Below are 144,179 nucleotides of genomic sequence, written 5' to 3' on the forward strand. Positions count from 1 at the left end.
TCCTTTTCCGCAGAACTGCTGCCTAGCCATTCGGTCCCTAGTCTGTAGCTGTGCATTGGGTTCTTCCGTCCTAAGTGCAGGACCCTGCACTTATCCTTATTGAACCTCATCAGATTTCTTTTGGCCCAATCCTCCAATTTGTCTAGGTCCTTCTGTATCCTATCCCTCCCCTCCAGCGTATCTACCACTCCTCCCAGTTTAGTATCCTCCCAGTTTAGAATCCTCTTGCCCCGTCCCTTCTCTGAGGCCCTGCCCTGCTCACGCTATCCCCACTTCCTCCGTCACTCACTCTCCCCTGCCCTCACTCGCTCATTTTCACCGGGCTGCGGAGGGGGTCCTTTTTCGACTGGGTGTTTGGTTGAAAACCGGACACCTGGCAACTCTAGCATATACAGACTTCAGAGCACTTAGGAGAGCAACAGCAACCTAAGCAGATCAGATTCTGAGGGCTGAAGGGCTGGAGAAATACTGCTACAGAAATTAAACACTCATTAAAATTGTCTGGGCTGCTGTGTGAACTGGCACAATAGATCTGCTGCAGCAGAGGGACATAATCAAATGCAGCTCACACCTGGCCAAGAACCCAGAATGTGTGACATCCAGGAGTTGCAAGGTGTGACAACCAGAGTGAGGCACACGGACAGAGTGATGCTTGCGAAAAACAGACAAGCAACTTTTGGAGCATACAGCTTTTAATATTTCCTGAATAGGGGACAAATGGAAAAGAGAATGGTGCTGACCATGGTAGGGTGCTTTGAGATGGGTAGCACAACTCGCCTCAGATTACACAAAACCCTTCTTTCATAGAGGCGAGTATTAATTGAAAGTACTGGGAGAGGTGGGTCTTGGCCTGCCCAAAACTAAAGGCCCTCCCCTCAATTATGGGGAAGGAACCATTGAACCTAGGCAACAATTGATTACTGGCAACAACAAATAAAAAAACAGGAACAGGCGTGAAGGTCACTGGGCAAAAATCAGTGTCCAGAAGAGGACACTGAGCAGAGAACCACCAACAGTGCCTAACGGTATCAAGGAAATCAGTGGACACTGCCCAGAGGAACTCTGCCCAGAGGCGTGATTGGGTAAGGGACCAGAAATAGGCCCCACAGTCACAGAACACCCCTCTGACAAGCTTCCTCCTCCTGGAGTGATGGATGGCCTTGCAAATTTGTGGGGCCACAGATGGGGTGTGCCAGGATCAGGAGGTGTGGAGAGAAGTGCAGACAGAACCTCAGTAAGAGGTTCTGGGGAATCAGAAGAGGGGCTGCAACCTGACACCTCTATGTAGATGTGTGCAAGGGTCTCCCTCTCGCTGGAAAAGGGGAAAGCATTGGGGAAGTCTGTGAATTGTGCCAGGTACCTGCTCATGGCTCCATGAAGGAGCTGTCAGCTGATATCCGCAGTGGGCCACTGGACCAAAGGAAAGCACAGACTGGCCCACTGAGAGTCCTCTCCCTTTTTTGGTGGCAGCAGGTTCTGCCACTTGGTGTCGAGTTGAAAGGTGAGTAGGGAATCAGGCAGGGGACTGCAGGAAGAGAAAGGAGGATCACATGGTTCAGGCAGTCAAATGCCTCCATGGAGATTTTAATTCTATTCCTGCTTTTGCCACAGAGTTCCTACATGATTCTGGGCAAGTCACTTTGACCAAAACTTTTCACAGCTGGGCACCAATTGTGTGTTCCTCATTTTCTGGGTGCCCGACTTGAGATCCTGGGATTTGCTTTGCAGAGTGCTGAGCACTCACAGCTGCAACTGATGTCAATGGGAGGTGTGCTTTGAACATTTAAGTACTATGTAATGCTAAGTACTCTTAAAAATCAGGTTCTACACAACTCAAATTGGGCACCCAAAACTCAAACTTTTGACCTTAATCTCTGTGTCTCAGCTCCCCACCTGTGGGATAATACCACGCCCTCACCTCACAAGGGTGTTGTGAAAATAAATTCATTAATACTTCCGAAGCACCAGATCCTAAAATGATGAGTGCCAGAGAAAAGCCCATGAGGAAATTAATAAATCTGCGTAGTAGGGTTTGAATAGTTTGCAGCAAATAAAGTCTAGAGCCACACATTGAGCAGTTAGGGAAAAACAAAATATTGAATAGCTGCTCATTCAGTGAGCACTGTCCATCCTGTGCCCTGAATGAGGTTCTATGGAAAAAATAGCATGTGATGATGTAATTAAAGACTAGATCATAATGTGTATGCACAAGAGGACAGAGTTAAGATTGTACAGGCAACCTGATTTCTGGCATCTCCTAACTTTGTAGTGCTTGACTTGGCGGCCTTAATAATGTTCTTTTAATACAGTTAAAGCAGGAGAAGTTTGAGATCCATGGTGTTCATATTCTTTCCATCCTTAAGGCCAGCTTCTCAGTTAGTGTAAATCAGTGTAGCTTCAAAGAAGTCAATGGAGCTACTTCAGTTCACACCAGCTGAGGATCTGGCCCACAAAGCTTTCTATAACCCAAGACTCACCCTGGCTGATGATGATCATCTAAAGTAATAAACAATGGAGAAAGTGTCAGATTTGTGCACCACAGAAGCAAACTTGGACTTTAAGTGAATGACAGACCTTGATGTCAATGAACTCTTTCCATTAGTCTGTAATGAGATGGCCACAGTCCAACATCCCAAATCCAAGCACTCCCTGAAGATTAGTACAGCACATCTGGTATTCTTATTACACGCTGGTATTTATCATCTGACAGAAATGTATTCAGGGCTTCATTATGAACTAAACAATTAAAAAAAAAAAGAGCTTGATTGAAGAACCTCCTTTGTAATCTTGTTCAGCCATCCACGTGGGCAGTAAAACAATTTCTTGTGCTGAACTGGGATACGCAAGAAATCCATTTTAAGATAAAAAGGAAACCGAAGCAGTTTTTCCTGTTAAAACCTTAAAAACATAAGAACAGTCATACTGGGTCAGACCAAAGGTTCATCTAGCCCAGTATCCTGTCTTCCGACAGTGGCCAATGCCAGGTGCCCCAGAGGGAATGAACAGAACAGGTAATCATCAAGTGATCCATCTCTTGTCGCCCATTCTCAGTTCCTGACAAGGGGCTAGACACACCATCCTGACCCATCCTGGCTAATAGTCATTGATGGAGCTATCCTCCATGAATTTATCTAGTTCTTTTTTGAACCCTGTTATAGTCTTGGCCTTCACAAAGTTCTCTGGCAAAGAGTTCCGCAGGTTGATTGTACATTGTGTGAAGTTTTTAGAGTTGTTTTTAGAGTTTGACAAGGTACTTTAACCTGCCTGCATCATGCCTATGTTTTGATTAACTGCAGAGGAAAAGAGCCAGCAACCCATCACTGACAACCAACCATGCAACAACAAATTAAAGGACCTAAGACTGCTATTAGTATTTACTATTTGTATTGCTGTCGTATTACACCTGTAGGCATTCTGCACCAAAAAATTAAAAATTCTGTGCACGATATTTTAAAATTCTGCAAATTTTAGTTGTCAAAATAACACTACATCATCACGCCAGTTTCAATTATTCTGGTTATTTATTTCAAAATACCTGTCAGCAAGTATGTCTGTAATAATACAGGTTTCAGAGGAACAGCCGTGTTAGTCTGTATTCGCAAAAAGAAAAGGAGTACTTGTGGCACCTTAGAGACTAACCAATTTATTTGAGCATGAGCTTTCGTGAGCCACAGCTCACTGTGGCTCACGAAAGCTCATGCTCAAATAAATTGGTTAGTCTCTAAGGTGTAATAATACAGACACACAAAATTTCCCCCAGGAGTAGAGAGTTAAAGAAACCCCTATGACAACCTAGTTCCTGTTTCTCTGCTTCCTTCCCCTTGCCAGAGCCCAGCTGGGGGGGCCAGACACCCACAACCCCTCCCCTACAGAGCCCACCTGTGGGCCCCCCACAGCCAATACCCCCAAACCCTCTCCTCCCCAGAGCCCAACCGTGGCCCTCCCCAGCCCAGATACCCATACACTATCCCTCCCCCCAGAGCCCAGCTACGGAGCCCCCCTTTGCCCAGACTCCCCCTGTTTCCCCCCCACCCCCAAGCCCAGGGACCCAAAGGGAGAAACAGCCTGATGCTTGGTCCCAGGCTTGCACAGAGTTTCCTACATGCAGCCCTCTCCTTCCCTCAGGGCATGCTGGGAACTGCAGCTGCCAGGGACCCTCTAGTTCACTCTCCTTCCCCTGAGCCATGTCTTCTATGTGCAAGGTGGGTTCTTCAGAGTCCCGTGGCCCCCAGTGGTGGTTAGAAGCACTGCAGACCATTTCTGTGGGGGAAAGGAAATTCTGTGTGCACAAAATTAATTTCTGCAAAATTCTGCATTGCGCAGTAGCACAGAATTTCCCCAGGAGTATAGTATGTAGGAGCTCCAGTCACAGATCCCAACCCCAATGTGCTAGGTGCTATACAAAAAAGATGGTCCTTTAATTCCCTAAAATGGCCCTAAAATTCCTACTGAAATCAATGGGAACATGGCTGGTTAAAAGAAAAGTAGATCTAGCCTGAAAATCTTGTCTGCAAACACAACAGAAGAAATCAAATTTCAGTTTGAAGCTCCCAAGTAGTTATTATCAAGCAGTGCAAAATGGCAGTTAAAAGTATAATTGTCCTCTCAAATAAACAAAGCCATAAGCCGTAGCAACTAATTTTGGTTACAATTTCCAACTTGTAGAAGGGAGCTCTCTGAAATGCATCTCTAGCATTCCATTGCTGCAGTATCTATGGGCCCATAAATCCCCACTGGAGTCGATGTAAATTTTCCCATTGACTGCAAGGGAAGCAGGCTCTAAGCAAAGGTGCTGTATAAAGACTAGACTGCAATTTTTACTCTCACATTAGTGAATTTACACATGCAATTAGACCCATTCAGCTCAATGGGATTGCTCATGTGAGCAAGTGCTCACCACCAGAAGAGTAAGGATTGCACAAACTAGCCTTAAGTAAACAGAGGGAAAATGGAAGTTAATTCCCAAACCAACCATCCCTTTCAACAATGAACTAAACAACCTTGTTATAAGAAAGCTAGCTCGAAGTGGCTCCATTTTAAATCTCAGCCACTCCAGTGCCACCCAGGTGGCTAGTAAAAGCCACTCTTAGCGATGACTAGTCATGACCAATAAGGTATTTAGCTCTCATCCACAGCGCAGAGATTTTAAATTAAATTTAAAAAAAAAAAGGAGGAAAAGGTTACAAAAAACTTTCAGTCTTTGTTTTATTGAATTACAACAAATGAGCAACAGGTTAGAAAAGTTGATTTTATTCCAATTCCCTAGAATTATATTTGTGCAGTGTACTGAAATATGGGTAAGTCTCCAAAAGACAACTAGTCAGATTGCAACATTTTCACCAGATATCTCTCATGCGTGCTTGCTCACTCTAAAATAAAAAGGTTAGGGTTATTTGAAAAAAGTGCACGTGGGGGATCTAGGACTGATCTAACAATTTAGTGGCAAGGGTTAAAGGAAATGTATGTTGTACACTACAACATCTAAAGCTGAAGGGCAGAAAAAAAATATAGTCCATCTTTGTACCAACTAAGGAAATATGAACAAGTTCATTTATGAAGAATCTTCATTTCCCCATTGTCACCCCTTTTTGGGGTTGTAATGCATGTAAAAAAAAAAAAAAAAAAAAAAAAAAAGGTGCTCAAATATGACAGAGGCATGCTGTTAAGGTCTGCAGAGGTCTGTGGCTCCAGTTGGTATTTGATGGTTGGGCAAGAGAGAGATACAGTAGTTGGAAAGGAGATGTGCCCCTCCATTGCACAGAAATGTGGAGAGTTAAATAATTTAGCCAACAGCAGGTAGTTTGTTTTTATTTTTAAAGAAACTGAACAAGCAACACCACAAACCCCTCGATGCATTCGGTGGGCTGAAATGTAAACCATGATTGGGGTGAAAATCCAGGATTTGCTACTGATGCAACACATTGAAAAGATTTCAAATTTTTAATATTTTAAAACCGAAGCAGATATAGTGGTTACTACTAATTCTAAAAACAAAAAAACCCCAAACCTTGCAACGGTATGATCTGAAAAAGTAACTTGCACCAATTAAAAAGGTAACAAAATTCCCACTTTGTACAAATCAGTTCCAGCAGAGGAAGAGGGTGAGAGGAAGGGAAGCTAAGGAGAAAACTATGTACAAGGACCCTTTCTTCTTTAATGCGGTAGTGGGATTTTGGCACTATGAACAATTCCATATCAATGCTCCACGATATTTCTCACTGTGCCTCTGCAAGCGTGGTTGGACTCAGAGTTGCAACTCATTGGTTATCTTGTCCCAAGCAGGAAAATAGACGGTTATCCTGTTTTCAGAGACAGTTTTCCCCCTTGATTATCACGACAGCACGACTGATTGGCATCCCTACAAAAATTAAAAATATTTTATTTTTTAATAAATGATGAGCACACATTTGCACTGTCAATGTACCTCTTCACATTTATAGTGCTATTATATTTTACATTAACTGTACTTTGAGGCCTTCCCAATAGCATGCCAGAGTTTTTCAATTTACAAAGCATTTAATTGATACTTCCCCATACAGATTTCTAATGCTAACATAAAATAGGCCTGATTCTTCACTGAATCTGATGATTTAGCAGGGTCTGATTCTTCACTGCCTTGTACCTTGTGTAGTCACTGACGCTTCTATGAAGTGATTATAATACGCTATTGTTCTGAACAGATGTCAATGATTATACAAAGTGCAAGGTAATGAAGAATCGGGCCTTTCTATGTCACATAGTTTCAGGGCTACCCACTCTTGATAGCTTTCCTGTGGTTTATTGGCCCTAATGCCTCATGAGTAAAGGACTCTTCTTGAAGCAGGGATTTAACAAACCCCTCAACAAACTAAAAGACACCACCGAGTTCTCATGGCATTTCGGGTGGGGATGTACTGGACCAATTTACGATGAGGTTATTACAGTAGAGATCTGTTTTGAAATATGAAAATTAGTGAAGTGTTGAGTCTGGGTGAAAGTGCAAACATCAGTTTACTCTGAAGTGGAGTCTAGTAGTGACAGATAGGCAGATCCGGTACAGTTTTCAAAACCCATCATACACCATTGTGCTAAAGCATGTTTAAAAACTTTGTGCTAGTCATTCATTCCAGACCTTTTGTTAATATTGCCAATTAGTCTGATATTTTCTGAGAGCACCATTCATCATTCAGGACGCAGGGCAAACCAGTTGGTTAGTGTGAAATGGTGCACACACACAGGCGGTAAAAAAATTCCCAGGCTCTGCTGTCTTTGCTCAGCAAAACTCACATTGAAATCAATGGGAATTTGCAATTGTTGTATCAGGCTGAGTTGTTTAATCTATTTAGAGATTTACACCTTGCTCCTAAGAGGCCCTGAGCACCAAAAGCCCCACTGAGTTCAGTGGGAGTTGTAAGTGCTCAGCATCTCAGGATCAAACCCACAGGCCATTCTAGACCATTTTGGGTTCATCCAGCCCCTGCTGAGGTCAGTGGCAAAACTTGTATTGACTTTAGTGGGAACAGGATCAAGCACTCGGGGCGCAACCCTGCCGTCCTTATTCCAACACGCAAAGACATCAATGGTGCCAGTGGCAGATGCCTTTTAGGATATAGCCCTAAATCCCTAAAGAAATGAGAACTTGAATGAAAAGGGAGGGAAACCCCAATATTGCAACTATCCTTTTACCAAACCAACCACCCAGCTAGGGCCGGGCCAGGTTATGTGACAGGCTGAGTGTGCTCAACTCTCATTGAAGTCAAAGGAAGTTGAGGGCACCAGCAGGCACCATGCAGCACAGGGGCTGAATGCACAGAGTGATGTGTACATTTGGCAATCAGTGAGTCGGAAACTTCTTTGTAAGCACTTCCCAGGTTGCCTTTGGTAAATCTCTGCAAAGCACCACTCTGTGCCTGACTCACTTGCAAGCAAGGAACATCCTGTACCACCTCTGCAGTGAGGTAGTGGAGAAGACTGTGGTGGAGATACGGACTGCCTAGAACAAAGAGGGCACACAGAAGTGTTTCAGCAGCTCAGGAATAAGATTCTCATAGGCAGTGGTAACAACTCTAAACAGGAAGCTCATGCAACTGTCAGAAAAGGGAAAAAAACACTTCTTTGTACTGGTGGTCTTTGAAAGTAAAAAGCCCTGCTTCGGAGAGACACTGGTCTTGGGAGCGCCCAGTGGGAGACAGCGGCATGAAGAAAACCAGCAGTAATTACTAACCTTGCTGGCATTATCTGTTCCCACTCTCATGCCACCCCATATCTGTGTTGTATTTAATTTAGGACCAAATTCCGCTGGTCTTACTAACACAAATTGTAAACTGGGAATAATTCCACTGAGGTCAATATAAAAATGGTGCAGATCAGATCAGAATCAGGCCCATTGACATCATTGTGAGTAGGATTTAGGGTCTCATTTGGGGCAGAGCATCTTCAAAATCATTGTCTTCAATGCACCTTGCAGAAGGCACTCAGCACCTGGCAGGAGTGAATTCTTAGCCCTTAAACTGTAAGCTCCTTAAGGGCACAGGTCTTGTGATCCTATGTTATATGACTTAATAATAGAGCTTTTTATATTCTATGGGTGGAATTTTCAAAATCATTCAGTATTGACCAAACTCCGTTCCCACTAAAATCGGACAGCGGTAAAACTCCCATTGACTTCACTGGGAGTAGAGTTTGGGGAATGCTGAATGCTTCTGAAAATCTCGTTTTCTTTCATTCTCTAAAGAAACATGTTCACTATATAAATAGTTACTAATAATTTAAGGACCTACCAAAATTACATTTATCCATTAAGAATAACCTAAGAAATTTGTGAAATTTTTATCAAGTTTTAGGGAAATTTGACCTGAACTCTGCAACAACAGAAGTATCAAAAATGAATGCTGAAAACATTTAAAGTAATACCTAGGAGTGGATTTCTAAAATGCTATTGTTAAATTAACATTAAAAAAACCCACTCATTTTCAGTTGACGTGCTGGGTATGAAAAAAAGCACTGAGATTATGGAATCTTATTTAATTTTTGTAGGTTTCAAAGTTCATAAACACTACTCAGTCCTAAATGTAAGTTTTCAATTTAATTGCATCTAATCACATTAGGAAAAGAAGGTATTGCATTATTTAAGCAATGATCAATCAGTAATTAGACATCTATTATTAATTATTATTATTATTATTAATTCCCCTCCCAGTCAATCCTTTAGTTAAATTCCAGTTTGGATAGTAATATCCTGCTTAGCAAGAATCCTCCTCCGTTTTCACTAGATACAGTATTAATAGTCACTTTCTGTTTTAAACTGATGTATAGTGCTGGTGTGGGATGTCGGAAGGGCATATTTTGAGTAGGGAAAATCCAGGGTACTTCCAGTGACTTTAATTGAGTTACTGTGGGCTTTCACTGCTTTAAACTGAGAAAAGAATCTGGTCCAACATTAGGTAGGTTAGGACCAAAATTTAGGTTTAGTTTTTAATAAAATAAGTTGTACAAAACCTGCTATGAAGAGGGGTCAAAGATTAAAAAAAAATGAAGAAAATTAGAACAATCTGTCTTGTGGAAAAAATGAACAATTATTTTCTTTTCCTCCCAATTTGAAATCATTCATAATGTTTTTGGCAGATGAGGTGAATATTCCACTGTGTCTCTGTGTGCGCTTCCAGGAGCTTGCAATGATATTTCAGGGGTTGCCAGAGCCAGAAGAGTACAAGCAGCACATTACTTTTAGGCAAACATACCAATAAATAGTGGCAAGCATGTCAGAAGAATGTCACATTCTGCCACTAGAGGGCACGGGCTCACATTCTGAGTACTGAAGTGATAAATTTGTATGAAGGAAAACAAAATAACCTGTAGATAAAGGCTTCAGGCTTTTATCCAGCACTAGGGCCAATGTGCTAAGAAATGAATATATTAACAGAGGATAAAGTCTTCATTTCTTGAACAATCTAATAGGTGAAAGTGCTATCAACCCAAACCAGTATATGATGGAATCACTCTTCCTTAAAATGTACTTTTATTTTTCTAGCCTTTATATGAAAATTCCCTGTCAAAAAGATAAACTAGTTGAAATTTAATTGATCTTAAAATGTTTTATATTTTAAAAAAGTCTCTGAACACATCCCAGTAAGAATGTCTCTGCATGCAAAAGTTGTTGCAATGGTGTACCAGTGTTACCAGCACGACGGTTAAATAATCTCTCTCAGAACAAGTCTAAGCATCAATTAATCCTATATTGCTGCACTGGTAGCGTGCACTAAAAGTACAGGCAACTGCATCTGCACTGTTGCAATTAGTTCTTCCAGCACAGTCCCACAATGCACCTGTAGCCCCATCAGTGACCACTCGATGCAATATGCATCATCTGCTGTGCTCAGAATCATTTTCTTGCTTTAAGCTACTGCAGCTTCTGAAAATTTAATGCACAATTTTTTTTTAATATGGTGCATTGCATGCAATCTCCATGGCCTTTTTAGTTAATTTAGTTAATGATAGTACAGATTTTTTAAACTATTTTCAAAATGGTTGATTGCTACATCTTCAGATTATCACCAAGGGGTGATGTGCCGGCAACTTTTGGAAATATGCTTCATGTAGACATGCTGAAGATTTTGCTCTAAGCCAGGATGGGTAGCTTACAGTGGTTCAGTTCTACTGAACAGTACAATTTTCTAGTGTAGTCAGGGCTAAGTGTCAGTCATAGCTTTGAATTTTCTGGGTTTTCTATTTGCGTGTGTTTTGCATTTATTGTAGGTCAAAGGAAAATTGTTGTTAATTTGAAAACCAGGTATTATTTAACAATGAATTTCTAATACATACATGCTACTTTATTTATCTCATGGACTAAGGAGAGGATAAGTTTAAGGAGGGAGAGTTCATGTAACAGATTCTGATCTCAGTTACACTAGGGTAAATCTGGAGTAACTTCAATGAATTCAAGAAGTCATTGAAGTCCAATGAAGTTAATGGAGTTATTCCAGATTTACATTTGTATAACTGAGATCAGAAACTGGTTCCAAGTCTTCAAACCACACTTCCTTTTACACTTTGAGAGATCTTAAAATTAGAAATCTTCTTAGCAAAGCTCCTGCAGTTCACTTTTACAGTGAAGCTCTTGTGAAGAAAAGCTGCTAACCCACATGCAGGCCTCGGACTGGAGTAATTCTTGGGCTTCTAGCATATAGTGTGCCTGCCCCATGTCCCTGTGTGTTTAACATTAGAAAGGTCCCCTCATCTGCAGGGGGAAGAGAGCTCATTTGCACAAGCCATTTCTGTTCCCACTTGGCTCAACATTTTGTTACTTGCTGTTGCAAGTAACAAAAGAATGTTTTTGAACTGGGCCCAGGCATCAGCTCGACCTCTTCTCTGAGCCGGGCAGACTGCTGCTGAGCCAAGATCCATGCTGACCTGTTGCAAAAATAGTCACGGCCTCTATTCACTGGAGATCATCATTATGTGAGCAACATGGACATTAGTAACTATGGTTACCTACTTTTTCTTTGTATGGCTTCATCAGCATGCTTTATATCAGGCTCTAAAGAGGTTATGGGAGGTCAATTAAAGGCAGAGTGTTTCAGCATAATGAGTTATTCCGAGCATCCTCTCTTATCCAGTACATGACAAACACCAAAAACACAACAAACAAAGAAAATGTTCCCAATCCCTCCCATATTTAATCTACAGAAGACAGGACAGCCTCCCTTGTGCTCAGAAATCCAGTAAACACACAGCATGCATCAGGAATGCACTCCTGGGATTTAAATTAAAAGGCACTATTGACACTTGTCAGGACTAAGGCTAGGTCAGACTAACAGGGCAGTGGTAGCGTTACCTGTCTAAATATGGGAATTGTCTCCAGATACACTTTCCGAATCAAAATCTGCTAACTCAGCTTGGCCTTCAGGTGCAGTTTGACTCCAGCTGTCTGTACAGTCCGAGACAGCATCATCATCCCCTACTGTCACCTCCACCCAGTTCACATCGCCAGTGTCCTCATTTTCCTCACTACCATGGCCGTCTTGGCTGTTGCATTCCAATCTGTCCTCAGTTTGATTCCCTAACAAAGAGTCTTTTGGTGGATCATAGTCTCTGGTTGACCTCATGACTAGTTTGCCCACATTCTCTTCGTTCAGCTTTTTATGCTCCTGGTAGTGCTGCCGAGACACCTGGTTGCTGTTCTTTGGACTTTCATTTTGTTTTGATCCCTTTTTCTGGTTTTGCTCATTATGACCATCAACAATATACTGCTGTTGGTATCGGTCAATCCATTTTAATGTCCCAGTTCTTAGGGAGGATCTATTCTCCTTAAACCAGCGGACTATTTCAGTTCTAGTGAGCCCAGTTTGAGCTGCTAACTGGTCATACTCCTGGGGTGATGGCCACTGGGTTCTTGCAAATGTGCTCTTCAGCAGGTGAATCTGCTCTTGGGTTTTTTTGTTAAATGCTATGGAGGATTCGGATCCGGACAAAGAACTGGCTAGCTGGGAGCTGTTCAGCAGCTCAGACTGGCTTATTGTACCATTATGGAGTCCCTGATCCTTATTTTTTTTGTTGGATCCCATAGAGTCCAAGACAGCTTGTTCCATGCTATCCCTTAGCTTTCTCCTCTCAGAGAACCAGGAATCAACCTCTCTTCTACTCAGCTTGGTTTCCACCCTAAGCCTGTCCAATTCTCCTTGGGTTGGAAAAGAGCTTCTAAGAAAACTTTCTTCAAGAATCCTAAGCTGCTCTTGTGTTTTCTCTTTGAACCTCTGGGGTGTGAAATCTGCGTATGTGTGGTATGTACGCCCGTGCCGCGCAGCTGCAATGGCTAACTGATCTTTTGCTATAGATTCACTAGTGATGTGAACAATGCCCCTTTGACTTCTGTATCTGTGATCACTGAACCACTTCTTGATCTCGCTTCTGGAGAGACCGGTTACTTCTATTAGCCTGTAGACTTCTGCATCGTCAGGAAATTGGCTCATGATAAAACTAGCCTTTAGTTCTGCTATCTGTTCCTTGGTCTTTTTTCGGTCATTTGTTGGCGTCAATGGTGCAGCATTCAGCTTGGGTGAGACCTCAGGCACATGAACTACATGTGGACGCTTGACTTCTGGGGCACCCGATAAGGTCTGTATTGTCCGTTTCTGTCCGTGATTAGCAGCTACAGCAAGTGTAATCGGTGAGCAAGAAACTGTTGATCCATTTGACACTTGAGTCAAAACCAGGCCAGTCTGGCCGAGTATCTGGCAAGGCAAAGCTGTTTGGATAATTGGCTGTGGCATTTTTGCAGCTGTCAGATGAGCTGGCAGGACAGTGATGGTTTGGGGTACTGACTGGATGGTTCCATTAAACATCTTCTTTCTTGCCTCTTCTACCTCTTCTGGAGACCAACTTATTCCATGCTTCAAACGCTGGGTAGCAAACCAGATTCGGATTTGCTCCTCTGGATGTTTTGATGCTGCTGTCAACCATGACAGCTCTGCTTGGGTTGGGTAAGGAAATTTATTAAAGGAGTTGATCATGGTTGCATTAGTGTCCAGTGCACAATTGTATTTGGTACTGTTCAGAGGGACCGGGACCTTGGGGACAAGGTTGATATTTGGTGGCAGCTTTACAGAGGGCATAACATGAGCCAATACATCATGAAGAAGGTCAGCTCCATTGATACAAGCAATAGATTCAGTGGTTTCTGTAATGACACGGGGGAGTGTCCCCTCCACATGGTTTTCCATACCTCCCTCTTCTGTCTTTTTGGGACCCCTCTTGGTTTCCACTTTAGGCTTTCCCTGTTTCATGATTGGGGTTTTACTTACATTGATCTCACCATGAACGGCTTCATCACACTCTGCATTTTCTAATCCACTGTTTGTGACAGTGACAACATTATTCGTTGTCTCAATGGATTGCTCTAACACAGTCTGATTATTGCGTTTGATTAATTTCAGTTTAAAATTATTCTCTCCCAGGTGATATTTTGTGTTGTGATCAGATAAGGAATCATATTTTTTGGTTGTAAAGTTACATTCAGCACACACGTAGAGAGGGTTGAGGATTACGTTTGGGTGCTGTGTGTCAACATGCTCCGTAAATTCATTTAGGTTTTGCGTTGAATAAGGACAGTATTTACATTCATAACCACCTTGGGGTTTCTTGGATTGATTCTCAACTGGGGCTTTCCCATCCACCATTTCACATTCTTTTACAGAGCTTTCTGTATCAGCAGCCCAGCAATCTTTAGAATCTTGCTGGGGAGTGCCAGCACCCCTTTCTTTTAAGTCTTCTCCGTCCTCAGGAACAGCCTGCTCCATTAGTTCAGGTGTTCGCAGCATACATGGAGTTGTTGACTTTCTTTTGCTAGCCATAGCACCTATTATGATGTGCAACTGTTTCAGACGGTGACTCTCTTTTGGGGGAACAAACCCAAAGAAGCTCCCTCTAATGGCTCTGATTTTCCTTGAATGTTATGGCCTGGTATGTTTCCAAAAGAGTGTAAGTGCCATCTGTGATCGTCAGCTCCAACCCCCAAACATACTGGGCTGCATTACACCTGCAAAACAAAACACACACACACACACACACACAATTAGATTCTTATTTATAATGCATTTTAAAAAAAAAAGTCAGCCCCCAAGACATGTGCATCTAGGATTCAATCCTGGATAATGCTGAGCACCCTCTTTTCCTTATACTAGATATATGGATGTGAAAACACTGTTTGCTTCACATGTCACAAGGCATGAGAGCATCTAATATTCTTTTCCCAATGAATTCAGGGGCAGGATCAGGCTGACAAAGGACAAAAGGAATGAACATCCCAGAATGAAACATTCATTATAGGTAGAAAATGGCACTGGAACAGAAGTCAAGATGATCAGACATAATGTTTAAGACCCATTACAGAGCCAACACATTTAGTTGGGCAAGGGAGAAAATACACAGTATTTATACACATATCTTTCTTTAGAAGCAGCAGCTTCTATTACCATTATTTTTAAGTCTACAATTTTAAAACTGAGTATGTTTTATATGAAACTTCATTACGCCCCACGGTGGCTTGCATAGTAAATATATGGCTACTGAATGAGCGTGGTTACTAATCCAGGGTGATTTCTAAACAAAGATATATGGTGGTCTCACTTGTGTTAGTACATGCAGAATGGAAAGACGGAGAGTTAGGGCAAAGCAAATATTTATTATACACAGCCACTCAACTTCAAAGCGCTACATTTTGATTTAGAATAGGTTAAAATAGATGGCAAATTGCTGCATCAGCCCTTTGTGAAGATCTACAAGTTACAGCTATATAAATAAAGTTTCCTTAAAGAACACTTTTCACTGAAAATCGATAAAAATGACTGAGGGAAATTTCTAGAAGGCCATTTCTCTCTCTCTCTCTCTCACACACACCCCCACCCATCCTACTGTACTTTCTTCCTGCTGGTGTTATGATCAAACTATAAGTTATATACTGAATTTTCTGAAGGATTTCCTTAGCTCTGTTTAACTGTTTCAGGGGTTGGATTCACATGATGTAGGAATTTGAAGTCCTTTTTGATTTGATTTGATTTGATGTTCTGCATGGATTTCTTTTTAAGTTAATGTTTTATTTCTTTAAAGTACATGACATCAACACCAGTCAGTAGAATAGCAAACAAGAACAAAATGACACAAGCTGTATTATGAACTCTCTGCGCCGACAAAGGGAATGGAATTTAAGTGTCACAACAACTTAATGTACCTTAAACAAAATATTGATGTCAGTGTAAATTTCACTTGTAAGTAAATGGAAGAGTTAAAGAGACATAGATGTTGGATCATATTAAAGAAGTTCTGTATTAAAATCACAAATGAGTTTGATTCCCCATAGTTTAAATTCCAGGGTATTACTAATTAAGAGGCCTCTTGGTTTTTGGTACTGTTTCTCTCCCTCTATGTGTGAAACTTGCAAGCTGCTAATTGTGTTAGTACATTCTAAGACAGAGTCTGTTCTCAAAGCAATCCTTTGTAACAACAACTCACACACACACAGAGAGAGACTCAAAGCAATACTCTGTAACAACAGAAACAGCACCCAGAGACTCCCCACCCTTTTGTTGCTTTCATCTTGCTTTGTTAACAATTGTGATTAAAATAGAGATAGAGGATGTATGTGGATGGATGCGTGGTGTGGATAATAACTGAATGATCAGGGAGGTGCCAGCCTAAGAATGTGTGCATCGGCTGAAGAAGGCGTCAAGTGGAAATAACCAGAGGACTCCCGGAGGGCAGACTGGAATCCACCCAACAGCTTCAAGAATGGGAGAACCAAAGAACAAGATAACACCTGGCAGCACGGAGCCATCAGGAATGCGCCACCTGCTGATTGATTCAGCAACAGCACAATGAAGCAATTCCCATAGACTGGCATAGGAAGAAATTCCTATAAAAATGGATTCTAGAAAGTGAGAACTTTGGGGTCTGATTCTGCAAACCAACTTCCAGGAGCATCAGATGAGCATGTGACAAGGCCCTGCTCCCTCCTCATGTCCAGGCCACCTGGCCAGTGGCTTGGCATGAGCAACTCTAAGGCTGGTAACTATGATAACAACCTTGCAGAACCTGTGTGTGTGTGTGTGTGAATGTGTGAATGAATGTGAGAATAAATATGAAATTGAATGGGATGTTATAGCTATAACTAACTGTTTACTATGATTCTTTCTGTATTCACAATAAATGTGGCATTTTGCCTTTTCCCCTTTAATAAGATCCTGCTGGTTTTTATTTTATTGGTATAACAGAGACCTTCTGAAAATATCTGTTTCTCGGTAATAATGGCAGATTTTTCAGAGATGCTGAGAATCTGATGTTCCCATTGAAGTTAGATGGAGCTATGGATGCTCAGTACTGCTGGAAACCAGGTCAAACTCAAAAAAGGTCAAATTCTTCTCTTCGTTACACAGGTATAAACCCAAAATAACTGCATCCATGGGCTTCAACACCAATGGATTTAACAGTCTGGTTCAAACTCAGGTAATGCTACTTCAGAAATAGGCTTTAAAAATCTTGTAAATGCTGTTCACATTTCCAATGGCTCAGGTCCTGAAAGTGCATCTCACTCAGGTGCAGAGGCATTTCTCTAATTCACAATCAAACCTGGATTTGGTTCACTTTGGGATCACTCAAGAGCTCAAGGTAGTGCAGAATGTCACTGCCCACTTGGTGTGTGGTGCATCAGGCAGAAGCACATAACACCAGAGAACTGCTTCCCTGTAAATTTCTGGGTGGAGCTCAAGGTGCTGGTTTTAAGCTATAAAACACTGAATGATTTGGGACCCAGTTGACTGATCCCTCTCCTTATGCCATGTTCCCAGCGATCAGCAAAGACATGCACTTGAACTGACACCTCCTACTGACAGGACGTTTTCTTTGATGGGTCCTTAACTCCAATTTGCTTCCTTCCTTGATCTGTCAGAGCCTGGATTTTGTAAACTGTGCATGCTGCAGAACTAATCTTTACTAAAAGGTAGCCAGGGTTCATAGATGGAGGAGCTGGATATGGAAGGGGACTTATGGAATGAGTAGGTAGAGGGCCTTTATTTTTGTAAGGGGACTATTAATTGGAGAATTTATGGATCAAGGTACTATATGGAAATAAATTTAAATTTTTCTAATTGCCTGTTTTTGAACACTGGGAGGAATCCAGAGCCTAGCAAAGACATCGGAGGAATCTAAATTAAATAATGATATAACATTCAATGGCAGTTTTAACTGGATACACTGTTTTCCTGTCCAGGGTTACCGTGCACTATTAAACAGATACGGCATCCCAGCCCAAAACGTGCCTGCATTTCAATGGTGGGTGAAGCGATTACCTAGATTTCACAGTGTGGAGCACCTGGGCATGAACGGCTCTCACTAAATGTGAGTTGTTAAAATGATACAGCTAAAGTGTGGAGGAGAACACAGCTGAAGATGCTGTTTGTTATATAATAGACGTCTCAGCATAGATCCATGCTGTCTTGGTCATAGTCAGCTTCCTCTCATCACCTTTTATTAGTATGGACAGCTCTGTTCTACATACTAACAGACTATGCCTTGGCATGCTGGGGAGGTATTCTAATACATATTGGCCGCAGTTCAGCAAAGCACTGATGGATGTGTTTAATGTTAAGCACATGGTTAAGTCCCATTGGGACTCAACGGGAATTAAGCACATCTTTAGGTGCTTCAATGAATAGGGATGGGACTGTTTCATGTGCCTCAGATTAAGCATATGCTGAAATGCTTTGTTGAATCAGGGCTATTATGTTCCATATTCCTCTGACCTGACAGCACCGATATTGTACACCAGAAAGGATAGTGCTGTCCAAAGCCTTGCAGAGTCTGATGCGATACATCGGGGTACTGTACACATTTGGATTGACTCAAACAAGATTTCTCTTTTTATTTGAAGAGTTCACATGAGGGGGCAGAATTCAGGTTGCCTAACTGTCTTGTGCATTATGATACAGACTTTAATTACATGGTCACATACCACTTTTACTGCAGGCCCCTGTCTCCACTGAGCGTCACTAGTAGAAACAGTTGTTTTCTGGAAGTAAAAAGGGCTCATGTATTTTCACCACCATTGTGGCTAAATCTACTCAGAGCTGGGTTAGATGCTGCAGCGGTGAAATCTTTTGCTACTACTGGTGGTAGTAGAGCTGGTGCTGGGAGATTGTTAGAGAAGTGCTGGGGGATGCAAGGCCATCCATCCTTATCCCCCCTCTATATGGGACAGATTATTCCATCAAAAAGAACAAATTCAAATTTGCCCATAGAAGAAACTCATTTTTACACTGCAGTGAGCACAGTCAGTTTATCAATAGATTATAAAGTCAGAAGGGACCAATTTGATCTAGTCTGATCTGTTGCATAACGGGCCATAGAATTTCCCTGAAGTAATTCCTCTTACATGTTTCAGTTTCCATAACATGGCAAAATCCAGAAATCACCCAATGAAATACAACTGCAGAAACATTTTATAATTATTTCTAAGTTTCCACTATTCTTGTTCTAAAATAAAGATTAAAAGAGAGAGAAAGAGAGAGAAACAGAGACAGACAGACAAAGAGGCCACTTTGGTTTCTAGTCATCTCCCTTTCTCATTTTGCACTTCACTACTTTTAAATAATAATACTACCTCGTTCTTCAGCCACAGAGCTCAAAGTGCATTACCCTGGCATTATCATTATCCCCATTTTACAGGTGCCAAAACTGAGGCACAGAAAGGTGAAGTGACTTTCCCAAGGTCCCTGAGCAGGCCAGTGGCAGAGACAGGAGTGCAATTCCCAGTCTAGTGCTCTATCAACTAGGCAACAGTGCCTCCCTAAGAACATGTTTTATTTTATTTTGTTTTTGTTTTATTTTCTCTAAAAGAACCATGTGGTAAAATCAGCAAAAGAAAGAGAATCAAAGAGGCATCAAAGCCAAAACAAGACTTATTGAGTGTGTGCATGTGAGGATGCTCAGACAGAGTGAAGGAGCCGAGATACCACGATGGGTACGTTATAAATAGCTACACAGACAGATGGATAGATAGATGTAGAAGAAAGCAAGACACTGTTCCAGTTAAGATTGTGATTAAGGCTAAAAATTGTACAAGGCTCCACTTGGGCACGATCTCGAACAGCTCTTATGCAGAACAATGTGGAAGGACTTTTTTTTTCCCATTTAACCTACGGTTTGTAAATTTCTTTTTAAGAATTAGTTTTTCTGCTCAAAAAAATTATGACCCTATGTGCAAATTAAAGACAAATCAGATGCTTCCCTTTAGAGATTTGTAAAAAGTTAAATCCATTTTGATCATCGTGTTTATTTGCAGGAAAAGATCCACAGAGGTTCTCCCCAGTCCCAGACATCAGTGAGATCTCTGTGATGGCACAGAAAACCACCTTGACCCGTTGACCTTTACGTGAGATGGCCTGCCTGCAAGAGGAGAAAAATAGGGCACAAGTCTCTAGAGCCCCCGGAGATGCATCTCAAACCAGCTGATGCATACATTGTCTTTTGCTGTCAGGGTGAGAAAAACATGTCTCCAGCACTTGACCTCCTCGATGGGATGTCTGCCAAAGTGCAGAGACGTTATGAATTCAGACGTCCACGGTGCCTGCCCCTCCAATACCTTGGCTCACGTCTCATTTGGGATAAATTAATATAAAGTTGTTAAGAAGCCCCCTCCGGCCCTGAAGCTACCAGTCAGTTCTCATACTAAATGAGGACCACATATGCCAAATCTCAAAGAATCACACCATATGAATTTGGAGGGGCTGCCACATCTAATTTAATAGCTTTTTCACTGGGAATGTCAGAGAAAATAACAGAAGTGTCTCAGAGCTTTCAAAAGGAAGCATCTTGTCAGGACATCAAAACCCACAAAAGATGGCTTTTAGCTTCGTTGGGTCTTCTGACAGAGTTGTTAAATGATTCTGCCTCTGCTCCTCTGAAATGGGAGCCTCACAGACAGCTTAAAAGTTAACTCGATCAGCTGCTAAGGAAGAATATCAACTTGCTAGCACAGGGGTTCTCAACCTTTTTCTTTCAGAGGCCCCCCAACATGCTATAAAATCTCCACGGCCCACCTGTGCCACCATCACTGGTTTTCTGCAAATAAAAGCCAGGGCTGGCGTTAGGGGGTAGCAAGCAGGGCGACTGCCTGAGGCCCCATGCCACAGGGGTTCCCATGAAACTACATTGCTCAGGCTTTGGCTTCAGCCTTGGGTGGCGGGGATCAGGGCCCCGGGCTTCAGCCCCATGCGGTGAGGCATTGGCTTTCTATCCTGGGCCCCAGCAAGTCTAATGCTGGTCCTGCTTGGTGGCCCCCCTGAAACCTGCTCGTGACCCCCCTGAAACCTGCTCATGGCCCCCCATGGGGCCCTGGACCCCTGGTTGAGAACCACTGTGCTGGCATGAGTCACCACGTTGTACTACAGATGGCTGTTTCTGTAACTAGTAATGATTTAAAACCAAACAAACCCCAAACTCACTCAGCTACAGCCTAGCTTTGTTCCACAGCAACAAACAAATCTACATAGAAAACAAAAGTTAAACCTCATCTCACAGCCTTCATTTAATTTTTCAAAAATACTAAGATTTTTTGGGGCCAAATTCATCCCTGCTATGAAGCCAATGGTATTTGCCAGGAATGGATTTTTTGCCCCAGTCATGCACAGCCTCCCTCGCCACGACCCAGCCTGTTTTGTTGTTTATGTTTCATGAGATTTGGGAACCCACTGACCTTCCTTTCAGTTGCTTTTGCTGACTGAAGCAGCCTCAGGCAGTGTGGGGGTGCAAAGATGAGCGGTTGTTACTGGTGTTCCACCACACGAGTCATGGAACTAGGCCCCAGCGAGCACATTAGGCAGAGAGGCCTTAGACCAGTGACTCATTCAGGCCAAGCATACATGACTCAGCCGGACATGGGGATGACATGCAGACTTCGCACAGCCAAACCCTCGCCTCCTTCCTGCACCCCCACCCCCTCAACCTAGGCTGCCATATTACTTTTTTGTCTTGCCGCGCTAGAACACAAAATTCTGGTATTTCATGCTCCAAGACACAAAAAGCTAAAGACAACAAGGTTAAATATGAGATCACTTGTCTCTAAACACACAGCCGTATGCCTGAGCTTGATCCAAGCCAAACTCCGTGTGGGTGTGTGTACGCGCCCTGCTACTGACAACTGATTTGAGCCGATAGTGTACAAGTCAAAAGTGGCCTGCTCCTTTAAATATATCTTCTTAAAAATACATTATAGCATTTGAGTGGCCACAGTGAACGGCTTTGTTACGGTTTAGCTTTGGGTCAGAATAACTCAACTTCCCCCTCACAATGACTTTTCCTGATGGGTTCTTAAGAACCATACAGAGAGACAGGCTGCGGGAAATGAACCACTGCTTAGGCCAGGTCTACATTAGAAAAGGTTTGCCAGTATAGCTATACCAGTGTAACTATATCAGCAAATCCTTCCAGTGTAGATGCAGCTTATACTGGCAAAAAAGTGCTTTTACTGATATAGCTTATGCCAGTTCCCTGAGCTAAATAAGTTCTACTGGCAAAACCACTTTCATGTCAAAAAGAAAAGGAGTACTTGTGGCACCTTAGAGACTAACCAATTTATTTGAGCATGAGCTTTCGTGAGCCACAGCTCACTTCATCAGATGTGTACCGTGGAAACTGCAGCAGACTTTATATACACACAGAGAATATGAAACAATACCTCCTCCCACCCCACTGTCCTGCTGGTAAACGTGAAGTGAGGTAAACGTGAAGTGAGCTGTGGCTCACGAAAGCTCATGCTCAAATAAATTGGTTAGTCTCTAAGGTGCCACAAGTACTCCTTTTCTTTTTGCGAATACAGACTAACACGGCTGTTCCTCTGAAACTTTCATGTCAGTATAACTATCTACAATAGGGCTTTTGTGGGTATAGAAATGTAAAAAAAAAAAAAAAAAATCCACTTCTCGATCTGACATTTCTGTACTGTCAAAAGTGTCTAGTGTAGACCTGGCTTCAGGAGTTGTTCTAGCCTAGGACTGATCAGACCAAGAATCAAAATCTTTACTGGCTGAACGCTGAACCTCTTGACAAGTGAGCATTAGCTCCTCTTCATACCCTCACATCCCTCTCTTTCAACACTTGTGGCCCTAACCACTGGCCACCTCCTAATCTCTACTTTGGGGCTCCTTCCCCACAATTATCTGCTTGAGGAACAGTGCTCCCTCTAAGCTGGCTCCTCAGAGGAAGCAGCAGCGTGGAAATTTTCCATACAGCTGGGACACTGCCCATTTGCACAAAGCACAGCCCAAAACCCAGAGAGGAGCAACTGCAACCAATGTGACAGAGAATATGAGGGCGTGAGAAAGTTATTTCCTCACATCATCAGAAATTGTAAGAAAGCTCTCCTTAAAAAGCAATAAGGAAATCTGCGTAACTCTGAGAGAAAGGAGAGAGTAGCAAAGATGGGATCAAGCTACACAGCATCCTGCTTCTGTATCAAAATTGGCCAGATATGATAAATGGGTAAGGGATGAAACCCCAAACTGTTTGCAACCCTGTCCTGGGTGAATTGTATCTACTGCAGATTTATACTCGAGAGGTCTGTCTGCTTTAAAAATAAAAAATAAAATAAAATAAAAAAAAAAGACACCCCCACCTTCCTCTCGACACACTTTGGCATCCCTTGTATGGCTTGTCATGCTAACAGAATCTAACTGATCTGTCTTACTCAGTTGTCTGCTCTGCCATACATCAGCACAGAGAAACCCCAGCACCTGTCTTCGTCCAGGAATTTGTGGCAGGGAAAAGAACAACAACAATCAAAATAAAATATAAATTCAAACAAACAAAAAATTGAGGTTTCACTTCCAAGATATAGAAAGGGTGTGAGTGGTGTCGCCACTTTGAACAGAGAGGGTTGGGGCTTTTTTGCTAATCTTTTGGTTTAATTGATCAGTAGCCTAATCTCCATAGAAAGTATGTTCTTGATAATAAATTTCCTGAACACAAACATTAGTCTCCACAACTCAAGGAATGAATTGCACCCTATGACTCAAAACTGTAACAATATAAAAGCTACAAGAAACAATGCCCCAGATCGGATGTCTAATTTCACTGAGTTCTGAACTGCCTCACACAGTTCTCCAATTCTTTTCTTTGGAACCCGTTCCTCGCAGCGATTTACAGATGAAGCAGCTGGGGAACACACGTTGAAGCTTGCTAGAAGGGACATCTCTGACAGAGAGCATCCAAGTCTTTATGCCTTCAGGTTTCAGGATATTATCCCAGTTTACAGTGCAACAAATCAATCTGATTGAAAAACAACTACAGTCTACATTCATTCCTCTTAGATGCCATTCAGACACTGTTTCTATCAACTCACAAACTGCACGAGCACTTTATAAAGTAGAAAATCAGTTGCATTTATTTCCTCTTAGCAACAGAATTTCTTACCACAATCAGTGCTCTAAAGCCAAGCACTCTGCAATGCTGCATCTACTCTATACCTGAACTGGCTAGTTAATTTCTGACTTGCTTCATTGATGGCATCCTCTCCCCATACCTTTTAGACTTGTGTGTGCACATCTTCTACAAGACTCAAAGTGTAGATGTGCATGCTTGACTTTGAAACACTTGATTCCAAGAGGCATGGCTATGCAAAAGTCATACTCGAGGAGTTTAGGCCAGTGCAGATTTTAATTAACACCCCCGCCATCCCCCATTTTTCACCACACAAAGAACATGGGAGGGGAGAGGGTAAAGGTGTGCAGTATATTAGAGTTATTATCCTGTCTCCATTCAGAAAAGCTAAATGCATGTTCATGTTGACAGAATATTATTCCCTTACAAATCCAGGGATGTGGGATGAGAGTTACATTTCAGGGTATGAAAAGGAACATACACGGGATAGTGTTTTCTCCCCCCACAACTGTTTTTAGTATGCAGCAGTTGCAGTAATTTAAAAAAGCATAACAACTAGGATAGTGAAAATGCCATTACATTCTACTGTAATTACATGCTCAGCACATTTTAATCATGTACAATGAATAAGCATAAATGGACCCGGGCAAATGAGACCCATAAGAAGGTTCATATATAGTGGCTGGTTATGACTTACGTGATTTACAGAAGAAAATAGTAGAAGGAGGGAAAAATTTTGGGATGATCTCACACTTGGAAGTTGGAACACGGTTTACATTTGGACAATGTGCTGGGGAATACAGACTAGATCTTCTAAACTTCTATTCATGTTGGAGCTGGCTAGAGGCTTGAGACCCTTTTGATTCTTTGTAGGTTGAATAAAATGGAATTAGAAGAAAATGGAATTAGAAGGTGAGATAAATGGAAATGGTTCTGAATAAGATTTATAATACTTGTGTGGAAATGTTAATTTATTAGGTTAATGTTAAAGATAAACTTCTGTACAATTTGAATTATTCTATTACTTTAGCTTCATAGAATATCAGGGTTGGAAGGGACCTCAGGAGGTCATCTAGTCCAACCCCCTGTTCAAAGCAGGACCAATCCCCAATTTTTGCCCCAGACCCCTAAATAGCCCCCTCAAGGATTGAACTCACAACCCTTGGTTTAGCAGGCCAATACTCAAACCACTGAGCTGTCCCTCCCCACATACACTACTTCATGTATGATAGTAGTGACAAAATGAAACAAACAATGTTATATTGCTATGAACACAATTTGAAAACATCCAGGTGTTCATGATTATGGCTGTTCGTTGACACCTAGAATTCTGTGACTAAAGGAAAAAAAGTGATTTGTAGTTTTTCTTTCTTATAAAATCATATGGTCAAGATTTCCAAAAGCGACTAGTGATTCTGGGCACTCTGCTTTCTCGGCACCCACCCTGGAACACTACAAAGGGCTGGACTTTCCGACAAAATCAGGCCCTCTTAAGGTGCCCCTTAAGGTACCTTTAAAGGAAGCACCCCAAATCACTAGTCACTTTAGTCACTGGTCTTCATCACTACAGCCAGCCAATTAAATATAGAACAAGATTCCATGTTGTTTTTTGGGGGCATTGGGAGGGTAGGAAATTTTCAAAGGGGAAACTTTCAAAGGCACCAAGGGGTACTGACTGCAGAGGAAGGATGACCCAGTGGTAACAGCACTAGCCTAGGACTTGGGAAACCTGGGATCAGTTCCCTGTTCTGCCACAGACTTCCTGTGTGACCTTGGGCAAGTTACTTTGCCTCTTTGAACTTTAGTTCCCCATCTGTAAGATGGAGATAATAGCACTGCCCTACCTTGTAGGGACATTGTGAGAGTAAATGCATTATAGATTGTGATGCACTTTGAGATCTACTGACTAGGAGTGTGGTATTTATTATTATTAAAGCCAATAGGAGTTGTGTGTCTAACTCCCCTCTGTGTCATTGAAAATCTTCCCTTTTGTCTTTAAACAAATTTGGCTTGTATATGACCAGTGTGATAGTGATTTGGGCTTATTATGGTATAAAATCATGTATATTGGGAGAGGCCTTATCAAACCAAGACATACCAGTAAATGTTATATAGTTTATACAGGTTCTTTGTTCTCATTTCATACTTTTAAACTATAGACGACAGCTATTTTAAGACTTTCATAATGAAAAATAAACTTTGTCATTTGCATTGCTAAGAGTCCAAGGCCTCACACGGAATCAGGGCTACACGAGCTATTGTACATACACAAGTGGACAGTCCCTTCCCAGTTAAGTTTAATATTAAACTAAAATACTGTGTGCCGTGACTTTTAAAAAAAAATTCCCAGCTAGGATCATCAGTCGGAATATTTACAGTTGATGGCTTAAAGTTAGGCACTTACATCCATGTTTATGGTCCTAAATATAAGTGCAAAAGACACTCATTTGTCCCAGTGAAATCAACGGGAGATTCAGGATCTTAGCACCTTCTCAGGCTGCTTATATTTAGATGCCCGAGTACAGTTTTAGGAGCCTGCCTCTTACAATCTCAGGTCAGAAAATGTTGACCCTGACTTTGTATTTTGGATCATCACGGACTAATCTGTCCAAAAGGGAAGTTTCTCCCCTAACCCTTTTTCACTTTGTGGTTAGTTTACACCCTGAAACATAATTATTTGCAGTACAGTAATGCATGGTGGTGCCACCCATGATGAGGGCCTCCATCTGGCAAACACTGCACAAACATAGTAAGAGACAGTCTCTGTCTAGAAGAGCTTACAGGCTAAACAGACAAGAGGTGGGAGGGAAAATGGACACTGGGAGGTGAAGTGACTTGTCCAAGGGTCAAACAGCAGATCAGTGGCAAAGCTGGGGATGGAATCCCTGTTTCCATACTTCTTGTCCAGTGCTCTATTCACTGGAACAGACTGTTTCTGCAGGCATGGCATGAAGGTTTATATCTTTTCAAAACTATATTTTAAAATATCCTACTTATTTGTAATAGTGAGTGTTCCCAATTGTCACCGAAATGTCTGTCCTCTTTTCAAGTCCTTGGCCTCAATTATTTCCAGTGGCAGTAAGTTCTATGGGTTAATTGTGCACTGTGTAAAAAAAATGTTGGTAGTAAAGTTGTGGTTTGTTGGTTTTTTTGTTTTTGTTTGTGTATATGTAAAAAAATAAAATCAAACTCTGGATTTCTAAAAAGAGTTTTTAAAAAGTTGACTCTGAGTTTTCTTAATAGGAAAAGTATAAAATTACAACACAATTACCCTAGCCACTCTAATTCCCTGCCTATTCAGCTGGTTGAATTCCCATCCCTGGATTAACTTTCTCCATATTGGCTTTAACTAAGGCCATAAGATGGGAAGCACATGATTTACAGATACAGAATAGAAAATGTATTTCTAGATCGCACCCTCCACTACACTGGTAAACCCCAGCTGCTTCCACATTTGATTTGACATGGAGAAAATTATTTGTATGAGTATTTAGTTTCTTCTCTTTTGTAGCACAGTTGATGCCTTTACAGAAGAGTGAGTTATCCCTGGGGGGGGGGTGGGGGGGGGGAGGGAGGAGGGGAGGTTAAAGGACCACTCTTCATTCTAGCAACTTTTAGAAATCAACTCCATTTGTTAAGATGGAACATCTAAATGGCAGCTCCTGGGTTTCTTTTCTCCTTCCTGTGTCTTCCATTACAGCTGTTCCCCACCTACATGGAATACATTCTCACACTGAAGTACTTTTATCCACTTCAAACATAAGGTAAGAACTCTACCAGGTTATGTGTCCCCAGACCACAAGGAAAATTGGACAGTCTAGGATCAAGCCAGGTCCTTCATCATTTGATTTCTTCTCTTCATATGTTTACAGTTTTTAAGCAATAAGACAAAGTATTTACCCTTTTGTGTTTCTAGCACCAGTCCTCTCCACAAATGCATCTGTTTACACTAAGAATTATACAATCTTTCCATCTAACCAGACAAAAATTACCTTTTCCATGCAACAACATCAATTTACAGGCACTCATGAATGCTTTTAAAGTTGAATTGCAAAGTTAAAGAAAACAGAAGTTAAGCCTAGATGTACCTGCTGGACATTCCTACCATATGGGGCATTCAGCACAGAAACAAGTTTTAACTGCCTTTTTAAAAGACCTTTAGTTTGTTGAAAAATATCCCATAAAGCACTGTTCTCTGGCTTGACAAAGACAACATATGGCACATGTCACGAATGATACAGGAAGCCAAGCAGTGCCCAGAGGATTTCACAGAGGAGAAAACTTATCATTGTGCTAAAAGCTCCCCCTCCCCAGTAAACCAGCATAGTTAGGGGCATTCAATGCCTGATTTAAGTCTCAGCAGAAATGCCAAGGATTAAATATATGTGGAGACTCACTTCTGCAAGTGATTTCTGCAATGAAGGTTGAGGCACGCTGGGGTTTGTTGTGGGAAAGCTTTCCCTGCTGTACCTGCTCTGTGAATTTTGGGCTTCAGTTTCCAGCATCAACAATCTAGCACCTTTCACAAGCACTGAAAACTTTTTAATTTGGAAAAAAAAAACCCAGAAGGGAACGAAAAAACCTGCATATAATCAAAAGGACGTGTTTGAATGACGTATACTCCTTTCAGCCTCCCCCCCGCCCCATAGACTTTTGTTTGAGTAGATTATCGACCAGTTAGGAAAGTTCTTAGTATATACCTTATAGAATGGAACAACAAAACAAAAGACTGAAAAACTAATGATGTACATTTGTAACTCATGCTTATTCAATCTGCTGACTGGGTCACACAGAGAGGTCAAGAAGCCTACAGAATCAGCCTTGGCTAAGAGAGATGTGTCTTTTAGCTCACGCATAGCTGTTCATCCTTTCAGATCCAGAGATTCTGGGTTTGATCCCTGCTGTCCATGACACACCCATTGTGCTGCCTTTACATATTGGACACCTGTTCAGTGTTGCCAGCAGTTGTAATTTTGTTAGTTTTGTGATATTTGAAGTTCTTAAAGCCTCAGCACCAGAAGGCAAATAGAAAGAACCATATATATATATAATGATTTTTAAGTCAATTTCATGATTTTGGGGGGCCTGGCTCATGATTTTTGAAAGCTTAGGGTTTGTAATATTACTGTTGCATAGGAGAAGGACTCCACAGGAGAATCTAGCAGAGGTGGAAAGCAAAATAAATGTATATATATAAAAGTTATATATAAAATAAGGGGCTATCAAATGCTTAAGACGTTTCTGCTGCACGTGTGGCAACCCGTCAAGATGCACTATCAAAACAACTGGATGGGCTGCATGATTTAAATGATTTATTATGCAGGTGGGTCACTATCTAACTACTTTATTTCCTTTCTCTCAGGGGCTTCTCTGTGTACTTCATCTTTACACTGTTGAAGGAGGATCACTATTTCACTGAGCCTTTTTTTACAGATCAGGAGAGGGTAATCTGAGAATGGTATAGCTTAAAATCTTCCTCCCACATGGTGCTTTCAACCTGACTCCCAATATAAAGCTGTTTTCCCCATTTCCCTTATTTTCCTCCTTTATCTCTCTCTTGCCACTGATGCCACTTATCACTTGTAGTCATTTAAATTGGCAAGGTTCATGAAAAGTGAACTTCAGTTCAGCCCAGAGCCCTTTTTTAGCATCTCATCTCTCATCTCAGTAGTTCCCATTTTTAAATCACCGGTTCCAACCTGGAATTAAAGTAAACCAGATTTAAAACCCTTTACTAAAAGTGAACTCCTGAGGTTTCAGTGCCTTAACACTATAGGGAATGGTGCAGGATGCACTACAGGGGAAACCACAGCAGAAGTATTTGCACAATAACTATGCTCTCAGAAATATGTTTAAAAAATAGGAGTCCTTATTCCATATTTAGGCACCTAAATAAATAGCTTGGTTTTCATAGGCTCTGAGCATCCACTACCTCTCAAATTAAGCCAAGGGTAGCGGCTGTGTGCTTAGCACCCAAGAAAATCAGGTCCCTTATTTTGGTACCTAAAACCCTGATTCAGCCAGGTTCTTATGCACATTTAGCTTTAAGCACAGAAAAGTCAGTCCCACTGAAGTCTTTGGTACTACTCACATCCTTAAGTATCTGGCTGAGTCAGGACCTAAATACGGATTTAGGAGATGAACCTCAGGCACCCATTTTGAAAATCTCAGCCTTGTACTCCAGCCTTTATTTTTCCCGTCAGTGGAGAAAGCAGTTTGTTTGGTACAGCTTCTTCCTAAAGTTTTATCTAGTTCCCCTGCAGTCACAGTCAGCACTGGATGATATTAACATAAAACTTGCCTCTCCTAGCTTTTAAAAGAAACACACCCCAAGATAACACAAAGATCTTGTGCAAAAGTATTTTTATAAGACAGAGAAGCTTTTGATGGAGATCAGCTGGCCAAATCTATATGGCCTCATTGTGACGGATTACTTTGTACAGGTGGTGGTGGTGATGGTTTCCTTTTTAAAGCATAGCCAAAATGATACAAGGAATACAGTACTTGACTAGGGAGTATTTTAAAATGGTTAGGTTTTCTTGTCTCTCTATTTTTTTAATCCCATGGTGATTAGAGGATTTAGTTTTAAATGAGAGGCTTTTGTGCAAAAATATAACTGGGATCCAATCTAATCTTGTCACATATTTTTTAATTAAAATTTATCTTATTGTAACTTGTTGAAAGGAAAAATCATTTTCAAAAGTATTCTGTAGATGCCCATCAAAATGCAACACCACAGCTAGGGGACATTTTTTTTTTTTCAAGTGTTGCCAGGTGATTTCCATTAATGTAAGCTAAAATCCCTTGCAGCAATTGGAAAGTATACCTTTCTGTGTCCCCTCTAAACACACAGACTTCTAGCTTAGGTACTTATCCATCTGTGGAACTTATATGACCCACATCACTGTAGTATCTGGGCACCTTACAATCTTTTTTGTGTATTTATTCTCACAACACCCACTGTTTAATAACAGTAGGGTACACAGTCTCCCAGCATCTCTCACAAGCAACACATTTATTTAGAATAATAAGAAACTGAACAGCATGCTGCTTTCAGCGAACTGGCTCAAGAATCATTGTACCTAGCTTCCATGGTAGCAACTTCACAAATGAAAACCATCATTATAATTACACTGAATTCGGCCTTCCCATCAACCTCTAAATTGTGGATATAGTCAAGTTTTTCAAAAATGCACTCTATGAAATGATAGTCAGTGAAGTTGGTTTCATTTTGTAACAAATGAGACAATAACTACTTCAAGAGTTAAGAAAAGAGTCTCAAATACAGGAAATTAAACTTAGACTCAGATACATGTTTCCTTTAGGACAATGCACCCCTCACTTGCGAAGTGGGTGAGAATATAAGGATAGTTTGCAAACACACATCCCTGCTAGAAAACCTTTCAAACAGTGCCCATTCCTAGGGAAAAGGACTGTCCAACCATATAATGCCTGATATTTCAGGTGTGCTTTTACAGTTTATTAAGCATTACTACTTGCAAATCAGGCATCTATTAGGCACAATGGCAAACAAACACGCTTTGCCATTTCAGATCACATGATAGAACGAGCTTCCCCTTCCTCTCCTAAGCGTATTTCACCACTCAAATTTGACACAGTGTAAAGCCATTGCCCTCTATGCACAGTAATGGTTTGCTACAACAAAGATTTGGCAAGGTCACAAAAGGCCTCTGTACATGCTAGAATTTGGGTGCACAAGGCAATTCTTTCCCCTTGCCACCCAAAATTGATTGTGCATAGCCCAGTGGAAAAAAACAAACCTCTCTCTCAAACTTACACTCCCTTTCTTCCCATTTTAAATGGGCAGGCAGGGAAGACACAAGGAAGCAAGCAAATTTTTTGTAGCATTAATTACTGCTAATTCTAATCTGAATTACAGCAAAGAGTGATGAGTCTCAGACAGATTATGGTGTTCTATCTCAGTGGGTAAGGCTGCCAACTTTCTAATTGCACAAAACCGAACATACTTGTCCCGCCTCCTGCCCCTTCCCTGAGGCCCAGCCCCCGCTCACTCCATCCCCCCTCCCTCTGTTGCTCACTCTTCCCCACCCTTACTCATTCATTTTCACTGGGCTGGGGCAAGGAGTTGGGTAGTAGGAGGGGGTGCAGGCTCTGGCTGGGGGTCTGAGCTCTGGGATGGGGCCAGGGATGAGGGGTTTGAGGTGCAGGAGGAGGCTCCGGGCTGGGGATCAGGGGTTTGGAGTGTGGGAGGGGGCTTCAGGCTGAGGCAGTGTGGGAGGGGGTACAGGCTCTTGTAGGGAGTTTTGCTGTAGGAAGGGGCTCAGGGCTGTGGCAGGGGGTTGGAGTGCAGGAGGGGGTGTGGGCTCCAGGAGAGAGTTTGGGTATGGGAGGGGGCTCAGGGCTGTGGCAGGAGATTGGGGTGCAGGCTCTAGGAGGGAGTTTGGGTGCGGGAGGGGGCTCAGGGCTAGGGTGACCAGATAGCAAATGTGAAAAATCGGGAAGGGGGTAGGAGGTAATAGGTGCCTATATAAGAAAAAGCCCCAAATAATCAAGACTGTCCCTATTAAATTGGGACATCTGGTCACCCTACTCAGGGCTGGGACAGGGATTCGGGCGTGGGCGGAGATTCAGGCTCCAGTGCCTGGAGCCCCCCTGATGACCCCTGCGCCTAAGAGCCAGAGGACGGAAATGCCGGCCCCTTCCGGAGGCACGTAGGGAGCCTAGCAGCTCCGCCAACTGGGCTTTTAATGGCTGGGTGTTCCGGTCAAAAAAATGGACACCTGGCAACCCTATCAGTGGGCCTCTTTGCAACATTAGCTGGTTTGGAAACATACAAAACAATTTGTTGGGGAAGAATCAACATGGCTTTTGTAAAGGGCAATTGTGCCTGGCCAATCTGTTAGAATTCTTTGTCGGGGTCAACAAACGTGGACAAGGGCGGTCCAGTGGATATAGTGTACTTGGATTTACAGAAAACCTTTGACAAGGTCCCTCACCAAAGGCTCTTAAGCAAAGTAAGGAGTCATCAGAAAAGAGGGAAGGTCCTCTCATGGATCAGTAATTGATTAAAAGATAGGAAACAGATAGGAGGAAAAAATGGTCATTTTTTAGAATGGAGAGAGATAAATAATGGTGTCCCCCAGGGATCTGTACCGGGACCAGTGCTGCTCGAGATATTAATAAATTATCTGGAAAAAATGGGTAAAACAATGAGGTATCAAAATTTGAAGATGACACAAAATTACTCAATATTGTTATATCCAAAGCAGACTGCAAAGAGTTACAAAGGACTCACACAAAACTGGGCAACAAAATGACAGCTGAAATTCAGTGTTGATCCATGCAAAGTAAAGCACATTAGAAAACATAATCCTGATTCCCCACTATAAATACAAAATAATGGGGTCTAAATGAGCTGTTACCACTCAAGAAAGATGTTGGGAGTCATTGTGGATAATCCTCTCAAAAAAATCTGCTCAGTGTGCAGCAGCAGTCAAAAAAGCTATCAGAATGTTAGGAACCATTAGGAAAAGGATAGCTAACAAGTCAGAAAATATCATGATGCCTCTATATAAATTCATTGTACATCCACACCTTGAATACTGTGTGCAAATCGGTCACCACATCTCAAAAAAAGATATATTAGAATTGGAAAAGGTTCAGAAAAGGGCAACAAAAATTATTAGGGGTATGGAACAGCTTCCTTATGAGGCGAGATTAAAAAGACTGGGACTTTTCAGCTTGGAAAAGAGACGACTAAGAGGTGATAGGATGGAAGTCTATAAAATCTTGACTGGTGTGGAGAAAGTGAACATGGAAATGTTATTTACTCCTTCACATAACACAAGAACTAGGGATCACCTAATGAAATTAATGGGCAGCAGGTTTAGAACAAACAAAAGGAAGTATTTCTTCACACAACGCAGTGTCAACCTGTGGAACTTCTTGCCAGGGTATGTTGTGAAGGCCAAAAATATGACAGGGTTCAAAAAAGAACTAGATAAGTTCATGGAGGAAAGGTCCATGAATGGCTATTAGTTAGGATGGGGAGGTATGCAACACCATGTTCTGAGTGTCCCTAATCTCCGTTTGCCAGAAGCTAGGAGTGGACAATAGTGGATGGATCACTCGATGATTGCCTGTTCTGTTCATTCCCTCTGAAGCACCTGGCATTGGCCACTGTCAGAAGACAGGGTACTGCCCTAGATGAACCATTGGTCTGACCCAGTATGGCCATTCTTATGTTCTTTTACTAGAGACTCAAATATATTGCTCATTGAATTCCAGAATTCTTCTTGCCCTCAAGTAGCTTTATAGATGGTGTGATCAAACTAGAGCAATATCAATCACTTGCTTTACACTTTGCACGGCACATTCATCCTTAGAACTGCCATTGGTTTCTGATGTCCTCTCTCAGATAGATACCAGATTCTTAAAGGAAGGTGCAAGAAGTAGTGAATAAATCTGTAATAACCTCCTCTTTGGAGAAGTTTTTTTTGCTAAACCCTGTCAGTTAGTAGTTGCACACAGAGAACAGTAACCAAATTATGCAATAAGAAAAGGAGTACTTGTGGCACCTTAGAGACTAACCAATTTATTTGAGCATAAGCTTTTGTGAGCTACAGCTCACTTCATCGGATGAAGTGAGCTGTAGCTCACGAAAGCTTATGCTCAGATAAATTGGTTAGTCTTTAAGGTGCCACAAGTACTCCTTTTCTTTTTGCGAATACAGACTAACATGGCTGCTACTCTGAAACCTAATCAAATTATGTAACTGCTCTGCAACACACAGAGCACAGGATGATGGACTGAAGATAAATAAAATTAGTAAGTATTTGACGTGACTTAGACTTAGTCCAGTGGCCATGAAACCAATGAATGGATTCCCATCAAATTCAGCGGACCAGAAATCTTTCAGAGGTGCTGAGCCCCCAGGATTTCAACTGAAGTCAATGAGAGGAAAAGGTACTCAGCACCCCTGAAAATCTGGCCCTTAGTCTCTTGTAAGCACTGCAGAAAGAGAGGGTCTTTGAGAAGGATTTGAATGAGAAAAGAGCAGTGGCTTTGTACTGCAGCTCAGGAAAGATGGCCCATGCTGAGGGGGCAGCATGGAATAAAGTGAAGAGGTGATTGTGAAACGCAGACATATGGGGTACTGAGGCTGACATCACTGGTGGAGTGGGGGACTGGGATGACATCATAAGAGAAAAAAATCAGATAAGAGTGTGTGTGTGTGGAGGGGGGTGGTGTTGGTGTTGAAGAGGAGGACAGGAAGCTTGAACAATCTGGAATGGAATACAGGGGTAAGCCAAGACAGGAATTCAGAGGGGTGTACTGCATGTGACAAGATCAGATCAGATCCACAGGCAAGGAATGTGGTCCTTAGCAGCATTGCTTTGTATGGACTGGTGTGGGAGAAGGCAATATGGATGTCAGGGAGGCCAGAGATAGGTGATAAGACCCTGAACAAGAGTTTTAGGAACCGACAACCCCTGAAAATTGCACAGTAAGCTTATTACCTGTGTAGTTATGTTCCTTTTTTTAAAAATTAACCACCTGTGATCCAGCCAGTTACCAAGGAGATGTAGTCTGGACATCAGGTAATTTCCAGGGTTTTGGTGAGGCTATTGGGGACACTGTAGCCAGGCAGAAGAGAGTATCTGTGGCCTTGGAGTAGAGAGATTGGGTCAGACTGTCCTGCAGTGAATCCAGCCTTGTCCTACCTTTGCCCTGGCTGGTCCTCACAATAAGAGCTACTGTCTACTGCTGTCAGGTCCTACTGCCTGCTTTCAGCCCATGCAGCTGCAGGGAAGAAATATGTGCAGATAAATAAGATTGCTATAATGTATCTTGAGCAATGAGTCAAAAAAGCAGAAACAGGGAATTACATATGGACATTTCAATGAGTAGGAGGGATCTCTTGTTTTACAAAGAAAACACTGGGTTAGGTATACAGAAAACATCCACTTAGAGAAATAATTCTCAGTTCCCACTTAGTAGGTCCACTTGTTATTTGATTTTGCCTTTTTTGGTGCATGCCAAGTCTAGGCATTTAACAGCTTTATTCCTTTATCAAGTATTTGAAGAAATTATTTTAAATACTTCTTGTAACTAGTGTATTCACGCAAAAGGCAGAATGTATTAGCCCTTCTCCAAAAGGATTATATTAGGATGAATGAAATACAGCAAGTGCAAAATAAAACACAGCTAATGGAAGTACAAAAGTGTAAATAAACTCAAAGCTTCACAATCCTACACCCATCTGAATCAGTGGAAGGGAAGCAGGATCTAGGCCTTGGTTTGTAACATCACTTCAGTGTCATACTTCAGTTTTCCTTTTATGTTTTATGGTTCTTATTCCTCCCTCAACTTCTTTCCTCCTGCTCTAAACCCCAGTGCTGTTCTGTGGTTGCTAGACATGATGGATTCTCTAAAGGCTAAATTTCGCAGGGGGGGAAGGGGAAATTGAAAGAAAGTGTTAATATCTTTCTATTTCTCCATTTCCACATCTCTGACCTGTGCTCAACAGCACGCCCCTAATTTGCAGGGATATGGTGAGGCCTGTTTGTCAACGAGGCACTTTGAAAATCTCAGATGGAAGGTGTTATAAAAATTCTACATATAATTATTTCAGTAAAGAACTGTACTTTGTGCAGCCTGGACTGCCTTTCAAGCCAAATGGAACGGAAAGATGTTTTCAGTCAGAAGCCAGTCAAAATTCTGTTTGAATCCAAACACTGCACAGAACTTCACAGTGTCATGTGAATTTCTCTTGGAATCTTAATTTCAAAATAACCCACAAATTGAAGGTGCAACTAAGGGTATGACTCACTCACTCCCCACCCCCTGCAAAAAAAAAAATTCTTCATGAGGCCCCTGTGAACACAAAAGGCTGAGTTTTGCAGAGTGCTAAAATACATGTTTTCTCAGTCAGGACAAGACGTTAATAATCTACAATGCAGTACAGGAGGATCACAAAGTGTGAAAAGCATGAGAAGAGCTACAGACAGGTCGAAAGAAGGAGGACAGCAAGGAGACCAGACTAGCATTGCCAAATTTCTAATTTCTGAAAACTGGACCCCCCCCCCGCCTCTTCCCCCTGAGGTCCTGCCCCCTGTTCCACCTCTTCCCCTAAAAGGCCTCGCCCCTGCTCCGCCTCTTCCCCCAAGGCCCCGCCCCCCTTCTCATTCCTCTCCCTCCATTGCTTTCTGCTTTTTCCCCTCCTCCTTCCTCGTTGCTTCCTCTGCTCCAGGGCTGGGACGGGAACTGCAACCTGATGAGGAGCCTGCTGCCTTCCCACAAGATGCAGGTAGGAAGCGGCCCCAGCTGAACAGGGGCTGGTGTGGGTTGATGACCCGGTGCCTCCCTCCCATCTCCTGTGGTTCTGGATTTTTGGTATCCTCAGTCAGTACATCTGACCAGACACTGCCAGGTCCCCTTTTTGACTGGACTTTGCAGTCATAAACCGGACACCTGGCAACCCTAGACCAGACTATATACTAGTTTCTCACTCAGTTCAGCTAACACACAGTTCCACTCCTCCTTTCCTAGACTCTGCAAAAAAGGCCCCAAACAAATAAACAATCAGTCTTTAAATGACAGACATGTCAACAGCCAGTAGTACATCTGGCAGTAAAATACACAAAACCCTCCCAAGAGGAAAAGATTCACAAATTACTCTGAAGTTCCAAGAACTGCTGATTTTGTAACCAGCTAGCACTAAAATACATTTTTTGGGGGGCTGGGGAAGGGGGAGGGGAAAGAGTGCTAAAAGCTCCATCTTGGTTTCTCTAATCTAAGAATCGAGTTACTTCAGGAAACTGAAGACATCAGAGAAAGGCAACAATTTTACATCTCTCTTTTGAACGGATCTGATCTCAAACTGGTAACCAGCTCTGTAGAGCTTTTAAATGCATTCACAGGTGGTGGTGTTTTGTTTTTATAGGACACCGCCACCGCCCCCAGATGTTTAATTTTTATACTACAGTATATTCAATATATTGTTTCCGAAACAGAAAAGGCAGATTACATTAATAAATCACTTGAGCAAATGCTGCCTAAAATCATTCTACTCACCCACTCAGGTCTGGATTAAGGCAATCTGGGGTCATAGGCACGGTCTCATGTGGACCCCCACGGCCACCACTCCAGTAGAGCGGGTGGACTGGTGCTAGTGCCCTCTCCTCAGGCAGCGATGGGAGCCTAGGCTACTTTCATCCCCTGAACGGCAGCAGGGGATTGCTCCCGGAATCACAGAAGTGACAGGCTCCCCCCATCCAGAGAAGGGGCCTGGCCTGCATGGAGGCAGGTGGAAGCTTGACAGCTTCTCCCTGGCTCTAGTGAAGGATACTTGAAGTTGCTCCTGGAGTTCTCCTGGAAGCAGTCTGAAGACAGCCCTGCAGCAATTAAACATGGGTCACATTTTCAAGCTTTCCTTTGCGACAATAAAGGCTAGAAACAATTTTTTCATTTAAATGAAAGCCTAGGTTTTAGCATTATCACACCTCTCCAGCGGCTGGGGTCCTGGGCACATGCCTATATATCTTATGCGTAAAATGTAGCCATGCAACCCAGTCCAATAGTTTTCTGTAACTATTTTGGATCCAAATCTGATTCTAGTTAAAGCAGGGAAAATCCAGGGATTTTCTGTCCCTTCTAAACAATATCCTGCTTCCTTATCACTGGCAAAATTCTGTGCTGATTATGCCTATTTAATGGAGCAATCTAGAGTTATTCTTGTTGGGAGGGTCTCACGCAGGGCTGCTGGAACAATTTGTAAAGATAGGGTGCTGAGAGCCATTGAACCAAACTGTAAACGATGGAAAATACTTCAAGCCATGGGGTGCAGCAGCAGCACAGGGTGCAGCAGCAGAATTGTCTTGAGAGTAGTTCCAGCACCCATACTCTCACCCCTGGTTCCAGCACCCATGCTCTCAAGACAATTCTGTAAAACCGAGAAAATTAGATCTGGCAGGATTATACTTGTAGAGCCAAAGCAACAGGCATCCATTTACTGTAGGATATATATAGGGCCCATTTTCTTTAGTATTCTCTGGGAGTCCAAGAAAAAGAAATCTACTGCTATAATTATCTGTGTTGTATAAAAGTTACTTTATTCTTAAGAAGAACAGGAGTACTTGTGGCACCTTAAAGACTAACGAATTTATTTGAGTATAAGCTTTCGTGGGCTACAGCCCACTTCATCGGATGCATAGAATGGAACATATAGTAAGAAGATATAGATTGTGTGTGTCTAAGGTGCCACAAGTACTCCTGTTCTTTTTGCGGATACAGACTAACACGGCTGCTACTCTGAAACCTGTCTTTATTCTTAAGATTCTTATTGCAGTGGCAGTGATCTGCTTGCTGTGATCACTTCCCCTTTCCCAAATCCCAGCTGAGATGCAATTTGTGCCAAAGTTGTGATCTGTCTTTTGATGACATCATCATTCTTTTCTATCATCTCCATTCCTGGCATTGCACTGATCTGCTTGTGGGTCCATTTTATTGAGGCCAGCTTTCTGATAGCCAGGGTGAGTTTTTTTAAATGCAATTTCAGTTTGGCACATCAGGAGATGGATCACACTACACATTTTGTGTCTTTCTCCCTTAACTAGTCCCCTCACATGCCCTTTGCTAGTGCCTTCATTGGTGGGACTCTATCTGAAAAATTCAAACTGCATTTTCCTTTATTCTTCAAATCTCCTTTTGCACTATGTAGGACACTCTGTACCTCAAAGTAAGCACCCTGGAACCCTCGTCTTCACCACGGTTATATAATTATATGTTTTGTACAAAGTAAGCCTTGTGAGGTATCATTTTAAAAGTCTTGATCTGTTGAACATTAATATTCTGTTGGATTGTATGTGCTGTCATTGAATGTGAAGCTATGAAGTATTGCTATATATGTTACTGAAAGACTTTGTGAGGTTGGGAAACAAGTTGCAACAAAGGAGGGCCCAGAGAGTGTTAATGGCCCATCAAGAAAACAATCCACTATCCCAGAGGCTCCTTAGAGGAGGTAGGCAATGATGACTGTTTGACCAATGCACACTGACTAGGCTGACTAGATAGCAAGTGTGAAAAATCGGGGGGGGGGGGGGGTAATAGGAGCCTATATAAGAAAAAGCCCCAAATATCGGGAGTGTCCCTATAAAATCAGGATATTTGGTCACCCTAAGACTGAAAGACCCCCATATCACAGCAAGGATCTTTCAAGCAGCTGGAAGAAGGTATAAAAGAGAGACAGTGACATCATCATTTGGCCTCTTTCCCCCCCACCCCCGCATCTCAACACTTGGAAGAACACCTGGAAGAAAAAGACTTTGAACTGGGGAAGAGTGGTTCCAGGCTGGAAGGGTGTCCAGTTTATGTATGGAGGAACTGTAACCTGCCTGTACCATCTGTTAGGGTGAGACATTGCTTGATTCAACTCTTGCTTAGTCTGTTAGAGTTTAGACTGCATTTCTGTTTTATTTCTTGGATAACCAAATTTGATCTCTATGCCTGGTACTTATAATCACTTAAAATCTAGCTTTCTGTATTTATACATCTGTTATATATTTTAGATATTAAGAAATAAAATAGAAATGCAGTCTAAATTCTAACTTTACAGTGTGTATATATATGTTTTACCAGTGGGAAATCTTAGCTCAGATTATAAAGACTGGTGTATGTCCACTTTCCTATGACGTGGCGGCGAACTAAGTAATGAATTTACACTGGCCAGGCTTCTGACTAGTGCAAGACAGTACAGTTCTGGGCTGCACAGCTGGGGGAATTGGCTGGAGCCTCTCTATTGATGGTAGATGCGTGGCTGGGAGATCATTCATGTAACTCAGTTGCGTGTGTCCCTGCCTGTGGATGGCTGTGTAAGTGCAGTGCCTGTCAGGGGTTTGTAAGCTTAACACTAGCATCACAGTGTGAGAGGCAGCCAGGCTGGTGGGTTTGGAGGGCTCAGTGGTCCCACCATCCAGGTCGCAGCTGGGGATCCCCATCACCCCATGCTAAGCAACTTTCTGTGCCTCCTACTATTCCTTCACCCCACTTGGTGGTTTAAATGGGTGAGTTATCAGTAGGCATCAGCAAATAGAAACCTAGGAGATATTTTTCCTGCCTCATGGGATCTCTGTCTCAATCTCACTTAAAGAGACTGCCTGCCTGCGAGTCTCAAGTCTTTTAATCACCTATTGAACAAGTGCAGCACAGTTTGCGGTAGCACAGTCTTCTTCTTGCTGCTTTACCAACGAACTAGAACCCTGACCATGAAGGGAAGGGGAGCTACCATCACACCAGCTCTTAGGCTAAGAGTTCAGTCTTATTGCCGATTCTATTCTGGATCTATTTGCTAAGGCCACTGGGAAGGTGCCAGTTAGTTCCCGCTATGGGGATGTTTGTGTTAAGGACACTTGTCCCCTGGACAGACCACCGGTAGAGGTCATGCTTTTGAATGAAGATGGCTGGAAACTTTTAGGGGTACATTTGTTGAGCCAGCTTGTGACGTGGTGCATAGACCCCACACTGATGAGGAAGTGCAAGAGAGGCCCTGTGTGCAGGCTACCCCTGTCCTGCCAATCATGTATGGTAGGGAGAAGGCCCTTAAAAAGGAGGAAACTGCAGTCAGCTGAGGGGAGAGACCATCCTGAGCAGGAAGCTGTAGGGGGCACTCCCATCTAGGCGATCTCCATCCTGATCGTACAGGCAAACTCCCAGCAGTCCAGACAGAAGGCCACTTCGAAAACTTCTATGCAGATGGCCCTGAAGTAAGGACATACTGTTGGCCTTTTTCCTTTTGAGGAGGCTCTGGGAAGAAGTTATTCTCAGGTGCGCTGTGACATTTAATTTTTCTTTTGATTCCTAGGGTTACCAATTTTGGTTGGATGTATTCCTGGAGATTTTATCACCTGACATAATCTTTAATTAAAGATTAATCTTTAATTTCTGGAGATTCCAGGACAATCTTGGAGGGTTGGCAATCCTACTGATTCCCCATCAGAAGAGATTTAAGAAGGCCTGCAAAGGGAGGGGTTCCCCTGGCAAAAGCTAAGATACAGGGGCCTGTGTATAAGCCACCCAGTGTAGATAATTGGGCGTGGCCAGGGTCTCCCACCATCTAGGAGAAAATACCTACAGGGACTCTTATGTAGCCTCTGAAGAGAACGAGCGATACTGTGTTAAAAAACTCCAGAGCCCGATACAGAAAAATGCATCCGTTCACTTGGCATCTTCAGTGGCCTCAAGACAAGATATGAAATAGCAGAGGTCAGACACAAAGAGGTATTGCTGTAGGTGAGCGAGTGAGGCTGGGAATGGTACAGATCAGTGGCCCTTTACATCCCTTTCCCCACACATCAGGAGCAGAAGAAGCCGCTTGTGCTTCTGTTTCTCTTTTGAAACATTTCAATCCTAAGTAAAAGTTCCCACCTTTCACATGAGAAGGAGAAAGGAAAAGTAGAGCAGTTTTGAAGAGGTACAACAGACACTTCCCAATAGGTTACCTTGTGTATACAACAATAGACAAAGACATAAAATAAAGCCAATCTGGTGAAACACAATGTGAAAACAAAAAGACTATGCAGAGACATATTCTAGATCTAAATGGTTTCTGTTACAATCAGCCTCAAACTGGAATCATTTATCCATCCCAAACTTTGGAGTTTCAGATAAAATGAGATCAAAATCCAAACCACTCTTTTGTTCTGTGTGTGTGAGAGAGAAGGGGGGAATAATTCCAAGTCTGTGCCTATCTCTAGTATTTGGATTATATCCCAAATCTCTGCCTGTATTTAATGTGAACTTGGAAAGTTTTTCAGCTGCCAGCAATTGAGCTCAGAACCTTTTGCTCTCTTGTAACATTGGAGCACACCACCACACTCAGAAAGAACCAGGGGCTACCCTCCTAGCACTGCTTTTGGACTGAAGTCATCAACTGTTGCATGAAGGGGTGGGAGAAGGAAGAACAAAACCTTGATCTTAGGTCTATCTGTACTCTGTTAATGATTCAGGATGCTGAACTTCAAAAGAGAATGGGCCAGTTCCTCAACTGGTGTAAAATCTGCCTGATTCCATTGTATAAACTGATCTAACACCATTAACATCAATCAGAGGATCTAGCCCAAAGTGTTTAATGTAGTTTAGTTCACCTTTTAGAAAGCGATGGCCATCCTGTTGTCAGTATCAAGTATGTTTGAAGTTGGAGCAATATACTGTTGATAGCAAATAGCAGGAACTAGAAAAGTTAGAAAGTTTAGAAAACTTCTGAAAACTTCTAAAGAGTTATTTTAATGTTTTAAAGTGAAATAACAAGGTGACTGCTGCGATAAATACATTCAGAATATAATGTATCTGTATCTGTAAGTATTTGCTCTGAAAGAGGCCATTCCCAGTTCATGTACCAACATCCAGCTTGAAGAATGCTGCTTACCCTGTGTTTCCAGTCCTAGAGATGCAAGAACCATAAGCTACAAGGGAGAGACTCTTGCATTAAACCTGGAGGAGCAGCACAAATTATTTAACCCACTGAAAGAAATGCTGGATGTGATCCAATCTTAGCATTTTAGAGGAGAAGGGGGAAAAAAGTACCGCCCGAGGCCTATGTGAAAACATATTGAGACAAAAAGGAGGAGAGAAAAGTGAGTGAATGAGCGAGACAAGTTTTCTGCTAGATCCAGCGTGAGAAATCAAAAGGCTATTTAATAAAAGAAAATGCGTTTTCCCTCTCTGAGTCCACAAAAAATGAACAGATGTGAAGATATAAAACAACACTGCATGTGATCACAATTTCTTTGGGGTGCAGCTAGCTCCAGGGGAGGAACACCTTTTAACACAGCCCTGCTTCCAACCTTCAGTGTCTCAAAAGGAACACTGTCTGAAGATGCATAGCAGCAGGTCAATCTCTCCTAGCAGGAGAGCAAGCTATAAATCAATAGGTTTTTGTTTTTTTTTTCCCCCACTGAGGCTTGCTGGGAAGAAGTAAAATGGGGAAAAAAATAGAGATGAAATGCACCTGCAATCTCTTTAATGCAGCAGTGAAGTTCCTATGAAGAAGGAGCAGAGAAATGATGAAAAAAAAGGAATGAAAAGAAAAATCTAGTCCATTTACACCTACTACAGATGCTTTATAAAGGGGCATTAGGTGAGCAGGACATTTTCTGTCAGCCCTTCCTACACCAGAGCTTTGATGATGTTGCATAAGCCTTTCCAGTTTTTAATAAAGAGATTACCATGTAGGAGCCATTAGATTGGTACCTGTGTCTATATTGTTGCATGGATTCTAGTGGGGTGTGTCTCAGTTTGTGAGGTGTGATCCTCGGGTGGGTCATGAAAGGGCACCTGCTGGGTCACACCCCATCAGCTGGGAAAAAAGGGGAAAATGAACAGAATTATGAAGTCACTAGGACCCAGAAGAAAATGGGGGTCGGGAATAAAGGAATAACTTGCCCCCTCCCATCCTCCTGATGCCTTCCCCTTTGCTCATCAATTCAACCACACTAGAACACTTTCTCTCATCCTTCCCACCAATCACAATGGAGCTCCCATCCTCTCTCCCATAGCACCTCCCTTGGTCCCCAGGGCTCATCCCTGGGGCAGGAGAAGTCGTTCTACTTGGGGAGGGTTGTGGAGGCTGTTTAAAGCAGCTCTGGCCTAGAAAGGAGGCTGAGCACCTGCAGAGTTCTGAGAAGCTCTGTGATCTCTGGGCTTGAACCTGTGAGGAGCTAAGCAACCTCAGCTCTAACTGAATTCCCCATAGCATCGGGCACCTCCTGTTTACAATGGTCCAGCCAATCTCCCCTTGTTTCTAACTGCAGGTGTTCACAGCAAATTCCCAAATTCTGACCAGTTTCAGTCTGAAGCCATTACAAGCTGCAGATTCCAATGGCACATTCTCAAGGCTGTAAGTCTGGCCAGGGTTTCTGAAGGTTCAGAAACCAGCACAGGTTCTGGGTTTGCCATGAAACCTGGAACCAGGCAAGTTTTGCCTGCAATACTTTCATGATAAAAGCATCATCCAGTTCTGTGATAGCTCCATCACTCCTCCTCATGGTGAAACTGGTAGAGACATGCAAATGGTTGATTAGGTGAATATCTTCATGCCCCGCTGATGGAGACATAATCCCCTGGGGAATGTGTATTATGCTTCATCCCTTTGTGCCTGATGCACAGAAGAAATGGGTCTGCTTCAGTTTCAGAAACTGGTGCTTTAGGTCAAGCTATAGACACGCATCTATTAGTTTGCAAGGTCTCCAGCTCAGTCTCTGGTGCTTCAGCCAATATGGTAGCCACCACAAAACGTGTTCCCTGCACTAATTTTTATAATACTTTGCATTTATATGCACATGAAGAGACTCCCCAGACTCTCTCCAAACAAAGCACACACAAAAGGGGAAAGTTAATGCACCTCATAATGCTTTTGTTTTTAATTCTCTCTTGACGTTCCGTTTAAATTAAATGAGGACCATGTAAAAAGGTTAAACCTTATCACAGTTGTCAGTAAACTGACATTTGACCCTGCTGACTGTCCATCTGAACTTTAAGAAGGTTGGGTAGAAGCAGGACTTAATTTTTAAAACATGGACTGGAAATAAGTTCTAAAGGCTTGGAAACCTGTTTTTGGAAAAGCCTACCTTCTTTCTAAAATGGATTATCTTCAAAAAGGCCCATTAATGCAATTTTTGAAAAGTTTCTCTTTAAAGGAAATGCTTAGGGGTCAATATTTACCTTCCTTAAAAGGAAGTTAAATCCAATACAACATCCCTGGAAGATGTGACGTTATATTATCTAGGAGCAGTCCTACCCAGAATGGCTCTCCATTCATGAATGCTGAACTGACAGATTGGAAACATGGAGTTCAAATTGGAATTCAACCTTAACCTCCATAATATACTTTGTAGGTATCAACGCCGAGGGTTGGTGCAAGAGATTTATTTTGCTTCAGGAAAGGTGAATTTAGGGCATGAAGAGGTCTAAAAGTGTCAAGGAAATCGAAGTCCATGAATTTGCTGCAATAATGGCACAGGGGTCTGTGTTTTGGGTGTTAAATGTACATGGGTAAAATGAAGATTTCTCAGGTGTAACATTACAGTCCCTCACGGAGACTCATGGCCACCACACCTAGGAGGAGGAGATGTAGGGTGGTGGTGGTGGCTGGGGACTCCCTTCTGAGGAGAACGGAGGCATCCATCTGCTGACCAGACATAATGTGGTGTGCTGGCTGCTTGCAGCCCGCATCCGATACATTACGGAAAGGCTGCCCATGCTGATCCATCCCTCTGACCCTTACCCCATGCTGCTCATCCACGTGAGCACTAACGATATTGCCAGGTCTGACTCGGACAAGACTGACAATAACTACAGGCAGGGCTAGCCCTAGGATTTTTGCTGTCCCAAGCAAAAAAATTTTTGGCCGCCCCCCCTTTCTTTCGTGCCCCCTCTGCTCCCGGCTCCGTCCCAACTCCGCCCCTTCCCAACCCCTTCCCCAAATCCCTGGGCCTGCCCCCTCCCCCGATTGCTTCCTGCAGCTCCCCCCAGCTGCAACCGCCCACCCTAGCTCACCTCCGCTCCGCCAGCTCCCCTGAACATGCTGCCGCTCCGCATCTCCCCCCTCCCTCTTAGGCGAGGGAGAGGCAGCGCATTCAGGGGAGCAGGCGGTGCAGAGGTGAGCGAGGGTGTGCGATAAGCACAGGAAGTAATGGGCCAAGGGGAGGGTAGAGGAACCGCTCCCCGCCCCAGCTCGCCTCCGCTCCACCACCGCCGCCTCCCCCGAACGTGCTGCCGCTCGGCTTCTCCTCCCTCCCTCCCACCAGGCTTGCCACGCGAAACAGCTGTTTTGCGCATGGCAAGCCTGGAAGGGAGGGGGGAGAAGCGGAGAGGCGGCGGCACACTCAGGGGAGCGGGCGGAGGTGAGCTGGGGCACATTTCTAGGGGCGGCATGGCCGGCGCCGGAATGCTGCCCCTATAAATGTGCCGCCCCAAACACCTGCTTGTTTTGCTGGTGCCTAGAGCCAGCCCTGACTACAGGGCTCTGAGAGTGAGGGTGAAGGAGTCAGGATGCAGGTTGTATTCTCATCCATCCTCCTAGTTGAGGGAAAGGCCTAGGTAGGGACATGAGCATCCTGGAGATGAATGCATGGCAAGGAGTATAGGAAACAAACAGGAAGAACTAGAAGAATTAGTACCTAAACTAAATTATGACTTAACTGACATCACAGACTTGCTGGAATAGATCTCCTGACTATAACACTGGTATGGAAGGATTTGTTCAGGAAGGACAGGCAGCGAAAAAAGGGAGGAGGTCTTGCATTATACATTAGGAACATATACACTTGTTCTGAGGTCCAGAAGGAGGCAGAAGGGCAAATCAGTCTCTGGGTGAAGATAAAAGGGGGAGAAAAGGTGTGATGTCATGGCACGGTCTACTATAGATCTCCAAATCAGGAGGAGGGGATGCATGAGGCATTTCTAGAACATATAACAATTATCCAGAATACAAGACCAGGTAATAACACTTTTAACTGACCAGACATCAGTTGGAAAAACACAAAAAATGTCCAATAAGTTTGTGGAATGTATTGGGGACCACTTTTTGTTTAAGAAGATGAAGGAAGGAACCAAGGGGACAGCCATTTTAGACTTGATTCTAACAGGAAGTAATTGGTTGCCAATCTGAAGACTGAAGGCAATTTGGGTGACACGGATTATGAAATGATAGATTTCATGATTCCAAGGAAAGGAAGAAAGAAAAGAATCAGAATAAGGACAACAGACTTCAAAAAAGCAGATTTTAACAAATCCAGAGAATTGGTAGGTAAGGTCCTATGGGAAGAAAATCTAAGGGAAAAGGGAGTTCAGGAGTGCAGGCAGTTTCTCAAATAGACAACATTAAAGGCACAACAGTGAACTATCGTGATGTGAAGAAAAGTTATGAAGAATAGTAATAGGCCAATATGGCTCCATCAGAAGCTCTTTATACCTGAAATTCAAAACGATTCCTACAAGAAGTGGACACAAGGACAGATTGATAAGGATGAGTACAAAAGCTTAGCACAAACATGCAGGGACAAAATTAGAAAGGCTAAGGCAGCAAAGACTTAGATTTAGCAAGGGAGATAGAAGACAGTAGGAAGAGATTCTATAAATACATTAGGAGAATAGGAAATGAAGGAAAGTGTAGGTCCTTTAAGCAGAAGAGGAGAGCGAATAATGGACAACATCAAGAAGGCTGAGTTTATTTTGCTTCAGTCTTCACTAAAAAGATTAATTGTGATCAGATGCTTAACACAATATTATCAACAAGGGGGAAGAAATGCAAGCCAAAATAGGGAAAGAACAAGCTAAAGAATATTTAGTTATTCAAGTCTGCAGGGCCTGATGAAATTCACCCAAGAGTACTCAAGGAACTAGCAAAAACTGTCATGGAATCCTTAGCGATTATCTTTGAGAACTCACAGAGGACAGGTGAGATCCCAGGGGTCTGCAAAAGGGCAAACATAGAACCTATCTTTAAAAACAGGAACAAAGAGGACCCGGGGAATAATAGGCCACTTAGCCTTACTTCAATACCTGGAAATACACTGGAACAAATTAATAAACAATCAGCTTGTAAGCACCTGGGGGATAATAGGTTTATAAAGAATAGCCAGTATGGATTTACCACAAGCAAATCATGCTAAACCAACCAAATTTCCTTCCCTGACAGGGTTACTGACCTAGTGAATAGTGGGGAAGGAGTAGGCAAGATATATTTTGATTTTAGTGAGGCTTCTGCCACAGTCTCTCATGACAGTCTCATAAGCAACTAGGGAAATACTGTCTAAATGAAATTACTATAAGGTAGGTGTACAACTGGTTAAAAGACCATACTCAATGAATAATAATCAATGTTTCACTGTCAAAGTGAGAGGACATATCTAAGGAGTCCCACAGGAGTCAGTCCTGGGTTGATTTGGATAATGGAGTAGACAGCATGCTTCTAAAATCTGTGGATGACACCAAGCTAGGAAGGGTTACAAGCACTTTGAAGGACAGGATTAGAATTCAAAATGACCTTGACAAACTGGAAAATTGGTGTGAATTCAATAGGATGAAATTCAATAAAGAAAAGTGCAAAGTACTTCACGTAGGAAAGAAAAAAATCAAATGTACAACTACAAAATGGGGACTAACTGGCAAGGCAGTAATGCCACTGAAAAGGATCTGGGGGTTAGAATGGATCACAAATTGAATAAGAGTCAACAACATGATGTAATTGCGAAAAAGTCTAATATCATTCTGGGATGTATAGGATGTAAGACATGGGAGGTCCTGTTGTACTTGGCACTGGTGAGGCCTCAATTGGAGACAGGATAGAGGTCTGTAAAATCATGACTGGTGTTGGATCATATTAAAGAAGTTCTGTATTAAAATCACAAATGAGTTTGATTCCCCATAGTTTAAATTCCAGGGTATTACTAATTAAGAGGTCTCTTCGTTTTTGGTACTGTTTCTCTCCCTCTGTGTGAAACTTGCAAGCTGCTAACTGCGTTAGTACATTCTAAGACAGAGTCTGTCTAAGAGAGTCTGTTCTCAAAGCAATTCTTTGTAACAACCACCACTCACACAGAGAGAGACTCAAAGCAATACTCTGTAACAGAAACAGCACCCAGAGACTCCCCACCCTTTTGTTGTATTCATCTCACTTTGTTAACAATTGTGATTAAAATAGAGATAGAGGATGTATGTGGGATGGATGCTTGGTGTGGATAATAACTGAATGATCAGGGAGGTGCCAGCCTAAGAATCCAGTGTCCATTGGCTGAAGAAGGCGTCAAGTGGAAATAACCAGAGGACCTCCGGAGGGCAGACTGGAATCCACCCAACAGCCTCAAGAATGGGAGAACCAAAGAACAAGATAACATCTGGCAGCACGGAGCCGTCAGGAATGCGCCACCTGCTGATTGATTCAGCAACAGCATGATGAAGCAATTCCCATAGACTGGCATAGGAAGAAATTCCTATAAAAATGGACCCTAGAAAGTGAGAACTTTGGGGTCTGATTCTGCAAACCAACTTCCAGGAGCATCAGATGTGCACCTGACAAGGCCCTGCTCCCTCCTCATGTCCAGGCCACCTGGCCAGTGGCTTGGCATGAGCAACTCTAAGGCTGGTAACTATGATAACAACCTTGCAGAACGTGTGTGTGTGTGTGTGTGTATGTATGAATAAAAGATTGAATGGAATGTTATAGCTATAACTAACTGCTTACTATGATTCTTTCTATATTCACAATAAATGTGGTATTTTGCCTTTTCCCCTTTAATAAGATCCTGCTGGTTTTTATTTTATTGGTATAACACTGGTGTGCAGAAAGTAAGGAAGTGTTATTAGCACCACCACATAAAACAAGAGCCACGGTCACCCACTGACATTAATAGGCAGCAGGTTTAAAACAAACATAAGAAAGTATTTCTTCACACAACACACAGTCAGCCTGTGGGACTCATTCATTGTTAGTGGATGTTGTAAAGGCCAAAAATATAACTGGGTTCAAAAGAGGATTAGATAAATTCATGGAGGATAGGCCAATCAATGGCTATTAGTCAAGACTGTCAGGGACGCAAACTCATGCTCTGGATGTTCCTAAACCTCTGACTGCTAGAAACTGGGACTGGACGACAGGGGATGGATCACTCTAAAACTGCCCTCTTTTGTTCGTTCCCTCTGAAGCATCTGGCAGCAGCCAATGTCAGAAAACAGGACACTGGGGTAGATGGACCATGGGTCTGATCCATTACAGTTATTATGATGTTATGTTGTGGAATCCCCATCACTGAAGCTTTTTAAGAACAGATTAGACAAATACTTTCAGGGACAGTCTAGGTATACTTGGTTCTTCCTCAGCGCAGGGGGCTGGACTAGATGACCTCCTGAGGTCCTTTCCAGCCCTATATTTCTATGGTTCCGTGAAGATTATATTCCATGCAATTACTTGAGTAGAGAAACGTGTATAACAAATGACATTTTTGGTCTCAGTGTCTCTGATACTTATTGGCATATGTCGGTATTGAATCACGATATGTTTAATGACATGCCAGGTACTTTGGTTCATATATACCCTTTTAATGGAACAAGCCAAGAGAACCTTGCATTTTCTTTTGAATTAAGTTACAAATTAGATCAAGAATGCCTCACTAAACGGGTCACATACCAAACATAGTTTTCATCCAGTTTTAAATCCCTATGTATACTTATGGAACTTTGAACAGCGAAACAGAGCTCTCCAAAGAGACAGAAAACTTCTCTTCATAGATTAGAAAGAGAGAGCCATGTTCTAGTGGTTAGCATATTACTGGGAAAATCCTGATTCTGGGTCTTCGGACGAGTCCTTTAACGTCTGTATCTCAGCTTCCGTAGATGGAAAATGGGAATAATTATTATTTAGCATTTATACTGCAGTAGTCCCTAAAAGCCTGACCAGATCAGGGCCCTATGGTGCTCGGCACTGTACAATTGGCTGGTAAATGGCAGTCCCTGCCCACAAACAATTTACAATCTTAATACTGACCTTCCTCGCTAGGAGGAGGTGAGGATTATTAATTATGAACTACTTTGAAGTTAAAAAATACGTATATGCTAAGTATTGTTGTTCTCTTGAGTCACCACATCCTCCTCTGAACTCTGTTAACCATTTATAACACTTTAAAATTTAAATTTGAACAATATCCTGGAGACACTTTATCATTGGTTGGTTGGTGGCAAAAAGCTACTTTATCACTGACATCTGTGATAGCCGTCCCTTGCATGTTTAAACTGAGTTTAACAGCATTCTCATAGCCACCCCATCCACACTTGCCAACTAAGCAATTTTGCTCACCCCTTTTAATGAGATGAGTAAGAAGACTGCAGAAGATACTTTCACCCTGCAAAAATCAGAGAATAGTTGGTATTATCAGGAAGTCTTCTGTCCTCTGCTACGCTGGAATCCACTCTTTGGATAGTCTATAAAACAGCACTCACTTTAGTTAACTGCTATTCGGTTTAAGGTAGCGCTGCCTTCCAATTCCATCAACACATCACAACATAATTTGGCACCAAGTCTCTGCTCAAGAGACTCTCAGGATCAGTGTACTGGTAAATATGCATGGGAAACCATGCATAGTACAGCAGCATATGTAGATGGTTCTAGCCATGGTATTGGTCCCTAAGCTTCACAAGTATCAAATTCCCCAATACAATTACAGAGCAAAACTTCATGTGCACACTTTATGGGTTGGCCATAGAAACACAGCCTGGGTCTGATGTTCAGCACCCAAAATTCCAGATGAAGTACCGGGAGCCCTGCGTGCTCAGCACCTCAGAAAAATAAAGCCTGGCAGCTGTGACACAAAGTCATCCAAGATCGCCTGGTTAGTTCCATCCCACCCCCCGTAGGGAAGGTTGCCATAAACTCCACCATCCCCAGAAGTGAGAGCCAACTACGGCTGGACATCGTCATCACCAATGAGGACCGGAAGAAGATAATCATGGTGGACGTCACAGTCCCCTTCGAGAACAGGACCCCAGCCTTCTGCGATGCACGAGCTCAGAAGCTGGAGAAATATAACCCTCTGGCCAAAATCTTGAGAGCTAGGGGTTGCCAGATTCAGACACACACACACTGATCGTTGGAGCCCTGGGCACATGGGACCCCAACAACAAGCAAAAGTTGCGGGAATGCAGAATCGATCAATGCTACGCTCTGCTGATGTGGCAACTCATGGTGTCGGACGCCATCACGTGGTCAAGGGATATCTATATAGAACACATCACCAGACTTCGGCAATACCAGGAGGGATAAGCTGGAGTTCCGATGAGAAGCGCAGTAGGGAAAGTAACTGAAATACTTCCCTGATGGATTGTATTTTCTAATTGGACAACTTACCCTAATTCTCAATTACTGAGGGACAATCTTCACTTATTGATATATTTTGCTTTCCTCAACCAACTCTCTGTACAACTTTTCATGAGTGATGTACCTGAATACTTGGATGCTAATATCTAAACTGTATTCTTAAATTTATTCACCTAAATCTGGGTTATTGCCGATTATGTACTGTATATAACATCTGACTTTTAAAAACAAACTTTGTATTTGTGGATAATCCAAGCACTATACCCAGATGTACAGACACTTTTTTCTCAACCTGTGTATTATATAATTTTAACATTAGCTTTAATAACATTTTAAAACCTTAGTCTCATTAACAGCATGAATGGCTCCTTTGCTGAAAAAGCATAAATGTCATCTTAAGGGGGAAAAAGCTAGTTACTTAACCCTTTGAACACCACTAATTTCCAGGTGGGTGACACCTGGAAACCAGGTTAATTTTAGGGGCTGAGGACCTGGTGGTTGCGGGAGAGTTTGGTAGCACAGAGGAAGTGTATGTGAGGAACAGGGATGTTAGAACTAGATGCCTGTATTGAGCAGAAGGAAGGCTTTGTACCTGGAAGGAGAATGGGATACTTGCCAGAGGAGTTAAGGGAAAGAGCAGCAACTGTGTGGGGTGTTGAGGGTGCTTGCCATAGGGGTGGTTAACTGGGGTTTTTGCAAATGATGGGGAAGGTGAAGTTTGAGGAGGGATGAGAAGAACTGTGCAAACTAGTATATGGCACCATACTTGCCCTTAAAGTTAACGGCTGAGAGAAACTGGCAAACCTTTCTTTGCAATAACAGGAAAGTAAAAGAAAGGTGTTGTAAAAACTAATTCCACGATCCTGTTATCCCAACAACTAAAATTCTGCCAGTCAGCTTCACTGGCTTCCTGTGAGACAGACAATTTAGGTCAGAGGTGCCCAAACTTTTCCTCTTGTGCCCACCCTTACCTGTAATGAAATGTGTACGCACCATCTCCCTCCTCCACCTCCCAGCCGAAGCCGCAGCCAGAGGCTGGAGCCACAGCTGGGGACAGAGGCTGAGCCGGGGACAGGAATGGACCGGGGCCGTGGTTGGGGTGGGGCTGGAGCAGAGCTGGGGGCAGAATGGGGCTGGGTCGTGCTCTGTCCACACCCCCATGGGGGCTGGCTTGGGCCCCCTGTGCCCCCCTGGATGTTCCTCCACGTCTGCCTAGGGCATGCCCCACAGTTATGGGATCACTGACCTAGGTCATCTAGTGCTTTTATTTCCTTTATGGAGTAGGATGCTCTGTCAGGTGTGAAGGTGTGGTAAGCCTTCTCCTCTTAACTAGGGAAATCTGCTGACTGAGCAGTAAGGAAGGAAGAGGACTCTGATAAGAGTTACTGAGAGAGCCATCTATGGAATTAAATTTAAAATGTATGTCCGTACGAGCAGCACAGACAAAAAGGGATTTAGAAGATGTCCCCAGTACAAATCTTGGCAGAAGTCGGGTAGGATAGGGGATAATAGAAGTGTAGGACTGGAAGGGATCTCAATAGATCATTTAGTCCAATCTCCTGCACTCAAAGCAGGACTGAGTAATAACTAAAGCATTCCTAACAGGTGTTTGTCTAACCTGTTCTTAAAAACCTCCAATGACAGACATTCCACAACTTCCCCAGGCAATTTTAGTAAGGAAGTTTTTCCTAATATCCAACCTAAACTTCCCTTGCTGCAATTTAAGCCCATTACTTCTTGTCCTATCGGAAGAGGTTAATGAAAACAATTTTTCATCCTCCTCCCTGAAGCAACGCTTTAAGTATTGAAAACTGTTATCATGTCCCCCCTCAGCCTTCTCTTCTCGAGACTAAACAAAGCCAGTTTTTTCAATCTTTCCTCCTAGGTCATGTTTTTTAGACCTTTACATGTAAAAGAACTGCAACCATGAGCTCACTGAGTGCAATCAGGCTGTAGAGACGAGGGCACAGCCTCTACCCCAAGACCTTACCGTCAAAGGGTCTGATCCGGCAAACGTTTATGGTAATGAGAGCTACCGTCAGTTGTGTTTGCAAGATCAGACCCTGAGCCTGACTCAGACAATATAGTATAAACATGATGCACTGGATAAGAGTCAAAATTATTTACTTTAAAATCATCACTTACAGTGAGAATGATGTTTGAAAGCTTCATAGAAGAGGCCTGTTTCACTGAGGGCTTTGCAGGGAGAGAGCGTGGCTGATACAGCATCATCTCAGTGCTCAAGACATTGCATGGGTAAATCCCAGTACAAGAGATATGAAAATATAGCCCACTGCCCAACATCGCATTTCCCTTAAACATCATGCCATAAAGCACAGCCTGAAGCTAATTATGTTGATGTCAGGACCATAACTGTATTTTTAGGCCTCAGCCATTTATTTCAGCTGGAAGGAGAGAAGAGGCTACCACAATTGGGCACTGTGCAAACACAATCTTCTGCATATTAATATACAATTAATACTGTGTATTAACAATTAATACTATCTAACTGTTTCCTTTAAGTCTTTTAGAAGCAAGGGGTACAGAATCGTAAACTGCCTCATCCCACATTAAAATGTGTTTTAAAAGACAAAGCAATAAAATGGTTTATATATATTTTAAAAAAAAAGTTCAGCTGCTTGATCTAAGCAATTCTGTATCAGCTAGAGAGAAAAGCTGTGTTACGAAAGGGAGGTGGTGAAGACGGTCTCTTTGGGATTCCATTTTAATGATCTAATTTACCAGCTAAATCTATTTGAGTTTTTATTCTTTTTATTTGGTAGTGTTATGAACACTGAATCTAGGCTGTGACAATATCCTGAACAGGCAGCATGAAAGGGCAGTTCAAAGGACCAGGAGTGCAGCGGCATATTCTGCTACGGCAGCAATATGTAATGAAGCAGAATGTAATCTACAAACTAGGCCATGGCCTGAACTGGTGACTTGAAGAGTGGCTGATAAATACTGACAGAGACTGTGCACCGGGAGAGGGAGAGAGAGTCTGCCTCCAGTCGAGTTTGCAGGAAACTCCCTGCCACTCCTGTCAGATAAGCAGTGCAGTGAACCTTGCTTGTGGAACTCAAGTGCCTCTAGGCCCACGAGCTAATTCTGGCCAAGAAAACCCTGCTGGAATAGAAGGAAGAGGGATGTGCTTGTAAGGTACAGAGCTGACTCTGTAAGGACCTGTGCAGTGAGGAGAATCAAGCCACTGGAACTTTTAAACTGGTTCACTACCCCAGTTGAGGTCTATCTATTCCTGCATTGCCTTCAAACACAACAGGTAATACTGTGCTCTCCACTCATGAATGAATGTAGAAATCCTCTCCCCTTATAGGCAAGATTTCAATGTTTATTTATGTATGCTGAAGCTATCTTAATCCCTGATATGCCCATTCCCATCACAGTTTTGCTATTCACTCTGCCATTAAAAGCTCATTGGAGATCCCCTCTCCTTTAAAACTAGCTGTAGGTAGCACAGGAAAGGAATCCAAATATGTGGCTACACCGTAGCTGCTAAAACAGCAGCTGTTCAGCAATGCTCCTATTTGACTCCATTTTCTCTCTTTCACTCCTTCAGCTGCACGGCTATGCCATTAGCACAGTAGGGGTAGGAGGTCTTCTTGGGGGCTCAGCACATTCTCTGTGTTGCTAGCCCAACGCCTGAGGATGTGTCAGAGTCTGTTCTCCATTCTGGCATCACTAGGAGTGTGACTCTGGTCTAAACTGTGTGTGTGTGTCTGTGTGTGTGTTAAAGGCACCTTGATCGATCGGCCCATCAGCTCTCACAGAGAGAGCTCCGATCACAACACGTCATTCGTGTTGTTCTAGCCAGTCCTTCAGCCACCCACTGGCCAGGCTGTCAGTGGCACCGGACACCCGATTGGTATAGCACACTGCAGCCCAGAACCCCTGAGCTCAAGCAACCTGCCAGCTCAGCTTCTCAAATAGCTGGGATTACAGGTGCACGCCACCACATCTGGTCATGTGTTAAAGTAAGCATTTAAAAGAAAAAAAATCCATTGAGCTTTTTAAGATCCAAAATTACAGCTCCTGGAAAACTCACCACAGTGCTAAATATCACAGAGCTTGACAGCTTTATACCTCTCTAACCACCAAGGGCCTAGTGCTGATCTCACTGTATCAATCAGGTCTAGCTCCAGTGAACCCTATGGAGGTACATCCGTGCAACTCTAGTGCAAGCAATCCTGGGTTAGTCACAAAGGCACAATTACCCAGCCAGAAAGGTCTTGAAAGAGATACTTCCAGATTCTCACCATATATGTGAAATTTACACTTCAGGGTTTCAGCACAGACAAGAGGAGTAAGTAGTTTTGGATCCTTTCTTATTAAAGTAAATGCCAGTATGCTAGAGTAGTGGACCAAAACACTGCAGGATCATCACAGTAAGCAGCCATGTGTTTCAGAACATTGGTATAGAATGCTGCAGAGATTCTTTTCTTTTACAATATGGGCTGAGGTCTTTATGAAGGGAATGCACAGTTATGACTTTTTTTTGTTTGTTTTTTGCATGCATGCATACATCCACCTGGGCATTCACTCTATTTGTCTACTTGCATGTTTTCTTAATGCCTAGTAAGCACTTGTTTAAGGGCCTGATCCTGTCTCACAAAAGTCAATTAGAATTTTGCCATTGAACTTCAAGAGGCGCAAGATCAAATACCATCTGCATATTACTGCAAGACATAGGAAACAGGCTGTCTCCCTTCCACAGATTTATAGATTCTAAGGCCAGAAGGCACCATTTGATCATCCAGTTCAGGGGTGGGCAAACTATGGCCCGCAGGCCACATTTGGCCCGCCAGCCAATTTAATCTGGCCCTCGAGCTCCCACTGGGGAGTGGGATCTGGGGCTTGCACCGCTCCCACGTTCCAGCCGGGGACCAGGGTTGGGGGCCGCTCTGCACGCGTGTGCCACGGCTCCTGGAAGCAGCAGCAGCATGTCCCCCCTCTGGCTTCGCACGCTGCCCCTGCCCCAAGTGCCACCCCCGCTGCTCCCATTGGTCGGGAACTGCAGGGGCGGTGCCTGCGGATGGGGCAGCACGTAAAACCGCCTGGCCATGCCTTTGCGTAGGAGCCGGAGAGGGGACATGCCGCTGCTTCTGGGAACTGCTTGAGGTAAGCACCGTCCGGAGCCTGCACTTCTGAGCCCCTCCAGAACCCCAACCCCCTACCCCAGCCCTGACCCCTCTCCTGCCCTCCGAACCCCTTGATCCCAGCCCAGAGCACCCTCCTGTACCCCTCATCCTCAGCCCCACCCCAGAGCCTGCACCCCCAGCTTGAACCCTCCTCCCTCTCCCGCCCCGGTGTCTCAACCCCCTGCCTCAGCCCTGATCCCCCTCCCACTCTCCGAACTCCTCATTTCTGGCCCCATCCCAGAGCCCTCACCCCCTTCTGCACCCCAACCCCAATTTTGTGAGCATTCATGGCCGGCCATACAATTTCCATACCCAGATGTGGCCCTCGGGCCAAAAAGTTTGCCCACCCCATCTAGTTTGACCTCCTGTATAACACAGGCCATAGAACTTCCCAAAATAATTCCGAGAGCAGATTTTTTAGAAAAACACCCGATCTTCATTTAAACATGGTCAGTGATGGAGAATCCACCATGATCCTTGGTAAATTGTTTCAAGGGTTAATTACCTTCACTGTTAAAAATTTACACCTTATTTCCAGTCTGAATTTGTCTAGCTTCAACTTAGACATTGGATCATGTTATACCTTTCTAAGTTAGACTGAAAAACCCCTTATTAAACATTTGTTTCCCAAGTAGATACTTACAGACTGTAATCAACTCACCCCTTAACCTTCTCTTTGTTAAACTAAATAAATTGAGTTCCTATATGGCATGTTTTCTAAACCTTTAATCATTCTCATGGCTCTCCTCTGAACCCTCTTCAATGTACTTGAATTGTGGGCTCCAGAGCTGGACACAGTATGCCAGCAGTATCTTCACTGTGCTAAATACAGAACTAAAGTAACTTGTCTACTCCCCTGTTTATGCATTCCAGGATCGCTTTTGGACACAGCATCACATTGAGAGCACATGTTCAGCTGATAATCCACCACGACCACCAAATCTTTTTCAGAGTCCCTGCTTCACAGGATAGAGTCCCCCATCCTGCAAGTATGCCCAACGTTCTTTGTTCCTAGATGCATATATTTACATTTGGTTGCAGTCAAACATATATTATTTGCTTGCACCAAGTTTAAAAAGTTAACCAGATCGCTCTTCAATCAGTCACCTGTCCTCTTCATTATTTACCACTCCCCCGATTTCTGTGTCATTTGCAAACTTTATCAGTGATGATTTTATGTTTTCTTCCAGGTCACTGATGAGGATGTTAAATAGTGTACGGCTATTAATGAGGGACCCCACAGAAACACACCAGCTTGAGGACGATTCCCTTTTTACAACTACATTTTGAGACCTATTAGTCAGTTTTAAATCCATTTAATGTGTACCACGTTAATTTTATATTGTTCTCGTTTTTTAATCAAAATGTCATTGGGTACCAAGTCAAACACCTTACAGAAGTCTAAGTATATTACGTCAAGGCTATTACCTATTATCTTTATTAACCAAACTTGTAATCTCATGGAAAATGGTATCAAGTTAGTTTGACAGGATCTGTTTTTCATAAACCCATGCTGATTTGCATTAATTACATTACCCTCCTTTAATTCTTTATTAATAGAGTCCTGTCTTAGCTGCTCCATTATCTTGCCTGGGATCGATGGCAGGCTTGACCAACCTATAATTACACAGGTTATCCTGTTTACCCATTTAAAAAAATGGCACAAGATTAGTTGTCTTCCAATCTTCTGGAACTTCCCCAGTGCTCCAAGACTTATTGAAAATCAACATTAACAGTCCAGTGAGCTCCAGCTCTTTTAAAACTCTTGGATGCTGATTTAAAATACTCTAACTTTAGTAGGTTCTGTTTAAAATCCTCTAGAGATACTAGTGGAATGGAAAGAGTGTTATCACCAAAGGACGCACTCCACTGGTACTGGAGTGGAAAGCCTATTCATGGTGACTCACTCTCATGTTTCGGCCTCTTTAGCACACCGGAGAAACTGCCAGAGAAAAAAGGTTGTACTAACAGTAGAAACCCATTAAATGGTTTAGCACAAAACCAAAAATCCACTTCCTCCTTCCACAAAAAAAAAAAAAAAAAAAATGCTCTGTCTCACCCACAATTACATTTTGAAAAATGCCAGTGTAAATGCAGCACGATTCTTTGTAACACTGGATCTTACGACTTTTACTGTAGTGGTTCTCAACATTGCATTCTCTCTTCCCCCTGACACACACAAACCCCTTAAACCTGCAAGGAGGTACTGTGAAAAGGTACTAGGTTAAATTCACACATGGCAGTGCTGACTGGGATTCAGACTGTGCTGAATGGAGACTGGTTTTAGACTTTTCAGTGGGAGGACTGTACTTTGGGCAGTGTAGAAAGGAAAACATGCCAGATTTGTTTAGATCTGACTGAGTGATGACTAATGTTGACAGTAAAAACTGAGAAAACTCAGACTATTATTGTACCCCAGTGTGTGCACAGTGCATTTATAAAATAGTAGCCTGATTTGCTTAAAAGCAAAATCAGTGCTAAACACAAGTTAAGCAATGCAAATTTCATAGTTGCATCACATGGGACTAATTATAATGCAAATCACGCGAGTTGCACAACAGGGGCATGTGACAGAATTCAGTTTCTCTAATGCACGGCTGGAGTCATAGTCCTAAGCAGTCCATTCTCTAGAAAACCAACCCTGACTGATTTCCACACTCGTGTTAGCTGATGCCCCGAGGAGCAGTCACTGGGAGGATAGTGCTAGCAAAGGTTACCTGTGGAACACTTCATTGTCATGCTGTTGGTGTTATTGAAGCAGCTCTCTGCAGTGGGGCTCTTTTCCCAGTGCTGCTGAAGATTGTGCATTAAGTATTCTCACTGAATGAGCTATTCTTGAATAGCCAAGAGAAGCTGATCTAGAAACACAGGCATTGCCAATCAGAAAAGACCAGTAATGTTCCACCTAGCACTCTATCCTGTCTCCAGCGGTGGACTGTGTCAGAAACTTCAGAGGAAAGTGTAAACAATCACCACAAGTATCTTACAACAATGCTTAAAGCTGCATTCTTCACCCTGCTGTTGGGTGCTCATGGTATCATCACCTGTTACAGGGAAACGGAATCCTGAACTCTGATCTTAGGGACTTTGGCTATGCCTATACTTCAGCAGCTACCGCAGCACCACTGTAGTACTTCAGCGCAAACGCCCACTACAGTGCCGGAAGCAGTTCTCCCGTGGCTGTAGTTAATCCATCTCCCCGAGACGCAGTAGCTAAGTCAACAGAAGAATTCTTCTATCGACCTAGCGCTGTCTACACAGGGGGTTAGATCACCTTAACTACGTTGCTCAGGATGTGGATTTTTCACGTCCCTGAGTCACGTAGCTGTGTTGACCACTTTTTAGTGTGGACCAGGCCTCAGTTTCTCTTTACAGTACTACACCCTTTGTTCTAGAGCAGACTTCCCCAGTAACTTACGCCAGGTGTATGCTAAAAAGTTAGGCTGATCCAGCTACGTCACTCAGGTGTGTGAAAAATTCTGACCATATCCTGAGCGAGGTAGTTAAGCCTTCCTAACCTGATGTACACATTGCTAGGTCAATGGAAGAATTCTTCCATCGACCTAGCTACTGTCTCTTGGGCAGGTAGATTAACTACAACAGAAGAACCCCTCCTGTCGCTGTAGTGAGTATCTGCACTGAAGCACAGCAGCTGTGCCACTGTAGCAGTTTAAGCGTAGACACAGCCTGAGTCCATATGCTTATTACCCTTAATGTGAAATAGTATTGCTGGAATATGCTAGGGTTTAGATCATGCCCTTGTATTACAAGCAGGCAAAATTCTAACCCTGCTGTAAACAGATTCTACATATTGTATTTGGTTGGAATTGACACCTTTTCCTGGCGGTTACATTTGAATTACAAAGGCCTAGTCTACAGTGGAAAGTCTGGTTGGGGAACTGGCACAAATTACACTGGTATAAGCACTTTTATACTGGTATAATTGCATCTACACTAGGTCTTTTACTTGCATATCTATGCCATTGAAAAAACAAAAACAAAAAAACCCCACACCCCTGACTGACGTAGCTAGGCTGGTAAAATTTTCTAGCGTAGATCTGTCCTAACAAACAACAAAAACTTGAACCTTAGGGTTCATCTCCACTTACCAGAGGATCGACACGTGGCAATAGATCTACTGGGGGTCGATTTAGCGGGTCTAGTGAAGACCCGCTAAATTAACTGATCGCTCTCCCGTCGACTCTGGTACTCCATCGGAACGAGAAGCATAAGGTAAGTCAATGGGAGAGTTTCTCCCGTCGACCCAGCGCAGTGTAGACACCGCAATAAGTTGACCTAAGGTACGTCAACTCCAGCTACGTTATTGCGTAACTTAGGTCGACTTAGCCCTGTAGTGTAGACCTGCCCTTAGTCTAAGCTTTCTTTCTAAGGTTGGCTGATCCTTGCATTTCCCAGCAGACAGCCTTCTATCCCATCCCCCTAGCCTTTCCGCTCAGAGCTCCTCTAATCTCCCTTCTGTCCAGGATAATACAGTTAACAAGCCAGACCTGCCAGGAGTCAGCAGTTATCAGTCACCATCACATCACCCAGGAGGGCTCCAAAACTTGCTAACAAGGTGAACAGAAGAGCCCTACTGCTCTGTTGCATACCTTCCCCCAGAGCAATTGCTCCAACATCATCCCCTGACTGTTTCATCAGCAAGCTGAACACAGTGGAACTGAACTCCTGACTTTTCCTCCCAAACCCTTCCTTCTCCTCTCCCATTCTACAGCACTGCTGACAACACATGTCACTCAGACCCAGGCCATCTTTGATTCCTCCCTTGCCTGTACCCCTCACATCCAGTTAGCACACAAATCCTGCTGCTTTCCCCTCCATGTTAATTCCAAAATCTGACCACATTGTTAAAGCTCCAGTTCAGGCCCTGGTCATTTCCTTTCTTGGCTACTGCTGCCTCCTCTCCAGTTACACACAGCACCCCACTCTGACACACTCCAAAGCACAGTGGCTAGGATAATCATCTTTCCTTGTTAGTCACTGTCACCAGATCACCTTCCAAGTCCCTCCACAGACTCCCCCTGTTCCACTGCATTAAGTTCAAACTGTTAATCCTCACTTTTAAGGCTCTTGCTCCTCCATAATTTGTCAGCTCTTGTATGTTATCATCTTGACACTTGCCTCCTCCATTCCACCAGCAATTGAACCCTCTTCCATGTGTCTGTCAGCTTCTCTCACAACAATCTCCAGGCCTTCCTTCCATGCTGGCCCTTAGGCATGGAATGCCCTCCCTGAAATAATTTGCAAAGCCACTACCCGATGCTCTTTTAAATGCCTCCTAGAGATGCACCTTCGCTACAAGACCATTGAGTTTGCTTCTGTGGTAGCCGCATTTTACTTAATTTATTTTTGTAAAACAAAAAAATCTCCTCTCTTGGAACCATCAGGAATGGTACAAGAATGAACCTATATAACTGTGTGATCTTGTAAATTAACCTTGTCCTCCCCTGCCCACCTTTCCTTCTTTTGTCTGTCACATTCAGCTGTCGAGTCCCTTCTCAGTTCAAAGGGTAATATGTCAAAGGGCCTGACACAGACTACATTTTTACAGAAGCTACAAGGCTATAAGATGAATCTAAATGTTCAGCATGTAAATAAGAGGTGTGGTATCAGATGTAATAAAGGTTTTTAGACTTGTGCAATATTAAGCAAACATAGTAAAATCACTTAAAATAATCAACGGGGAAAGAAAAATAAAATGAGAGAATGTGAGATTTCTATTTTTCTTCCCTCGTTGATTATTTTACGTGATCTTATAATTTAGTTAGGATAAATGGGAGGGACAATGGTCTAATGAGTAGAGCAGGAAACGCAGGATTCTTAAGTTCTTGTCTTGGTTCTGTCACTGACTTTCCAGAAGGTCTTCAGCAGGTCTGAACGTCTTTGCACTTTGCTTTGCTCATATGGAAACTCATTGGGTTTAATAATGTTTGCCTCTCACTGGGATATTTCATTTCTATAACGCTTATCTATGAATGTGACAGATGTTAATCATGTTGCTTTGGATGTTGCTCACATACTAAGATGACAAGGTGGTATAAAAACCTGTATAGAATGAGGAGGATGGTCCAGGATTAGGGCAGTAGCCTGAGACTTGGCTCAATTCCCAGCTCCGTTACAGATTTCCTATGTGGCCTTAACCAAGTCAGTTTCTCTCTCTGTGCCTCAGTTCCCCAACGATAAATGCAGGTAACAGCACTTCCCTACCTCCTGGGGTTGTGGCGAGGATATATGTGTAAAACTGAGGTGCTCAGATACAACAGTGCTGTGGACCAGAGAACTACGTCAGGTATCTAGAACAGAATGGAATCTTCTGAAGATGTCAAAGCACTTTACAAAGAAAATTAATTAACATTCAAATAATGTTATATGCTTGATATAAAATTATGTAATATAAATATGTTATCTATGAAACTCACATTATATAGAATTATTCACGTTATGTTTCCTTCTTATATTATTTGTGAGACACACACACAATAAGTTCTCCAGAGCAGCTTTCTTACCTGAAAAGCCCAGCAACTTCTGATACTATGCAGATGATAAAAAAATATAAAATAATGTAATTCATAAAAAGAGCTTTTAATTATTTTTTGGACTTGGTACTCTGTTATTGTCTCCCCTGTAGAATATTTGGTTTATTAGGGAGCACAGGTGCTCACCTTAAAAAAAGATTCACTCCAGAGTCTGATCTGGATACAGCAACTGCCTCCTGTACCAGCTGATGCAGGGAAAAAAGCATCCAACCTGACACATAAGGAACATGAAGCAAACAAAATCAGGCAGGCACAGGTAAAATGAGGAATTCCAGCTACAAATAAATGTTTAATAAATGCTATCATACTGCTATGTCCTCATGTAGTGAGTTGACATTACACATCAAAGAAGTGACAACCTTCAATTGCGGAGTAACTGCGGATTTGCATTACATTTGCTGTGTGTCTTGGGAACAGGCTTACATTTTCTTGCAACTAATGAATTAAAGTGATTTTTAGGGAGCTGACAGTTCTGGGGGGAAAAAATGTGGCTCTGAAATATTCTTCATTGCTAACCCTTTGTAGTAGTAATTGGAGTAGTTCTTACTCTAGCTTGCCAGAAGCATAGTTTTCATTAAATATTAAAAAGCTATTTGTTAAAATAACATTACCATAGCAACTAGAGAAAGCTAAAATACTGCGTTGCTGACTCACAGCACATTAATCAACCACTAGCTATTATTTAACAAGACCTTGCAGGGGGCTCTCACAGTAACGACCGAGTTGATAAGAATACAGCAGTCGCTGAATCAATAGTCCCTGAGTACAGTGATCATCTCTGGTCGCTTTGGTTCTGGACTCTGACCTCTTTGTTATGGCTAATGCCTGTTGCACTCAGTGTCTGCCCCCAACATGGGAAGAAAATGCTTTTGGAGTGTGCATTGTAGACCCTATTAAATAGGAACTACATGATGGAATGGGATGGTATAGAGGTTTTACTGGCGTAAGTTTGGAATGGCTGCTTTACTCACAAGTGATGAAGGCATGAATAAACTATGCAGGTTATTCTAAATGAGTGCTCATGAAACCTTTAGCTCACACCACATAACCATGTAGGTTGTACCATTTATGTGCCATATGTCACAGAAAATCTATTTTAGTAAAGTCTAAAAAAAATTATTAGGACTATTTCTTGTAGCAGGGGCCTGAAGTTACCATAATCCAGGGGTTCCCAAACTTTTTGTTGGCATGACCCCATTTTAATGAATTATTGCCTCCCAGAAGCCACGCAGAATGGAAGACACCATTCTGTAGAACAAAATGGCATCTTTCGCACAGTGTGACCTCACCCTCCCTGCAAGTGTGAGGTCACATGTATGGAGGACTCCATTTTGCCCTACATAATAGCATCTTCCACACAGCATGACCTCGTACATATGGTGCGGGTGAGGTCATGCTGTGCAGCGGATGCCTCTTCATTGTACAAAATGGTGTCCTCCATGCATGGTGACCTCACATGCACTATACATAACCGGTCATGCGGTGTGGAGCAAAATGGCATCCTCCACATATTAGGGATTGCCGTGACCCCATCTGCTAATGGCACAACCCCATTTGGAGTCACGAGAACCACTGCCATAAGTCCAACTGTGCAGGTCTCAGAGGGAGAGAAAAATAAAATCTGGTAAGTGCAAAACCCTTTCAAAACTAGCCTGGAAGAGCTTTTTATGTATTATATATACATACATACATACATACATACACACACACACACACACACAAATGTCACTACTTTTAAGTTTGATATCTCAGCCCCTGCCAGGCATTGGGCTCCACTGAGAAGGTAGGAATTTGAGCCTCATCTTTCCAATTGCATAAAGCTTGTATTTTTAGCTTTGCAGGATCCCAAGGTACCAAATTTTACAGCTATGATATTTTATAGAGACGAAAATGAGTCCCTGGCTCAGGACAGAATCTCACTTATCCTGGGCATTGTGCAGGTAAATTTTGGGGCATAAATTTCTTATTTGGGTGGTGGAGGAGGAAGGATAAAGCTTTTCTCACTCAGGTTGTTTTATTGAAAAAATGGAGGAGTTTGAAGCTACTCTAGGACTTGGGATGTTAGAATAAGTCTTGGGGAGATGGGTTAGGAAGCAAGCAATACACTCATAGGCCTGTAATAAATTTATTTATCACAGCCCTGTGCAATTTATCACATGGATATTGTCATGTGTGCAATGACCTTTGAAAGACTGCCCACTGGGCAATCACCTTTCTCATAGGGGGAAACCCTGGCCCCATTAAAGCCAATGGAAGTGTTACCACTGACTTCACTGGTCAGGATTTTACCTATGTGTCATACCAATAGAAACTTGCTGCAGGGATTCTTACTGAATCAGAAATTCCAGTCCAATTTTGGGGGAGGATGAAAAATTAGGCTTTATTTAAAAACCCACACCAAGCTGTGAGCAAAAGATTATTAAGTTTCATACTTTTTTTAAAAACGAAAACTACATACATAAATTAGTAGTTATTAACCAGAAGAATGTTATTAATAGAACAGCTTTTGGATGCCAGCTTTGGTTCCTTGCTGCTTTGTTTGGGTGTTGTAGGCTGTGACTATGACAACCACAAGCAGTTCTTGGATTGATGCAATTCGTGGCAACCTGCTCAATGAAAATTGCCCCTCCCCCCCAACTGTTAAACTTTTTAAAAAAATATTTTTTTTGTTCCTTTTCGGCACTATAAGGAATTGTCAGGCTCTGATCTACTGGGTAGGATCGTGCGATATTAATGAAATGGGTGCCATATCAAAGTCCAGAAAAAACAGAATAATGGATTGCAGCCTTACAAAGGAGCAGAGCTAAGCCAATGGTGAATGCTTTGGAAACTCTAACCCCCACATGTATGAGATCGAATGTAATTTCATGGCAATAAGGAATAAGTCTCCTCTTCATCCTGCCATGGTGAGAACTGTGTGATCCAATAAGTGCCTTCCATCTCTGGTCATTATGATCTCTGGTCTCAAGTTCTGAGGTCAAAAAAGGGTAGCTTTATTTAAGCTCGGACTCCTTAGAGACAGGATTCCCCTCACTCCCCCCTATGTACTAGTACGTGTGTTCAGTTTTTTAAAGAAATTACAATACACAGTCTCCCCCCAGTACTACTCGGGCAAGGGGTTGATATAGCACAGGGAATATCTGCCTATTAATTGATGATGTTTAGAGAGGTGGACTTTCTGGTGAAAGTGAAAATGAACATTTTAGCCTTCAAGGAACTGAAGGAGCTGGAGCTGAATCTCTCAGCTCACATAAAAGAGGAGAGGGAAGCCCAGCAAACCGCTGTCATTCTGCCACATTTTGAACAGTCATTATTGTGCGCACTCGGTGAACTTTCTCCTTTGCTTTGTTCGTCTTTAACGTGGTTACAAATGGTTAGCAAACTCAGGACTGACTACAAAACCACCCCAACATTTCCTGTTAGGGAACAGTCAGCCACAACGAACATCTCCTTTATGTGACCCACAGATAAATCGGGAATTTTGTGTCATACACAAAATCACTACATCCTGAATCCAATACTAAAAGTGATAATGTGCATTTTAAACAAACCACACACTATGAAGTCAAAAGGACATCACAAAAGAAGTTGGCTAAAGTCAATACATGGACTTCAATGGACTCCTGATTTACACAGGTATATCTGAGATTAGGCCTCTCGGGCACATCATCAGCTGTTGGGTAACTAGGAAAGAGGATTCTCTCATTGTTATAATCCAGGTGAATATCGGATTTATCTGAACATGAAGAAAACATCTGGGAACAAATTCAGAGGTGAGTCTTAAGCAAGATTGTTAGATTCATACCCACTTAGCAATGTGTAACGCACATTCCCTTACACAGAAGGGATTTTTGATTTTTGCCGCAGGTCCGCACTTCAATATACTGGACACAAGTTTGGTCATTGAGCCCTGCACCAGGCAAGATCCTGGAACACTGTGGTGGTTTTGGGCTCAGTTCCTGGATGGACCCTCAGTCATTTCTTAAGTAGCTTGTCTGGGTGACCTCTGCGACAATATTGACAGCTCTTGAGGGAGGAAAGGAAGGGAAAAAAGATAGGCAATATCTAGCTCTCCTTGGCTTAGGGAAAGGTTGCCATGAGGAGAGTCGGGGAACTGAAAGAGAGAAAAAATGGTGAAGGGATATTAAAGGATTTTCCTTCCCCTGGACCCCTCAAAATCTCACCAGGTTGAACATGACAATTACACTTAAAACGTATCTCTGAATAACTAACCATCTGGCCCTTAGGCATTGCTAACTACAGGAAACTACTGAAAGGAAATGCAGATAGCAAAGGTGCAGAAACCAAACTCTTCCATCTCCAGTTTCTCCCCCACCTCTCAAGCAGTATCATTTCCCTCAGTCAGCAGAACTCTGCTGCAGACATTTTGCATTCCCCAGTTTATCACTCTCTTCATTCACACTTCTGTCCAAGAGGATTTAATGTGCCAGTATATTAGGAGACAGGTAGCTGGGAATTTTACAGTCTGCTCTTACTATGTTGCAGTGACCACATCACACCGCAAATAATTTTATAGCCTCATGAGAATAATGCACACCAATTACCTGTGTGGCTTCCAAGTGGTCTGTTATCTCAGTTTTATTCTTCACTCTCTCAACACTGCTGTGATATACTAGTGGCACATACAGGCTGCACTCCTCTTTCAAAATCATCCCTTCACTTTGGTCTGACTTAGAAGATGGACATTGTTCAACTTGAGCTACCAGCCGAGTTTTGAAGAATGAGCAGGCAGATACGAGTGAGTCTCCCCATCTTCCAGCTGCACTGGAAGCTAGCACTACCCTAGAATTCATAAGAAGAGTGGCCTCTGAAATGCTGGAGCGCTGGATTCTTGCCAGTTTCAATACTGACAGCTTCGTACAGAGGTGGGAAACTACGGCCCGCGGGCCCGTCCTGCCTGGCCCTTGAGCTCCCGGCCGGGGAGACAAGCCCCCGGCCCCTCCCCTGTTGTCCCCCCTCCCCCACAGTCTCAGCTCACTGCACTGCATGCGCTCTGGCCCGCGGCTCCTGCCGGGGAGCGCGGCAGCGTGGCTGGTTCTGGACAGCCAGCAGGGCTGCGAGCTCCTGCTGCTCTGAGTGGCGTGGGGGGAGGGGGAGGGAGAGGGGTTGGAAACAGGAGGGGTTGGATAGGGGGTGGGGTCCTGGGGGGGGCAGTTGGGGCAAGGGTGTGGATAGTGTTCAGGGCAGTCAGGGGACAGGGAACGGGGGGGTTGGATAGGGGGTGTGGTCCTGGGGGGTGGTTGGGGCGGGGGGTCCTGGGAGGGGGCAGTCAGGGGACAAGGAGTGGGTTGGGGGTTCTGAGGGGGGCAGTCAGGGGGCGGAGGCCAGGCTGTTTGGGGAGGCACAGCAGTTTCGCAATCCCGATGTGGCCCTCAGGCCAAAAAGTTTGCCCACCCCTAGCTCAGTAGAAGTGTGTCTAAAGGAACAGCAGGGGAGGGAAGGACTGCCATGGTGTGCACCTTTGGAGAAGTGGTTTGTTACTGTACAGGAAAGGTGCAGTTCCAGGATGTGAGCGTTATAAATATCCTTAAAGAGAAAAACAAAAACAAAAAACAAACAAACAACCTCCCACCCCCAACCAATGTTCAAATGTATGAATGAATTTTCAAAACAAATTAACGTTACTTTTCAAGCTAGGTGAACAAACAACTTTCAAGTGGCCCTCTAACCATGGTTATGTTCAGAAAGAGACACTAGGTGAAGAGGGCATCTTTCTAATACATTGATCCCCTGTGACTATCCCCGTCATATCTGCCGGGTTTACTGACACAAACAAGCTCTACTCTTGCTGGCAACACAGCTGCAGGCAAAGGAGCTGGATTCTGGTCTGGCTCATGCATCAGAAGCAGAATGGCCTCTGTCCTGACTGCAGAGTCTTAGCTACTGACTGAAAGAACACAGGCAGATTTTCAGAGCTCAGGGGGCATTGGAAACACTGGTAGTTTAGTGTTTTATTCAACTGGAGAATATGTGCTATGGAAGTTATCAAGGAGAATAAAAAATCCCCAGATAACTCAGAGTCACTTTTCTAACAATAACTGCACTTTAAAAAATAGCTTCTCTTCCAAAATATTTGCCTCTTTATGCTTACTTTAACATTTCACAAAATGACTGAAACACAGGATTTTCTATTGCAAAATTGCTACTCTATACCTACATTTTTCAATTCCTAAATGACTGCTAGATGTTTTAGTGATCATTTTTTTTCTCAGCAGAGCTGGAATCGGTCCCTCTCTCTCGTTGGCAAAATATAGTCCTTACAACTTTCTTCCCTAAATGGTTTCAGTTTGTGGTCTCATTCTGCTCTCTCTGTGACCCATCCTTGCAAAGGGATTCTTTCCATTGAAGCAAAATGAAATGGGATTGTATTTCAACTTGAAGTTCTGCTCATTTGGAAGCAACAACAGGCATCACTGTACGGTGTGGATAAAAGATAGGTTTACCTGGATCTTGCCCATTTTAGTGTGCAAGACAACAAATTAGAATATAAAAATAGAGAGCAGACTAACTGCATTTACTGCTGTAAACTCGCCCCTCCCCCCGCCAAGCTGATATGTACCTCACAACAATACCACACTAAACCCTGGGTCTGGCACCTAGACCCAGCCAGTATTTTTCTCCCCATCTTCCAAATTGTAATGCCTAAATGGAGAGCAAGTGTAGGCATGCCTCTTACACCAAAATAAATCTGGATCCCAGTGAATCCTGGAGAAACAGCATGTGAACACCTGGATCCGACCCATGGATCCTAGAGTTTTTGGCCCCAATTTCCCCCCTGGTATTTGTGCTTCTCATTGTCCCAGTCCTCTACACTTGGCTAGATCCAGCAGGATCTAGGTGTCAGACCTGTGGTTTAATGGCGCTGTTGCTCTGGGACACATTGTTCCTACTGCTCCCCAAAAACCAGCCTCAACTAGACCAGTTGTCTATTTTGATGATACAATTGGCGTCTTAGATACAAATGTCATCAGAATCTTGACAGATCCGGTTTTTCCCTTTTCCCTTCAGAATATGCAGATTTTCCACCAAAGAAGAATTCTGAACTTAGATCTCCAACAACATGAAAATCAAAATTTCATCTGTCTGTGGCACAGCAAATAAAGCAATAAATGAGCTTTGGATAGTGCCACAGGTCCATTTTGTTGTCCCTTTTCTCAGTTAAACACATTGATGTGGTCTATGTTTTCAGCACGGCTATTATTCAGCCCATACAGTATGGACCTTATTTTGTGATTTACAGGAGAGGTCAAAAAACAGTGGATTTTCTCACTGTACAAAATATCTTAAATAAGGGCACTTTAACTTGGATTTTTAATCTTCCATCTCCTTCCTTCTGCTTGACCAAACCCAGATTTCTCATTTTAAACAAAAGAGAAAATGTTACTCACCAGTAACGTATCACTTACATCATGGGATTTTTAGTATTTTTAACTGCACTGAAGACAGGCAGAACTTCAGACACCTTCAGGGGGTGGGAAGGAATAAAAACTTAACTAATCAGAAGGAAGGGGAAAAAAAGCAAACACCCACCCCAATTCTCTGACCAGCAAGTAAAACAAAAATCAGAGCAGAGTGAGGGACAATAGTTTTTTCTAGCTCACCATTACTAAGACAGAGTGCTAGACCAGAAGACTTGGACTTCAGTTCATATGGAGGTAGCATTATTTACCTGGGAAGTGTCTGGAACAAGATTTCATATTGCTTAAGCTGAGCAGACAGTGGAGACCTATCATACATTCTGGAATCCTAAAATATTGCTGCTAATTGTATATGCTGTAACTAACCCCAGAAGGTCTACCAGCAATAGACACGTTCCTCCAACGCACAATCTGCTCTGCTAGCCCATGGGGAGATGGCATCTTGACAAAGAGGTCATCCATCCAGGGTGTGGTGGAACTCTGGAGAGAGTAGTGGCACCTGCTGACAGAAGTCCTGCTGCCATTTTCCTCACCAGAAGGACTCATCTGATGTGTCCCAAATGTTACCGTTTGCTTTACCTATCTCCGTTTCTTACCAGAATGAAGATAGGGCTACTCCCGTTTTCAGCAGCTGTAGCAATAGCCCTGACGATAAAAGCTTAGCGTGACTCAGAAGGGGTGTGTGTATCTGGGAGACAGGCAGACAGACAACCCTTGAGCCTGTAGAGTAAGGTGGGTTTGGAATGAGGTCGGAGGTAAAGAATAATTATGGGAGTGGTAAGAGCAAGAAGAACACGGGAAGCAAATGTCACGATTAAGTGAATGGTTCAAGAGAAGGGATTGAAGGAAATTGTCATTTCAGTCAGCAAATAGAGAACCACCTGCATTTTTAACTCAATCTGAAGGATTTGGACATAAACTTCAGACTGTCTTGTCATTCAACTGAATGGGAAGTTGGAAAATCTGTAATTGGATAGGAAGAGAGTCACCATAAGTCTTTTGCTCCTTTCCAGCAAGTGAGGAAGATGTTTTCTGGCTCTTCCCAAAAGAAGATACGACTTGATTTCTGGAAAGAACATCAAAGCAATTCCAATAACTGTGAGACTGGGGTGTGTGATACAACCGAAACCATTTTCAAGAAGTTTGAGTTGAAAAAGTTACATATTTATACATAGTTAAAGGAAAACTGCACCTACTTTGCTCGGTCTCAAAATACAAAGAAGCTCTAATTCCCCTGAACTGTAATTTTAAAAAGCAATACAAAGTATGTGTACACTGAAATTAGACATCCATGCCTGGGCCAGCTGATTTGGGCTTGGGTTTGGGTTTGGGCTCCCCCCCCCCCCGCACTGGGTCCTACAGCCTAAGCTGCAGCTGGAATGTCTACACTGTTATTTAATAGCCCTGCAGCTTAAGCCTGTGAGCCTGAGTCAGCTGGCACAGGCCAGCCCTGGGCTTTTAATTGCAGTGTAGACAGACCCTTAGTTGCGGTCATAGTTATAGAGATCACTACACTGCTTACCCCTCTTTTGGTCTCTCTGAATGCACCCCTCAGCTGCCAGGCCTCGTGCCTTTACTTTCTTTCGGACAGAATCCTCCAATTCTCTCTCTTAGACTGAGTCCCAGCCAGCCACAGTCCCCTGTGTATCAACCTTGCTCAAGCCAGCTGAGTTCAGTACCTGTAGTTCTTCCCTTCGGGAGCCGCGACCACTGGTTACAGTGACCCAAAACAGCCTTCTTAAAACCAAGTATTGCTTAATCTTACCAGTAGGAGCAAAGCACAGCATAAGAGAAAAGGTTTTTTAAAACAAAAGGTCTGCATGCATGCCTACCTTACCTAGAATCCTAGGCAGGCCTATCTTATCCCAGACTTCTACCCTCAGGGAGCCTGGGTCTCAATCTGTTCCCCTTGACTCTCCCTCACCATGTTCTTGAGGGTCTGGCTTTTAAATCCAACCAAAGTGCTTTGTTCTCAATTTCCCAGGCCCCTTTTGCCCTGCTGCCCAAAACCAGTCTGGTGAGCTCAGCAGGGTGTCAGAGGTGGAGCTTCAAAGTCAATGGCTCTTGCAGTGTCCTGAGAGTGCTGGTAGATGAGTGGTTATCTGAAGACATTGTACTCTTTCCTGCCTATGTGCAGCCAGCCTTGTCTTGAATTAACCCCTTCATCTCATACAGTAAACCCCCTTACAGCAGTCAGACAAACACACAGAATAGTGGTAAGTTACAGGCAGCTCCAAATCTACCACAGTAACAGTAGGCATTCCTGAGCGGAGGGCTGGAGACAGCTATTTTCCTGGAAGGTGATGAGAATTGTGACCGCAACAGAGAGAGCCCCATCTCCACTCTGTTTTTAAAGGAAGGATTATAAAAATTTACAGTGTTGCTACTTCTTAGGATTTTATAGTGAGTCTTACAATGTTTGATGCTTTTCGTAAAGCCCCGGCTCCTACAGTGATTATGTGAGATTCTCAGCTCTAAACATAAAAGTTTCTACTCCTCATTGGTGTGGAGAAAAAACAAACCATAACCTGAGGGTAAACCTAAAGGCTAAGAAACCAGAAGGCAAATAAAAAAGGTCTCAAATTTAATATATATATATATAATTTTTAAAAACTCATGTTTTTTAAGCCAATCTCAGGATTTTTGGGGACCTGACCTAATTTTTGAATGGTTGGGGTTAGCACTACTGAAATTACATCAGATAATAAATAATCACATATAATGGTGCATTTCATCCAGACATCTCAGGATGTTTACAAAAGGTAAGTAATCATCATTCCCATTTTTCAGGTGGGGAAACTGAGGCATGAGAAAATTTGGGCAAGGCTTAGAACCTAACTCACCAAATTACTGACAGAACTCACATCACATTATTTTGGGGAAGTTCTATGGCCTGTGTTATATGGGACGTCAACCTAGATGATCATAGTGATCCCTTCTGGTCTCGGATCTATGAATCTCTTGACTCCCCCTTCTGTATCCCAGTCTGTATGGTCCATGACCTCCTGAGGTCCCTTCCAACCCTGATATTCTATGATTCTATGCTGTCTCCCTCAAAGGGGTCTCAAATTGAGCGCAACATTTAGATTGCTATAAAAAAAAAGTTTTGACAAAAATCTTACACCAATATAAATAGTTTAAGGATTTTTTAAAAAACCTATTAGAAATTCTTTTTTATAAACTCAAACATTCCCGTGCAGTTTTTTGCAGCCCAAACATAACGGCACTGAGAATCTGAAAATGGAGTGACTTTTCATTGTTCAAGCTGAAGGAAACAAATCCCCAAATGTCAAGATCTCCGGTGATCTGGAACATAGATCTAGAGCAGATATTTCTGTGGGAAGGGGGTGGGGAAGGGAAAATAACTATACCTTTTAATAGCCGGGTAAAAAGAAATTCCTTTGAGATTCACTGAAACTAAGAAAATTATCAGTTTGGTATAAGAAATGTTTATGATGGAAGTGGGAGTCCTTGAACTGTTTGCGTTCTTTAGCTACCCTTGCTCTTAAAGCAAAGATTTTTCCCAGAAGATGCCAACATGGTAGTTTAAGCCCTAGTGAGGTTCACAGAAAGCATCAGTGTGCAGCAGATAATGCAAAACATCTGCTGGCAGAGAACAGCCTTTGGACTCTCTGGCTCTTCCTATTTAGGCTTAACCCAGTTCTTTGGTGAGCAGACACAAACCTTCTGGCTTCAGCATTCCCCAGGCTGTCTACAATGCAAAACACGAGTGGGAGTGGGGCAGGCAGTTGGTATGTGTTACGTCCCCCTATCGACAGAGATATAAAAATAAGTATCACAAAGTGCTGCTTCCCTCCTGAGCTAAAATAAGCCTACATTTCAGTCTTATTACTGAAAAGAGGAATGGCAAATCATAATAAATGAGTCATCTCTCCTTTTTAAAAAGACACTGTGCTCTACTATATTTGTTTGATCATGGAGTATAAATGTCCTGATTCATAGTTAGGAAGGCCCTCTGTCCAGCTAACCAAACATATTCCAGATTTGAGCAAGAGAGACTTACTCAATTTGGTTATTATCCTTCTGTCTACATGTTATGCAGTCAGCGTCTCTCATCAAAGAAAATGTTCTCAGAGCATTTGCACTGCCCTGCCTTTTCCCTGTCTGGATGGAAGAGGTCTGTCTAAAGGAAAGAACGGACATCAGAGGAAGTGCGATAAACTTACTACATCCAGGCTGTGGTGACAAATATTTTGAGGCAAAGCTTTAGCCTGAACTTGTGACCCTTCCCAGGCCTTCCAAGTTCCAACTCAGATTCTCTGCTCACCAATGCTGATGTACTTTACTGCCTATGTAGAGCTTTCTTGCTGCAAGATCACAAAATCTCTCGGACTTTAGCTCTGTCAGGGGCATATGCACTAAAAATTAACCAAGCCCCTACTTGGAATGGTGGGGCTCTTGGGAATGGGAGTTCTGACTCATAGCAGAGAGAGAGAGAGAGAGAGAGAGAGAGGGGTACTGGGGGAGGAGGCAAGACATAAGCTTGCAACTCCGTGTGAACTAAACTTGTCACAAAGGTAGCCAAGATCTCCCTCTGGTCCATGTTCCAACTATTTCCCATAAAGTACTCAAACACAGGGAACACTCAGGTAGGCAGAGCATCAAAAAGGGCATTATGGGCACAATTCTTGAAATGACCCCTTTAAATGAGAATCCAAGACTCATACCTTTTGAGTATTTAAGTCACAGCCCTAAGGGTTCTGATATTTTTCACCCTAATACATGGATTTCCCCTAAAAATTACCATAATAAAAATTACAGCCCTATTTACTTGAATTATTTGTTTGATATTGAATTCAATATTCACAGCTGCATTGGCAATGTATGGTCTGCAGTTTGTAGATTATATGCTGTTATTATGATATACTTAGCAGCTATAAACTGTCTGGAAATCTATATCAACATGCTGAAAATTCAATTCATCCTGGCAGATCCTGGTTTTGCAGAACAGACATCAGTTTTAACATATAAGATTTTGGATTTCTAAGCGTCTTTTCTTTAAGCACTAGGCAAGCTTTGCGGCAAGAGAATCATTCCTGCATCAGCTATTTAGCAAACCTCATACAAGCATCCTTTTTAGTCAGTAACCTTGTGTAATTTACTAAATATACATTGCTACAATAACAAAAAGCACATATAACAAGTATGGCTTTATGGTTTGAGCACAAGACTGGAATCAGAAGATCTGGGTGCTTCTCTGGCTCTGCTACAGACTTTCTGTGTAAGCCTGGGCAAGTCCTATACATATCTCTATGATGCGAATAAATAATGCTTACATACCTGATAGGTGTATTGAGGATTAATTAATCCACTTCCCCTTTGTTTCCCAGACAAACCCGTAAAGCAAGGGAACACTTTTTTTATTAAAAACATCAACATGAAATATAAAGTAATGAAGTTGAAGGATACACTTTGGAGTGTTTTACTAAGACCTACAATGTTGCAAAACATGCAAGGTGTCTGACCCTCTTGGAAACAATAATCCCTGCCCTTCCATTCCCACTAATTTGTCCTTATCCCATTTAACTGGCTTTATCTTGTGTTTTGAATGGAGCTGAAATGGATATGGCTATTTTCATTTAACAGCAGCTGTTGTTGGAAACCATGATTTCCTTAAAAGGACCCCAGCATTTTACACTGACCCCAGAGAAACACACCAATTCAATAAAAGGCTTTTGAACCAAGAATAACCTAGAAAATAAAGTACATGGTTTTCAAATGAATGTTTGCATTTAATAGTTTCACCTTACATGCACCTTGTGTCTAAACATCTTGGTTTGTGCACAGACATCACTGATCAAGGTCAGCACAGCTCTGGGGAAATCTTGTTTGGTTAGTTAATAGCTACTGCATAGCCAGCCATGGGAATCTAACAATATCCCTGCCCCCAGAGGCTCATTTGAAGTGGTAGTTGGTTTTTGACTATTGACATCAGGTATTTATTTAAATAGGGAATAGGAGAAGTACGAAGGACTTGATACACCTTAAAAATGTTACACTCTAATGAGGACGAGTCAGGGGCCTGGAAACCTTGACAGAAGCACTTTAAATTTAAGGCGGTGAAGGTCAAGAAGAAAATGTATCAAATCCATTTGAACTGTGAGGTGCATGACACAGTAAACAGAAACAAAACCACAACTTAGAAACACCAAGGGCTATGCTGTGCTCTGTCCCTGGACCTGTTCTTTACTACTACCCCAGGAGGGGACAGATCCCATCTCGCCCATCCTATTTGCATCATTTTGCAGACCTGGCCAGGCATATCTGGAGGAAAAGGGGAGGCATACCACATCTAAGAGGTGGTGCAAAGTACACACTTCCCCTGGAGACCAGAGAGCTCCAAGACACTAAACTTCCTCAAAAGCCGCTGTGTTAGGAAAATCTCACAATGAGCTCAAAGTCTATGACTGGAGCTCCTTATTAATGTTGCACAGACAGCCACTGTTATATTAGCCAGCATCCAAGGTAAGTTATACTAATGATGAAGCGTTGTTCACCTCCATACTAAAGCCAGATGATAACATGGGTTGTATTTCAGAGTTCTCTTTGGCCCAGAACCATGAAGATATTTGCACTCCTAACTTCCATTGATTTCAATGGAATTTAGAAGCCTAAATAACTTTGTCAATCTGCGCCTATCTTCCTAATTCAAATTGATCTTAAATTACAGCAAGACAAACAACAGACTAACATTTTATTCAAAAATTTCCTAGATTCTGCCAGTTACCTCCAAGTATTTGGAAGCAGGTGAGGAGGCAAGGGAGAAAGGTGGTATATATATAAAAAGAGAGGAGAAAAAGCAGAAAATTACTTGCTCATCGGAATGTTTCCAGGGAGATTTTAGTGGGGGCAACACTAGGATGTAATGCTCTATATGCCTAAACCTGGTAAACAGTAGCTACCTGAACATCTGGTACTAGAAATTAGTTCATCACATGGTGCTTCTACACTTCACCATGGTGCATGTGATCTGAAGACCTACAAAAGAGAGAGACAAATCATGGACTAGGGCATCTGTGTGAGGGTTCATATTGCTGCCCATCACTGTAGTATCTGAGTGCCTTCCATGTAAAAATCAATAGCAACCGAGCCTTTCTGGGAATAAAAAATAAAAAGGTACACATCTGCGGATCTATTCCTTCACACACTTATTTAGACAGTTCACATAGTCTCTCAATTCCTCAGTGTCCCCATCTTTAAATCTTGTCAGAATTTTTCTAGTGAAAAGCCTTGCTCAAAGATGTTTTTCAGCAGTTCTCTCATTACACCTTCTAGCTGTATATATGTTACCTATGAAACAATCACATTACCTTATTTATTTTTTCTTCTTGCTTCTTTATTCCTTCATCAAATAGAAGTGCTGTGTTTTCAGAATGGCTGAGAAATATTACTTTTGCGTACTATTTTAAATTGGCAGTCAGTAGTTTAGAAACAGGAGGACACTGTTTGAATACATAAGAAAATTCAGCCCAAGAGTGGTGTTTGTCCTGATGGGTTCTAGCCAATCAATGGAAAGTTCATCGTTTACATCTATTTCAAGCCAAATAAGTTAAGAGGAATAATCCAAAATATTTACATAACCTCTTCCTACACAGTTGAGATGGACACCCTTTAAAAAGTTACACACTATGCAACACACTGAGGGCTTGTCTATCACTAACTTAAATTGTGCTAGTAAAATATGTATTGGAAAGCTATTTCAGACACCGTTTTGCCAGAACCATGATTGATAACTGTTTCCCATCATAGTTGTTGCTACAGTAGCAGTGTTGCAAGACTGTTTTCCTCTCCAGCACACATACAGTGATTAAAAAACAAGCAATCCACCATGCTATGAATGTTCCCCCCAACTAATTAAATTACAACCCAATTCTGAACACTGTATTAAGCAATGTTAGAGCAGGTCTGGGAACCACAGTGATATGCTTGGTAGAAATACACAAAGGAATACGCAGGATTGATATTACCCGCCATAATGCATACAGGGCTTAGCTCAGTTACCACACACCTCTTTCCAATCCCCACAGATCATTCAGTTTGTGACAGGGAGGGAAGAGAGTAAAACCTAACATGCCTACATTTCAGAGAGAACTTAAGGCAATAAAATACAGAAATAGATTGATTCAAATCCTGAAAGATCAAGCCCTGAACTAATTATTGGTTAAAGTGAGCTTGGCAAATTGGAAAGAAGATAGGATAAATTATAATCAGTTCACTTTTATTAGAATGAATAGGTGTCATACCATAATGTGTATGATCAAGAGTAAATTCTGTGACTAGTTTGTGTTGGGCTGCAGATAGCAACATTTCTACCTATCGTAGAGACTTATACATTTCCCATCATCACAGTATCTGAGTGCCTCACAATCCTGAATGTATTTATCCTCACAACACCCTTGTCAGGTAGCGCAGTGCTATTATCTCTGTTTAACAGATGGGGAAATTGAGGCACAGAGAGACTTGCCCAAGGTCACACAGGAAGTCTGTGGCAGAGCAAGGAATTAAAATTGCGTCTCCCAAGTCCTGATAGCTTCCCAACCATTGACCCAGGCTTCTGCTTACACACAGAAAAGCGTCCCCTTCTTCCCTTTCTCCCTAATTTGAAAAACAAAAAAGAAAACAGAAAAGAAAATACTGAGCAGGCTGCCTACATCCAAATTTTGTTATTAAAAATGTGGTTTCTCTTATCAGGCTGTTTGGACTATTTCTGGTTTTGACTGAGCTGGAGGCATCAGGGTTGCAATTTCCTGCCAAACACAGCAGCAGCCAGTGCAAAAGCAGCAAAGGAAATAATATGAGCACAGGATATAACAATAAAACAAGAAATCACTTCACTCCCTTTTCAGGTGATTGTACTTGTATTTCATTTGGAGTGGCTGCCATTAGGCATTATCTGTCCTCTCATTTTCAGTAAGTGCATGTATGTATTTACATTTATGATGTTAAACACGGAGCAATCTGGACAGCAGCCCATAAGAGCAGGCCAGGTGACCTATTTTCAGCTAAAAGTAATCATCAAGGAGGCATTAAAGATTGTGGGAGAGGATGCCAGGAGTCCACTATACGCTGGTGTATGGTCACTTACAGTCTCTCATCATTTAGGTTCATGTGCTCCCATTATCAGAAACCATCAAACCACCTTATGTTATATATGCTTTCAGCTAGGGTGAAATCATGAAAGAAATCCCAAACATCGAAACAGCTAACAAAGCAAGTCTGGCCACTTCTGGTGTTTGTCTACACTACCCGCTGCATCGGCAGGCAACAATTGATCCAGCAGGGGTTGATTTATTGTGTCTAGTATAGACACGATAAATCGATCACTGAGCACTCTCCCGTCGACTCCGGTACTCCACCAGAACGAGAAGTGTAAGCGGAGTCGACGGGAGAGTGTCAGCTGTCGACCTACTGCAGTGAAGACACCGCAGTAAGTAGATCTAAGTACGTCAACTTCAGCTACGCTATTCACGTAGCTGAAGTTGTGTATCTTAGATCAACCCCACGCGGTAGTGTAGACAAGCCCTTAGATAGCTCCCAAATCTCAGGTGCTGTACATAGAAGTGAAGAGCCATCATTACCTTCCAAGTCATGATTTACTTGGGACACAAAAGCAAAGGCCAAAGGGGAATATTTTTCAGACTGAATAAAACATATAGTTAAGATGATGTGTGGGGGCACATCCAGCCACACATCCATGGCTCTGGAAGGTCTCTACAGTGGTGACTGTACTAGGCGGGGATAGATGGGGGTTATACATCATCTCACAGCTCTAGTGGTTCTCCTGCTAGAGCATCCACTTCTAGTCCAACCCTCACCTTGGATCTGCAGAGGCTACTGAGGGTGGCTGCTCTGTGGTCTACCATGGAGATGTCCAGCTCACAGCCTGCTACACAGCTAGGTACTGCACTGATGGATTTGGCTTTTAAGTTACAGTATCTTGTCTCCTTTTCCCCCCTTCCATCTATATATTAAATGTTTTTAAAAAGCTGGGAATGTAAAGAAATAGAATGAACTTTCCCTTTGCAGCCTGCATCACATCGGTTTAATCACAATTACACTAATAGTAACAATAATTTGTTATTTCACATCAAATTCCGTCCCACTCCCTGAACATTAATGGGAGTTTGGGGAGCACAAAGAATTCAGGATCAGGTGCTTACTGTAAAAGAGGCCAAAATAAATTTGCTTGGAGGTTAATTTTTTGGGGATCGATTAGTTTGAAGAATCATGTGCTCTAGAAACGTTGGGTCACGTTTGCAGCAGCAGATATAGCTGGTTTTGCAACTTTCCAGCTGACGAATAATCCAGGACATAATGAATTCAGCTGCCATTTAAAACAGAAATTTGCTACGGATTTCAACTGGAGCAGGATGGAACTAGAATACAGTGGGGCGGAAGACTAGGTTTTATTATTCTCCCTAAAAACCATGTTCGATTGTGGGGAGTTGTTCAGGATGATGGCATTTCACAATTTAAAAATCTCACAGAATAGATGGCACAGAATGTACACCCATATCTTGAAAGATAATGGCATTATCTCTCCTTTCTTAGTGTATTTAATGCGTGCAAAAAGTACATGTGCACACTCGTTCTCCAACTCTCTTCTTGTTATTATTCCAATGTGACTCTTCAGAGCTGCTGAGATCCTATACGTTACTTCCTTTTTGGAGGATCAGATATATTGCATTAAAAAACATGCAGAAAAAGTTCTAGGGCATGAAATTAATTTTCACACACTTATCTGGGTCAGCGTTTCTACTGACTCTGCAAATACTTTACTTTTTTATCAGCTTTTTTTTTTAGTTAACACCCCCCCTCCCCACTGTTCATTAGAACTTAAGTCTGACATTCACCTGAGCTAAAGTTTAGTCTTGCTGGGTAACTCCTCAACAAAGGCAGGATTTTTGGCTTTTGGTTTTCATTACAAGGTTAAACACTTACTACATGTCTGGATTGATTCTTGTATCCAGGAAACTCTTAACACAGGAAACTCTTAACACGTTACCTTTGTTTTGAAGAAATGCGCTTTCACACCTCTGTTGTGAGGCCTACAAATGACAGTTAACAATGGCTAGGAAGATGGTAAGCAGAGACTGCTTGCAGTGAAAAATGCACTTGTGTCACGATTATCCCCTTCCTCCACTTCCCTGTAGGATGATCAGATGTCCCGATTTTATAGGGACAGTCCTGAAATTAGGGACTTTTTCTTATATAGGCATCTATTATACCTCCCACCCCTGTCCCGATTTTTCACACTATTTGGTCACCCTACTTCTCTGCCACCCTGCACCTGTTGGTTTCATCCACTTGTTGGGCCTTGTTGAAACCAAGATGGTAAATTATTTGGCACTGCATTTTGGCACTAAATTTTTTCTTTATGCTTGTACCGAAGCCAACACAATGACTCCCTGGTCCCTCACTGGGTGCTGAAGATGCTAGTGTAATAAAAGAAAAAGAAAAAGAGAGAAGAGATAGATATCAGCAGACAAAGGCTGGATTCTGTTCTGGGAGTGATCTGCTGCAAAGATCTTCATGTGACATATCCACCTCCTGTGGACATAAGGGAAGTGGGGAAGATGTGCTCTAACGGGCATGGCCTTTGAAACAACACAGTTTGGAGTTGTGGCAATTCAGAAAATTCACTGGAAACTCAAGCCAACAGCTGAAAGGAATTTATAAGAGGCAGGGAAGACTAATTAACTCGCAATGAAAACAAAGAGCTAATGAGCTGGCTCTCAAGTGCTTTTCAGGATGCAGTTCCTTTAATTCTGAGAGATGCTCTTGCATATTTTGTTGGTGTTGCAGCATCCGGAAGATCTAAATGCTGCCCAGGAGCCTGATTAACAAGTGTGCTTCTACTGAAAGCTGGTTTAGCATTTTGGCAAGGCTCTTGCTTCATAGGGGAATCAGCACACAAGCAGGAACAGTGTGTGCACACGCCTGAATTTCAAGGGCTATGAGCAAAGTGCCTAATGCTGCTGATCTCTTTCGTGACTGCTGCAGGGCTCAAACTTGCAGAGTCAGACCCAGAGGGTCATCCTGGCTCTAATCCATGTCAAGGAGCTACAATTTTTTCATTTTCCCCAATAGAGGGCTGAGAGTAGGAAAGTGAATAATACACCTCTATCCCAATATAACGTGACCCGATAGAAGGTGGGTTCGCATACAATGCGGTAAAGCTCCAACATGCTATTCTGAGCAGCGTGTTAAGGGTGCCGGACTGGGCCCAAGGGGTTGGATAAGGGGCAGAGAGTCTTTGGGGTGGTCAGGGGCTCCCCCCGCCCTGGGTCTGGGAGGCAGGAGCTGTAGGGGGGCACTTTTGAGGGCCCTGCAGTCCCATTGTGGCCCAGGGGATTAGCGGGGGGCCGGGAGCAGCCCGCTCCACTTCCCTTGCCCCAGCCCCAGGATAAGGTAAAATTTTGCCATTTTAGGCCCTGTCTACATTAAAGAAATTTGCACCAGTGTAGCTACATCCTGCAAACCCCTAGTGTAAGTGCATTGTACTGGTGTGAAGCCAGGCTTGACCTAGTGACACTTTGGTAGCATGTGGAAGTCAGCTGCATTGATGTAAGCCCTGCTTTGGGCTGGTGCGTTGTCCACGTGAAAGGCTTGTACTGGTGTAACTACAGCAACACAGGTACAGTGGTGCTAATTTCCTTCATGCAGGCAGGGCTCTAGATCCCTTCTCGCTCAGAAAATCTCCTTCACAATCCACAGATTAGTCACTCATTCTCCATCCAAAACAGTTTGTAATTTCTTCTTAGTCCTCCTCCAACAAGCCCTATATATGAGGTAACAATTTGCTTAAGTCTACCTTGACATTTCTGACTGGCTAGGTGAAGTATACTACACTCCTCTCCTACAATACACGTGATCTGCGTCTCCTTCCCGCCCCCATATTTTTCAGCGATAAATCAGAGAATTATAACCGATTATAGCTCCAAGTCAGGACACTTGCTGTAGCATGTGCCTAAGTGCCTTCCTGAGTCAGGGCCTATGCCTCCTTAATAATGGGCTTGGGGATCCAGTTATTGTGCCATTTTACACATTCTGGAATGGCCTCTCTTATATACTCTATTCAAGGTTTTATATCCAGTTTTCAATGTACTAATTGCAAGACTGCTGGTGTACTATATTTTGACTTCTGTCTTATGTTGTGCATTAACTGATCGCTCGGAGCTTGTGATCTTTAGTGAAAGCCCCTTGAAAAACAAGATTGGGTAGAATCACATTAAACAGAGAAAGGAAAATGAATTGCTAGCTATGCTGAAAAAACTAGGCCACGGTTCTCTTTACCAAGTCTCCCGGTATCTCTCAGACAGTAAAAGGATATGAAGATCCTTAAGATATGCACACACTGTTACAATGTCTGCTGATTAAAAGCTGGCTTACAGTGCTTAGTAAATTTAAGGCATTAGCAGTGAATTTTAAAATTATACAGTCATTAGTAATTTTAAAGGAAACCTTTCATAAACACCATGCTGCTCATTTAATTCCTTTTCTAGCTCTCTTTACTCATACAAGATATGCTGCACGAAGGTCTTGTGGAAAAGGTGATGTTTAAAACCTGATTCTTGGGTTCAAATTAAAATAATCATTATTCTAGGATGTACCCAAAGAATCAGCAAAAGTATCCTTCTTAACTGGCTGGCTGAATGAAAACCCATCTACCTAGAAAGATGCTTATACAGAAATAGACTGTATTTTCAAAACAAATATGTTCCACATTCTGGCTTTTTTCTTTGATCAGGTCCATCTGGGCTGGAAAAACTTCACCTGGAGCTGATCTAGGAAAGGCTGAGCTCTGCCTTGTCCCCCCTCTGTGCCTTCCCTCCTCTGTGGCTGGAGGGACCAGCAGGCACCCATCCCCTCTCTTCCTCACATCATGTGAAGAGCGGAGATGTTGGGTGGCTTTATTTATACTGCACCCATCACCTGTGTTTTGAGCGGCAGAGCACCTCACAAATGTTAATGAATTTTACACTGAGAGGTAGGAAAGTATTATTACCCCCATTTCGCAGATGAGGCACAGAGAGATTAAGTGACTTGCCCAGGGACACAAAGGAAGTCTGTTGCAGAGTGGAGAACTGAATCTGGGTCCTGTGCCTCAACCACAAGGCTCTCCTTTCTACCACATCACATGAGCTCTTGGGAGGACTGAGGGAATCTCCACATTTAAAATGCCCATTGTGATGGTATATATTATACACATACACTTACCGCTGACTTCAACGCATAGATCTGGCCATTGTTCTCATAGGAAGTTCAAGACACAGCACAGTTTATACTACTTAACAGGATTGTTTTACAAATTAGTTAACACATGACACGCTATGTAAATTGAACTGACTCCCTCCTTCTGGATCCAGAAATGAATGGCGCCATGTTTACTTAGAAGGCATCAGGGAACGTGCCTAGCGAAGCACAGAATATTTTGGAGGGTGAAGGCGGAGGCTTGAAATATTTTATACAGAGCCCTGCCATTGGGCGACATCCTTAAATGAAGCTCAGCAACCCTATAAATACTTCCTGGGTGGTTATAGCTCTCCCTTAGGCTTGTCCTTGGTGTGTTTTTAAAGTGGTTTATTAAATATCAGTCATAACTTTGCTATCTGGTGGGTCTCTTTGGTGATGTTCTATGACATGTTCCCCATTAACTGGAGAACAGTACAGTAATACTGACATTCCTCGCTGTCCACATGGGAACTGAACCTGCTGAAGATTACATTTAATTCAGAATGGGGATTATTTATAATTCAGAGTTATCCTTTCATACATGTTCCAGACCGCCAGACATGTGAATGCGTCGGTGGTCTAAGCAGAAGCCTAGGAACTAGGATCTCCAGCGTTCTGGTCCCAGTTCTGTCAATGGCTCCCATCTGTGATCCTAGACAAGTTGCACTTTGAACCTCAGTTCGCTCATCTGTAACCTGGGGATTTACCTACCACACACAGGCATTGCAAGGATTTGCTTGATAGTGCTCTGAGATTCTCTGATGGAAGGTACTATGCCATCAGCACAAAGAAAGGCCACAATCCTTCCAGCTGTTCAATGGGACTCTGCATGAGTGCAGGGGTCCAGCACATGGAAGTCAATGGGGCTGCACTCAGGCACTCCACTCCTGTCCCTGGGGAAAACCTGAAGTGTGAGGAGCTATGCCTGTAGCACTTGGATAATGAACGGTGCCGGGGCTATTACTTGTGGAGGAGACTGCCCATACAACATTATTTCAGCTCTCAAAGGCTTACCCATTAAGCTTATTAGGGAAGCGTTACAAAGGCCTTCAAAACATGAGCAGTTTGCAATGACACTGGTAAATCAAAGAGTGCAAAAATGCCCAGATATACAGATCCAGGGGGCCAAATTCTACCACTATTCACAAGCTTGAAGCTCCCACTGGTGCCACTGTGATGCAGGGATATGAAGGCAAAGTTTGGCCCTCAGACTTTTCACAAGTTTGCTGCAGAACTTACAATTCCATTTTAAAGTTTCTAGCCGATAGCTTGAGAAGTCACTGTGCCATCAGATTCAAGCTCTTATTGTAGGGTGAAGACAAGGTAGGAGTTTATTGTTGGTGAATGCAAAGAAGCAGCAGCCTTTTCTGTTACTCTACCTAGGCAGATGTGGTGGTGTTCATTTATTTTTAATTAGAATATGTATGTAAATATAGGTGAAAATTAGATGCAGCCCTCTGGCAAATTATCAGTGCAGCCATACAGCATCTGGCAAAATTATCATCCCAGCCCTGCGGCTCCTGGCAAGCTACCAGCTTGACCCTCCATGATGCAAAGGTCCTGGATCTAGCAGCTGAAGATAGACTGTATATTTATTTGGTTTTAATTCATGTTAAAGCATCTCAATGACATGCTGATAGATGCTTGAGAAATTAAACATGAATAATCCCTCCATTTCCAAAACAGCTTTTACGATTTAAATCAAGTGTTGCCAAATTCACCCGGCCTCTCAGAAAACACTCCAGGTTACAACTTCAGCTATCAATAACAACACCACTTTGCACATTTCTGATCTCAAAGTGCTTCACAAATATTAATCAGTCTCCACAAAAACGCTCTGAGGTAGACACATATGGAGGCACTGAGGCCTGGTCCACGCTACAAACTCAAGTTGATTTAACTACATCGGTCAGGGTTGTGAAAAATTTCATGTCCTGTGCGACACAGTTAAGTCAACCTAAGCCCCGGTGTAGACACTGCTAGGTCGATTAAATAATTCTTCCATTGACTAGCTACTGGCTCTAGGGTTGCCACTTTTCAAATGGCTCCTAACTGGATGCCCAAGGCCCTGCCCCCTTCTTGGTCTCTTCCTCATAAGACTCCACCCGTGCACCACCTGTACCCCACCCCCACTAAAAAAACGTTAGACATCAGGGCTTGTCAAATGGCACCCGGACACACAAGTCGAGACCTGAACTGCCCAGGTGAAAACCAGACAGGTGGCAACCCTAACTGCTTTCAGAAAGGTGGATTTACTACAGCGATGGAAAAACCCCTTCTGTTGCTGTAGTCAGTATCTACACCGCAGCGCTGCAGCTGTGTCACTGTAGCATTTCTAGCACTGACATACCCTGAGATATTAGGTTACTTGTCCACAGGACACGCAGCAAGCAAGCAGCGTAGCTGGGATTAGGACCCAGAGTCCTAAATCTCTGTTCCTCCACAGCCTACTCACAAGGCTACACTCCCTAAAAATGGCAAAAATGTGTGAACCTCTCCGCCCTAAATATCACTGCCTCAGAATAGTGTTAACTTCAGAGCCTAGCTAAAACCATTAAAATGCTATTGTTTAAAAGAACTGCAGATGGATGGAAATCTCTGAAAAATGAGAGAATGTAGAGACAGCTGAGCTGAAAAGTCTTGTCTTAGTAATAAAAGCATGGGTGAGTTACTTTTCATGAAAATATTTGCATGTACCCCTGCTGATTATTCCTCACTTTAAGTCACTCATCTCTCTTTATGACATAAGAATCCAGGGTCATTTGCTCTTCTTTCTGATCTCTGCAGTGCTTGGAAAGAGATTGCTGGCCCTGAAAGCATTGGTTTGGGGAGAGCTGTTAAGGCCCCAATACAGGAAAACATCCGTAATCAGTGCAGGACGTAAGCACATGCCTAAAGTTAAACATGTGCTTATATCTTATTGACTTCAATGGTTCTTAAGCACATGCTAATGGCTGACCTGTTTCAGGCCTGAAATCCCTTTGCAAGTCTTCCAAATGTGATTTTTGCCCCTGTCCACCTGCTTATTACCAACTCTTGCTTATTCATAATGGTTAACATAAGAATGGCCACGCTGGCCCTCTAGCCCAGTATTCGGTCTTCCAACAGTGGCTGGTGCCAGATGCTTCAAAGACAGATGTGGCCAACCTGTGGTTCTGGAGCCACATGTGGCTCTTCAGAAGTTAATATGTGGCTCCTTGTATAGGCACCGACTCCAGGGCTGGAGCTACAGGCTCCAACTTTCCAGTGTGCCGGCGGGTGCTCACTGCTCAACCCCTGGCTCTGCCACAGGTCCTGCCCCCACTCCACCCCTTCCCGCGCCCTTGCCTGAACCTGCCATGCCCTTGCTCCTCCGCCTCCAAGCCTCCTGCATGCCACGAAATAGCTGATCGTGAGGTGCGGGGAGGGGAGCTGCCGGTGGGTGGGAGGTACTGGGAGCGGGGGTAGGGGGGAGCTGTTGGGGGGCTGCTGATGTATTACTGTGGCTCTTTGGCAATGTACATTGGTAAATTCTGGCTCCTTCTCAGGCTCAGGTTGGCCACCCCTGCTTCAGAGGGAGTGAGCAGAAAAAGGGTAATTATCTAGTGATCTGTTCCCTGTCGTCCAGTCCCAGCATCTAGCAGTCAGAGGTTCAGGGACACCCAAAGCATGAGGTTGCATCCCTGACAATCTTGGCTAATAGCCATTGGTAGCCCTATCCTCCATGAGCTTATCTAATTTTTTTTTAGCCCAGTTATACTTTTGGCCTTCACAACATCCCCTGGCACTGAGTTCCACAGGATGACATTGCATTGTGTGAAGAAGTACTTCCTTATGTTTGTTTTAAACTTGCTGCCTATTAATTTCATTGGTGACCCCTGGTTGCACAATTCTGATGGAGGAAATAACTATATTGGTGACAAAATGGGGTAGGAAGAATACACTTAAATTTGGAGTCATCTGGATACATTAATGATGTAACACATACATGACATTACATTGCTATAACAATATATTGTTTGGATGACATTTGTAACTAGATACCCTGAGTATTCGATCATACATTGGCTCTTTCCTGTGGCCTAAAGTAAAAACAAAACAACACAACCCTGGGGACAAAAGTGTAAAGCCACAGTCTTGTATGTTTGCATTCCTCTGTCTTGATATCAGTAATAAGAATGTGTATTCATTTACATCTCTTGTTCATGGTTGTTTGTTGTACTTTGTTTTGCATTTTTCTTGGAAAAAATAATTAAAAATACGAAATATGAAGCATTTGATTTTGAATGCTGGAGTCCAGGCATTGGCTACTAGTGCTACAGCAGCTTAAGTTCATGGCTTCTGAAATAATGCCAGAATTCCAACATGGCGTGCGGGGACACTGAAAGCAAGATGATAAACTGAACGTTGCCATGTTCAGGTCTGAGATCCTGTGACATGCCAGAGCAAGCCAACCACGAATGCTTATGCCATGGAAAGCCAGGGATCCAGCTTTTCACTGCTGTAAACAGTATTGGTTTAAGCGTTTATACAATTTGCTGGATACCAGACCCTAAATCAGGCCTGGATCATCCAAGATGTTTCTGCATGTGCAAGAGACCCTGCTTTAGCCAAATTCTCATGGCGGCAGGGACCCAGAGAGGAGCGTGAGGGGGAAATGCCAGTTTTTGATGTGTGAGAAAACCCTGGTACACAAAAACTTGGTAAAGTGAGTTTTGGACTCTTCCTCATTCTGACATAGTCTGTGTGTGTGGCGGGGAGAAAACAACAAAACAAAAATATTTTATACTTTAGCTATATATAATAATATAACTATATAGCTTATATGTTAGGGTTTAAGAGGTCATTCTTCAGTGTAAGGAGACTTCCATTTTCTTTTGAATAATTACATCTAAACAGGTTTTTAGCGGAGTCAATTTTTAATTTTGCAATTGCAATGGCCTGAATGAATGCACTAGTTTTACCAAAGCGGTTAAGCAACATTGTAAACAAAACTTACTGCCACGCTGGTTGATGAAAAACATCTAGTCCAAGGTGGCCTCTGCATACTCCCATTTGTGGCATTTAAACATTGGCTCCACTGAGCTCCGAGAACCTTCTGGAACCCAGTGCATTTTGGGACTGCACAAGGGCCCCCGGGGTTGAGAAGACAGATGAGGAAAGAGGGCACGTGCTCTCCAGACAGGAAGGATGGTCCAGTGGCTAGCAGGCTAAACTGGGTTGTGGGAGAGAAGGTTTCAATTTCCTGTTCTGCCACAGACTTCTTGGGTGACCCTGGGCAAGTAACTAAGCCTGTGCCTCAGTTGCCCATATTTAACATGTACAAAGGGCTGTAACAAATAGCACTTTGCTGCCTCACACAGGTGTTGTGAGCATAAATACATTACCGACAGAGATGTGCAGCTACTACAGGATAGGGACCATATAAGTACCACAGATCAGTGGTTTTCAACCTATGGTCCGCAAACCCCTCGGGATCTGCAGGCAATGTCTACGATTTCCGAAGGGGTCTGCACCTTCATTTGAAAATTTTTAGGGGTCTGCAAATGAAAAAAGGTTGAAAATCACTGACCTAGATAGACAGATGCCTTTTCCATGGCTCATTGAGGGTATATGGAATGACCTTGGGTTGTACGTTCCAGTGAAAGAAGCAGGGAACTTTAAAAATGATGGAGGGGGAAGAGGAACAACTTAAATTGTTGTATTTGATCTGTGAGACTTGTAATAGCAACATAAAGATGTGAGAAAGGGAAGGAGGCAGAGGATTAAAATCCAGGGTTGGGAGAGCAGAGTAGAAGATAAAAGTCTGGTGGAGATGCCAATCCTTTAGGGGTAGAACAGCATTGGTGGGGGAGGGAAGTCACTGGGTTGATCTGAGAGGTAAAGTTCCATTTTGCCTCCTCTGTATGCAATTTTTCCGACGTTTTATTTTTGGATCTTGCAACATTATACAATATTAAATCATGCATAGCTAGAATAACAGCCAGCAGTGACCTGTTCCAGAATGCTTAGGGAACATCAAAAAATGACACAAGAGAAGAGATGCTACATCATTAATATGTAGTTTTCATGACTGTCCTCTGCTTGTTGATGAGGGGCTGAAAATATTTTTTAACATTACATAAAACTAAGGTGTTTTCAGAAGAAATGGAGAAATCCAGTCTAGCTTTATATAGTCTGAATTACAACCCACCATTTCAGAATATCCACACAAAATTCAACCTTTATCTACATGCCCCTCAAAAGCCACACATTACACTCCACTAAGAGCATGTCAAGTGCTGTAACAGAAGCACCAAGATGCGGATGCTAATATAAAAAGTTTTACAAAAACCCAGTAGAAGCGTTTTCATGAATAAACAAACCCTAAATTAACACGGTTTTTGGAAAGGAATCAGCCCTTCGACAGAAGCTATAATGCACATAAATATTGCCCTATAGCATCAGCCATTCCGGCACACCCACAGTGTACTTGTGCTTAAGCACCAGCGAATGAAGACAACTAGACAAGAGTGGAAGCAATGACCCTACTTTTCATCACTCAGTCTGAGTGATATGGAAGAAATAAACAGTGTCCATGGTGAATGATGAGAGATTAATACAAATCAAAGAATGACTGAAATTGAAGGGGCTATTCCCAGGTGACCACATTTAGAATGCATTGCAAGAGAGCTTTGTCCAAGATTTTCACTAGCTGCAGCTTCTGGAATCCCGGGCATACAGCCCACTGATTCAGTTACTCAGGCTTGGTTCTTTAAACTTGTGTTGCTGTGAGTTTTTACTTGCTCTTCTTATTGTGCTTGGTTAATTGTGACTTGCCCGCAAATCATATCAAATTATCTGGATACCAGGGTGACCAGCAATACGTCTGCATGTGTGTGTGTGTGTGTGTATATATATATATTATGAGTAACAGCAGTTGTAGTAATACATGAAAATATGAGCTGAAATTTTAAAAAACTTGAGTGCCTGAAGCCAGGCAGCCAAATTCATATCTAGGCACCTAAATGAATGGCTTGTTTTACCAAAAGGTGCTGAGCACCCACAACTCCCATTGAACTGGAAGGGCTCAAGCCATTCATTCAGGTGCCTAAAGACAGATTTAGGTACCCAACTTTAGGCATCTACATTTAAAAATTCGGGCAACCATTTTTATCTTGACAAGACACTTCAAAAATATAATAGCAACAAAGGAGAAAGGAGAATGAGATGAAATGTAATCGCAAGAGCAGCTCAGGATTTCATGCATGTAAATCTGTTGAAGTCAGGATTCTATTCAGGCCTGTGAGGATATTTCCCAACCGATGCAAGTTTTTCCTTGGAAATGTATCCCTCAGTTTGGTGGGAAACAGAAGGTGCATCTTCAATCACTTTAGTTTGGAGCAACTCTTCTTTTAGTTCAAGTTATGTCACCAATAGTTGGAGGAGAACCAAATTTTGCTGTTTCTACAGAAGACTTCCCACTTTTTCTTGGTAATCTGTAGGCTCAGTCACATTCTGACCTACTGGAGATCATCACCACCAAACCTGCTCCCATTGAAGTCAATGGTACTTTTTGCTATTGGCTTCGGTGGGAGTAGGATCAAACCCAGAATTAGGACCTTTACTGAAATAACCTAACTCATATCGACTTTGTTCTTGGCTTCCCACAGAATCCTGTATCAGCCCATATCTAAAACGCAAACTAAAATTCATTGAAGGAGCAAGAGACTGCTCATGGGGCACCCACCATTCTTCACAGATGGTAGCAGAGGTGCAAGCATAGTGCAAAACAAGCTCAGGTGTTTATCACCGTGCTGTCCAAACCTGCTTAGATGACAGTGGTAAAATAGTGCTTTAGCTCTGGCTATGCTACAGCTTCTATTATTGTGGCCTCTGGAGTAGTTGCACAGATGAAGAATTAAGCGTCCAATTTCTGCCACTTTAAAGGCATTCTAAGATCAATATGCATCCTTGGATGGCCCAGCCATCTACTTGTTCTCTAGTTCTTCAGTAAATCACTTCAATATATTCAGAGTGCCTGGCGGTAATTCAGAGGTCTGGACCCAGCTCCCAGATCAGTCGATGCCCAAGAGCCTAAGGCCTTATCTTCAGTACAAAATGTTATTGTATTAGGACATGACTGTGAAGTGTCAGATTAGTTCACAAGATGCTGACCGTGGCTTTGCAGGTAGTGTTGAACAAGGACAAAATGTTCAGCATCATGTCAGCTGGTCATTGCTAAACCTTACTGGGACAAGGATTTAGCCATGAGTAGCTGACAGGATACTGACCATGACCTATTCTTGTTCTTCACTAACTGAAAATTCATGGTCACCAGAGCATTAGCTAACTCAACTCTCCACAGTGTCCTACCAGGAGAAAATTCTGTAAAGCAAATAGGTCCTTAGACACCTGCTTTACTAAGAGGTCGGCTACCCTGAGTCCACTTCAGCTTTGCTCTCTAGCCTCCAACAAAAGGAAATAATGAGTCTAGTAAGGAAACCAAATATCCTTTGAAATTTGACATGAAATTGGATTAAAAACACTGTTAAAAAAAAAAGACAAATAAAGCAGAGAGCATTTTGATGTGTGTCTGTGTCCTCCACTTTAGTGCCATTAGCAAGTCCAGAAGCAAGAAGAACATTAAAGACAGGCCACTTGTGATATACTCTGCATGCTTAAAACAGAGCTCTTATTACACTGGTGAAGGCAAGTTGCACAGAAAAAGGAGGCATTACACTTTATACAGAATAACCTTGTTTCTTCAAGTGTGGTTATACTCAAAGGGATTACGGTAAAATGAGCTCATTCTTACTTGAGATGCCTGCTCCCTGGAAGGCATGTTATCTGCTTTGACCACCTAATCCCTCCCATTTTTTCCTTAACTTTTTTTTTTTTTTTTTTTTTTGCCCCAAAGCCAGCTGTAGGAAAGAGCTGGATGCTAATTTCCTTGGTGCATCACCAGCTAAATTGCCCACTGCTTCCCAACTGCTCATTGCTGGTGATGATGTAAAAGGCAGGAAGAGCACAGCTTAATTTTCAAATTCCGGACTGGGGAAAATATTGTCCCTCCTGCTTTTAGGGTGGAGACAAGCCAAAACAACTGGAAGACAGCTCAGGGAAGGGTCATGCAAATCCATGGCATTCTCCTTCCTCTCTGTGTCTCAATGGAGCATCTCTGCCTGAGAGGGAGAACTGGCTTGTGGGTAAGGCACTGAACTGAGACTCAGGAGATGTGTATTCATTTCCTGGCTGTACTACAGACTTTCTGCATGACCTGGGAAAGTCTCTTAGGCCTAGATCCTCAAAGTGATTTAGGTGCCTAACTCCCATTTAAATCAATGAGAGTTAGTTGCTGAAATGCCTTTGAGGATCTGGGCCTTAATCGCTCTGCGCCTCAATTTCTTCTTTCCTAAAATAGGGATAACAACACTTCCCTGCCTCACACGAGTGTCCTAAGGGTGGAACCATCAAATGTTGTGAGATGCTTACATACTATGGTGATCTAGATCTGTAGAGTCTGGACTCTGAAAGTGAGGGCTGGAGGTGGGGAGCAGCTATTCACCGAGACATGTGCGCTCATTGAGCCAATATATCCAATCAGGAGTCAATGAACCTTCAAACAACATTAATGCCTACAGATGGCAGCCTATGGCAGCATGGAACTATGATGTTGGGAGAGGGGATGGCCAAGATCCATGCCAATCTTTAGCTATTCTCTGGTTAAAGGACACCCCCTACCTGCCCATTTCACAGAGAAGGGGAAAACTCCAATGATGGTCAAACTAATGACAAATCACATGATTGTCAAACTGGAAGGAACATGAAACAGACTGGCTACTTGGTGCTCTGGGACTGAAGGTCTTTTCAGCCTTCATGGTATCATAGGACTGGAAGGGACCTTGAGAGGTCATCTAGTCCGGTCCCCTGCACTCATGGCAGGGCTAAGTATTATCTAGACCATCCCTGACAGGTGTTGGTCTAACCTGCTCTTAAAAATCTCCAATTATGGAGATTCCATAACCTCCCTGGGCAATTTATTCCAGTACTTAACCACCCTGACAGTCAGGAAGTTTGTCCTAATGTCCAACCTAAACCTCCCTTGCTGTAATTTAAGCCCATTGCTTCTTGTCCTATCCTCAGAGGTTAAGAACAATAATTTTTCTCCCTCCTCCTTGTTACAAACTTATGTCCCCCCCTCAGTCTTCTCTTTTCCAGACTAAACAAACCCAAATTTTTAAATATTCCCTCATAGGTCATGTTTTCTAGACCTTTAATCATTTTTGTGGCTCTTCTCTGGACTCTCTCCAAGTTCTCCACATATTTCCTGAAATTGGTACCCAGAACTGGACACAATACTCCAGTTGAGAGCCTTTCACCCTCCTGTTGCATCTCTTTTAGACCCTACTACAATGGACGTAGTGAGAGGAGGCAGGAGAAAGAGGAATGACTTGTCAGCATGGGGCATGAAGCTCTGAATCCCAGCAAGAGAATTCATTCATATACCAAGTGCAGTAGCTAGAGCGCTGTTGGACATGGTACACATGTACTCTTAGTATGAAAGAGAGAGTATTTTAATCAGAAGTCAGTAAATCCATTTACTCACGTATGAATATCGGTGACAGCACAGCAGAAGTTTTGGAAACCTTCACGATCCATCGCTAACTTTGAGCCTCAGCAACTAACCTTCCCGTGATCTGTTACACACCATCCATCCATTTTTTTCCACTGGTCATCCCCTACTAGGAGGACCTTCCATCATTCTTTCCATAATATTTTCTCAAGGGGATTTCTATCTCTATGCCTAATGCGGCCAAAGTACATAAATCTGCATCGGACATCAGTGTCTGCTTCTATCCTGTCTTATGGAAACCCAGTCTCTGTGGCCTACTGCGGTTTGCACTGTGGTCTGTGGTTGATGGAGACTTGCAATGAGCTCAATGAGATAGTATGTAATCCCCAAGTCTGCCAGTGTCCTTCAAAGACAGTTGTGTCAGGCAATATCAATGCTTCTGAGTCATCAATGAAGCACATGATCAATGGGCATTTGTACTCTCTGCATTTTTCAATGGATATTTGCTATTTGGTCCATATGTGGCTCAGCTCTCTCCGAGACCAGCTGACTGTGGCGGTAGTTCTGCTTCTATCCTTTGCTTCTTGTGATCCTGGATTACGAAGAATGGGAATTTTGCTTGCGTGCATGATCTGGGAGACGGCACGATATTTACTACACTGCTATGTGTCTCCCTTCTTTGATAAGGGCAGAAAAATTCCTTTCATTTGGTTCTCCAGTGCAACAATTCTGCAGGTATGTTGTCTACCCCTAGTACTGTCCTATAAGAAGTCCCCAGTAGCACTTATATAACCTCTGTCCAGAATGCATGTAAAGCATTGGCACAGGTGAAAAGAGAACAACCCCCAACAAAACCTGGAATAAACTGAAAACCATATGCTTGAAACTTGCCAAAGCACACATCCAGGAAAGTCAGAGTTGGTCCGCACAATGGTTAACTGAGACGGTGTTTGAGCTGGTGGAAAAAGGATGCAGAGTGGAAGAGAATGACTCTGAAGGACAGAATATAAGGAACTGAGCACACAGACTGAGAGGCAGACTAGATGAGACAAGAACAAATATATAACAGTATAATGTATGGAACTCGAGAATTATAAAGAGTAATTATACAAAAGGTATGTTCATGTGAGCAGACTGTTTACCAAAAGGTTTTCTCTGTGACCAAACTTAATAAAAGATCATGATGGCAGAGCCTGACTGAGGGTGATGATATTAAATACAGGTGGAGAGATTACTGTGTCAATCTGTATGTCTCACCAGAGCCACTCATAAAAACAGGATGACAGAAAAGAGAGCGTGGAGCCGGAGCCATCAATCCTGCGAGAGGAAGTGGTGAATGCTATTTAATTGAAAGCCTGAGCAAAATTTAGAAAAACCACATGCAGACCCGGCTGACTTACTGCAACTCAGCCTTGGACAAACCGTTTAACCTTTGTACCTCAATTTCCCCATCTCCCCACAAAAGAGAGATAATACTTTCGACTTAGTAAGGTTGTTGTGAGGCTTAACTGGTTTAACGTCTCTAATTCACATTGATATCAGAGGCAAACACTACAGCAAAGGCAAATCATTTGCAAATTAGCTGTAACTTTGCAGGAAGGTGGGGACAAGTATGTAGGTTGCATTGCTTTGGTTATGAATCTGCTTTGTTACAGAATTTAGCTTGGAGCATATGACAAATATACAGCTTGGGACCCGTTGACTAGCTGGTGCTTCAAAACTGTCAATTATAGGCAGGCTGTTTGACCCTCCAGCTAGATGTGCAGTGCAACTTCACAAAGAGAGAAGAAAGAAACTGCCTTGTTCATATTCATAATAATAATAATACTAAATGAAACTTGAAGGCATGTTGTTATCTGCTGTTGCTCTTGCCCTTTTGCATAGTGAGCAAGTCATAAATATTTCAGGAAAGAGCCCAGAAAACTTGCAAGATTGGTCCTAGCCCTCTATAGCATTAATGAGCAGGTAATTAATAGTTGATGAGACAGCTGTGGCTGGAGCTAGGGGAGGCAAGAATAGAAATGTCTGCCCATTTAGTACAGTATAAGAATTGCAAGATCCCTTCATCAATTACCCCTATCCAAACACATCAACACTGTTCCTTACTTATAAAAGCAATATGACAAGTTCAATTTACTCAACACACATGGTAAGATCCCAGTCCTCATTTGTGCAAAGCTCTCCTAGACCTGAGTGTTCTAGGAGCATTAGCTATTTACTTGTTCTGAGCCGCACCTCATGAGCCAAATTCAGACTGACTGTAGGCAGGTGTCGTTCCACTGACCAGAGCAGTTGCATCAGTTTACACCGGTTTTGAATTTGACGCTCTGTGCAGAAGAGAGCCAACTGAAATACCTTTATCTTCAGATATTTCCACATCTGACCCTTAAAGTCAGGACCTTTCATGGTGAGCATTCAGCTCCCATCCCCCAACCATTTCCAAACTATCCCAGACAAAAATCCCACTGGATGTAAGTTGGACGCCAGAAGAGACCACCATGACCACCTAGGCAGACTTACTTGCAAAGTATAAGCTATAGAATTTCACCTGGCATTGAGCACAGTAATTTGTGGTTGCACTAGAGTGTGGGTTCTCAGCCTTGGAGTTGCAACCCTTGGTGAGGTTCCAAACTGGTTTCAGGGGCTTGCAACCATCTTCCGTCTTTAGGGCTAGATGGAAGGGGGTTCTGAAAGATTTTTCTGTTGCTAAAAGAGAGCCATGGTATGGAAAAAATTGAGAACCACTGAATTAGAGCATCTCTTTTAAAGTCATCCATCATTGGTTTAAAACCCCAAGAGATGGAGGCTTTACTACATCTGTAATCCGTTGCCATGGTGGTATCCACTTGTTGGTTGCCCTCACTTGTAAAAATTTACCTTTGATTTCTGGTTTGAAATGTTCTGATTTCAGCTTCCAGTCATTAGATCCTGTTATACCTTTGTCCACTAGATTGTTTCAGACCACGGATCATTCTTGCAACCCTCTCCAAGTTTTTCCAACATCCTTTTTAAAGCACGGACACTAGAACTGAACATAGTATTACAGGATTGGTGTCCCTGTAATACATGTATTACTGTAATACTCTGTATACAGAGGTAATACCCACTGCCCTACTCCTACTTGATATTCCCTTCTTTATACAGTCATGTGCATTTGCAGTGCCCCTGGAAAGTACTAAGCACTCTTAATTTCCATTGAAGTACAAGGGATTTGAGGGTGCTCAGTACCTGGAGGCATTAGACTCGCAGGGAGGATGGGTATGATTCAGCATTTCCTATTTGTGCAAAACTCTCCTCTCTCTGAATGGACGTTTTACTCAACTAAGGAATGAAGAATCAGGCCCTGTACACTAACAGCAGACTGCCAAAAGATGTATTTGCAGGTTTGTTTTAATAACAGAAACATGTCCTGGCCATTAGCTCAAATACAGCCCAGGTTGTCAGAGGACAAAAGTTGTAACTACCTGACGGCTACTCAGAGGCCCATCTGACAAGAATTTGGGGACCTCAACCGATTCCCACTTGACCAGAAAGTGTACACCAGTGGTAGGCAACCTGCGGCCTATCAGGGTAATCTGCTGGCAGGCCATGAGACAGTTTGTTTACATTGACGGTCCATAGGCACGGTCGCCTGCAGCTCCCAGTGGCCACGGTTCACTATTCCTGGCCAATGGGAACTGCAGGAAGCGGGGGCCACCAGCGGATTGCCCTGATGGGCTAGGTTGCCCACCACTGGTCTTCATCGTTAACATCAATAACTACAACTGGTGTGAAAACAGGCCATCTCAAAAGACAGGCCAAGAACTGAATGGGCAATGAAACTGACCTGCATTCTCGCTCTCAGGAAACGTTCCTTCCAGGTTGTTAGCAGGGCAGCGTGGGGAAGCTTTCATTGTTGCTGGCTGAGCTGTACCTGTTCTGAAGCTACACCAAGCACTTTGGTGGAAGGCTATCAATTCAGAACCTTTCAGGAGCTCTAGATTAATTAGGAAGAACGTAAAAAAAGAGGGAATTTTCTTTGCAAAACTATTGACCAGCTTCTGGTCTGTTATACCAGTGCAAATCTGGAGTTACTCTGGTACAACTGAGTGCAGCATTTGGCCCAGTGTTTTGCAAACAAAACAAAATTAATTAAGATTTGGACTAAGAAACCTGCACGCGCATGTTGAAAAGGCAGAGCAAGAATGTTCTCTTCTCATCCCTCCCCCACCAAAAATAATTATACCCTAAACAGCATTTTCAGGTAAGATTTTGTGCTCCTCTGTATGAGCACTGCTATAAAATTAGCTACTTTCTAGTGTTAAACAAAAATAGTCATCTTCCTTCCACATCAATGAGGCCCTACCTGTCAAGTTTCAGTACAGAAGAGAGGTGTTTTGGTTTTTTAAATCCTCGATGTATAAAGCCCTTTAAAATAGAAATTTATTATTGTACATTTCTAGTAAATAATTACTTGAGTACAAAAATTATCACTTGGACCAAATAATAACATGCATAATTAGCAACAAAGTCACAAGAGCTTCCCCTTAAAACCTATGGGAAGTAACATTTTTCGTATTTTAAGTGTGGAATCTCCTAAATTGATTATAACCTTTGATTTAAATACTTTAATACATTAAAACTGTTTAAATCACATTGGGCTGAAACTTTGCCTACAAAAAAAAAAAAAAAGGTCAAGCCCAGATGTGTGTGGGTTTTTTACAAATAATAAAAAACAATATTTACATCTTTGAAAATAGATTTTTAGAGGTACTGAACAGCCAGAGAAGTTTAATAACTAAAAATGTCATCTAACACAGTGGCTCTCAGTCTTTCCAGACTATTGTACCCCTTTCAGGAGTCTGATTTGTCTTGCATCCCCCAAGCTTCACCCTTAAAAACTACTTGCTTACAAAAATCAGACATAAAAATACAAAAGTGTCACAGCACACCAATACTGAAAATTTGCTTACTTTATCATTTTTACATTATTTCTATTACAATGGATTTTATATTGTACTTACACTTCAGTGTATTGTACATAGACCAATATAAACAAGTCATCGTCTGTACGAAATTTCAGACTGTACTGACTTTGCTAGTGCTTTTTATGCAGCCTGTTGTAAAACAAGGCAAATATCTAGAGGAGTTGATGTACCCTCTGGAAGACCTCTGTGTACCCCCAAGGGTACACGTACTCCTGGTTGAGAACCACTAACCTAACTGACTTCAGATGCTTTTTAACTGGCCTCCTATATTCATATTATAACTGCTTTATTTTACAACAAACATAATGAGATTCACTGATATGAATTTAGGGGTAGGGGGTTCATAAGTGTCCGGAAGGGTGTGTTATTAACCATGCACACTGCTGGTTTTTCAGTACTTTATAAGTGTACTGTTTTGCTTACAGATTTTAAAACGCAGCAAACCGCCAATGATGCTCAGGCAAGCCAAAAATGTATCTAGTTGGCATCAAAGAGACCCAACTGATTAGATCAAAAGGCAAGCGATGTTTCAGAATGAGTAGTCTGGACTTTGAAAAAGAGTCATAATGAACCATGTCAATGCACAGTCCCTTTTGCTCTGTTGTGCAGGCCAGCTGTAACATTCGAGCAGAAGAATGGTCTCCCAACTGATCTATGCCAGAAAGCTGGCGTGGGGGAGGTTTTTCAGAAGGAAGCTATTGCAGTGCCTAGCTGAATGAAACAAGTGGGATGCCAGCATAACATTACAGCATGAGGTAACTGCCTCCATCTAGAGATCCAAAAAGGAGGGGTGAGGGGGGAAGGGAGAGGAGAGGAAAGAAGTGGAATTCATCTCTCCAATGGTGTTAACAAAAACAGACTGATTTCCAAAACCACCTCATTACTGAGAAAAAGCATGACACCAACTGTGAACCAGTTGGACCAAATCTTACCTAGCAAAAGGCACTGCTGATACCCAGTCAATCTGTGAGAGTAAAGGATACATCAGATATAGGTATTTTAACAAACTGATATTATAAAACATCCATGATCACTTAGCAATTTATGTTTGCTACTGTGCTGTACACCCGTGGTCCCTAGGAAACTCTTAGAGAATCTTCCTACTCCAAAATCACATTCCTCCTACCACTTGTGCTTACAGGAGAACCTGTTTGCAGTAGAGTGCCTATGCCACAGAGGTTTTGATTCCAGACAGCAGTGGTATGGCCACACACTAGTCACATTATATACCTTTTCAGTCAAGAAGCAAATTTTACATTTCACTTAACAAAACAGGACAGAATCCATCAATTTTTGGAGGGGATCTGTTAGAATTCCAATTGCAGAACTCCAATAGAGAGGAAAGATGCCATTTCAGTGAGCCCTGATATTACTTCCATTTTATTTGGCCTTCTAGGACTCTACTTTGCTCGAACAAGTGGACACAAATAATGGTAAATGTATGGTGTGTGTTTTTTTTTTTTTAATTCCTTGTTGTCAGGAAACTGAAAGTCCAGTTCTTGGATGGGACATTAGTTTTGCAACCTGTCAAATGTGATTTTACAACTAGAATGCTCCTAGCTTAGAAATGTATCCTGTCCAAGGGATGAGAGACTATTGAGATGCAGCAGATTAGAGAGTACACATAAATACAGGCTTTAAAAAGGTACATAAAGTAAAGTGAAGACTCAGTTCAAGACAGTGACCGTGATGGACACAATAGAATAGACAGCAATTTTGGCTTTGGGAACCACGCAAAAGGCTTTAACCTGGACACACTGAGCATTGTACACCATCCTTGAAGGAGGACAATTTAGTCACGACTCCAATAACAGAGCTGCAGATGGAGGAAGTCCTGAACTCCCTAATCCTGAGACAAAGACATACCACTTGCAACTTTGTTTGTGATCTGCGTTTATCTCACATAAACCTGGAGCATCAAGGAAAAATAGGCTTAGACTTATACACAACTTTTTCTCCTCAAAGGATCACAAAGCTCTTTCACTCTCTGCCTCACAAAGACCTTTACTCACCACTGAAATGGAAAGTAAAAACTACCCAGTAGCTCACCGCAAAAGTTTAGGACAGTACATGAAACATCCGCCCGGAACTGCAGTGTGAATTTAGGCAGGCAGAATGCTAGTCACCCAAACTGTAATCGGATTGTGTCACAGAGTTGAAGGCCAGCAGGGACCACCTGCTCATCCATTCTGACCTCCTATCTCACAGGCCGCTAACACCTACTGCACATTAAGCCCAACCACGGAAAGTAGACCAATGTATGACAGCCCACAAGAGGCTAGACTATGATGTGCCACAGACAGAATAGGAGGGACGGAGGTGCACCTGTGCTTGACTGCCCTGCAACGGCAGGGAAATGATTAAGTGAGATATACCCAGATAATCTTTGCAAGTGACCTGCACCCACACACACTGCTGAGGAAGGTGACCCCTGCCCCCAAGGTCACAGCTAAGCTAGCCTGGAGGAAAAACTCCTTCCTGACCCCACATATGGCAATGAGTTAGACTCTGAGTATGTGAGCAAGAACCAGCCAGGCAAGCATCAGAGAGGGAGGGCTCAGTGCCACCTCAGAGCCCTGGCCCATTCTGTCCAATGTCCCTTCACCAGCTGTGGTCATGACGCTTCAAAGAAAGGAGAAACAAAACAAAACAAACCCAGAATACACTGAGTGCACATGTCCGTGTGTGTGGGTGGGGGAGGGAAGATTTCTTCCTGACCCCTGCAGGTGGCTGGCTGTAACCCTGAAGCATATACTTTTAGTAAGGTTGCCAACCCTCCAGGTTTAATTCCTGGAGACTCCAGGCCAAAGATTAATCTTTAATTAAAGATTATGTCATGTGATGAAATCTCCAGGACTACATCCAATCAAAATCGGCAGCCCTAGCTTTTAGGAACAAATGAGAGGAGGAGGGATAACTCAGTGGTTTGAGCATTGGCCTGCTAAACCCAGGGTTGGGAGTTCAATCCTTTCAGGGGGCCATTTAGGGATTTGGGGACTCGTCCTGCTTTGAGCAGGGGGTTGGACTAGATGACCTCCTGAGGTCCCTTCTAACCTTGATATTCTATGATAAAAACCAAAAATGAGCCTTAGGGCCGCTGAGCCCTGCTCAAGGGCCGCTACCATCACAAGCAACCCCATCATACAATCTGTCACTGTGGCAAACATCCCTAACCCTTACGGAGAGAGCCAGGTGTTTTCCAACACTGTGGTCAGTAAAGCCAGAATTTTCAAAAGAATTCTGTACCCACAATCAGGGCCAGATTTTCAAAAGAGCTCAGCTCCCATTTAGGCAACAAAACATTGGTCAGATTTTCAGAAATGGGAGCCAAGCTTGGTCCTTCTCTTCCCAGACTAGTAGAGACTCTGTGAAGGCAATGTGCTCACTCTGTAGAGGGAGACCAATGTCACATCACCCAGGAGCAGCCCCCACTCGCAAACTCATTGTCATGATACAGAGCACTTGAAAGCAGCGGCCGTGGGGGGAAATGGAAAGGATACTAGAAAGGCCTGCCAAGAAACTAAGACCTACAGGCAAGTCTCAACTCTTTGATCCTTCCAATGCCAGAAGAGGAAATTTAGGTGCCTGCCCATAGAGTTTTAGCAATAATGAGACAGTGCTCTTGTAAAGATGCAAGAGTTTGAAATAGAAAGAGTTCAGATTTCATGAGATTAATTTATACCCACAAGACAGTGCTGTGATCTTCTGGTATTTGAGAAGAGATGGGATGGAGTGAAGATCTTTTGTATGGTTTGGCACAAGATCGCTTGTGACATTCCTTCTCCACCTACTTGGAGATACCATGAATATCTCACATTTGGCTGCATCATCTGGATTAAGGGTGCTCTCAATCAAAATGGAGATAAAGAAGGACTATCACCAATGAGTGGGATGACAACTGTCCTGAAGAGCAGATTCTACTCTCCAAGTTAGTCGACAGCCACACACCTTCAGTTAGTCCGTCCCAAGAGGCAAATCTCTACAGCATGGCAGGCATGAAAAGCTTCTGGAATAAAATAACTTTTGAGAAAGGCAAAGGTCTCAAATGGGTAACAGAACGCAAGGGGATTTGAGGGTGCTTCAAATACCTGTATACTCGAAAGCAAAAGAGTTTAGAGAGTAGATGGGTTTTCCTAACCTTCTAAGATCTGGGGTTTGGAATCTGCACTTGTCTTGCGCCAAACAATGAGAGCACAACCGCCTGCCAACCCCATAATGCCCCTTTGCTGGTAACTGCAATTGGGATCATCTGTTTTCAAAGGCAAATGAAAGAAATCCCAGACTCAGCAGGTAAAGGAGGAAGAGCTCCCAATAAATATTGTGTTTGATAACATAAAGGGTGCTTGCACTTTTTAAGTCTGAATGGATATTTTGTTCCCAACTTGGCATCTTAAGCAAAACAGCTTCCTTTATTTGCTCTCTCTTCACCTCCATCCCAAACAATCCCCTTTAAGAAAAGTTCACAATCTGTTCCTCTGGTAAGCCAGTCTATGCTAGATAGAGTGGGCAGGAAAATATTGTTTTAAGATAAAAATTTCCTCAGGCTTCTCAAGTGGATAGTGCCACTACATGGAGGATTCCCTCAAACCTGTTTATTGGTAAGAAAAGTTAATGCTTTTTTCCCCCAAGACATTTGATCACCTGTACTCCTAAAAGAAGAAAATAATTGAATCCTTTAAAAACAAGGGAATGGGTGAGTACAATGGGACGTCTCTTCTCTAATAGACTGGCTGTACTGTTTCAGGGTGTGAATACTGTAGAAGTTCAAGATTGCTTTCTCAATGAACTTTACAGAGGACAAACAGTTCACGAATGAGGTTGGGGATAATGAAATCTAGGACAGTGCTGAGTCACAACACAATCCTGTCCTTCCCCCAAATGGCATTAGCCTCCTCTCGCAAACTGAGGAGAATGATCTACATGGGAATTCAGATTATTCCAAAGGGACAGACCTCTCCGCTCCCCACTGTGGCAATCTAGTACCTTCCATCCAAAGATGACCCAGTGCTTTACAGTGAATGAACCTCACAATACCCCAGTGAGATAAGCATGATCATCCTTATTTTACAAAAAGGGAAGACAAAGAGAAGCCTAAGGCCTCATCTTCAAAGATGTTCAGTCCTTGCACCTTCCTTACTGTCGCTGAGTGTTTCTGGTGCTCAGCACTTCTGAAATCAGTTCCTAGGATACTTGCCCAGCGCTACACAGCAAGAACGTGCAATCAGGAACCAAACCCAGACTCCACTCCCAATCTGTGCTTTAATCACTAGATCATGATCCCTTCCTATTTTGTTTTAGAACTGAGCTAGGAGATAGCAGCAACATAAACGTAGCATACTAGAATGGATACTAATGGAATGGTTAGTGTGGCCTGGGCCCATCAGTAAGGACATGAACCAAGCAGTACAGCATCAATGACTACATTTGACCCAGGACATGGAGGGCTGTTAGTCAGCCTGCTGCAAGCCATCCAAAGCAGTAAGACTGAAGGTGATGACAATCGGCAAGGAGGTGTATCCTTTATAGCAGTCTGCTACTATCAAAAGCTTTCAATGGAAGGGAGCCAACTATTAAAACAACATCCTTTCTTCTGAATTACAGGAAACAAATTAGATTTGACCTAGTATCACTCTGCTCCAAAAGAGTGAATTGCAATTTTTTTTTTTGAGAAACGCAGCGGGTTTACTTAGCTTTAACCAGAGGTGAAAGTAAGCCGGTACGGCGTATCAGCAAGAGCTGGTACACAGCTGACCGTAGCAGCAGGGGGCAGCTTCCCCAGGCAGGCGATTTAAAGGGCCCAAGGCTCCTGGCAGCTGCCAGAGCCCCGCTGCTGGAGCCCTGGGGTAGCAGTGGCAGCCAGGAGCTTCCGGGGCTCCAGCAGCGATTTAAAAGGCCTGGGACTCCACTGTGGTAGTGGCGGCTGGTGCCCTGGGCCCTTTAAATTGCTACCAGAGCCCCACTGCCAGAGCCCCGGGGTAGCAATGGCAGCCCAGGGCTCCGGCGGTGATTCAAAGTGTCCGGGGATTTAAAGGCCCGCCTCTTCCAGTTGAGGCCCGGCTCCTTCTGGTTGAGGCCCGGCCCCCTGCTCAGGACTCCGGTATACCGATAAGTCCTTTAGGTTTCTTTCACCCCTGGCTTTAACCAGCAAGATCATGATCCCTTCTCTCTCTGATAACTTGATATTTCGTAAGTTTCAGGGAAGCCATATCAAAACGTGAAAGAACATTAGCAATACAATTTGCACCATCGGTGCACTCTCAGCATATCCGTGGAGACGAGATGAGAAAAATTCCTTGCAGTAACTTACAGCTAGTACTAAACAGTAGGCAGGAGGAATTCAACAACACGGTTCTGCTTTGGTGGTGAAAAAAATCATGTCAAACAACATTGCAGGTGAAACTATTCAGACTTCGTTTACTGAGAGATAATCACCAGCCTTCAGTGAGGCAGATGCTGAGTGGAAACTGAAGGTGTTCAAAACCTTGTGGGATTAGTCCCTACAGCTCCTAACCATGGAGTCTTTGAAATACAGAACACAGACTATCTCAAACTTGAGATGAAACTTTCTACTCTTTGGCTTTTATCTTATATATATATAAAAAAGGAGCAAGAAGCTCCAGCTTCTAACATCTTACTGAAGTGTAATATTATGTAACAAACTAACAAGCATGAAATATAAGTTTAGGGATAAGGAGGGGGGAAAAAATCCCAGAAAGCTCGGAGAGCAGGGAAAAAGAACACCTATGTCAAAAGGTCCATGGGCTTTTTTCTTCAGCATTGTATCAAACCCCTTCCATGCTGTCTACAGAGTTAACTGCTAGCTCTTTTCTTTTGTAGGGTTTTGTTTTTTTCTTTTTTTCTTTTTAAAAAGAAACAATTAAATACAAAGATTCTGTTTAAAAAGGCAGGAATCACATTTTTCACATGACAACTTCTGTCATAAGAGATGTACCAGAAACTATTTCTTTCATCTTCCCTACACCAGTCTAGACAGTAGGTTAACTAACTCCTAAAAAGCAGTGTAAAGTAACCTTAAGCTTCCTTATTTCTGATCATTCACTTAGGCAGGTCAGAAAAGCTCTCAGAATCTGTTTTACTGTTCAAAGCTCAAATGAGTAAAAACAGTTTCAGCATTTACTGACCAATAGTATGGTAAAAACAGACAACTAAGAGAGGATCTGAAATCTACAGTTAACTGGAGGGTGCAAATAATAAACAGAAATTATTTAGGATGGTAAAGGGGGTAAAACTAGGACTAATAGGCACAAATTAAGAAAGGAAAATGGAGTCCAAATATCAGGAAAAATTTCCTGGCAGCAAGAAAGATATATTAGGGTGTGGAACAGCCACCCAAGCAGATCCCTAAGATATTTAAAACTAGCCTGGACAAACCACTGGGAAATTCTTAGATGCACAGAATTTAAGTTGAGATGGGACCAGTAGATCATCTAATCCAGGGGTTCTCAAACTTCATAGCACCGTGACCCCCTTCTGACAACAAAAATTACTACAGGAACCCAGAAAGGGGGGACTGAAGCCTGAGCAAAGCCCAAGGCCCAGCCCAGGCCGGGGGCCTGTAACCTAGCCCAGCCCCAGCAACTCTAAGCCAGCCCTGGCGACCCCATTAAAATTGGATCGCGACCCACTTTGGGGTCCCGACCCACAGTTTGAGAATTGCTGAATCTGATCTCCTGTATATCAGAAGCCATTAAATTTCACCCAGTTACTCTATATTGAGCACAACAACTTGTTTGGCTAAACCATAACTTCCAGAAAGGCACCCAGTCTTGATCTGAAGAGACCAAGAAATGGAGAGATATACTGTAGCAAACAGCTCTGCTCTGGCATGTCTTCGGCCAGGTCTTCACTACAAATTTTTGCTGGCATAGACATGTTGGTCGGGGTATGATGAGGTGTGATTTGTGACCGACGCAGCTGTGCCAGCAAAAGCCCCTAATGCAAATGCACTTGCACCAGCAAAACTGCTCTTTTGCAGACGTCACTTATTTCACTGACAGGGTTGGAAGACACTATGCCAGCAAAAGTGCAGTTTTGCTGGTGTCAGCCGTGCGCACACTAGAAGTGCTTTGCCAGCGTAGCGCACCAGTATGTCTATATTGGCAAAGCGCTCCTACTGTAGACCTGGCCTTCGAATGTCTTTTCTTCCATATCTACGAACAACAGGATCCTGCAGCACACAGGGCTCTCCAGTGTTCTGACGCTCTCTTTTTAATAAGAGTCACAGCTCGTGCAGCTTTCACACCATCAGGGAAGCCTGACTGGGTGGCATGGTTGTTCCGTTTTCCTCTAGTGGAACATTCCACTATGGATTGAGGGGAGCAAGAGAGCCCAAAATACATGTGGAATATTAACCAAGGTCTTTATAAACAAAAGTCTGGAAAATAAACATACATTCATCCAAATTATGGGGCTAGAATTCAATCAAGGAATTCTCATGGGGTATGTAGTCATCAGAATTCTGGTTGCATAGCCTTGTACTTTTAACAGGGTGAAACACATTTGTGTTAAGGAGGTTCCTGGAATTTTCTATTTATCATCCATGCTCTTACCCCAGGATGTATGTGAGGCATAGATCTTTCAGCAGGCCCTCAACAGAATTTCACCCAGTGCACTGTTTTTAACGGTACACAATACATAGATCTGCTTCCTCACAATTTGCTTCCAGTCCCCTCCTCAACATTCCTTGCCCAGTCGAGCTCCCTGCTGGCTCCTGCTACTGTGTTCCCACTGCCAAATATGAAAATACCCACTGGCTCCTGGATGGCTGAATGGCAGCAGTAGCATAGGTCTGTCCTGGCTCAACACCTTAATTTCGTAACACAGAGATGTGGCCTCACAAGAGTGAATTTCAAGATCCTTTCAGCATTAGTTGCAGTGTGTTTAACATTGTAATGCATGTATTCGTCTATTAGAATGCATGTCTTCAAAGGTACTTCTTATGTAGGGTTGGAAGGATTAAAATTTTTATTGGTAAGTATTTTTATGGTAAATGTTGATTTGATTTGACTGTACACACATTGATGAAAAAATATTTCCATCGATAATAGAAATTTATAGATGGGTGAATTAAGAAAGCTGCTGCCTGAGAACTTACCAAAGTACTTATCCGTAATTCAAGCTCTAGTATGTTTTGACACGAAGTTGATACTTCGTGTTTTATTGGTTATACAGCTTTAACTTTTTGAATTGTAACAGCTACTTCATTAAATAAATTGTCTGACATGCCCCAAATTTCCTGCAACTGAAAATTTAGATCAACCAAAAAATACTTAAAACTCATAATTTTGTACAACTGTGAAAATTTAAATACCATATATACTTGTTCATAAGCTGAATATTTTTGGTAAAAATGTGACGCATCAAAGAGCGGGGGTTGGCTTACAAAGGGGTCTACTCCAAAATCTGATGGATTTTAAAAACTCTATGAAATCACTGAATTGAATATCTAATACACTGTCGTTTTGTTTACTTCGAGCATCTGCAGGCATGGAGCTCCTCAATTCCCTGTGGCCGCGGTTCGCCATTCTCAGCCAATGGGAGCTGCGGGAAGTGGCTTTCCACAAGAACTGAAACAACTTTACTTACTTTAGCGAGTGGCACCATGGCCCCGTGTGCCAGGCTGCAAAGCCACCGACTCAAGTAAGTGAAGTGCTTTCAGTCTGTGTGCAAACCTGCATTGGTAATAAAGCAAAACAAAACTGTTTCCCCCTTGCCTCCACAAATTTGGGCTGTAGTCTTGTGCCTACTTTACCTATACTGTACATTAATCCAGCCCTGGCCTCTCCAACACTGAATGTGTGAAATCACACTACACAGTGTCTTTCTCTGCAATACTACAGCATTCATGGCTTGTCCATGCTTGAAATCCTACAGTGGCACACACAGCTGCCGCAGCACTTCAGCGTTCTCCCATCAGTATAAGTAATCTATCTCACCAAAAAGCAGTAGCTAGGTTGACAGAAGAATTTTTCCATCGATCTAGCGCTGTCTATCCCAGGGGTTAGAGTGGCTTAACTTCATTGCTCGGGGGTGTTGATTTTTCACACCCCGAGTGACGTAGCTGGACTGACTTAACTTTTTAGTACTTTAGGCAAGCTTTACTTTAGGCCAGGCCAGGAATCAAGTGTTGCCAACTCTCAGGATTTTATCACTAGTCTCAGTATTTGGCATGAGACGTAAATCTCAGTTTTCACATAAAGAAAGTTTCTAATCCTTGTGGCTATAGAGAATAGGTTAAAAACATGAACCGTAGAGGCTCAAAAATGACAAGGTATGTATAAAGAACTCAAAATATATTGTTCTTAAAAATCTCATGATTTTTAAGTCAATGTCATGATGTTTTGGGGCCGGATTAATGATTTTTGAATGACTGAGGTTAGTAGTGCTAATACTGCTTTCTTTTGAATGGTGCAAATACCCTCTTCATTTCAGCCAGGCTTTGCTACATATTAAGGCCGGTGGAAATAGAATGCGGTGTCCATAAAAGCTGTTGCACATGAAGAATGTTTTCAGTGCAGATCTGGGAGTCAAGAGGGTCTTTATAGCTTAAAGTGTATTTTTGCACCAAAACTAATATGTGCTGGGTAACAAGCAGATGTGTAATAAATTTCAGAATGATATATTTTTATATGGTTTATAAAATAAACCAACAAAACAAACATGAATTACAGCTGACGTGACACCCATAAACATATCTGCACACCACGCAGTGAGTTACTTTGGTAGGTTTAAATTCAAATCTTATGTGTTATTCTTGTGTTTCGTTTTATTACTTATTTTAAAGTGTACATATGCTACCACCAGAAAGGTTCACAAATTAGGGCAAAACACTATTAGTCAAGTGATTAGAAGAAGAAATTCCTTTTTAAAAGCCAAAAATCTAGATCACACTGTTTTCATTGAAAAGTTAAACTTAATTTTCCTATTATCTACAAGACATCCCCTCAATTGTGAGGGGATCTGGTTTTACAGTGATACTGCCGTAAATTATACACAACATATTATTTTATTTATTGTCAGTAGCCCTTTTTATTCCTCAAACTCAGTGGACATGATGAACAGTAATTTGGGCCAGGATAAAAACAAAAACAAACTACACCACAAACAGACCCAAAACATTAACTGTGCTGCAGCTAAGATACTCTGCAAGACCATCCAAGAACAGGGGGAGTAAAAAGTGAAGTCATGATACATGCAAATACTGTGATGTCATTTCTGGCCTTAAAATCAACATTCTGTACAGGGACAAGCAGATCCAGGCCTGGTCAACAGCAATCAGATACTTTGGGGATTCAGAAAAGAAAAAGAAAAAGAAAAAAAGGATACCTTTTTTACACTCAAGTGCTGTCTCTCTTATAAAGTTTCACCAGCAAAAAGAACAGATGTGATGGTACTAACGTCTAGTACTAGGGCCAGCATATTAATTTTATACATGCTGATTAGAGATCATATATTTATCATAACTTGGAGAAGAGGACTTCTGGAACTTGAGAGGAATTATTTATCCAAGAATGAGCTACTTTCAAACACTTTCAACTGGCAACCTATCCGGAGAAAACCTGAGAGAGTTTCTGCTCTTTATGTGGAGGAGCAGGTGGGAACTTAGCTTTAATTTTAGGCATGAGTTGTCATATTGACATCAATTGGACTATTAACATGCTCAAATTAAGCATGTGCTTAAGTGCTTCCCTAGATTGGGACCATAAGGGGCACAGAGAGGAGATGACAAGTGAAATCTTCCACCCATATATGGTAGAGGTTTTGGAAAGAATGAATAGGTTAAAGGTGTAGAATGAGAATAAAGGCTGGTGCTAAAACTTTAAAAGGCTTCTTAGCATTTAAATTTTCAACTATCATACTGTGCAGTACGTTGCTTTCTTTGATGGGGAAATTAATACATAAAGTTATGAATTTAAGTGGTTTTACAGGGTTGTTAGTGCCTCATACCTGAGACTGACCACATGCTTAACCCATAGCACTGAGAGTAACAAATAAAGGCAGAGCATTAACAAGCAAGAGGCAAACTACTTGTATGTAAACCAAAAAATGAAACAGAGATCAGAGATTTCAGAGCAGCAGCCGTGTTAGTCTGTATTCGCAAAAAGAAAAGGAGTACTTGTGGCACCTTAGAGACTAACCAATTTATTTGATGCATCTGATGAAGTGAGCTGTAGCTCACGAAAGCTTATGCTCAAATAAATTGGTTAGTCTCTAAGGTGCCACAAGTACTCCTTTTCCTTTTTAGAGATCAGAGAGTGCTTACACAACCAGAATATTTCTTTTTAAAAAGGGAGTTCAGGTAGGTGTCATTTTTAATGTGTTACGCCCTGATTCAGGAAATTAGTTGAGGCTTCATGTTCTTGAAGTTAAGCACATGCTGAAGTATCTTCCTGAACTGGGGCCCTGATATCTGCACAGTCAAATGGCAGCTGGGGGAAGAAATCACACTATGGTTGCTTGTATTCTCATATTTAAAACAAACAAAAAAAACAAGTAGTATTCCACTGGTGACCAAGCACTTATGAGGGCTTCATAACTCCCTGGTGTTGTTAAATATGCCATTTTACAAGATATATATTCTTGTTGGTAGTCATCTGATGCTTTGTGGCATTGCTGCCTTGGGACAGAAATGTAATGAGATGATGAAACACAGAGATCGTCTAAATGTAAAGTTACCTTTTGGTTTAATACCTCCTGCTTAGCTCTCCTTCCCCAGTTCTTTAGTATCTTCCCCCACCCCTTTATACTTCAAATTTTAACAGAAGTTTTGTTTATTTTGTTCTTCTCTTTTGGCAGGCCTCCTGCAATCCTCTACAACTCCAATCGTTTGCAAACAGCATCTGCACTGACAAGATCAGGAACTTTCATTCAAAAAAGTTACCAGAGAAGCCCCATTTAAAAAGGTAAGGAAAGCTTATGCTCAAATAAATGTGTTAGTCTCTAAGGTGCCACAAGTACTCCTTTTCTTTTTGCGAATACAGACTAACACGGCTGCTACTCTGAAACCTGTCATTTAAAAAGCTGGCATTGCGGAAGGCTGGATTCCCACAGTAAAAGCAAACAAAAGGCAATCAGGAAACAGTTGAGGGCAGAGACCCCCACATGTCTTTGAAGTCAATCAATCAGGTGGAACTCCTCAGCAAATCACAACTTCACTTCCTGAGAACCAAGTTTTAATCCTATCAACACGGGGGGGGGGGCGAGAGAATCTGTCTCTCTTCCTCTCTCCCCCTAGTCTCAGCCAAGACAGAAAAGAACAAAAATCACCGATGTAATGCTTTATAAAAATCAAAAACTCTGCCAGGATTCTGGAAGACTCTTCCCAAAAGTGGTCGGAAGAAGCCAAGAGACAAGTTTAACTAAGATTTCTAAGTTTACTAACGTTGTCTTTGAAAAGCAAGTTGCAACAAAAGAACTGAAAACACCACCACCAGCAACGAGGAATTAACCTCTGATGGGATGGTTTAAAGCACCAGCCACTGAGAGAGACTTTTTTTTTCTTAAAAGGAGGAAAGATGGATGCACTAAAAAGAGAAGAGCAACTCCGTTTGGAGGATGATCAGTGTCGTGGCAAGTTTTCTGTGGGGGTAGTGTGTTGGGGCGGGGGTGTCAACCTCTACCCACCTCGGGGCCGGGGATAGAAACACTCTAGCTCATGATTGTAACACAATATCTCAGCAGCTGCTTCTCTCTCTCCCCTCTTATCTGCAGTTACCAGGAGCTGTTAGAATTTAAAGGGGCTGCGCCCCAGCGCGTCATGATGCCTGCCACCACGTTAAGGACAAATCGTCACTGGGAAAGAATACCCCCCCCCCCATCTCTGCCAACTCAGAGGCGTGGGGCGGCGAGCGGTGCAAACGCTACGCGTTCCAGCAGGAGCCGGGGGACCTGCCCCTCCCCCCCCCCCCCAGTTGGGCACCCAGATCCTTGGATTTATTTGGCTTTAAACCAGAGGGAGCTTTTAAAAGGAAGCAATACCAAAAAAAAAAAAAAAAAAAAAAAAACCACAACTCCCTGCTCGCCTCTACGTAACGCCCTGTCGAAAGCGGACGCCATATTTTGTGTTGCTGATGTCGACAGACACAGGGAAACGTAGACATGTTTTTTTTCCTTCTCCCTCCTCCTCTTCTCTGCCCCATTCACCGAAACTTGCATGGGGGGGGCGGATACGTTTAAACAAAATCAGATTCCCCCCCCCCCCCCAGCCTGCAGCTTCTCTCCCTGCTGTAATCCCCCCCTCCTCCTTCCCAGCTGAAGTTCCCTTCACAAGCCCGTTTCCGAAGGCGCTAGTCGGGGAGGAAAAGTTGGGTCCGAGTGGCTGGCGACCGGCTGCGCTGCGCTGGGCTCAGGCGAGGAGCAGGAGCGCTCGCAAGTGCATGTGGGCAGCGAGGTTCCCGGGTTCGAGGGAGCCCTCGGCACTTCCCCTGGCGGGTCGGGGTTTCTTGCAAGCGGGGGGGGAAGGGGAAGGAGGGGGGGGGGAGTTTCTTACCTGCGCCCAGGGCTTTAGGCGGCGGCGGCGGCACGAACTTTCCCCCAGTGGAAGGGCTCTGCCTGTCGCCACGCTGGGGAACGTGGGAGCCGGCTGGGGAGCCTGGGCAAAGCCCCCCTCACCGCCACCACCCCCCCCCGCAGCACAAACACTGGCAAAAAAATAAAATTAAATTAAAAAAAAAAATCCTTCGATCAGTGGGGATCTACGCCAAAACCCACATGATCTCTGACGTCAGCATGCGTATTTGCATACGATACCACCGGCGGCTCTTCCACCGGGGTCCCTTTATTTGGGAGAAAGTTAGAAACTGAAATTGACCCAGGCGCCTTTAAGAGACTCATTATAAAAAAAATTCCTCCCCCTCCGCGATCCATCCACGTGTGTCTGTGTGTCGGAGGGGGGGGAGTTCTCTCCCTTTTGGGTAACTTAAAAGTCTATCGCTACCGCCAGTTTTTTTATATTATTATTTAGCTAGGAGTTGGCAGGGCCGGGAGAAAGATCATTGGATATGCCAAAAACTGCATCTACCTGGATCCTGCTGATGTTGTACCCAAGACCCCAATCGATCCCACTGAAATAGAAAACAAGGCTAACCACTCCCACTGTCTCTTCCCTACCCCCTAGAAAATACCCCAGCCCCTCCAACACATTCCCATGCAACTGCCCCTCCCTATCCGCTTCTGGCATCTGGATCCTACTCATTCCCCCCCCCCCCCGCGCCCCAAATGGTAACGCTTCATGAAGAACAAGTGTAAACGCTCCTCTTACACCAAAAAGACCCCAATGCGTCCCACAGCGCCAGCGGCATAAATACACGGACGTGGGCCCAGAACAGGGCTCTGTCAGTTTTTGGTCCTAGTCCCCCCCAGATGCGACCTCCTAAAAAGCGAGCAAGCAGTAGCTGTTCCTGCTGCACCTTGACTATCCAGCCCATGATGATCCACACCTCAAATCTGGCATCTGGATCCCGCTGTGTTTTTGGCCACAAACACAGAAACTGTACTATGGGAACACAGAATAAGCTATGATTCTACCATTCTCCCCCGAGAACCCCCCTGGTCCCATCACATCCTCCTAACAGAGAGATGCAAACAATCTAATTTGACACCTGAATCTTGCTGGATTCAGCTGATGTTTGGCTGCATACCTCACACCCAGTTTTCCTGTGTAAACGTAGTTCAGGTAGACAGTGGCATTTTGCGGCATGGGGTCAAAAACTGTAAGGATCCAGTCTTGGGGGGCGGAATGGATCTGCTATTAGCAGCCCTCTTGTTCCAGGATGCACGGTGGGTGGGTGTTTTGCTCTTTGTTTAGGCATTATAAGGGGGGGGGGTCAAGGCCAAAATTGGCACGACCCAGCGTTTAACAGCACTGTTGGAGGAGTGCATCGGGACCGGGTGTTTTGGGGAGCAGTAGGAGCGGCTCGATTCAGTCTCTATTATGATGGTACAATTTGAGGTCTTGGGTACAAAGAAAAGGCAGGATCCAGGTTTTACACAGCCCCCTTCCGGACGCTCTTCTCTAGTGAGGTTTGAAGGGGGCAGTGTCCGAAAATCCCAAGGCGAGACCCATTTGCTTTAAAAGTTCAAGGTGTCACTGATGAGCTCGGCAAACTGTTGATCCCGACCACGTGTAGCAGCCAGAGAAGCCGGTGAGAACAAGGAAAGAGGCGGCATGCTAAACAGCCTGTGCTCCTCGTTTACCCAGTGTTCAGATCTGCCTGAATTCTGTCTGTTGGTGAAACAAAACAGATCTGTGAGGAGGCAGGAATGACAGTCCTGGCCTTTTCAGGCTGTGACTATGTGCATCTTGTGTATCAGCTGAAAACAAAGTTCCAATCACTGTTTACATTGTAAGGGCATTGATGAAACTTCTTCCTTATATAACTAGCTCGTTTAGAATCAGGTCAGGCTACCTGGGGAAGTAGGAGGTTTTTTTTCCTCCTTCATGCTCTACTTCTAATGTAGCTTTTTAAACCTTTTGTATTTTTTTAAAGACTTCAGATCACTCTTGTTTATTGTTTTCTCAAAAATACTGTTTCTCAGTTAATGCCTGAAATTCCCATTCATCTCCTGTAAACAGAGGGATCCTTTCACCCTTTAAAATTAAGATTTAATGTCTTTTTGGCTTTAACCTACAAGGATGTAGTGAGATAGGTTGCACGCTATTTTCTATTTACTTAAATTCATTTAAAATTCATATGTACTGATTGCATCTGAGTTCTAAATACCAGCCATTTATAGCAATCACAGGCTAATATGACTTGTGAGAAGCATGCTATCCTCTGAATGGCAGGGACATGTTATCTATTCTAAATTCATATTTTAATTGTGTATATAGAACTCTCCAAAAACCTGGAATCTGGACTTGGCTTTAGAACCACCCCTGAAGTTTTCAAATTGGTTTCATGTTAATAGTATTGTGGGGTGCATAGTTAGACCCCACCTTGCACCTTTGAAACCAGCTATATAATCTTGTTTATTGAACATTTTGTTTTTTCTGTCTAGAATGGGGGATTGCAAGATGCTTGCATTCGAATGTTTGAAGAAAAGCACCACGTTATTGTAACTGAATAATCATCTAAGAAGGTAAATATGTTAAAGTGATGTCAGAAGACTTTTTTACAGGGGCACACTCAACTGAGTAGGTGTGTTTTTGACTGCCTGGTTAAGCTTAATATCTGTGAGTGTTGATACCAAAATTGATTTCTGCCTTTCTCTTCTGTGGTTCCAACTGAGGTTTATGCTTACCTTTTCATGCTCTAGATTTAGGTAATAGGGGTGGATAGACATACACACTCTCCACTTATATTGAAGGCACAAAAGATTACTATTGAAAATAGCTGAAAGTTTCCAAATTTTGAGTTATTTTTGGTCAAATGTTTTTATTGACAGTTTTGATTTATTAAAAAAAACCTTCAACTCAATATTTGCAAATTGTGGGTCTGGGGGTGGGGTGGAAGATCCTAGTGAGGGGCAGGTTGACCAGCTACAGAGCCAGTTCAGAATTTTTAGATTTCTGACAAAGGGATGAACTTTCAAACAATTTTTTTTAAAATCATCTCTGATGACTGCCCTCATGTCCATAATTTGTAAAATGAAAAGAAACAAAAGCCACAATGTTTTGGTGCATCTGTGTGTTTGTGTTTCTAAAAGAGCAGATGAACAAAAAAGGTAAAAATCCACCTGCTTTTGAAATGTTCTGATTTTCATTTATATTACAGCCCCTTTAAAGGGTTCTGGCAGTGCAAAGAGACCTGTGGATAGGCGTAAATGTCATTTGTATCCATTTAGAGTCACCTTTACAAAGTGTAAATAAACATAGATGTAAATGAAAATCAAGCCTAAAAAGTATCCTAAACATTTAAAGGGCCAATTCTACCCTTGGGTCCTTAAAGTCATATAGCAAAGACTGTATAACTTGTACCAACAATGGCTTCTGCAGTAAACTATCTGTTGGGATTTGTTTGTCCTCCAAAAATATGTATTCCATCAAAAAAGGTTAGTGATCTTCTATCACATAAATGAGCCACAATTTGATCAAAAATTGGAGAATTTGGTCTTATGCAAAAATTATTTGTGTCCTGCCATTTGATATGAACAAATTGGGAGCAAACTGCTCTCAAGAAATTTATTTCAATCTCCTGTTGGAATAACGGGTATTGCTAATACTCAGCAGATGCACAACTTCTGTCATTGTCAGTCTGGTCACATGATTTTGCACATTTCAGTTAATTCACTCATCCCCACAAGCTCTATTTTGCCTTTGGATATCATGTTGATTTGTGACTTTGGTTTATAAGCCCAATCAGTGGCCTAACTGCTCCATATGTAGCCTTTAAAATATATATATCTATGACAGATATATGAATACTCTTCTTAACTTTCAATAGATAATAATCACTTATAATTAATACAACTTTAAAACTGTGTTTAATGGATTGATGGCAATGTAACAGAGCGGGAATTGCCTATACATTGTGTGAAAGGGTAAGTTGCAACATTCCATTGTGTGGGACCTGGTTCTCAATGGATAAAAAAACAAAAGCCATGTTGATTACATAGCACAAAACACACATGCACTGCTTCCCACGACAGTGAGAGCAGAGATCCCTCTTGTTTTAATTATTATGGCTTCTTATTTTCTTATGATCAGGGTGTCTAGATAATATGATGATTTGAGCTCCACACCTAAAACTGCCAGCCCTGCTGTAAAGTGGGTAAAGTGACACCATCCCACATTGCTGAATTATTTGGATTTTTTTGCTTATGGCCAGGAATAGGATATGATGAGGGCATTCTTTGGTGTCACATATTGTAGATCATCTTTGGACCTTACAGTTTCATTCAACAATTATTTATTCTTCATATAGAACACTAATCAGAGTTAATGTGCTAGGTCTACTAGAGAATTGACTAGGAAGTCTGTTCTGAGTTGAAGGAGACACGTGGTTTGCACAGAAATGCTTCAGTTCAACTCCACACATGACTATATTTTGCATAAGCATGGTAGGGGAATCCTGACCACAGCTTAAAATAAAATAAAAGTCAGCTTGTGACTTAAGTTTTGCCCTCAGTGAGGCAGAGATCCACCTGCTTTTTATATCTTCTTTTGAAGAAAGGTCAGTCCTTAAGAGCATATAAAGACTATAATAAGTAGTGGAGCTCCTGTGGATCGTAACAGGAGGTTCACACACAGGTTTAAATTATCTCCTAGGCAGAGCAGCTGCAAAAGGTCTATGTACTACTTAAGTCCCACTTATGCCTTCTGTTATGAATTTCACTGATAGTGAGACTAAGGACGAGATCCTCACCTCTCTCCAACCTCTTTACGTTGAGTAAATGGGCCTGAGCAACATAAATGTAGCTGAAAAGCCTCGTATCCAGGACAGCTGGGAGAGACTTCCCCCTGCCTCTAGACACTGCAGAAGATAGCCTAAAGTGGTCTGCCAAGGGATAGCTCCTTTCAGGACTGGGACCTTAGTCTTTGGGGCTAAAAGATGTTTGTCTTCTTCTCAGCCTTTTGGCTTAGATCACAGGTATACATCTTTTTTGTATTTGGGACCAAAGGGGTTGATAGACATTTTATAGATATAAAATAAAGCTTATCACTATTCATTATCTCTTTGTTCATTACAACTGAAATCAGAGTACAGTTCCAGTGTATGTTTCACTATTCACGCTCTTTGCATGCTGCAATTTGATTGGCTTGGGTAATGAAAATATACTAGGTAGTCTGACTTTTGTTTCTAGTCAGTTTTGCTTTCAGATTTTCACATGCTGTAGTGTTTGGGTTTCCAACACCGCAATGAAATCTAATCAAAACCTGTTTCCATTTATTTTTAAAAAATTGAAAAAATGTGTTTTGATTAGGTTTAGATGGTAAAATATTATAGGATTAATATTCTTATTGATTTTTTAAAAATATTTTTCCCTTTAAAAGATTCACAAGTTGTAAAATCAATGTCCATTAAAGAGACCCTATATTTTGGACCAAAGTTACCTGACGCTATCCCTTTAATATAGGGTACGTTCTCTGGCTGGAGACTTGCAAGACAGTGGAATTGCTACTGTAGGATCAGATCCAGCTCCTATTGAAATCAATGGGAGTCTTTCAATTTACTTCAGTGGGAGTTAGGTTAGGCCCCAATGGGTAATTTCGCTATGATCGTTGTCCTCTTTGCCCCCTAGTTCTGCTATGGATCCATTTATGGATCTTCAATTGAATTAAATGGTGATTTTATTACAACTTAAGGGGTGGATTGGGCCTTGTACCATCATCTATGTCAGTGGAAACTAAGGTACCTGTAATACATTGTTTAAACGCAAAAGCTGGTACTGTATTCTTTTGCAGAGATCTTGATCTCTGTGCTACTGGCAGGAAGTGGTGTTTGGCTGAGGGTCAGGACACATGGTGCAAACGAATGGTGGCAAAACAAGGCTCTATATCAGTATCAGTTTGTCCAATCCACCCTCCCAAAAAACAAACCCCAACCTCACCCCTTTCTTCTTCTTCTTTTTTTTTTTTTTGCAAAGAAAGGACCCAATGAAAGCTTCCTACATACCAGGGCATTTTGGTTTCTGATCAGTTAAATATGTTTTCTTACTCATTCAGTTGTATAAATCACAAGCACAGGAAGAGCAGAGAGAGGCTGATCTGATGCATTATCTGAAAAACAAGACATTAAAATACATGTACAGAAAAGCACAGCAACCTAATTGGATCAAATCTTGGGTAGGACTGACCTTATGATTTTCAGGGCCCTATGCTGATGGAGGAGATCTGGAGGCAAGATGTGTTCCCCCTCTGAGCCTATGGCTGACAGGGAAGACTAGTTGCTGAGTCTAGAGTGAGAGAATCCCCAAAGTGCAACCCCTCCAAGTATTTGCTTGTATTGCCTGTGCTTAAGATGGGTCCTGGCAAAAGGCACACTGGCATCTCTCTTTTTCTGTTTCAAAACCTCCAGGAGTGCTGATCCCTTATCTTGGGAACCATCTGGTTTCTTCTTATCGTGATCAAGAACTAGTCATTGAACAAAGTAGAACATGCAGCATTTCACACTGCTATCAGTTAAACACATAGGACTCAATCTGCGGCCACTGAAATGCTGATCACAATGAATGCTGCAGACACAGGAGAGAGATATTTAGCTTCAGAATTCTGCCTTGAGATTGCTGAGCTGCTTTGCTATGGAAGAGCGTATTCTCTGGTGACTTTTCTCCCTCCTCCTTCTGGAAATCAAAGGAGATGCAGAGCACCAACAACACTAGTGAGGTCCCCAGGAGCTGTGGATGCTCAGCAGCTCTGAGGATCAGGACCCAAATGTCTAGCTTAGAGACATCTCTTCTGTTGGGGTTAGGGGATCTAGTGTATAGGGCATTAGCCTGAAGACCTGGGTTCAATTCGTTGCTCTACCGCCGGTTTCCTGTATGGCAGTCTCTCTGTGCCTCAGTTCCCAGCTGTTAAATGGGGATAATAGTACTTCCCTACCGCACAGGCATGTTGTGAGGATAAATATATTTAAAAGATTTTGAGGGGCTCGGATGTTTTGGTGATGGGAGCCATATAAGTACCTCAGATAGATCTCCAAATAGTCTTCCTTATTCGGGAGTCCAAATCTCCCTCTTTCACTGTGTGGTGTCTTTTAACAAAGCCACATGCCTTCTGCACCTCTACCACCTCCTGCTAGGCCTTTGCATGGACCAACTAACTGAAGGGTTCTTTGAGATGCAGGGAAGTTTGAATTCCACACCACTGCTCTTGGTTTTCTGCAGTCAGGCAGATTACAGGATTTTCCAGTCAGTCAGAGAACCAAAGTGCTGAGTGGGCTCATGGAAGCAGCCTCTGCTTAATATTCCTCCTCTTGGACTTTCCACAGATCAGAGAGAGATGAATCCATTAACCTTTGATGAGACTGTCATAATTTTTCTTATTGTGCTTGCTAGTTACCAAAGCAATTTAAAAAAAAAATTTAAATGAGGACTTCCTCCCTCACAGCCCATCTGCTGTGAAATCATAATGCACACAATTTGTGACTTTAAAATCATTTCCATGGCAGCATACTGTGATGTGATCAACCGAGAATTATGACCTCACTGAAGGATCAGGCAGGCAAGGCTGTGTCCGGATAAAGGATAAAATAACAATCTCTACAATAACAGTAACAGGAACTCAGCTACAGACAGGGGGAAATCCAATTCTGTGAAGAAGGACTAAAGCCTTATGCTGAACCTCTGCACAGGCGTGAATTTCACCCACAGCACATACATTTCTCTTTTGCTTTAATGGAAAAGTCCTCACCACTTGGATTTTTACATTATTTGTAGTACAAATTATTTTTCAAAATTCTTTGCATTTTGGGGGGGACTTTTGTTCCTGTTTGTCAGCCCTGGAAACCAAAAATCCTCTTTTTATCCTCAGAAACAGATACTGTGTGGGCCGTGGCAACGCACATGTTCCCCATGCTACTCTATCATTGTGTTTCCACCCTTGCCAGAGAGACCACCACTAGGGGGCGAGTGCCCCAGTTTTCAGCCCATTCAATCTTCAACCGCTCAGCTCAAACTGCCGGTGTGGGTGACAATTGTGGTGATGTTTTGTGGACAACTGGACTGAAATGACCAAATTAATTTCACATGGGCTATCTAACTGCCATCACATCAAATGCTATCCATTGTCTGTCACTAAAGACTTAAATCAATAGGAGCCTTTTCACTGATTTCAATGGACTTTGAATCAGACTATAAATTACAAACCAGGCTCCGACACTGCAAATACATACTCACATGAGTAACTGTAATTCACTGAGACTACTTGCATACAGAAAGATACTTACATAGTGTGTACTTGCAGGATCAATTCCCTAGGCAGGATTTGAATGAGGCATAATGTGCCATTAATTTTTAGTCAGAATTGATTAATGGGAAGCCTGTGATGGGGATTCTGATTAAAAAATAATAGTAACAAAAAAATCAATGGCGCAGTATGCCCCATGTTTGGTAATTTAAAGGGAAAAAGCTAACAGATGAGACAAAGTTTAAATATTGGCTGCTGCACTTCTATACAGTGCCATAGGTGTGTCTGGTGCTTTTCACTGGGAATTAATTAATGTGGTCCCTCTCTCAATGAGCTTTCATCTAAACTGAGAATGACAAAACAGGATACTGGCAAGATGGAGAAAAGAATACAGAAAGTTATGCAATTTCTTGGTTGGCACAATATACATCAGATTCTAATTTAACATTTATATTGTGGTGGTGTCCAGAGGACCCAGCTGGGATTTTGGCCTCATTCTGTTACATGCTGAACCAGTAATACCAGCCTCAAAAAATCAAAAATCATGAGTCAGAACATACCCATCATGAAATTAAAAACAAACAAACATCAAATCATGTTTTTAGTCTGTTTTTTACTTTTTAAATTCTCCCTACTCCTTTGCCAATGTGGGTATGATAATTTCAGGTTAAAATATCAACTTTTAATGGACACAGAAATTAATGTGTCTCCCTTCTGCTCATATGGAGACTCAATTTACCCGCTCCTTGCCCTAAAATAGGAGAACAGCCATCCATGTCCTATTACTGTCTTGACTCCCTCCCCTCCTAGTTTATTTCCTTTAATAAGAGAAGAGCTGGATGATAAACAGTTTGAGAACCACTGGCCTAATTAATGCATCATGGATTCACACTTGCATATAGAATTGACATTACTTTTTGGCATTGATGAGTTACAGCTATACATATTACAGAACTTTAAACTTATATCAATAGTTCATATCAACAATAATGTCACTATAAAAACAATAAGGGATTAGTTTAGCCTTTTGCAAGAAACAACACTTCACTCACTCTCTTCTCCCCCCTTTCCAACTGGGCAGTACTCTTTCTCCTTACCCATGAGTTGTCTCCCTCTGCTCCCCTTCCCTTCTGCCCCCCACAACCTTCAGCATCCCATTCTTCTGCAACCCTTAATATGCCTCCTGCTTCCCCCAATGCCTGGCTTCCCCTGCTCTCCCCATCCATCTTTCACAGTAACTCTGCTGTTCCTAACAGTCCCTGTGTTCAGTCCAGCCCTTTGAATGACTGTCAGCCATGTTGCCCATGGGTGTGGCTTCAATCTAATTGAAATTAGTGGGAAGTGGCAGCCTCACTTCCACATGTAATGATACTGGAGGGAAATGGCGGCCATCTTGATGGTGTCATCCCCTTGATTGTAAATGGAGATGGTGGCCATTTTAATGAAGGGAAAAGTCATAATTTGATGACTTTCATTGTGTTTTGATGAGATAAGTAAAAAAACCCACACCCAAATCACTAGAGTTGTGAGAAAATGGTGAGAGTTGGCAATAGGGTGCACACACACAGGACAACACCGATCTTTGCCCCAAAATGTTCCTCTTTATTTTAAAAAAAACAATGAGGAGTCTGGTGGCACCTTAAAGACTAACAGATTCATTTGGGCATAAGCTTTCGTTGGTAAAATACCCACTTCTTCAGATGCATGGAGTGAAAATTACAGATACAGGCATAAATATATATTGGCACATGAAGAGAAGGGAGTTACCTTACAAGTGGAGAACCAGTGTAGAAGGCCAATTCAGTCAGGGTGGATGTGGTCCACTCCCAATAATTGATGAGGCGGTGTCAATACCAAGAGAATACCAGTGTGTCAATACCTCTTTATTTTATAGCTGCTGTAGGGGGTTAAAATTAGGATTGCCATCTCCAAGGTACAAAAAACAGGACATCTGGGATGATTCTGAGCCCTCAGAACTGGACAACTGGCAGTGTGTACTGAGCACCCTTACAGATTTTCCAGGACAGCTACGTCAAAAAAGAGACAATCCTGGGAAAACCTGGACAGGTGGCCACCCTAGTTAAAATCTCAAGCACTCCGTCTCCCTCCCACTGCCACTCGCTATATATAATCTGTATAGCCCATGATTACTAGAAATAATACCTAGCACTTACATAGACCTTTAATCTTCGAGGCACTTTACAAAGATTAGCAAATTAACCCATAAAATGAAAAAGCTGTGAAACTGTTGTTGAACTGCATTCTTTTAACGGAAGCCATTTTTGGAGAGACAACCTCGAGTTTTAAGACTCAAACAACAAAAATTACAAAAACAATGGAATCATTTTCTCTCTCCAAAATTGGCATTAAAAATGTTCCTGGGCTCAGCCTTTTTATGCCAAGTTTCAGCCTCAAGGAAATTTTTACTGCTTAGTTATGTTCCGACCCCCTGAAAATAAAGCTCAGCTCCTGAACTATTGAAGTGCAAATGGCCCAATTGAAATCAAGAAAAAATGAAGAGAGATAGATCAAATGTTATATTAAACACTTATGTCAATGCAGTTTAACAGCAGGAAGATATAAGCATGTTTATCCTGGGCAGCTTTAATGTTACCAATATACTCTCTTTTCAATAAGAGGATGTAATTAGTTTACTGATCCCTGGTTGGTGTATACTAAACAAAAAAAATATAATAATCAGTGCTTTTATAGTGCCTTCCATGCAAGGATCTCAAAGTGTTTCCCAACATTAAAAGAATAAGCCTCTCACCTAGAGCTCGGTGAATAACTGATTTTTCAGTTTGGTGGCTGAACCAAACCAAACCAAATCAAACAAACAAAGAAAAACCAACAGAGGAAAGAAAATAATTTCAGCTCAACCTGAAAAAGAAATTTAGTTTTTCTCACCAATATGGAAAACTGAAAAAGTGTATTTTGGGTGAAACAAAATGATTTGTTCAATCAGAAATGAGTATTTGGCCTTTTTTTTTTTTTTGCAATTTGTTTTTGGGTATTTTTTATCGCTTTAATAATAAATCCAGCTAACTTTAAAAAAAAATAAAAATTTTGAAATGAAATGAAAAGGTTAAATATGTTCAACAAAATCTTTTGACTTTTTCAGGATTCCCCCCCGCCAAACACACACTTTGTTCTGCTAAAATTATTCACCAAATAGTTTTTGTCAACCTGAAACTGTTTTTTTTGGTGAATAAACTATTTATCCAAAAAACTTTGCCTCACTTTATTCACAACATCCCGGTGTAGCAGACAAATATGGTTATCCCACGTTACAGATAGGGAACTGAAGCAGAGAGATTATGGCTCTGATCCTGCAATGACATTGCATTGGTGAACTTCTGTCCCTTACTGGTCTGTAGCTACCCTAATTTAATTGGAACACCATGCAGGGGTCTGTGCATGCAAATGCCATTGCAAGACTGGGGTCATTTGATTTTTCCAAGATCACAAATGAAAAATGTGATGGAGCTGGGTATTAATGCTAGATCTCCTAAGTCACTTTGTAGTGCCTTAGCCACAAACCCATCCTTCATCTCAGGGAGCTGCCATTGATCTCAGTGGGACTACTCACTGTTCTAAGCACTACACTGTGTTTGTAGGATCAGGGCCTAAAGTTGAAGTGGAATTCCTTCCTGTTTTCTCTATTTTAGATGTGATAAGAGAAACCTCCCTTCATCCTCAGAAAAGAGCTTCTATATGAAGTTCCCTCTTTTTTTTTAATAGGAGAAATATTCTGGTGCTCATTAAAATAAGTTGGAATCTTTATTCCTCAGTGAATCAACTATAGTACATGTTCAGTGAGAACTGAATCTTGTATGTCTGGAGTTACAAGTGTAACCCTTCTGCCAGGCCAAGTTGATAGCAGCAAGGGCTGGGTTCAGTACACAGGTGGTTCCCTCTCATCAAAGCAAATGCAAAACTGGCTCGAGCCCCCACCCAGTGACCTGGGAAAATCTTACATACCCCCTGGGCACCTCAAAGAGGCAATACTTCCCCTCTCGCCATCACAGAGTCTCGGTGTAGCAGAGAATCTTTAATAACATGAGGTAAACGACATCAGCACTAAATTGGGGAAACACCACAACTAGTGTTCATTAACCAAACCATGAGCAAAGACCCCCCCCAGCAAATTGGGCCACATCCTTTCCCTCGGGTTCTTGAGTTCCAGAACCCAAATGTCTCTTGAGTCCAGCAATCCACAAATCACCCAAAGTCCAAAAAGTCCAGCCCCAGAGTTCAAAAGTTCATCTGCAGAGTGTTACTCCCTAGTCTGGCTAAAAATGTGCCTCTGTGTGTGTGTGTGGGGGGGGGGGGGCAGCGGAAAGAGATAAGGGGCACCTTACATGACCTGAAGCTGACTGCCCCACAGGGCTCCACTCAGCGTCTCACGAACACTCCACCAGCCTAGCCACAAACAGCACCACTGCACTCTAGATCTTCTGTCTCCCCACTACTTGACACACTGCTCAGTGATTTCAGCTCATAGTAGTGGGAGCCTTAGTGCTGGTATACTATAAGGCCAAAGTGAATTCAGCACAGTATCTGTAGCAGGACTCTTAATAGACCCAAAATTAGCTCTGACATTCCACAGTGGAGAGAGACAGAGGTGCAACTGGTGTTTCAGGCCCTCACAAAGGGGCCCACACCACCAGGTACTAATACCTGTCTCAAGCCTCTCTCTCCAGTCACAGAGTTTTGGAACCCATGTCCCTTGCCTAGCGAGTGCTATTTAGTTGATGGTGAGTCCCTCCATCATAACAAAAGGCCAAGTACAGTTCCAAGCATAGTTCCCATAATCAGGGTAATAACAATTTATTCTTCCTGCCCCAATAACAGAGACACTGGGGATCCCAGAACAGCCAAAGTGACTATTTGGGCAGCTATGGCCTCATTCTAGGTGGGGTGGGTGTGCCTATGCAAATGAGATTGGCCCCTGAAGTTCTTTTCCACAACTTGCCACACCTCACCACCAGATGTCAGGGTAAGCTCATCCTGACTCTGCTTACATCCTCCCCCCAGCCGAGAATTTGTCGTCCCGACAAATCACACTCCCTTTATACCAACTCATTGGTTTCCGCCAAAGGGCCTCAGGAAGCCCACTTTAGCTTCCACAATCCTGTGTGCTAAATGTATTGGCTCCTCACTAGTCACCCCAGGTGCATCATAAGTTAACCGTTTTACTGGTCTTATCACCGTGTCTCGTCTATTGAGAATCTCTGTTGCCGAGGTAGGGGGAACATTCTCTTGACTGACGGATGGAGAGGCTTCCTTTGAGGGACCCTTGGCAACTGGCGTAGGCCCCTACACTCCTAGTTCTAACGCTGGAAGGTCCAAGGTGCCCAAGACATCCTCTACCTCTGTGTCTCCACTGTCCAATAACCTGTGCGTGTCATCACACGGGGGTCTCATCAGCGGCACAGGGGTGTCAGAAATGGGCCTAAATAATTCCGCCATGGGGTTTAGGGCGGAAGAGGGAGAACTCTCATTTGGTTCAGCTGATCGAGACTGAAATCTTGTCTCCATCCCAGGATACACCACGGTTGTGTCTTCCTCCTCAGACTCACTCTCAGATGTGCAGAATAGGGGTAAGTTAGCTGCAGGGGGCCCGCTGTCTGTGTTGGATGGCGGCTTTGGTCTAGCACTTCTGTTCTGCCCAGCTGCCCTGTCGTGGCCCATCTCATAAGGGGTGCTTATCAATTCCCTCACAGGGAGCAAAAGGTTTCTATGCACTGTCTTTATTTGCCCTGGATTGTGTTCAGGTTTGATCTTGTAGACCAGCAGATCTCCCAGCTTTTCCATCACCAGGTAAGGTATTGCCTTCCATCTGTCAGCTATCTTGTGTTTGCCAACAATACCCAAATTTCGCAGCAGGACTCTATCCCCCGGCTGGAGCTCCTGCAAATGCACTCTAGCATCATATCGATGTTTGTTGCGGTCTGCGTTCTTCCGAGCTGCAGAGGTAGCTAAATGATAAGCATCCTGCAGTTTTTCTCTTAGTCGGGATACATATTGCTGATGAGTTTCATAGCTATCTCCATCCTCTGATACACCAAAGCACAAGTCTATGGGTAATCTTGGTTCTCGCCCAAACATCAAGAGATATGGGGTGACTCCGGTAGCATCGTTCCTTGTGGCATTGTAGGCATGCACCAGAAATGCGACTGCCGGCTCCAGGTTGCCTTCTGCTCTGGTCTCAAAGTTCCCAACATATCTAATAGGGTTCGGTTGAACCTCTCTGGCTGAGGATCACCTTGGGGGTGATAAGGCATTGTCCTAGACTTTTTAATTCCTGCTATCTTCAGCACCTCCTTCAGAAGGTGACTCTCAAAATCCCGCCCCTGATCAGAGTGTATCCGAGCCGGGAATCCATAGACTGAGAAATATTTGTCCCACAATACTCAAGCGACGGTGGTGGCCCTCTGATCACGTGTGGGATATGCCTATGTTAGAAATGAAGTGTTGGGGAAGTGTGAAAGGTGATTCCAGTTATAGAAAAGCTGAGAGAATCCAGGTTTAGGTGGTTTGGGAATGTGAAAAGAAGATTGGAAGAATATATAGGAATTTAGAAGGGGAGGGTAAGAGAAGGGTTGGAAGACACAAATCTAGATGGATGGATGTTATACAGAAGGATTTGAATAGCTGTGGAGTTTCTGAGGAACTGCGTCACGACAGACTGGAATGGAGAAGGACTCAAAGAACTGACCCCATATAGATGGGACTAAGGGTAGAAGTAGACGATGATGAGACCCAACCTGAATCCACAGCGCATATATCTTCCCTACAGGCTGCAATAACTCCATGATTTTATTCTGGTGGGAAAGCTTTGTTAGTAATATCCCTTTTGCTAGTATTAGTTGTAAAAATCAAGTTCTCTCATAGTTGATGTATCACTAAAACTGAGGAGGAATATTTGTCACATCCTGATAAACCCCGGAAAAAATGCAGCTTTTTCAGAACAAAATGTTTTGTCACAGGAGTCACCTTAAATGTCAACCTATTCAGTGACAAATTTATGGTGACATTTTCCCACACAGTTAAGCTTGGCTCAAGTGCTACTTGCAAAATGCTGATTTTCCTGAACTCCCAGAGTGTTTGGGGAAAAACATGATACAGTTTGTATAATTTGATGCACAAAAACATGTATTTGTTGCCACGACTGCTGGGTGAATTTACATAACTAAGACACAAATTAAATTTAACATCATGCCGCCAACATTTGTGTAGCATCTAATGTTAAGCAAATAGAGTGAGAGATAGGCCTGGTCTACACTACAAAGTTAGGTTGAGGTAAGCCACCATGCATCAAACTAGTTGTGCACGTCTCTACAGTTAAATTTGTCTCCCACCAATGTAAGTGTCCTTTTATACTGACCTCGTCGAGTGGCATTGAGCCATGGTCGATGTACTGAGGTTGACAGAGCACGAGTGTAGACACTGTGTTACCTATGTCGAGACGAACAGTCCTCCAGCAGGTGTCCCACAATGCCTGCCACTGGCCTCTCTGGTCACAACTGTGAACTCTGCTGCCCAAGGGTCGCATAGACCGGCAGGCCTCCCCTCCCTTTTAAAGTCCCATGAATTTTTGAAATGCCTTTTCCTGATTGCCCAGTTTGGTGAGCACACCTAGCCTCTCTCTCTCGTGTGCAACTGCCTAGATGACCATGTTGGGGGCATGCAGGAGAAGGGGTATGACACAGACCAGCAGCAGTGCTGTGTGAAAGCCAAGGAGCTGCGGCAGGTATATCAGAAGGCCAGGAAGGCCAACAGTCGACCTGGTGCCGAGCCACAAACCTACCACTTTTATAAAGAGTTGTATGCTATACTTAGCGGAGACCCACCACCATCCATTAGACCACTGTTGATACCTCCGAGGAGCCCAAGCCAGATACTCCTGGCATGAACAGTGAGTACAAGGTGGAGGAGGATGGAGGACATACGATCAGGGGGTCCAACTATGCAGCAAGCCAGGGCCTGTTTGAAACCCCACCACACTCCAATCCATCCCAGCAGTTGAGCACAGATAAGCCCAATGCAGGGGAAGGATCCTCTGATAAGTGTGTAAATTTATTTCCCATTACAGTGATGGCACCCCCAACTTAACAGCACACAGTGATGGACTTTTCATTAATTTACTTGCACTAGAAATAGTAGTGGTACAACAAAGCAAGGTTTGTTATCTGCTTTCCTTTGCCCTGTATAGTTAGGTAAGGGAGGGCATTTGGAGCAGTTTGTCTATGTACAGAGGGATGTCCCTGGAATCCCCTTGAGAGATTTTGAAGAAACTTCCATGGAGGTACTCTACAGTCCTCTGCCGAAGGTTTCTAGGGATGGCTGCCTTATTTCTTCCACCGCTGTAGGACATTTCCTATGCCAGTCAGCAATAACTTTGGCAGGCATGATTTCAGTACACAGGTTAGCAGCATACAGGCCCATGAGGCTTCTAGACGCCGGCAGCAGCTGTGCTCTCTCTGCTTTTGTTACCCTTAGGAGTGAGATATCAGCTAAAATCCCCACCGCCTGTGGAAAACGGTGCCAGCATCCAGTGCCACTGCCCTATCCTCATAGTTTCATGCAACGAAGCAATTCCCTCCTCATGTCCCTCACCTTTGGTGGCCCATACCCACCATGGCTGGTGCTGTGAGTGGCGACAAGCACAAGCATTCCAAAGCAGAAGTGTCAATAAGCATATCTTGTTTAAAACTTTAGTGGAGCAAGGGAAGGGAGTTCTGAATCCTAAGTTATGCTTTCCTTTGTGACTATAAGGACGATGGTCCCTCTGCAGCCTTCAGCGTCTCCCCCTCCACGCCTACGGAACACCTGAGCCACCTTAGGAAGAGAAATAAGAGGACTCAGGATGACAGGTTCTGTGAGAACCTGCAAGCCAGTGCTGCATCACACCATGCATAGGCGATATGGGGGGGGAGGGGGAGCACAAAGGGTCACATCCCCCCCGCCAGATTTCTGCCACACTGAAGTAGAGAGTGCGGCAGCAGAGATGTACCTGGGAAAGGCACCAGCAGCTAGAAATCCTGCTGATCCCCGCTAGGTGGCACCTAGAGCAAGGAAGCGAGATTGGGCTATCAGTCCATCTCCCTGCCAGGGGGGCACGGGGAAGGAGTTTTGTCCTTTCTTGGCTGGCAGCTGCTCAGGTACATGCCTGGACTAGCCTGCCTGAGTGTCGTTGCTTGGGATGAGCAAAGGGAGCTTGGGGGGTCGGGGCAATGGGGGGGGAAAGAAGGGGGCTCCGGGGAAAGCAGCCGGACCTATGGGTAGAGCCCTGTGTGGATACAAATCTATGCGGATATCTGCGGATATAAATCAGTATCCGTGGAACCACAGGGTTCTCCTGGGAACTGCAGCAGCGAAAGGAGCATAACTGGGGGCCGCCGCTCCCAGGAGCCAGCACCCTGAGCCGGCAGCTCCTCCCACGCGGCTGTACCGACCCCAGACAGGAGATGCAGACAGCTGCGTGGAAGGGACGGGGGCAGGGCTGGGGGCGATACAGCTGCGTGGAAGGAGCTGCTGGCGTGGGGTGCTGGCTTCTGGGAGCGGTGGCCCGATGTTCTGCTCCTTTTGCCATTGTGGTTCCCGGGAGAGCCCTGCGGTCCTGCAGATACTGATTTATATCCACGGATATCCGCATTCGCAGATATAAATTTGTATCCACACAGGGCTCTACCCATGGGGGATGGGGAGATTATGTGGGGGGCCCAGGGGAGGCAGCAGGGACCAGGGGTGTTAGGTGGGGGTCTGGCGGAGGCAATAGGGGCCAGGAGCCATGGGCATGGGTGGGGGGGTGGGGGAGGCAGCAGGACCAATGGGAAATGGGGGAATTATGTGTGGGGCTGAGGGAGGGGGGCTGGGGGAGGCAGCAGGACCCATAGGGATGGGGGGATTGTGTGGGGGGCTGGGGGAGGCAGCAGGGGCCAGGGGTGAGCATCTGGGGGAGGCAGCAAGGGACAGCAGCCATGGGGATGGGTGGGGGCCTGGTGGGAGACAGTGGGGCAAACAGCGATGAGCTGTGTGTGTCTGGAGGAGGCAGCAGGAGCCATGGGGTGGATGGGTGGGCATCTGGTGGAGGCAATGGGGCCAGGGGCGATGGGAGGGGGCATCTGGGGTGGCAGTAGGAGCCATGGGCTGGATGGGTGCGGGGCTGGCCATGAGCACATGGCCTGAAGGGTGAACCCTGCAGACAGCCTGGGGAAGGAAGGAGTGGAGAGGAGAAAGGCCCAGGAGTCCCAGCAAGAAAAGGAGAAGGAGATGCATGAGGACACAATGGGGCTTCTCCAGCAGCAAACACAGATGCTGCAGGCTCTGGTGACTACAGGTTCAACAATCTCAGGCTCACCCCCCTCAGCAGTCCATCAAGAACTCCCTTGCAGTATCTCCCTAGACCCTGCCTTAAATATTCCATGTGGCACAAGGGGCTGTTTCACTCCACCTGGCAGAGCCGTCCCTAGAGTACGGCCATTCGGGGCGACCGCCCTGGCCTCTGTGCTTTGGGGGGCCCCGTGCTTTGTGAGGAGGCAGGGAGGAGCCCCCCGACCAACCTCCCCCTCCCCCCAATGCCTCCTGCCCATCGGCAGGCTCCGCCAATCAGTGCCTCCCCCTCCCTTCCTCCCTCCCAGTGCCTACCGCCAATCAGCTGCTTTGTGGCATCTGGAAGCGCTGGGCGGGAGGGGAGAGGAGCGAGGGCGCAGCATGCTCGGGGGAGGGGGCAGAACTGGATGGGAAAGGGGCGGGGTGGGGCCTTGGGGAAAGGGGTGGAGTGGGGGCAGGGGTCTGGGAGCACCCCCTGCAGATAGAAACTTGGGACCTATGTCCTGGGCCCCGCACCCCCCTAGGGACGGCCCTGCCACCTGGGGAGACATTACAGACAACCCCAGCTTCACATATACCAACTGTGCCTTTCACAGGTCAGTGTATGTGTAGCTAAAAGGGACATGAATGTTCTTTCCCCTTCATAAGTTCTGTTCTATTAATGTATTAAGTTTTTAATGCATTTGCTTTACAATTGCATGGATTTTTCTTTTCATTGATTTTGTTACAGAATAAAATTATATTATTTGGAACATAATTCATCTTTATTAGTTCACAACATATACTGAAGAGTGCCTAGCAGTTCTGAAAGCAACCAATTCCTGGTTACAGTACAGTGCAACAACTCATAGGATCAGTGACAAATAGTGTAATAATCATAAATGTACAGCAAGCACCACAAAATTAATAAGTGCATTGACAGTGTTATATTTGTACACATACATCGAGCACCACACAATTCCTAACAGGCCCCAGAACAGCAGGGACAGGTAACACCCAGTACTACACACTGCATTACTGTGGCTCACTGCTAACGTGCTCTTTCACAGCCTCCCTGAGCTCCTCTAACAGCCCTTGTGTCTGGCTGTTTAAACTCAGCAGACAGCCACTCCATGTCCTCCCTCCACTATGGCAGCAAGTTTCCCCCCTTTGCTTCACAGATATTGTGCAGGACACAGACGGTAACTATAACCATTGGGATATTTTCTCACTGAGATCAAATCTTGTGAGCAGACAATGCCAACACCTCTTCAATCTACCGAAAGCACACTGAACTATTACTCTGCCCCTGCTGAGCTGGTAATCGAAACTTTTCTTGGTGCAGCTGAGGTGGCTGGTGTATGGCTTCATGAGCAAAGGGTAGACTGGGTCCCCCAGGATCACTACTGTCATTTCAACATCACCAGTGGTCACAGGGCTGGCCTTACCATGAGGCAAACTGAGGCGGCTGCCTCAGGTGCCAGACTGTGTGTGTGTCGGGGCGAGGGGCACTAGGATCCAGAGTGTAGAAAATTGTGTCTGCTGCTGGTGCGTATGTAGTCTCTCTGCTCTAGATGCACAGAGATGGTGGAGTGCTGTGCTGAAGGAAGGAGGGCACAAGAGACATAACAGGCAGGCAGGAAAAAAGGTGAGAGGGAATAACTGCAAGCAGCAGGAGCTGCAGGGAGAGAGATAAGGAGGAGCCTCTCTAGCACCCCCAGGAGCCTGGATTGATTAACGCCAGCATCTCAGGGAGCTTCCTGTTTCCTGCTGCTTCCCTGAACCCACTTGAGGAGAGCGAGCAGTCAACTGAAGTAGTAGGAGCCAGTTAGGCCCTTAAGACACTGGTATCTTCCCTCACTCAGGTGCTGCTACCAGCCTGCTTCTTTGTCCCCTTCAACTGAGTGTTGAGAGCCACTATAGCTGGCACAGAACACGAGTGAAAGAAGAAAACGCCCCTCTGGGGCAGCATTCAGAAAAAGAAAGCAAACAAAGGAAGCTTTTCTATCTAAGCAAGAAGGAGCTCTCCTGAGATACATAGACCCAAATAGAAAAGGAGTACTTGTGGCACCTTAGAGACTAACCAATTTATTTGAGCATGAGCTTTCGTGAGCTACAGCTCACTTCATCAGACCCAAATGTTCACGGTGAGCCTTCCCGCCCCAGTGAGGATGTGAGTGGTGAGGAGATGCCTGATCTTCCAGTTAGTCAGAGTGCAGGTGACCTGGAGCTACTGCAGCATCCATATCTCCATCTCAAATGGATGTAACCATGCACATTTGTGAAGAAAAGTATAGATCAGAGTGTGGTGGAGGTGCAAGAAACAGCTGTTGCTGGGTTTAGCTCCTTAAGTCTAGATGATCCAGGACTGTGGACAGGCCGTCCTTACCCACACGCAAAGCACGCAGCTGCCTAGGGCACCAGGAAATTTGGGGAACCAAATTTCCTGGTGCCCTGCACAGCTGTGTGCTGCTCCAGCCCCTGCTCCCGCTCTTCCCCAGGCCCCTGCTGCTGCTCTGCCCCAGCCCTGCCTCTTCCCACTCCTGCTCCGCCACAGCCCCGCCCCCACTCCCCTGAAGATTGCAGCCAGGCCCGACACTGCACTCACCGCGTGGTAAGTGGAGTGACCCGGCCTGAGCTTGCTTTGCTCCCCTGGCTCCCAGCCGTGCTGCCGGCGAGTGCTGGGGGGCGGTTCCCTCCTACCCCCAAGCCTGGGAGCCAGGGGAGCAGAGCAGCCTGGGGTCCCAGGCCTCCTTGGGTGGGAGCAGGGGGACTGGCCCCAGGCCTCCGTGGGGGATGGCCACTTCCTGCGGGAAGTGGAGTGACCTGGCCCCAGCCTGCTCCGCTCCCCTGCCTCCCAGGCTTGGGGGGAGGGAAGAACTGGGGCCAGGTCACTCCACTTCCCGCAGGAAGTGGCCAGCCCCCGTCCCCCACGGAGGCCTGGGGCCAGCCCCTGTCCCCCCCAGCGGAGGCCTGGGACCAGTCCCCCCTGCTCCCCTCCTGCGGAGGCCTGGGCCCCACACAGCCCCCCCCGCGCCCTCCTCCACAGGGGGGCTGCGTAAGGCACCAAAATAGCTAGGGACAGTTTCAGCAGTAGCCTGAAGGACTTCCTTGTACTGCATGGGCCACAGCAAGTGAAAAATTTCAGGTTCCCCAAAGACAATGAAAATAAAAGTTTCCATCCAACACATTACTGGCGTGAAATCCCCAATGGTGACAAAGTGGAGAGGCCATGGCTTATAGACTCAAAAACCCAGAATGCTGCATATTGTCTTTGTTGCAGAGTCTTCCAGTCTAATGTTCCAGCACATTGGGTTCTACAGGAACAAAGGACTGGAAAAATCTGGCTAGAAATTTGGCATGCCATGAGAAGGCAGCAAATCACCAGGGAGCATTCCATATGTAAGCGGGGGAATAGTCCCGCTATTGTGTGGAACTTTCCTGGCTTCTGCATTACCCCGGTGAAGTAGGCTAGCGAAAGGATCTGAGTCCTCGCTCCCACTTCCTTTACCCAAAGACCTCCCTGCCCTTGAGGACTCCCCTTCCACTCTCTTGTCTGGCAAAGTCCTTCTAACCCCAACAAGGCTGGGCCCAGGATTCCTGGGGGGCTCGACCCCCAACCCTGCTGTGGTCACCTAGGACAGGAGCTAGGGCGTCCCCACTCCGGGGTACTCTCTGCACTGGGCACTTCTCTGACCCACTGACCATTACATACAATTTAAAGCAAATGCAAGTTATTTAATCAACAATTAATTTAAAAAAGAATAAGGAAAAATGGGACTGGTTAAAGGAAACACATCACCCCGCTCTGTGGCAGTGAACATCACAAACAGTGTCTCTGGAACGTCAGGGCAGTTCACAGTCTGTTCCTTGTAAGTCCCAGGCCTTCTTCTCAGGCTCTGGCTGTGCTGCAGGGATGCTGTGGGTTGGACACTCGCTCTGGTGGTGGCTACACGCTCTCAGGCTCTAGGTGGCAGGGCCCTTCTTCCCAGCATTGCCACCTCCTTGTTGGGGTTACCAATCCCCCTCCGAGTCTGGCCTGCAGAGCCTCCTGGCTGAGGCGTCTCCCTGTGCTGGGCCCACTGCCCAGGGTCCCCCCTCGCTCTCCCCAGCTGCTCACGACACCCAGCCCCGGACTGCTACTGCTCCAGCCCCAGCTCCAGCTCCACTCTGTCTTAGCTCCAGCTCCACTCTGCCTCAGCACGGCTATTGCTCTGCCTCCAGCTCCCGGGGCTGCTTCTCTGGCCCCTTTGGCTCTGGTTGCTGCAGCTCTGCTCCCAGGACAGGTCTGCTCTGCAGGCTGGTTCTGTGACTCTGCTCCCAGCACTGACCTGCTTTGTGGGCTGCTTCTCTGGACCCCCTGGCTCTGGTTGCTGCAGCTCTGCTCCCAGCACAGGGTCTGCTCTCTCTCGGCTGCTTTTCTGGTCCCTCTGGATCTGGCACAGCTCTGCTCCCCAGCTCAGCTTGGGCTCCTGCTTTCTCCTTAGCTGGGCTCCACTCTGTCTGACCCAGGCAATTCCAGCTCACACAGAGGACGGAACCTCCCTGGCCTCCTGGCTCCCTGATTAGCCTGCTCTCCCTGTCATTCAGGCTGACCTGGAGCATTGGCCTCTCCCCATTGCTCCTAGGGACTGGCAGTCTCAGGGTCCTGATTCCCCATCGACCCTTCCCCCTTTTAGTACTGGGAGCTGCAACTAAAACACCCCCACTGAATGTTAGTAAGGGGGCAACAGTCCCCTTACATTCCCCCTTGCTAAAATTCTGCCACAGCCACAATATTCACACCAGTACATCCGGGCCCCATAGTAACAACATATACTCACATCATATCGTATCATATCAAAAACCCATTAACAATTATCGAAAGAACATTTAACATATTTAATATTCCACATCTACTTCTTCATACTATACATAATAATATTCATTAAAACACTACATAAAACCAATAACATAATTATCTCTAAATCTAACAGGAAGTACACCCTTATTAGCCCTCTGGGACCTTTTTAAAACCGGTGGTTCATTACTCATATTTTCTATTTCCCTATCCTCGGGTAATACTCGGTCAGTTTGAGGGATTTGGCCATTCTCGTTAGGGTTTGGGTTTACCCCACTGGTTTTAGGCTCCTCGGGAAATGCTGCTCTATGCCTCCTATGAGCCCAGGTAAGACTAAAAGTCCAATGCTCTAGCTGGTCCCTATGTACTACTCTCTCAGGACATCCTTGTTCAGGCTGGATAGTGTACACTGGAAGTTCGGGATTGTTGTGGGTGACCACAGTGTGGGGATTTGGGTCCCATTTGTCCTGTATTTTATTACGTATCTGGCGCCTGTGCCTCCGAACTGGTACACAGTCACCAGGTCTGATGAGAGCCCCACTGGACTTGCGATCATAAGTCCTTTTCCTACTTTGGGCTGTGTCTTTAGTTGTACTGAGAGCAACTTCGCTGGCTATCTTTGGCCTGTCGTGGACACGTTTGACCCAGCCATCGAACTTGGTCACCTCATCCTTTTTATTACAGAAGTGGCTCAGTAGCAGGAGATACAGTCCGAATCCACAGCACTATATTGGTTCTGTCTTGGAGCACGTGGAGATGGGGGCTGGGGAGATCTGGAGGTCACGTGCAACCTAAATGGAGACAATTTTAAGATAGACCATTTGCACGTTGCTACTGTGGGCTACCCCTCTGCCTCAGAAATGCAGAAGGCTGAAGACCCATTCTACTTAATGCAAAGCAGGTAGGGACCCGTGGGTTCCTAGCAGAGTTACCCAGCTAAATAAAGATACCCATCCCGATGCACTTTTCTATCTAGTGACACAGGTTCTTCACTTGCTGTTACTGTTATTTTTAGCTGTCCACTCTCAGATACTTTTTTTTTTTTACTTCTTATACACATGAACCATGTGGCTGGCTTTTGTGAGGGTTTTCCCATCTGTTGATACCACAGTTCTCTAGCTAGCCACACTAAATCAAAGTGACCTTCCCCAACCTTTTCCCTCCTATGCATATTTAATAACTTGCCTTTGAAGAAACAGTGCTATTGCCTGATTTGATAATTGTGCAGTTCTTGCCTATCTGGAGTTTCTGAATTTGAATCTTTTTACATCAGTCTTGCATACCTAAGGCTGGATGCATGGCCTTGTTGTAGAATGGCATGAAACCTAAGACAGGGTAACAAACAGCAGAAACTTTCCTCCAACAAACTTAACTGAATGAAATTTAATGTTGTTAAGGATTTGGGCTGCATCCCTCCATAGATTAGCCTACCTAGCAGGAGGCATCAGAGAAGGACGGCAAACTGCCACTAACAAAAAGCTTCTATCAGTCTGCAGTAATATTTGTGTGTACTGGAAAATGTAAAATAGGGTAGTGGGGTGGATTGTCTCATCTGTCTCTTCTGGGTCGTGAGTGCCTGTTCCTGCTCTGATTGAAGTTAATGGTAAAACTACTATAAAGACAATAGATTTCAGCAATAACATGATTGGAATGTAAAGCTTCCTAATGCAGCCAGTCCATCTTGATCTGTGAGCCTGTCAGATATCACTAGCTAAGCAGAGGTAATATCATTATTTGTATCACAATACCCATCACTAAGATCAGCCCATTGTGCTGGGCACTGTTTATACACACAGTAGGAAATTGCAAGCTCTCCAGGGCAGGTGCTATCTAAACAGACAAGACAAAGGGTAGAAGAAAGGAAGTATTACTATCCACATTTTACAGTAAGGAATGGGGGCAGATAGAATTTAAATAATGTGCCCATGTTCACACAGCAGAGCGAGGTATCAAACTTTGATCTCCTCCCTTCTAGGCTGGTCCTTTAACCACAAGATTAATTTTTTTTTTACCAGAATAGCTTGCTGTTTAGAAGGGAGCCTTCCTAGAACACCGAGATCCTGCTGGAAGTGGTGGTGATGATTCAGGAGATGGTACTCTGAGCCAGAACTGACTCATTTTCCCAGTATTGTGGGAAGGGTGCTGTCTTTTAGATGAGATGTAAAAAGTAACTGTGGACCTTAAAGAGTCAGTAGTGCTTTCCATAAAAGTAGGGTGGTTTACTCTGATGTTCTAAGCAAATTCTAACACATTATTTCTTTCTGCCTACCTGCATTCCCCCAGCAGTTTCCATCTGATACCATGCTCTCTACTTCCTGTTCTAGACCGTTGTGTAATGTTACTGTGCAATGTTAAACAAAAGCTACAGTGCACCATAGAAGTGAGTGTATTTCAGAGGTGGATGAATTGATTTTTGTATATTTTTTGCCTCACAAGGCTGTTGTGAGTTTTATTATCTGTAGAACACATTGAGATCCTCTAATGAAAGGCGCAATAAGAGGGAAAGCAATCAATTAAAGATATTACATTAATAACATGCCTCTGTCAAGATGGCCAAAGTTGGGAAAGTCGGAGGTCGGGCATCCTTCATTCTGCTCCCTTCTATTTATTAGACTAGTGGGAAGATGTTCCAGCAAAGAGAGCAGAGCTATAAAAAAGGAGCCAGATTTTGGCAGAAATGTAATACTTTAACAGAAGACCATAAAAGAGAGATACAAATATACCAACATGAGGCTTTGCCTTTAATCATCTCAGGGTATTTTATGGTCAAATAGAAATAGCGAATGCTCCTTGAACCCAGTAAAAAAGGTGCTCTCCTAATTAAACTCTGTTCCAATATTTATCACACTGGAAGATCTAGTTTGTTAGATTTCAACTTTAAAATGTAATTGGCAGCACAGCAACTTAATAAAATTAACTCCCCTTTATGCTTACAGAATTTGTACCCCAGTTTAAAAATGAGAGAACAGGAAATACAGAAGAAAAAAATCTAGCAAGAACAAAAACAGTCACTGGCTGAAAGAGAAGGCGAGGGAGCTAGTTACCAAATGGTCTCATTAGGGCTGGAGCTGTTGCTCCCAGATTTAAATGGCCAGCTACCTAAGGAGAGCATGCTGGGAAAGGCTATCTGCTCCTCCTTCCCTTTCCCTTCCCCTCTCCCAAACTAATTATTCTAATTTGACAAACTGAATAGTGTCTGGTAGCAGCTCTGCTTAATGTTAGTGGCTAAATTCCTATCACTCTAGGTAACATAGAACAGGTGCAAATCATCTGCTTGGTGTTAATGGAATTTGTCCTGCTGTTGCTAGTAAGGTTTATGGTAAGCCTGGCAGGGAGGGCCGAGGGAATTCTACTGAAAAATGGACTGCCTGGGATCTTTCAATATATGATCACGTAACATGGTCAATGTATGACTGTGTGGCACGCAAATTTGAGATGAGCTTATTGTAAAGTTCAGACTAGAGGAAAAAAAGGCAAGGCAGAAATGCAGGAGGTGGGCAGGATTCTCACTTACCCTCACCTCAGCAGAGTCAAAGTCAGAAAAGAAAGAGATTAGAGCAGCTAAGTGGTTCTTCCAGGATAGAACTGTTCAGGGAGCTTCTGTACCCCAGCTAAACTTTGGAAATTTTTTTAAAAAAACCAGGCACCATGTCAGATCAGCAGACCATGAATTGACCGCCAGGAAGAATCTGAGTGGTGAAGATGGTGAAGCTAAGAAGTGATCTGATGACAAAGATAATTGCTTGATGGTTTGTACTTGGGCAGCTAACCCATGCCACTGCCTTTGCTGCTGCGGCTCTGCTGCGCCTTTCAGTGAGCGAGCGCAATCAAAGCTAGTTGGGTATGCTGCCCTGATGGCAGTGTAGACACACCGTGTCAGTGAAATCCTGTCTCCAGTGACATCAGTGGCAAAACTCCCATTGACTTCAGTGGGGCAAGATGCCGCTCCAGGCACATAATTCAAACGCTAACCTTATGTTTGTGTCGTGTTATGAATGTAAACGCTCAAACGTAATAAAATGGTAATGTTAAGGTCACAGTAGTACAACCTGATAGGGAATTTCCTAAAGGCCAATTTACCTGTATAATCATAGAATAACAGAGTTGGAAGGGACCTCTGGAGGCCATCTAGTCCAACCCTTGCCCAGAGCAGGACCAATCCCAACTAAATCATCCCAGCCAGGGCTTTGTCAAGCCTGACCTTAAAAACTTCTAAGGAAGGGGATTCCACCACCTCCCTAGGTAATGCATTCCAGTGTTTCACCACCCTCCTAGTGAAAAAGTTTTTCCTAATATCCAACCTAAACCTCCCCCACTGCAACTTGAGACCATTACTCCTTGTCCTGTCCTCTTCTACCACTGAGAATAGTCTAGAACCATCCTCTCTGGAACCACCTCTCAGGTAGTTGAAAGCAGCTATCAAATCCCCCCTCATTCTTCTCTTCTGCAGACTAAACAGTCCCAGTTCCCTCAGCCTCTCCTCATAAGTCATGTGTTCCAGACCCCTAATCATTTTTGTTGCCCTTCGCTGGACTCTCTCCAATTTATCCACATCCTTCTTG

General features: G+C 43.4%; 1 protein-coding gene and 1 long non-coding RNA gene across 3 annotated transcripts; one reads left to right on the top strand and one right to left on the bottom strand.

Annotated features, from left to right (window-relative positions):
* Positions 1 to 5,188: 5,188 nt before the first annotated feature.
* Positions 5,189 to 116,426, bottom strand: ZHX2 (zinc fingers and homeoboxes 2). Of its 2 annotated transcripts, XM_048841579.2 has the most exons (4): positions 116,163 to 116,426; positions 37,960 to 38,279; positions 11,813 to 14,512; positions 5,189 to 6,358 (listed from the first exon to the last, which is right to left on the bottom strand). In XM_048841579.2, exon 3 carries the CDS (start codon positions 14,325 to 14,327, stop codon positions 11,817 to 11,819), a length of 2,511 nt encoding a protein of 836 aa, XP_048697536.1. In that variant the 5' UTR covers positions 14,328 to 14,512; positions 37,960 to 38,279; positions 116,163 to 116,426; the 3' UTR covers positions 5,189 to 6,358; positions 11,813 to 11,816. The 2 variants fall into 2 exon arrangements, with proteins under 2 accessions (XP_048697536.1, XP_048697535.1); XM_048841578.2 differs by lacking the exon at positions 37,960 to 38,279.
* On the top strand, positions 37,110 to 61,076 carry LOC142070954 (uncharacterized). The gene is made up of 3 exons (XR_012666889.1): positions 37,110 to 37,192; positions 58,777 to 58,892; positions 59,094 to 61,076. It is a non-coding gene; the product is annotated as an uncharacterized LOC142070954 (long non-coding RNA).
* Positions 116,427 to 144,179: the final 27,753 nt, after the last annotated feature.

The sequence above is a fragment of the Caretta caretta genome, chromosome 2, assembly GCF_965140235.1.
Source record: "Caretta caretta isolate rCarCar2 chromosome 2, rCarCar1.hap1, whole genome shotgun sequence".
Classification (NCBI taxonomy): domain Eukaryota; kingdom Metazoa; phylum Chordata; order Testudines; family Cheloniidae; genus Caretta; species Caretta caretta.

Coding starts and splice junctions, on each gene's coding strand:
- ZHX2 (XM_048841578.2), bottom strand. CDS start 14,327: ATGGCTAGCAAAAGAAAGTCAACAACTCCATGTATGCTGCGAACACCT.